The 144179-nt window shown below is 46.9% G+C and overlaps 1 protein-coding gene across 1 annotated transcript; it reads left to right on the top strand.

Moving 5' to 3' along the window:
- The first annotated feature begins 63908 nt into the window (after nt 1-63908).
- Nucleotides 63909-130619, top strand: LZTS1 (leucine zipper tumor suppressor 1). Its single transcript, XM_055578678.1, has 4 exons — nt 63909-64159; nt 121704-122184; nt 123551-124339; nt 127743-130619. The coding sequence occupies exons 2-4, from the start codon at nt 121840-121842 to the stop codon at nt 128394-128396; spliced, it is 1788 nt and encodes a 595-aa protein (XP_055434653.1). The 5' UTR covers nt 63909-64159; nt 121704-121839; the 3' UTR covers nt 128397-130619.
- The last annotated feature ends 13560 nt before the right edge of the window (nt 130620-144179 follow it).

Here is a 144179-nt window from a genome sequence, read left to right as displayed (position 1 = left end):
AACAAGTCAGTTCACCTATCTGAGCCTACGTTTCTTCAAATGCGAAGTGACACAACTAGGTCATAGGTTCCTAAGGATGGGGACCTTATCTTTGCCCTCCTAATACACCCCCTACCCAGCCTGTCATGTGCTAAGCATTTGGTCACCGCTGGATGAACTAAGAGACAGACCTAGTTTGCTATGGCTGCCATAACAAAGTACTGAAGATGGGTTCCCTAAATAACGGTCGTCTATTTTCTCACAATCACGGAGGCTGGAAGACTAAGATCAAAGTGTCAGCAAGGGTTGGTTTCTTCTGAAGTCTCTCTCCTTGGCTTGTAGATGGCTTATTTCTTCTTGTGTCATCATACGGTCTTTTCTCTGTGTCCTAATCTCTTCTTTTTATAAGGACACCAGCTAATGGAATTAGTTCAGTTAGTTCAGTCACTCAGTCGTGTCCGACTCTTTGTGAGCCCATGGACTGCAGCACACCAGGCTTCCTTATCCATTATCAACTCCTGGAGCTTACTCAAACTCATGTCCATCGAGTCCGTGATGCCATCCAACCATCTCATCCTCTGTTATCCCCTTCTCCTCCTGCCTTCAATCTTTCCCAGCATCAGGGTCTTTTCCAATGAGTCAGTTCTTCACATCAGGTGGCCAAAGTATTGGAGTTTTAGCTTCAGCATCAGTACTTCCAATGAATATTCAGGACTGATTTCCTTTAGGATTGACTGGTTGGATCTCCCTGTAGTCCAAGGGACTCTGAAGAGTCTTCTCCAACACCACAGTTCAAAAGAATCAGTTCTTCAGTGCTCAGCTTTCTTTATAGTCCAGTTGAATTAGGTAGACCCTAATCTTATTTCACGGAGAGGGCGATGGCACCCCACTCCAGTACTCTTGCCTGGAAAATCCCATGGACAGAGGAGCCTGGTAGGCTGCAGTCCATGGGGTCGCTAAGAGTTGGACACGACTGAGTGACTTCACTTTCACTTTTCACTTTCATGCATTGAAGAAGGAAATGGCAACCCACTCCAGTGTTCTTGACTGGAGAATCCCAGGGATGGAGGAGCCTGGTGGGCTGCCATCTATGGGGTCGCAGAGAGTCAGACATGACTGAAGCGCCTTAGCAGCAGCAATCTTAACTTATTTACCATTTACCAGGCTTCCCTGGTGACTCAGATGGTAAAGAATCTGCCTTCAGGAGACCCAGGTTCAATCCCTGGGTCAGATAGGTCCCCTGGAGAAGCAAATGGCAACCCATTCCATTCTATTCTTGCCTAGAGAATCCCATGGACAGAGCTTGGTGGGCTATAGTCCATGGAGTCGCAAAGAGTTGGACATGACTGAGCAACTAATACTTTAACCTAGTTAAGTTCCAATCTCCTAATACAACCATGCTCTGAAGTACTACTAAAGGTTAGGTCTTCAACATAGAAATTTAGGGAGGATATAAATCAGTTCAAATCAGGAACTTTTGGTCTATAGAGGCATTCCAGCTTTGACATTTGATATCTCTGGTAGTGAATCAGGAACTTTAGCTAAGCATTTATCCTTCTAACGAACAGTTCTTGGTAAAAATTAGCATGTTAAATTCAACAATGAGAGAACAGAGAACCCAATTTTTAAAAAGGTCAAAGTCCTTAACAGATACATTATCAAAGGAGATTAACAGATGGCCGAAAAGCATATGAAAATATATTCAAATCATATGTCATCAAGAGAATGCAAATTAAAGCAATAAGATACCAGTACACACCTACTAAAACGGCCAAAATCTGGAAACTTGACAACTCCGAATGCTGGTGGGGATGTGGGGCAGTAAGAACTCTAATTCATTGATGGTGAGAGTAGAAAATGGCACAGCCACTTTGGAGGACAGTTTGATGGTTTCTCACAAAACTAATACTCTTACCATACAATCTAGCAACCCCTTTCCTTGTTATCAGAAGGAGCTGAAAACTTATGTCCACACAAAACCGTGATGTGGATATACTTATAGCAGCTTCATTAATAATTGTCAACACTTGGAAGCAGCCAACATGTTCTGTAGGTGATGAATAAACAAATTATGGTACATCCAGGGGCTTCCCTGGTGGCTCAGATGGTAAAAATCCTTCCTGCAATTCAGGAGACCCAGGTTTAATCCCTGGGTAGGGAAGATCTCATGGAGAAGGGAATGGCTTCCCACTCCAGTATTCTTGCCTAGAGAATTCCGTGGACAGAGGAGTCTGATAGACTTACAGTCCATGGAGTCATAAAGAGTCAGACATGACTGAGTGAACAGATAATGGAATATTACTCAGTGCTAAAAAAGAAATTAGCTATCAAACACTGAAAAAATATGAAAGGAACTTAAAAGCGTATTTCTAAGTGAAAGAAACCAGTATGAAATGGCTGCATATTGTATGATTCCAACTATATCACATTCTGGAAATAAGAAAACTATGAAGAGAATAAAAAGCTGAAGGGTTGCTAGGGGTTGGGGGCAGTAAGGAATTAATGTGTGGGGCATGGAGGATTTTTTTAAGGCTGTGAAAAAACTTGGTATGATACCATAATGATGGATATATAATGATGGATCATTATACATTTGTCTAAGCCAATAGGAGGTACAGGGCTTCCCTGGTAGCTCAGCTGGTAAAGAATCCACCTGCAATGCAGGAGACCCCAGTTAGATTCCTAGAGGATCGTCAGGATGATCCCCTAGCGAAGGGATAGGCTACCCACTCCAGTATTTTGGGGCTTTCCCTGGTGGCTCTGTGGTAGAGTCTGCCTGCAATGCGGGAGACCTGGGTTCAATCCCTAGGTTGGTAAGTTACCCTGGAGGAGGGCATGACACCCCACTCTAGTATTCTTGCCTGGGGAATCCCCATGAACAGAGGAGCCTGGTGGACTTACAGTCCATGGGATTGAAAAGAGTTGGACGTGTGACTCAGCACAGCACAGCACATAGGAGGTACAACGCCAAGAGTGAACCCTAATGTAAACCACGGACTTTGTATGATGCATCCATGAAAGTTCACCAACTGTAACAAATACCATTCTAATGGCGGATATTGATTAATCTAAGAGGCTATGTATGTGGTGAGGTGGGCGGGGGGGTGGGGTTGGAAACTGATCTTTCCTTTCAATTTTGCTGTGAGGCTAAAACTGATCTAGAAAAGTAAAGTCCTATAACAACGATAATGATAATAATCATAAAACATCTTGTTGTTCATATAATTATCCTGGAGATAGGTAAAATGGTGGGGGAAAAGGATTAGTAGCCCAGTAACACTTTTTCTCAGAAAGAAATGGCCTGGTATCAACCAACTTTGAAAATACAGACAGAAGAATCAATCAGTACAGCTTATTATTACATCTCCATTCAAAATATTTGAAAAGATTTAAAAACCATCTAAAACAGTGTCTTTGGGAGCTTATCATCTGCCAAATACAATTGTGCTGGGACTTCCCTCATGGTCCAGATGCTAAGAATCCACCTTGCAATGCAGGGGATTGGAGTTCAATCCCTGGTCTGGGAACATCCCACATGCCATGGGGCAACTAAGCCCACTGCTCCAACAAAAGATCCCATGTGCCCCAACTAAGACCCAACCTCAGTTCAGTTCAGTTCAGTCACTCAGTCGTGTCTGACTGTTTGCAACCCCATGAATTGCAGCACACCAGGCCTCCCTGTCCATCACCAACTCCTGGAGTTCACTCAGACTCACGTCCATCGAGTCAGTGATGCCATCCAGCCATCTCATCCTCTCTAGTCCCCTTCTCCTCCTGCCCCCAATCCCTCCCAGCATCAGAGTCTTTTCCAATGAGTCAACTCTTCACATGAGGTAGCCAAAGTACTGGTGTTTCAGCTTTAGCATCATTCTTTCCAAAGTACACCCAGCACTGATCTCCTTTAGAATGAACTGGTTGGATTTCCTTGTAGTCCAAGGGACTTTCAAGAGTCTTCTCCAACACCACACTTCAAAAGCATCAATTCTTTGGTGCTCAGCCTTCTTCACAGTCCAACTCTCACATCCATACATAACCACTGGAAAAACCATAGCCTTGACTAGACAAACCTTTGTTGGTAAAGTAATGTCTCTGCTTTTGAAAATGCTATATAGGTTGGTCATAACTTTCCTCCCAAGGAGTAAGCATCTTTTAATTTCATGGCTGCAATCACCATGTGCAGTGATTTTGGAGCCCCCAGAAATAAAGTCTGACACTGTTTCCACTGTTTCCCCATCTATTTCCCATGAAGTGATGGGACCAGATGCCATGATCTTCGTTTTCTGAATGTTGAGCTTTAAGCCAACTTTTTCACTCTCCTCTTTCACTTTCATCAAGAGGCTTTTGAGCTCCTCTTCACTTTTTGCCATAAGAGTGGTGTCATCTGCATATCTGAGGTTATTGATATTTCTCCCGGCAATCTTGATTCCAGCTTGTGCTTATTCCAGCCCAGCGTTTCTCATGGTGTACTCTGCATATAAGTTAAATAAGCAGGGTGACAATATACAGCCTTGACGTACTCCTTTTCCTATTTGGAACCAGTCTGTTGTTCCATGTCCAGTTCTAACTGTTGCTTCCTGACCTGCATACAGGTTTCTCAAGAGGCAGGTCAGGTGGTCTGGTATTCCCATCTCTTTCAGAATTTTCCACAGTTTATTGTGATCCACACAGTCAAAGGCTTTGGCATAGTCAATAAAGCAGAAATAGATGTTTTTCTGGAACTCTCTTGCTTTTTTGATGATCCAGAGGATGTTGGCAATTTGGTCTCTGGTTCCTCTGCCTTTTCTAAAAGCAGTTTGAACATCTGGAAGTTCACAGTTTACGTATTGCTGAAGCCTGGCTTGGAGAATTTTGAGCATTGCTTTATTAGCATGTGAGATGAGTGCAATTGTGGGGTAGTTTGAGCATTCTTTGGCATTACCTTTCTTTGGAATTGGAATGAAAACTGACCTTTTCCAGTCCTGTGGCCACTGCTGAGTTTTCCAAATTTGCTGGCAAATTGAGTGCAGCACTTTCACAGCATCATCTTTTGGGACTTGAAATAGTTCAACTGGAATTCCATCACCTCCACTAGCTTTGTTCATGGTGATGCTTTCTAAGGCCCACTTGACTTCACATTCCAGGATGTCTGGCTCTAGGTGAGTGATCACACCATCGTGATTATCTGGGTCGTGAATATCTTTTTTGTACAGTTCTTCTGTGTATTCTTGCCACCTCTTCTTAATATCTTCTGCTTTTGTTAGGTCCCTACCATTTCTGTCCTTTATTGAGCCCATCTTTGCATGAAGTGTTCCCTTGGTATTTCTAATTTTCTTGAAGAGATCTCTAATCTTTCCCATTCTGTTGTTTTCCTCTATTTCTTTGCACTGATCACTGAGGAAGGCTTTCTTATCTCTCCTTGCTATTCTTTGGAACTCTGCATTCAGATGCTTGTATCTTTCCTTTTCTCCATTGCTTTTTGTTTCTCTTCTTTTCACAGCTATTTGTAAGGCCTCCCCAGACAGCCATTTTGCTTTTTTGCATTTCTTTTCCATGGGGATGGTCTTGATCCCTGTCTCCTGTACAATGTCACGAACCTCCGTCCATGGTTCTTCAGGCACTCTATCTATCAGATCAGATCTAGTCCCTTAAATCTATTTCTCACTTCCACTGTATAATCATAAGGGATTTGATTTAGGTCATACCTGAATGGTCTAGTGGTTTTCCCTACTTTCTTCAATCTAAGACCCAACATAGTCAAAAATAAATTTAAAAAATACAATTATGCTGAATTTTTTAAGATGAGGATGCTGTTGTTGTTAAGTCATGTTTGACTCTTGTGACCCCATGGATTGTAGCCTACCAGGTTCCTTTCTGTCCATGAGATTTCCTAGAGAAGAATATTGGAGTGGGTTGCCATTTCCTTCTCGGGGGGATCTTCCCAACCCAGGGTTCAAACTTGCATCTCCTGCATCGGCAGATGGATTCTTTACCACCAAGCCACCAGGGAAGCAAAAATGAGGATGTGAGAGCACTAGAATCTGCCTCTAGATGTAGGACGTGGTTAGACTGGGGCCTGGATGCCTTGAATAGGCAGTCCTACCATGCAGTGGATACTCCTCAGTGACTAAAGGATATGAGCTATGGAAAATAACTGCTGGATGAATCTCAAAGCAATATGCTGTTCTCAACCTGGAGCAACCAAGGCAAGAACTAAGGACTGTTCTGGAGGCAGGCACATGGGTATTGGAGATGAAAAATTTCTTAGCAACTGAATGGACACATTGTTTCCTTTTTATTTTAAATAGGAATTTGTTTTCTAAAACTAACATATTTGAATTAGTAATATACTTAGAGAAGCTGACAAAAAAGTACTTAGTATATGAATCCATTTACATAAAGTCTAGAAAAGGTCACCAAATTGAAAGTGAAAGAAAGCTGATAATGGAGTCTGGGCAGGTGTGTTTAGGGAGAGATGGGATGGTGGATTAAAGAGGTATGAGGAGACTTTGGAGGTGATGGACATCTTGATTGTGGTGATGGTTTCACAGGTGTGTGCATTTGCCATAACTTATCAAGGAGCACAATTTTTATCAGGTACAGTCGATTACAATCTTTCATGTGTACAGCAAAGTGATTCAATTATATATATAATGCATATATTGTTTTTCAGATTCATTTCCATTATAGGTTATTACAAGATATTGAATATAGTTCCCTGTACTGTATAGTAGGTCCTTGTTGATTGTCTCTTTTATATATAGTAGTGTAATGGCACCCCACTCCAGTACTCTTGACTGGAAAATCCCATGGATGGAAGAGCCTGGTAGGCTGTAGTCCATGTGGTCGCTAAGAGTCGGACATGACTGAGCGACTTCCCTTTCACTTTTTACTTTCGTGCATTGGAGAAGGAAATGGCAACCCACTCCAGTGTTTTTGTCTGGAGAATCCCAGGGACGGGGGAGCCTGGTGGGCTTCCGTCTATAGGGTCGCACAGAGTCAGACACGACTGAAGCGACTTAGCAGCAGCAGCAGTGTATCGTTTAATCTCAAATTCCAAATTTATCCATTCCCCTCTTTCCCCTTTGGTAGCCATAGTTTTTTTGTTTTGTTTTGTTTTCTGTCAGTGAGTCTGTTTCTGTTTGTAAATAAGTTCATTTGTATTATTTTTTTTCAATTCCACATATAAGTGATACTACGCAATATTTGTCTTTCTCTGTCTGACGTACTTCGCTTAGTATCTCTAGGTCCATCCAAGTTGCTGCAAATGGCATTATTTTATTCTTTTTTAAGGCTGAGTAGTATTCCCCTGTGTGTCTGTGTGTGTGTGTGTGTAAGATACATCTTTCAAGGAGTACATTTGAAACGTGTGATTTATTCTATGTCAATTACATCTCAGTATACCCACTCCAGTTATTCTTGCCTGGAGAATCCCCATGGACAGAGGAGCCTGGTGAGCTACAGTCCATGGGATCACAAAGAGTCAGACCCAACTGAGCGACTAAGCACAGCACAGCATGTAGCTGTTGAAAAGGAGTGGCTGGAGAAAGATTAACCAATTTATATACCAAGTTATATATGTTTATAACTTAAACCCTGCAGAGAGAAATACCAAGAAGATGAGAGACAATTTGCCTATAGATTCCTGAGAGGTTCCAGAAATCCAGAAAGCAAAGTTAAGAAGGGAGGTAGATCAAAGTCCATACACAGACTGCCTGGATCCCCAGGTCCCTACCCCATTCCATCCACAGTAGTACCTGCTCCTCCAAGACTGAACTCAGGACAAAATGACCCACACTGAGGTCCCCTAGGGAGTCCAGATTCAGGTATCCTAATTTAAGAAGAAATGAGAATGATCTTTTAAAGCTGGCAAAATTAGATTGTCCATCTGTGTAGCCCATCAGAATTTCTTCACCTTTAAGAAGTTTGACAAAAGGAGGCCAATGAAGGACCCCAATGAAGCCTAACTAAGGGGCCCCATTTTGTGAATAGAGCATCTCTCACTGCCTTTACGGATGGTGGGGCTCCTCCCTGCTTAGGATTCTGACCTCCTCTTGCATTCCCCTCTAATATCCATTGTCATTTCCTCTGCCTTGTTGTCAACCTGCTATTCTAGGTACAGAAGAGAGGGCAGGAGCATGGCTCTAAGTCAGCCTTAGTTCAAGTGCAGGTTCCAGCCTTGACCAAGAGTAAGTGTCTTGGCCTGTGTGCTCTGGAGCCCCGTCTAAAGCAGGGATAACAGCAGGGAGCCACAGGACAGGGCCGGTGGTGAATGCTTAGAGCCCTGGCTGCTCCTCGAAGGATCCATACTGTCAGCACTTCCGTCTTATTCCAGGGAGGTTTATATGAGATGTCTTTATGCTTCTTTCCCTGTTCACTCTGGTTTAACTGCATGTTCTCTTTTAGGCTTTCAGACAGTGTCTGTCCCCCAGGTAGCCTCTGGCTTCTGAGTTTAAATCTATGCTCATGGCCTCCTGAACTCCATCAAAACAGCTTCCCAAGGAGCTGGCACAGGTCTTCCAGGAAACTCAACTTTCTCTCCCTGCTACCTCGCTCCCCTTCCTCTAACCCCAGGCCAAGGTGTGGGCACCTCCCTGTTCCCACCCACACCTCCCACCACTATGTCCTGGGGTCCTGGGTCCCAAGGCCCAGGGGAAGGGGGACATCCCTGCTGGACACACTTCTCAGCTTCAACCCTTCATCCCATACCCCATCATTAGCATATCCAATAATCTATTTTGATTGCTTCCATTTGTCATTTCTGATAGTTGGTTATGATGTTTTCACACACAGGATATGGTGGGGGGGTGAATCTTTGTTTTCATGAAACCCAGTATCATCATTAGACACTGTTTGCATTTTTTTATTGAAGTATAGTTGATTTATAGCATTGCACCAATCCCTGCCGTACAGCAAAGTGACTCAGTTATGCACATATAGACATTCTTTTTTCACAATTTTTTTCAATATGGCTTATCACAGGATATGGAATGCAGTTCCCTATGCTATACAGTAAGACCTTGTTGTTTATTCATTCTAACTGTAATAATCTGATGTTAAGGGCAAAATGCTTTGGGGTTTGTTAAGTGTAAGAAAAATAAAGCAAATCTTTCCTTGTAAAAAAAAAAAAAAAAAAGAAAAGAAAATGAAACTGGTGCTAACAAAGATCTGACTTTGTGCAAGATGTTACCTGATATGTGAAAGAGGGGCCGGGCCATGGAGCTGGTTAAAAGGCCTGGGACCGCCTTTCATGAAACTGTAAACACCATACATCCAGCAAACTACCCAACTCCAGCCAACTCCAACTTCCCTGGGGCGGGAAGGGAGGAGGAGGGGAAACACCTGACAGACTCTGAGCAAACTTTCCCTCAGCCCTCACCCACGGTGATTTCTTCCTTGTTGTAACAACACACATTTATTTGTTTTTTGAATGTGAGAGGGAGTGAAGGTGAGAAGGTGTGAGGTGAGTAGGTGAGGGAGTGAGAAGGTGAAGGGAGTGAGGTGGTAGGTGGACGCTGGCAGAATATGGCCTGGGTTTGCATCCTGGTTCTGCTCCTAAACTGCCACCTACTTCAAGCAAGGTGCTTCCCTGGACCTCAGTTTTCTCATCTGTAAAATGGTACCATTAATAGTGCCCTTTTCATAAAATTGTTACAAAAAATGCACCACTTAATTCTAACTCTGTTATATTGGGTGTTATATCTAGTTCAACTGTTTCAAATTTACAGACTGAGAGAGAGGAAGATTCAGAGAGGAACTGAAAGAGAGAGATCACTCACCCACAGGTTGAAGGGCTGTCTGTCTATTGTACCCTGGAGACCTAATTCAAACCTCCAGACTCCTAGTTCACAAACTTCCAAGCCCAGCCCTAAACATTCAAATGCAAATGTCCCCCCAAGAGATCTCAATCCAAGTTGTTAGCACCTTAATACTAGGGATGTGAATTGGTCTGGCATCTTTAATTGCACTCTGGTTGGTCAGGGGTACAGGAGGGGGCAGGGGAGGGGCAAACTTTGTGATCTTGGCAGCCCCCCCTCCTACTATAGTTTGCCTCAGGAAAAAAAAAAACAAAAATCGAAAAGGCATCTGTTTCCTCTCCTGCCATCATGGAACAAAGTTGAGACTCAAATCCTAGGGCCTGACAGCCCAGTGAGAGTGCTGCTCCTACACAGCCTGCATCTGGGGGTCTGACCACCTCGGCGAAGGGCTTCTCCGGTGGTTCAGAGGTAAAGAATCCATCTGCAGTGCAGGAGACAGAATAGACACAGGTGTGATCCCTGGGTCGAGAGGATCCCCTAGAGGAGGAACTGGCAAACCACTCCAGTATTCTTGCCTGGAGAATCCCACGGACAGAGGAGCCTGGCGGGCTACAGTCCACAATGTCAAAAAGAGTTGGACATAACTGAGCAACTGAGCGCACACTCATTTGGGAGAAGGAAACTCAGAACAACCCCTGATCCCAAACTAGACTCTGACATGGGCCTGGGTGACCATTTGGGCAGGAGAAAGAAGAGGGGACCACTTGGAAAACTCTAGCAGCCTCCCAGGCAAGACAAGGCATGGGCTGACCATTCAGTCCTTCATTCATTTGTTTATCCATCAGCCCGGGTACGAGCGTCTACTCTGATCTGGAGGTGAGTGACAGTCCCAGACCTCAGGGCAGGGGCGCTCAGGTCGTCACTTATCACTGGCAGCTTCATGGGCTCCTGATGGTGATGCATGTGTGCGTGTCAAGTCACTTCAGTCGTGTCCAACTCTTTGTGACCCCATAGCCAACAAGGCTGCTCTGTCCTTGGGATTTTCCAGACAAGAGTACTGAAGTGGGTTGCCATGTCCTCCTCCAGGGGATCTTCCCCTCCCAGGGATCGAACCCACTTCTCCGGCGGCTCCTGCTTTGCAGGTGGATTCGTTATCGCTGAGCCACCAGGAAAGCTCCCCTGATGGTAGGGAGGATGTTTAATCCAGGCCTTGAACCCCTACGACCAGCATTGTTGACCAGACGACTGAGATGCAGCCAGAAAACCCACTGAAAATTGTGCAGCTCCTTCCTTCAAGGAAACAAGGGCTAAATAATGGACTTCCTCCCCTTCCTTGCTTCTTAGAGAGAAAATAAACACCATAGGTTGTTTTTCTTCTTAATTAAACTCTCTAAGTTTAGAGTTGCTTCTTTGAGCTCCTAATCTAGGGAACAGAGAACTAGAGAAAATATAAGAGAAGTATTCTGTCAAAGAGAGAATGCCATCTTTTTGTTATTCAACTCACACTTTCAAGGCTTTAGTATGGTTTTAAAATAGTCTTCCATTTGATCCTTATAAATTCTATGAAGGCTGAAGATTACAGCATATGTTTGTTTACTCTGCTAAGTCACTTCAGTCGTGTCCGACTCTGTGCCACCCCATAGACGGCAGCCCACCAGGCTCCCCGTCCCTGGGATTCTCCAGGCAAGAACGCTGGAGTGGGTTGCCATTTCCTTCTCCAATGCATGAAAGTGAAAAGTGAAAATGAAGTCGCTCAGTTGTGTCCGACTCCTAGCGACCCCATGGACTGCAGCCTACCAGGCCCCTCCGTCCATGGGATTTTCCAGGCAAGAGTACTGGAGTGGGTTATCCAAGGCCAATATGAGGGTGGGGGAGGGGCAGAATTGGGATTTGAAGCCAGTCCTGGTTGAGCCTCTGGGCTCAGACTTTTCCCAGGGTGTGACTGCACAAGTCTGTTATCTATCACCCAGCCTCCACCCTCACCCCTCATCCAGGCCCTGGGTCCTTTGCCCCTCTCTCTTTAGGTGCATCTTCTCTCTCTCTTTTTATAATTTTATTTATTTATGGATGTGCTGGGTCTTCACTGCTCCTTGGGCTTTTCTCTAGTTGCAGAGAGTGGGGTCTACTCTCTACTTGCTGTGCACGGCTTCTCTTGTTGCTGAGCACAGATTTTAGGGCTCGAAATCGGCAGTAGTTGCAGTATGTGGGCTCAGTAGCTGCCGCTTCTGGGCTCTGGAGCACAGGCTTAATCGTTGTGACTCATGGACTTAGTTGCTCCACAGCATGTGGGATCTTCCCAGAACAGGGATTGAACCCGTGTCTCCTGCTTTGGCAGGTGGATTCTTTACCACTGAGCGCCCAGGGAAGCCCCAGATGCATCTTCTCTTATCTCCATGAGGACACCTGCAACAGTGGTCCCCATCCACCCTTTTTGTTTGTCTTTTCCCAGCCATCCTTTCGAGTTACCAAATCTCCCATTATCCCCACCAAATAGGCTCTCTCTTACTTAAGAGCATTCATCAAACCAAAAGCCACCATGAGTTCCATGATGCTTTTAAATGAATCTATATTTTAATCATCACAACAGTAGCTATGCACTTTGGAAAAACAGTTTTACAGGGAAACATTATTTATTCACACTGACTAAAATATTCCCTGTGCCTCTGAATTAGAAAATCCCTTGAAATAATTTACCTTGAAGTTCTCAGGGGTTTGGACTAGCTAAGGACCCTGATCTCCATCCCATAATCTCTCCTAACCTGCTGAACCAGCAGAGCAATCGGCACTTGCAAGGTATATTTTGCTTTTCTTCTTTTCTTGTTTACTACAAGCTAGAATTGCACCCCCAGCATAGTCAGCACTGCCCAACATTCTCCTGGTCCTCACACCCAAAGTTATTCTCACCATCTCTTCTTTACTTAGTAAAAAATGATACAACACTAAACAACATTTTTCTAGTATCTGACAGTCTATGCAGCATATATATCTATATTGACTCATTTCATCCTCAGATCTACCCACTGAATATTATTACTGTCATTTTTTTCTCAAAAAACTGAGGCTCAGAGAGATTTAAGCAACTTGCTCAGGTTTCCTTAGCTCTGTGTGTATATGCGTGCTCAATCATGTCCGACTCTTTTTGACCCCTTATCTCCAGACTGTAGCCTGCCAGGCTCCTCTGTCCATGGGATTCTCCAGAGAAGAATAGTGGAGTGGGTTGCCATTTCCTCCTCCAGGGGGAAATGGATTGAACCCGGGTCTCTTGCATCTCCTGCATTGACTGACGAATTCTTTACCACTGCACACCAGGTGGGAAAGAAAGACGCAAAACCCTCGATGTGCCTCATTAGCTCCCCAGAGCGCACCCCCACCCGTGTCCATCACCTCCCTTACAGGCATGGCAATGGGGAATTCCTGGACAGCTCGAAGCAGGTGCCCGGGTTTGGTGGCACAGACTCTCTCCAGCCCTCTGGTTTCTAAGGCCCCACGCCAGCATGAAAGGACAACCCTCTTGGTGGTAGGGACAGTTCTGTCCCAAGAGCCTTCAGGAGACACAAGATCAGCCTCTGTGCAGAAAAAATAATGGCTTTAGGCAGCAAAACATCACAGCAGCAACCTTGGAGGAAAATGACTGTCAAGGACTTTCTACCCAATTAAGCCCAAAGTTCAACTCCCAGCACCTCCAGGGCTTTAATCTCAGCCCTAAACTAAGGCTCACAACTTATTTTGGGCTTCCGTGGTGGCTCAGACAGTAGAAAATCTGCCTGCGATACAGGACACCTTTGTTCCTTCCCTCGGTTGGGAAAATCCCCTGGAGAAGGGAATGGCAACCCACTCCAGTATTGTTGCCTGGAGAATTCCATACACAGAAGAGCCTGGCGGGCTACAGTCCATGGGGTCTCAAAAAGTTGAACATGACTGAACAACTAACAAGCCCAAGAAATTTCTCTTGGACCATTTGCTTTGGAGGACTAGCTCCCCTGAAACCTTGAGCCAGAACAGAGTCTGGAAAAGTGCTTCCTCATTCTCCCTGAGCACTGTCTTCCTCCCCAAAGCATCCCCTCCAAATGGCCCTCCCACCTGCAACAGAAATCTCACTGGGCAGTGCCCAGGCACCCAGCATGGGCCAGCCAGCTTGTAAGGACTCTTCTTTACCCCCACCTCACCCCACTAAGATCTCTGCTACACTCTGGTGTTAATCCTGAGTGCCCTCCAAACCCCCAGGTTAATTGCCAAACAAACAGCTGCCTAACAATGAGGTGTTTGCCCTTCTCTCCTCAATAGGATGGAGATTGGGATAGAGTTTGCACCTTGAGGCCCAAAGCCTTTGGCCCATCTGGTCCTGCTCCCTCCTCCTTCTACACTAAACAGTTTCAGGCAGGAGATAGCCAGCTGGCCAGAGGCCTCTGGAGACCCCTCCCCCTAGACTCACCAGAGTGAGAACCAGCCCCCATTCAAGGGCTGACAGCAGCCATCTGTGCCTGAGTGCTAGGAATTGAGCAGGCAGTGCCCCCAGTCCCAGGGGCCTCCAAGCTGTGAGGAAATTCTGTCAGGCCCCCGGGTCCCCCCTCCCTAAATCCCCTGACACTGAATATAACCAGCAATTCTCTGCCTTCCCCCACCTGCCTGAACCAGACAGCCAGCGTCAAGCCAATCCAATTTCCTGCACCTCACCCCAGGGAAATGCATCTGCACTAGGATAAGAAAGGCATCTTTTGCTCCTGATTCTACAGCTCCTGGGGGATTCAGACAGTTCAGGCTGCTGATGCTAAGTCACTTCAGTCATGTCTGACTCTGTGCAACCTCATGGACTGTAGTCTACCAGGCTCCTCTGTCCGTGGGCTTCTCCAGGCAAGAATACTGGAGTGGGTTGCTGCGCCCTCCTCCACGGTATCATTCAGACCAAGGGATGGGACCCGCTTCTCTTGTGCATTGACAGGCTTGTTGTTTACCACTAACACCACCCGGGAAGCTCCCAGGCTGCCTATAAGAGAGCTGGCAAAAAGGACAAGGAACAGAAACCAAGAGGAAGCCTCCAGTCCCCAACTTGAATGAAAGTGTTACCAGCCCATAGTGAGAGCATAAAGCAAAGAGGAATCCTGCAATTTCATCCACACAGCTTCACCAGCCTTAAAATTCTAGAGCAAAAAATAATAATAGTAATAAGTCACATGCTCCATTGGTCCAAACCTTTTATTTTAAAGGTAAAAAAAACTGAACCTCATCAATGAGGGTGACATAGTCACAGCTCATGGCAGATCCAGAACAAGCAACCATCCTGATTCCCAGGCCTGTGCTTTCCTTCCTCATTTTTTTTTTCTTTTTTTTTTAAACAAATATTTATTTATTTGGCTACACTGGGTCTTAATTGCAGCATGCAGGATCTTTAGTTGCAGGATGAGAGACATGTGGGATCTAGTTCCCTGATCAGGAATTGAACCTAGGTCCCCTACTTTGGGAGTGCAGAGTCTTGGCCACTGGACCACCAGGGAAGTTCCCCTCCTTCATTTTCTGCTGACATTCACTGCCAAACTTGTTCACCCTGAGTTGATTACCCCTGTAGTTCCCGGCCCCAGGTTCTGGGAGCATGAAACATTCTGCTGCAAAGAGGAGAAGGGCAGCTAAGAGGATCAGGGAAGTGTGGGAGGTGGTCCAGAGATGACTGTTTGTGGACTCACCATTTGGGGGAGAGAGAGCAACCATAAAGGTCTGCTCACCTTACTTTGAAACAAGTCAGAGGCCTTGGGTATTTAAGGCAGTGAGGTGCTGTAGGAAGAACACATCAGCAGAGTCCTGGGTTCAAACCTCAGTTCTGCCATTCACCAGCTCTGCAGGCTGGATGTATACCTTTGTCTCCTGATGCCACCTGTAAAATACACATATACAGAAAAATCAATTTCAGCATCACTGTGAAAGAGTATTACAGATGTCAACTTTAAAAGACTGCCCCGACAGCTATGAGTTGAATCTATTCTTCAGACTATGTTTATAATCTGAGGATGTTAAAAGTTCTCTGCGAGAATCCAGACTTCTGGTCTACCCCAAACTAAGAGGAAGGCCTGGAGAGGAATGTAAATGATGTATATGCCTATAGTTTGGCACCATCCTTGGAAGGTAAAATTGCTTTCCTGGTTCTCTTCATGAATAAATATATGTTCATTCTTGACTTAGTGCCTGCTCTACTCATGAAATGATCTCTCTTCTATCTGTTCAAATGTCTCCGTCCTCATCCCTGATGTTTCCATGTTGGCCATGAAGATCCTCTCCCAGATGACTCTAATCCTCATAGATATTCATCTCTAAATCTCTCTGTGATTCAATAGCTAATTTTCTTTCATCTTATCCTTTAACAAGACTATAAGTTCTTAGAGGGCAGAAATCTTACCTGTTTGTTTTCATTTTTTATAATTTTATTTATTTATGGCCATGCTAGATTATTGTTGCTGCATGGGCTTTTCTCTAGTTGCAGTGAGCAGTGGCTACTCTTCACTGCAGCATGTGGGCTTTTCATTGCTGTGGCTTCTCTTGTTTGGGAGCACAGGCTCTAGAGCATGTGGGCTCAATATTTGTGGTTTCCAGGCTCTAGAGCACAGGCTCAGTAGTTGCAGCATATGTGCTTAGTTGCTCCATGGCATGTGAGATCTTCCCAGCAGGGATCGAACCCATGTCTCCTGCACTGGCAGGTGATTCTTTACCACTTCACCACCAGGGATGCCCCTGGTTTGTTTTTAAATCTTCTCTATGGTGGCCTAGTCCAATGCCAAGTATAAAAACTGAAAGGTCTTATTTTGCACAAGACCACTTTCCTGAACTCTCCCTCACCCTGATTCTCCTGTTAAAGGCAAAATGAACCTGTAGCTCCAAGGAAAATTTATCCATTTGCTTGGAGATCTGAGGCTTTCCATGTTCTTTATCTTTTTGTTCATTAAGGAAAACTGAGTACTTGTATCTGTGAGCATAGTTCCTGCTGGGGGAGCTCTGGCCAGAGATGAGCACAACCCTGGTGTCCCCAGACCTTGAGATGGAACCAACAAGTGCTGTGGAGTCATTTATATCAGTAAAAGAAGGCTCAGTGCTAATAAATTGATGCTTTCAAATTATGGTGCTGGAGAAGACTCCTGAGAGTCCCTTGGACAGCAAGGACATCAAACCAGTCAATCCTAAAGGAAATTAACCTTGAATATTCATTGGAAGGACTGATGCTGAAGCTCCAATACTTTGGCCACCTGATGGGAAGAGCCGACTCATTGGAAAAGACCCTTTTGATGCTGGAAGATAGAGGATAAGAGGATAACATAGTTGGATGGCATCACTGACTCAATGGACATGAGTTTGAGCAAACTGGAGATAGTGAAGGACAGGCAAGCCTGACATATTGCAGTTCATGGAGTCACAAAGAGTCAGACATACTTGGTGACTGAGCAACAGTGAACAACAACAATAATAAGTACTGGATTCTTTCCATGTGTCAGTGATTCTGAGTTTTGCCTGTATTTACCAACATGAACTGTCTTTTGAAGCAGGGACTGTCATTATGCCCACTTTGTAGATAATACAACTGAGGCATAGAGGTAAGTCGTTCCCCAAGGTCTCACGCTAGTAAGCTACAGAATCAGATAGAAGCCAGGCCATCTGTGTGTTTAAGCATTCCACTCTCTGTACTGCATCTCAGGTCAGGGTCACAGGGTACCTGAGGGTGGAAGGACTGAGGGAAGGGCATGACGTCACTGAGAGACTGCAGAGCCCAGGTGAGGGGGAGTGGTTGAAGAGTGCCAGGCACTTCAGTCAGAGCCACCACTCCCACTCCTGGGATCCCTCTCCTTATAAGGATATCCCGACCCCCTCCTTCGAGCTCTCAGAGTCAGCTGATATCGAACTTCTGAGAGGCAGTCTGGTTTTCCTGCCTGCCTGAGATTAGCCAGGCTCCCAAAACAGAAAACCCTAACAGCTCCAACCCCGACTCCCCCCACTTTAAGTTTCTGTGCAATTCCACTCTGCTGTGTTGCTATTAAAGTCCCAAAGGCACCTCCCTCCTAACCTTCAAATCACCTGGTGACAACCACACAATCTGTCTCTTCTGTCCTATGAGTAAGTGGTGGAAAAGAAAAGGGGGGAGTCTAGTGAGGATAGGAGAGATCCTCAGAAGGTGCTAGGAAAGGGTGGACCCTCTTAGCATTAATTGTTGAGGAGACTGGGGTTGCAGGAAAAGAACCACCACCCCTCGGGCAGTAGGGAACCAAGGCCCTGGTGGGTCCCCTTCAAGAGCTCAAGGAGGGACTTCCCTGGCGGTCCAGTGGTTAGGAAAAAAGTCAAAGTGTTAGTTGCTCAGTCGTGTCCAACTCTTTGCAACCCCTTGGACTGACCCGCCCACCAGCCTCCTCTGTCCATGGAATTTTCCAGGCAAGAATACTAGAATGGGGTGCCATTTCTTTCTCCAGGGGATCTTCCCCACCAAGGGATTGAACCTGGGTATCCTCCATTGCAAGTAGATTCTTTACCATCTGAGCCACCAGGGAAGCCTCCAGGGAAGTGGTTAGGAATCTGCCTTCCAATGCAGGGGATGCAAGTTTGATCCCTGGTTGGGGAACTAAAATTTCACATGCCCTGGAGCAACTAAACCCATGCAACCTTAACTACTGAGTGCCTATGCTCTGGAGCCTGCGTCCCACAGCTAGACGGTCTACAGGCTGCAATGAAAAATCCCACATGGTGGAATGAAGATCCTGTGTGCTGCAACTAAGACTCAGTGCAGTCAAATAAAAACAAATATGTTACAAAGAGAGAGGGAGGTGGAGAGAAACTCAGAGGTCTGTCGAAAGTGCAGCTGGGGTTGTGCCCTGATGCAGAGTGAAGTCACTGCTATCGGTTATGGCTGAGCAGTGAAGCATGAAGTGGACCAGATACGGGGCCCCAGCCAGGTAGAGACTGCTGACACTACCTAAATGGATTCCCAGAGCATAACTCCTGAGGAAACCTTCACCAGTTGTTGGTTCTGTAGTTACCTGCAGAAAATCAGCTCCCATCTCCTGTTGTCAAAGACAAGGAGAGGCCCAGAGATAGCATAAGCTCAAGTCAGCTTCCTGCCTGATGGTTTGAGATTTGCTGATGGTGTGAAAGAGCAAAAGAAGTGGGACGTTCTGAGGAAGACCTCACACAATGATGGGAATCACCAGAATGCAGATAGGGTCACCCTGGTGCATCGCCTGGGCTACTTTCCTCAAGTGTGCTTTCCTACAGTCCATTAGGATCAACCCCTCCCCCCACCAACCACCACCCCACTACTTCTCTGCCTTTCTCCCGGCACTCAGCCCTAGCTCATTTTGCTTCAGCCCCACCAGCCTCCTACCTGTTCCTTGAACACACAAGCATGCTCCTGCCTCAGGGCCTTTGCAGTTGTTTCCACTGTCTAGAATAGACAAGTTATCCACATAATCCATATACAAGTCACCACCACACATACAAGTCACCTTCTTCTCACAGTAGCACTCTTAGTATACCCTTAGAATGGCTTTAATTTCTTCAGACACTCATGGCTTCCTAATATGTGTGTGTATGTGAGAGACAAATCTATCTGATCCTGATAGAACACAAGCTCCCCCCAAATAGGCTCATTTTATTTGTGGCTGTACCCCTGTGCTTGGAACAGTATCTGACCCATAGTAGGCATGAAAAATACTTATAGAAATGAAGTGAATTCTCCTCCTTAGTCTCTGAATAACTTTCTTCTGAACTAGGTCTAGTGATTTCCTATTTGTTGTTGATGTTTTTATTTGTTTATTTGCTTTCTGAACCCATAAATAAAATGTGCTCCATGAAAAGGTACTCAACATTGCTAATTATTAGAGAAATGCAAATCAGAACCACAATGAAGTATCACCTCACACTGCTCAGAATGACCATCATCAAAAAATCTATAAATAATAAATGCTGGAGAGAATGTGGAGAAAAGGAATCAGTTAGTCAGTTCAGTTTAGTCACTCAGTTGTGTTCGACTCTTTGTGACCCCATGGAAGGCAGCACTCCAGGCTTCCCTGTCCATCACCAACTCCCAGAGCTTACTCAAACTCTTGTCTATCGAGTTGGTGATGCCATCCGACCATCTCATCCTCTGTCGCCCCATTCTTCTCCTGCCTTCAATCTTTCCCAACAGCAGGGTCTTTTCCAATGAGTCAGTTCTTCGCATCAGGTGGCTAAAGTAAAGGGAATACTCCTGCACTATTGGTGGGAATGTCAACTGGTACAGCCACTATGAAAAACAGTATGAAGGTTCCTTAAAAAACTGAAAATTGAATTACCATATAACCCAGCAATCCAATATGTGAGCATATACCTAGGAAGGCTGAAAACTCAAATTTGAAAAGAAACCTGTACCCCAGTGTTCATAGCAGCACTATTTGGAATAACTAAGACACGGAAGCAACCTAAGTGTCCATCAATAGATGAATGGATAAACAAGGTGTGATATATATCTGTGTGTATGTGTATATATGTACATACACATACACAATTTTTTAAGCCTTAAAAAATAATGACATATTGCCATTTTCAGCAACATGGATGGACTGAGAGATTATCAGGCTGTGTGAAGTCAGACAGAGAAAGACAAATATTATATGCTATCACTTATATGTGGAATCCTAAAAATAATACAGATGAACTTATTTACAAAACAGAAACAGACCCACAGATATAGAAAATAAACTTATTGTTAACAAAGCAGAAAGGGAGAGGGGATAAATTAGGAGTATGAGATTAATAGACACATCAAGACATATAAAATAAATTACAAGGATTTACTGTAAAACATGGGGAACAATATTCAATATTTTGAAATAACCTATAATGGAAAATAATCTGAAATGCATATGTATATGTATAACTGAATCACTTTGCTGTACACCTGAAACTAACATAATATTGTAAGTCAACTATACTTCAATTTAAAAAGAAAGTGGGGAGGAAAGGAGGGAGGGAGAAAAAAAAGAAAGAAAAAGAGAGAAAGAAGGAGAATAAAGGAAGGAAGGAAGGAAAATATGTAAACAGTGTTTTTTCCCCCAATCATTGCGCGATCAAGGCACTTGAAAGCACAGTACAGCATTCAGTTGTGTCTGACTCTTTGCGGCCCCATGGACTGTAGCAATCCAGGCTCCTCCGTCCATGGGATTTCCCAAGCAAGAATACAGGAGACTTCACCTCTATCCCTCCCACCTTGCATTGTGAACCCTCTGCCCACAATTATGCAAACTGCATAATTTTCTGACTCATTCTTGCCTCTGGGGGTCACACACCCCAGTTGGTGCTGTTCCTTACCAAACAAACATCTCCATTTTGCTGATCTAAATCCTACTCAAACTTGCACATTCTCTACTCTGACCTTTCCTCCCTACCTCTATCCATTCACTGATTTCTCCACTCTGAGTCTTTATGTCTCTTTCACATTGTCCAGCACGAAAAGTTTAAAATGTGCTAGTTTCATCTCCCTAATGGGCTTCCAGGGTGGCTCAGCAGTGAAGAATCCACCTGCGAAGCAGGGGACATGGATTCAATCCCTGAGTAGAGAAGAGACCCTGGAGGAGGGTATGGCAACCCACTCCGGTATTCTTGCCTGCAGAATCCCATGGACAGAGGAGCCTGGTGAGCTACAGTCCTCAGGGTAAGAAAGAGTCAGACATGACTGATTGACTGAACATGCACACATCTCTCTAATTATTAGCTCTTTGGGAACAGACCACATGTCTCCCACCTTTTCTGCATCCTCCTGATGAGCACCATGCAAGGAGACAGTGTTTCTGTGTTGACTGATTTTCCAAAAAAAAAAAAATTTAATATTACAAGGCTTTGCGGTTCAGCATTTCTCTTTCTTGCTGATGTGACTCCTGCTGCCTACATGTGGGTATCATTTAGATCACTGAATGAGATAGTGAAAAGCATGAGGAAGGGAAAGTCTATGGCTGAGATCCTGTGCCCATTTAGTCCCTTGTTCAATAAGTATTCACTAAGGGGCCAGCACTGCATCTGCCGGTCTGAAGACAAATTCTAGCATCACAGAACACTGAGCTGGAAGGAACCTTGGAGAGTACTTGATCCAAACCCAGGTGATCTAAGGTCCTACATGCCTTACAGCCAAAACAAAACAAAACATAAAACAGAAGCAATATTTTAACAAATTCAATAAAGACTTTTAAAATGGTCCGCATCAAAGAAAGAAAAAAATCCTTTGAAAAAAGGAGAGTCTGTCTAAGTAATATGTATCTCACAGGTCTGCACTCACTTTTTGAGACAGACTGCATTCTGCCTATGGAATGTGTATCTCTCTCAATAAACCAGCTTTCACTTTACTATGGCTCGCTCTTGAAGTTTTTCCTGCTTCAAGCCAAGGACCTTTCACTTGGTGGCTCGTCCCAGGAACTCGCCCAAGACCTGAAACGTCAACATCTTCTGTATGGATGTGAGAGTTGGACTCTAAAGAAAGTTGAGCGCTGAAGAATTTGTGCTTTTGAACTGTGGTGTTGGAGAAGACTCGTGAGAGTCCCTTGGACTGCAAGGAGATTAAACCAGTCAGTCCTAAAGAAAATCAGTCCTGAATATTCTTTGGAAGGACTGATGCTGAAGCTGAAACTCCAATACTTTGGCTACATGATGCAAAGAACTGACTCATTGGAAAAAACCCTGATGCTGGGAAAGATTGAAGACAGGAGGAGAATGGGATGACAGAGGATGAGATGGTTGGATGGCATCACCAACTCAATGGACATGAGTTTGAGCAAGTTCCTGGATCTGGTGATGGACAGGGAAGCCTGGCATGCTACAGTCTATGAAGTGAAGTGAAGTCGCTCAGTAGTGTCCGACTCTTTGCGACCCCATGGACTGTAGCCTGCCAGGCTCCTCTGTCCATGGGATTTTCCAGCAAGAAAACTGGAGTGGGTTGCCATTTCCTTCTCCAGGGGATCCTCCCAACCCAGGGATCAAACCCAGGTCTCCCGCATTGTAGGTAGATGTTTTTACTGTCTGAGCCACCAGGGAAGTCACAAAAGAAGCTACGGTCTATGGGGCCGCAAAAAGTCGGACACGACTGAGTGACTGAACTGACTGACTGATTTTGCTGTAACCTCTTTGAAAAGGATAGTAATAAATCTACTTCTTACCTATCAAAAAACAGATAGAAACTTCCGTAGTGGTTCAGTGGTTAAGACTCTGAGCTCCCAATGCAAGGGTTCAATCCCAGGTCAGAGAACTAGATCCCACAGGCTGCAACTAACCCTATGGACTGTAGTCCACCAGGCTCATGTCTGTGGGATTTTTCCAGGCAAGAATACTGGAGTGGGTTGCCAAAACCTCCTCCAGGGGCTCTTCCTGACACAGGGATTGAACCCATGTTCTGTCTCGTCTCCTGCACTGGCAGGCAATTTCTTTACCACTAGCGCCACCTGGGAAGACCCAAAGACCCTGCACACTGCAACTAAAAGACCCTGAGTGCCGCAGCTAAGACCTGGCACAGCCTAATAAATAAATACTAAAAACAAGACAAAAAAGACAGAGACTGGGAGAGCTGGAGACCCAGGCCTGGAGCAAAGCCCAACATCCGGATCAGATGAGAAAACCTCAACTACTCCCTGGGCCCAGAACTTCTCGGCTTTCACTGTGGCTGCTGCTGCCAGGTGAAGCAGTCCTGTTTGCGAAACTACCGCTGCCAGGAGGATCCTCCTCTGTCCTCTATTCCTTTGGATCAGACTCTGACCAGTGCACATCTGACCAGGAGAGCCTCGGTCACCAGTCTCCACCACGGCTGCAGAGGAGGACAGGAAACAAGTACATTTTTACTGTCTTTAGTGAGATGTGGGCTTCCATTCTGACCAAGAGTCTTTGGGTGGGGGATTTCCCAACCAAGGAAGAGATTCAATGGCAACATCCATCAACCCCCCTGCCCCCCACCCCCCAGCCCCATTTCATAGCAGAGGCAACTGTGATGCAGACAGACGGAGCACATGCCCAGGTCACACCATCACTTACTAGTAGCTGAGAATTCCATGTCTCATCTTCTTCCTGCTCACCTATGTGTGAAAGAAGCAACTAGTAAAACAGAAGCAGAGTAGAGCCAGTCTCCAGGAGCTAATGGTCAATGATCCGTGTCCCTGGCAGCTTTATTAGGTAATAACTGTCTCTTACATTTGATCACCGCTCTATTTTTCAACACTTACTCCTCACAATAGGCTAAGCTCAGACATCTTCTCTGCTATGGAACCTCTCCTGAATCACCGAGCTCTCAGTTCCCTGACTTAACCCTCTGAAACCTCACTATGTTTCAGTATTAACGTTATGTGTCTGCCTCCTCAGGTTGGAAGCAACTTGAGGTGCAATATTTTTTTTTAGTACCTATTTTTATTTATAATACTAAGACTGCCACACTCAGTCTAAGTTGTGGCATGAGCAATCTCCCATCTTTGTTGCGATAAGCAGGTTCTTTTAGTTGCAGCATGTGAACTCTTAGTTGCGGCTTGTGGGATCTATTCCCTGACCAGGGATCGAATCTGGGCCCCCTGCAGCAAGAGCTCAGAGTCTTAGCCTGCAATGCATGAGACCCCAGCTCAATTCCTCGGTCGGAAAGATCCCCTGGAGAAGGGATAGGCTACCCACTCCAGTATTCTTGGGCTTCCCTGGTGGCTCAGCTGGTAAAGAATCCGCCTGAAATGCAGGAGACCTGGGTTCGATTCCTGGGTTGGGAAGATCCCCTGGAGAAGGGACATGCTACCCACTCCAGTATTCTGGCCTGGAGAATTCCATGGACTGTATAGTCCATGGGGTCACAAAGAGTCAGACACAACTTAGCAATTTTCACTTTTCAGGGTAGTCACATTTATTACAATCCCACTACCACTACAACCAATAGAGGGCTTCCCAGGTAGCTCAGTGGTAAAGAATCCACCTGCCAATGCAGGAGAAACAAGAGATGCGAGTTCAATCCCTGAATTGGGAAGATACCCTGGAATAGAAAATGGCATCCCACTCCAGTATTCTTGCCTGGAAAATTCCATGGACAGAGGAGCCTGGCAGGCTACAGTCCATAGGGTCACAAAGAGTTGGACACAACAGAGCGACTGAGCACACACGTCCACGAATACTTCTCTGATCAATACTACACTTATCATTCATCTCTTATTTCCAATGGGGCATAAAATCACCTTCTTCAAGCATCTTGTCAAGGATCCCAGTGATACAGCATAAAGCACAAACCCCAGATGCTGACGCTTGAAGCAGCCTCACAGAGTCTTGGCCTGGTCTCTTCCTGGTGGGTGGTAGAAAACCAGAGTTGGCCAAGTTAACAAAGCAGGTGCATGAGGCCAGGAGCCATAGGCCAAAGCTGGGCCAACCCCGGGGAGACAGAAAGTGCGGGCAGGTGCCTGATGGCAAGCGTTAGCTCTTGGCATCCAGGCCCCTTGGAAACAACAGGAAAAGACCTGCAGAGATGCTGAGTCAGCAAGACAGATGTCCCAGGAATGCAGTCAGGGCTCCCTTGAGCACAAACTGGCCTTCCCGTCACCTTGGAATGAAAATATTCTAATATGTGTTTGAAAACTTTTTCAAGTCCCTCATAGCACCCCTTACTCTTCAAATTCACCCAACTCCCACGCAGACTCATATGTGGCATTTCCATTGACATCTCCAGTCTTCCTCGGGGCTGCTTGAAGTCTTCCTGGGACTTCCTTGGTGGTCCAGTGACTAAAAGTCTGAGCTACCAATGCAAGGAGCCCTGGTTCTATCCCTGGCTGGGGAACTAGATACCATATGCCACACCTGAGATTCACATGCCTCAACACGGATCAAAGATCCTGCCTGCCACAACCAAGATCTGGTGCTAAGACAAATAAATAAAAACATTTATTAAAATACACCTGCTTAATCCCCACAAGTCAGGTCATAGTTTTTTTAAAAAAGGACTGCTTCTTTATACCCATATTTCTGAATTCTCACATGCTTTAAAACCCAGCTCAGGTGGTCTCTCCTCCAGCGGTCATACCTAACATTTTTTTGCTGACAATTCAGGTTCAGGTACTTGCTTTTACCATTGGCTTGACACATTTTTTCTGTCTGAGCTACCAAGGTAGCACTCAGAATCAAGGGATGCTGGCAAATTGAGTGTTTTAGCTATCTATATCTATACTAGATTATTAATATCTATACTAGATTATTTTCTGAGTGTAGGACATATCTCCTAGGCTAGATTATAAGTCTTTCTTCAATTTCCCACTGTGTCCTTTTCCTTCACACCATTTTGCACAATGCTGTGTATATAACAAATGTTATAAATAAAACAACTCATTGAAAGATATCACATTCTGTATTCTACATTATTTATTTGTCTCCATTTAAAATGACCATTTGATTTTTAGTATACTCTTTAAAAGTTAATCTCTTTATCAAAGTAATACATACTAACAGACTTACATATCACATGAAAAATAGTACAAACACCAGAAGTTGGCTTAACCAGACATTCTTGAACAATTGCCTCTTGTCTGTAGTTATGAGGTTGGAGAAGCTAAAACATTCAATTTGCCAGCATCCCTTGATGCTGAGTGCTACCCTGGTAGCTCAGACAGTAAAGAAACTGCCTGCAATTCGAATCTGTCTACAGTGCAGGAGACCTGGGTTTGATCCCTGGGTTGAGAAGATCTCCTAGAGAAGGGAACGGCTACCCACTCCAGTATTCTGGCCTAAAGAATTCCATGCACAGTGGAGCCTGGTGGGCTACAATCCATGGGGTGGCAAAGAGTCAGACACAACTGAGCAACTTTCACTTTGAAGTGGAGCTGAGGAGGAGCAGAGGACACACGTTCCAGTTCTGGCCAATTAATCTGAAGTGATGATCTGTTGTGTAGCCACGTTCCCCTTTTTCTTTCTTTCTAGCTGGAATGCAGGCGTGACCACTGGAGCTTCAGCAGCCATTTTGTGGTTCAGGTGGCAAATATGAAGAAAAGGTCACAAGAATCTCAAAGATTGTCCTCTCCAGCTGTCAAGAACCTGGACTGGCAGCCATCCATTTCAGCCTTCTAATAAAAGAAAGGAGAATCTACTTAAGTAGGCCACTAAAGTCAGGTATCTATAATTTATAGGAATCCAAGAATATTCCTAACTGATATACATACATGTACATTGTCAAAGACAGAGAAAAGCACAAAGGTGAAAAATCATCTGTTACCCAACTACTATGATGTTTTGTTGCACATGACAATTTTTTTCTGAATAAAGATAAACTACATTCTTCAATAAAAGAGTGAGATGTTTTATTCTTTTCCATGGTTATTTAATAATACATTCTATGATCATTTTAAAACCTTGCCATCAAGAAGTACTCCATAGCATAATTTTAGATAATGCCTATCATAACTTATTTTATTAACCTTTTCCACTTGGTTTCCACTATTTTCACATCAGTTTCTTTCTTTTTAGACTTTTTTTGGGGTTGTGCTAGGTCTTCGTTTGAGACACATGGGCCCTTCTTGTGGCAGAGCACAGGCTCTGGAGCCCATGAGCTCAATAGTTGCTGCACAAGGGCTTAGTTTTGCATTGAGGTATGTGAGATCTTATTTCCCCAACTAGAGATAGAAGGCAGATTCTTAACCACTGGACCACCAGGGAAGTCCCAGGGTTTTTTCTAATACATTACTTTTTATAAACATTATTATAGAAATATTCTTGTAGATAGTTTATTTGCACAACTTCATAATGATTTCATTAAGTTTTTTTTTTTCTTAGAAAAGCATATTCTTAAGGTTTGGGATATACTATGCTAATTTTTATCTACAAATTTTATTTTTTTTCTCATAGCACAAATGATAAAACTTCCAACAAAATATTTCTGAAAGTTTAAGAATAAAAAGGGAAAATAAATGCCTAAAATAACACTGAACTAAGTAACCAAGCTTTACAAGTATGTCAATTAAAAATGTTTGTGTGGGAATTCAAAAATTTATCCCACTATCAGCACCAACACCATGAGCTTCATCTTTTCCTCTATTTTAAGAGCAAGACATGGACAAAATCCAAAGAATTTTCATTCCAAAAATAAAAAGTAGTCAAAAAGAAGATGAAACACACTCCCTAGGGAGTTTTACATAGCAGGATAGAGGGATGAAGTATTTGAAGCACATATTTCTGTAAAACTTGGACAGATCAAGAAAGATGGTTGAAGAAAGCAATATTGTAAAGACAGGAAAGCCTGGAGAGTAAGATTATTTTCTAGGATAGGTGAATTAGAGGCTTCCCAGAATTTCTAAATGCTAGCGAATAGGTGAGGACAGAGGATGTTACATAATAGGAGACTCTACAGACTGTGGGCTTCCCTGGTGGCTCAGCAGTAAAGAATCTACCTGTAATGCAGGAGATGCAGGTTCTATCCCTGGGTCAGGAAGACCCCCTGGAGAAGGAAACAGCAACCCACGCCAGTATTCTTGCCTGGAGAATCCCATGGACAGAGGAGCCTGGCAGAGGCTACAGTTCATGGGGTAACAAAGAGTCAGACACAACTTAGTGACTAAGCGAAACAGATTGTACTTACACTCCTTTGAACAACTGTGGGAGATACCAGTGAGAAGCTGATGTCCTCCTTGTTCCTCTTTAAATGTAACATAGCTCTGTGACTAAACTATGTTAAGATTTCTGCAAGGGTTATCCAAAATACAGCTAACGCTTTCTCACTGTTGTCCCCTCTTTCTCATCTCAATCTGCTTCTTCATGAGGGCAAATATTGTCTTGCCCACACATCAAAGAAATATGCCAGTTCTGTCAGTGTCTGTGTGACGTATTCTTTTTTGTTCCTGATATTAATTGATGTCTTCTTTTTATTTGAGATAAGTCTAAATAGAGATTAATACATTTTATTTGTCTTTTTAAAGAATAAGCTTTGGTTCTGTGCTTTTTAAAAAATCTCATTTATTTTTGCTGATTACATATTTCACTTCTTTCTGTTCTTTATTTTCCCTTCTAGGCATTTAGTTTAGGTTTGATTTGCTCATTCACCCCCCCCCCCATATTTTTTAAGTAGAAGTCCAGCTTATTTGACTAAGTTGCTATTGTCATATCTTCAGGTTCACTGATCTTTTCTTTTGCCATCTCTATTCGGTTGGTGTTCAGTTGCCACGTCATGTCTGACTCTTGGCAACGCCGTGGACTGCAACTTGCCAGGCTTCCCTGTCCCTGAGAATCTAAACTTCTGTCCATTCCATTGAGTGGATCTTTACAGTCATGTTTTTGTTTTTTATTCCTAGAAATTCCTTTTGTTTCCTTTCTGATAGATTTCTTTCTTTTACTTATGTACTCCTTTGAATTCCTGAGCATATTTGTGTTAGTTGTTTGAAAAGTCCTTGTCAGCTAACCCCAATTTTTCCATCATTCCTGTGTCTATTTCTATTGGTTGATTCTTCTCCTGATTATGGGTTACATATTTCTGCGTCTTCACATATCTAATAATCTCTAACTGGATGCTAGAAATCATGTTTTATAATTTATGTGTTGGATTTTTGTAAAGGTATTGGGAGTATTGGACTTTATTCTGGCAGACAGTTAAGTTCACTGTGGGTCAGTTTGATTCCTTCAAAGCTTGTTTTTAAACTTTATTCGAAGAAGGCAATGGCACCCCACTCCAATACTCTTGCCTGGAAGTGTCCATGGGGTCTCACAGAGTCGGACACGACTAAGCGACTTCACTTTCACTTTTCACTTTCATGCATTGGAGAGGGAAATGGCAACCCACTCCAGTGTTCTTGCCTGGAGAATCCCAGGGATGGGGGAGCCTGGTGGGCTGCCGTCTATGGGATCGCACAGAGTCGGACACGACTGAAGTGACTTAGCAGCAGTAGTAGAGCAGGTTTAGAGCAACCCTTACATTATCACTAGTTTAGCCTCACTATTGAGGCAGGACATCTCTGGAGTTTCCACAGGAAGCCCTGAGTGCTCAGTGAGGACTCTCCTCTCCACATGGTCAAACTCTAACACCTCCAGACTGTGTTAAGGTCAGCGATTTCCTGAATTATCCTTTGACTAGCCTGTCTTTGTTTCAACCTATGCATGTGTAGTCTAATACTAAGATATAGATTTAAGGGACTAGTATACAGACTTCTGGGTCTCTTTTGACAAGCAGTTTACTCATTTCTGGCACATAGTTCCAGAAATTCTGACTTACTTAGCTTTCCCAAATTGTGTTCTCTATTTGCTCCACTCAGAAAGGCTACTGTGTTCCATCTGGGATTATTTCCCTGTGATGACATCCAGAAAGTGCCTTTAGTCAGGAAGCTAGAACAATCTTAGTGCTCACCATTTTTTTTTTTTTTCTTTCTCTTGGACCGCAGACCTGTACTACCTATTGTGCAATGTAAAAAAACTATGGTCTCAGATTCTTTTTTTCTAGTTTTCTAATTGTCTATAGCCACCAAACCTTCCTTGGTTTGAGCAACAGAGAGCTCCAGAACAGTATCCAAACATCCAGTGTGGCTCTGCCAGCAGAGCTACATGTGGGAGACCTCCAAGAAGATTAAATACAGGAGGAACATTCAGAGCTATTTTTATTGTCCCCCTATTTCACCTGGAGAGCTTTTCTTGGCTATAACTTCAGAATTCTTTGTACATTGGTTTTCATAGGTCTGAGAAACACTGGATTGCAATCGCCTAAGAGCAAATAAAAGAAGTGAATTGAGGCCTCACTAGTGAGTTCACCCCTAGAGAAGGAAATAGCAACCCACTCCAGTATTCTTGTCTGCAGAATCCCGTGGACTGAGGAGATTGACAGGCTACAGGGCATGGGGTCGAAAAGCATCGGCCACAACTGCAACAACTGAGCTCACATACACCCTGTGAGTTCAAACTTTTATTTTTCTAGATATAAAAATATATATATATACATATTTAAATATGTAGTTAAAGTTATAATAAATGAGTTCCAAACTGGTATTTTTTTCTTGTTTAACACAAGTCCTTTTGACTGTCAGCTTACTTCAGGTTAACACAAGAAGCCTGTTGGAGGCAAGTCCCTTCTCTAAGAATCTCGTAGATTGGAGGCCATATGACTGATCTTCATTTCTGAAGCATCAAAGAGAATCAACACTGTGCATGGTCCCTTTGGTCTAGTGAGACCAGGCAAAGTCTCAAGAGTGTATCTTAGAGCTGTGGCCTTAGCTCTTCCCTATCGTCTTGCTCCTGGACTATTGTCATGGGTCATCTCCACTCCAATTCAACCTCCTCATGCTTTCTGGTAATATTTCCTATGAAGTAAGTCCCCATATATGAATCTCCAAGTTGTGAACTTTCAAAATGCAAACATGTGTTCCATCAATGTCAGGTGTGAGTGAAATTGCAGCTTGCCCTCCATCCCCTATTGCTGACGATCCCTCGCACCACCACCTCCCATCTCCTCTCCCTCCTCCAGTCAGTAACTCTTCCCTGTTCACCTGAGGCCAGCCCCTACAAGCCAGCTCTTGTACTGTACTACTGTACTTTTCAAGGTACTGTAGTGTAAAATTAAAAATCTTTTATCTTTTGTGTTTGTTTCACATGTATTATTTGTGTGGAAAGTATTATAAACCTATTACAGTAGAGTACTCCATAGCTGATAATGTTAGTTGGGCTAGTTAGTTAGGCTAACTTTGTTGGACTTAACTTGGACTTACAAATTAATGTACTCTCAGAAAGAAATTTGCTGTATGTAGGGAACTTATTGTAATTCAACTTCAATTACAGCATGCTGTCATTGAAAAACCTTTATAATTCCTCATTGCTACAAAGTTCTCCATGATTTGGCTACAATCTTCTCTTATGATGTTTTGCACCATGATTTTCCTTTCCTGTGTTCTATCCAAGACATTTATTTCTGGCTCTTGGGTACAAACCATAATTTCACAGTTTTCTTCTTTCTCTCCCAGCTCATACTTTCTTTCCTGTCTCTGGAATACTTTTCTTATCCAAAATATTTAAATGTGAAATTATTACCTGGGCTTCCCTAGTGGCTCAGATGATAAAGAATCTGCTTGGAATGCAGGAGACCTGGGTATGATCCCTGTGTTAGGAAGATCCCCTGGAGAAGGGAATGGCAACCCACTCTAGTATTCTTGCCTGGAGAATCCCAGGCAAGCCTGGTGGCAGGCTACAGTCTGTGGGGTCGCAAAAAATCAGATACAACTGAGCAATTAACACTTTCACTTTCAGAAGTATTACCTATCTTTAAAAGCCCAATTCTGACACAATCACATTCATGAAAACTTCAATATTCTTCAAAAAATCCTCCTCTCCTCTCTCAAGTACTTAATCTAAACCTCACTTATCATATATATCACTGTCTACCTTCTATAAACACCTTGAGCGTAGAGTCCATATATCATTCCTTTTTGTGATCCTTAAGCTTCTAATGGACTGAACTGCATAGAAGGATGCTCAGTGAATGTTTATTGAGAGGATGAATGACTGTTTGGGTGCTTTCATACATCCCGTGTTATTCTTTCCAGTTAATTTAAGATATATTAGTTGTAACTATCTGGAATTGCTAGAGATTCAAAAATAGTCACATATCAGCAATTTAATATGATTCAGTCCGATACACGTTCTCCTCCATTTATTTGTGAACTGCTATTTAGCAAAGTGTGTTACACTAGTAAAAATCATTGATTATCTAAATCAGGGGGAAAAGATTTCATTAATTAAATTAAAATGTCAGAAATAATTGTTTGTGAGAACAGTAATGAGTATAAAACAGACATACATTTGTTAAAGAGCTTGTACTTGCAAATGAACAGATGTCCACTCAAATCAAACTAGCTTAAGAACAAAAGGGAAGTATTGATAGGATATTGGAGAATCTCATTGTCTGAACACTGTGGCATTGGTAAGGGTAGAAGCCAGGGCAAATATGAAAACCTCAGCGGCAGAAGTCCTTCTAGACTCCTAGTCTGTCTTGGTTTAAATTCTAAATTCCCCAATAGACTGAATCTGAATACCCTGGACAAGGGGTCTGCCAATGCATTAGTTAAGTGAAAAATTTGCTTGGAGGCTTCCCTGATGGCTCAGTAGGTAAAGAATCCGCCTGCAGTGCAGGAGACCCCGATTTGATTCCTGGGTCGGCAAGATTTGCTTGCAAAGGGATGGGCTACGCACACCAGTATTCTTGAGCTTCCCTTGAGGTTCAGCTGGTAAAGAATCCGCCTGCAATGCGAGAGACCTGGGTTCATCTTCTCTGGGTTGGGAAGATCTCCTGGAGAAGGGAAAGGCTGCCCACTCCAGCATTCTGGCCTGGAGAATTCGATGGACTGTATAGTCTATGGGGACTCAAAAGAGTCAGACATGACTGAGTGACTTTCATTCACTTTGCTTGGAGGCAGGCCTTATAGCCCAGAGGGTGCAGAAAGTCAACAGGCATAGATACATGATTTTTAAAATAAAAAGCACATCAATTCAAAGAAATGTGTATGTACCATTCTTGGGGAGATATTTATTCTGCTTTGGCTTCAGAAGAAAAATAATGAGAAGCTTCAAGCTAGTTCACCCCTATGGTGTCTTCATACCTTTAACATCTTATCAGTTATTAAATCTCCATATGCAGTCTAGAACTTTCTTTTTTCTCCTCCAACCTAGCTCATGGTTTCTAAAATTGATCTGTAAGTGGCCAGTCTACTGTTTGCAATGTTTGAAGAGGTGAGAGATTAAGCAAGTAGAAGCACTGGCACAAATTGATAGTGGACCCAGGAGAGCTCATCTCAGCTCTGTTTATACTCCCATTTAATTCATGTTTGTTCAGCATCCACTCTACAACACACTCTGCATGTGTGCTCAGTCGCTCAGACTCTTTGCAACACTATGGTCTGTAGTTTGCCAGGTTCCTCTGAGCCTGGGATTCTCCATGTAATTCTCCAGGCAAGAATGCTGGAATGGGTTGCCATGCCCTCCTCCAAGGGATCTTCCCAGCCCAGGGATCAAACCCACATCTCTTACGTCTCCTGCATTGGCAGGTGGATTCTTTACCACTCACTTATGCCACCTGGGAAGCCTGCAACATACTCTAGCACTTAACAATATGATGATCATAACATTCAGCATTGCTAGATATTGTGAAATTACAAAGGAACATAAGGAATAGTCCTTACTGTTAAGAAAGTTATGATCTAATCGGGAAATATCATCTATAGATGATATTAACCATACCAGGTTAGTGACTAACTACAAACATATCTCTCATCAGATGCAAGTGTTCACATATATGTTATTTCACTGTAAGACTACATAGACATGGGCCAAGAGAATCACTTATTGCATGGGATTATTTGTTATAGAAACTTGGCAGTAGCCAGATCAACAGAACCCTGCATTTCTGAGCCATTTGCCACAATCTGTGTTCTTCAAAGCTGACCTTGGCAGGAGATTTAAACTCTTCTCTTTTATGTTCATCCACCCCCTTAAACCCAGTTAGTTGAGTCTAAGGTTTGAAGGAGAGGCCAGCAAGCATTCCAAGTCTCTGCTCACAGTCTTTGAAGGGGAAATAAGGCACAGACTTCTGGAGCAACCAGCTTGATGAATTGAAAAGAGTCATGAAGATGAAGATGAAATGAAAAGAGTCATTTTCTGAGAACCAGAAAATTTTGGTTCTGGTCTTACTACTGACACTAATTTATTGTAATTCTCTGTTGGCACTAGCGGTTAAAAAAAAACAACAACAAAAAACTTACCTGCAAGTGCAGGAGACATAAGAGACATGGATTCAATCCCTGGGTTAGGAAGATGCCCTGGAGAAGGAAATGGCAACCCATTCCATTATTCTTGCCTGGAAAATCCCATGGACAGAGGAGCCTGGCGGGCTATGGTCCATAGTGTCACAAAGAGTCGGGCACGATGGAAGCAACTTAGTACTTCATCACATCACAACTTATTGTAGTGTTTTGAGCAAGTCGCTTAAATGCTTCTAACTCTAGCTGACAGGCATCTGTAAACCAAAAAGTGTAAGAAAAGGTTTCAATTCAAGAAAAGCTTTCAGTTCAACAACATTTATTACAAGTCCCCAAGGAAATGGCCCTAAATTGCCTCCATTAAATGCCTGTGGACAAAAATGAAAGCCTAACTTTGAATCATGAACCCCCAGACAATGAGGAACAATTAATGGTGAAGCATCTGTTCCCCTTTCCCAAGTCCTGGCCACATACCTGACTAAACAGAGCGCATAACTCCCTCTCTAATGCACTGAAATTGTTTGACAATAAGGTAAAGGAGAAAGTCATCTGAGGGACTTGATCATAGGCTCTGGGCTTCCCAGGTGGCCCTAGTGTTAAAGAACTTGCCAGCCATCACAGGAGATGAAAGAGACATAGGTTCGATCCCTGGGTAGGGAAGATCCCCTGGAGAAGAACCCACTCCAGTATTCTTGCATGGAGAATCCCATGGACAGGGGAGCCTGGCAGGCTACAGTCCATAGGGTCGCAAAGAGTCAGACAAAGCTGAAGCAACTTAGCACAAAACGCGATCATGGCTCTGACTGAATTATTGTCAAAAACTGCCCCTTGCAAAGGCATTATGAAGATTTCATGGGATGCTGTGTACAAAAGCTCACTGGCCAACTGGTCTGGCCTAAAAAGCGTTTCTCCTAGAAGTTTATTGTTGAAAGCTGTGGGTTTTGATAGAGTGTTACCCAGGGATGAATCCCCCTGTTCTGAAACCCTCCTCCTCTTCTGCCTCTGTTTATGCTCTCAGTTCTGGTGACTCAGTAGATGAAAAAGAAGGGTCAGCTCTGACTCACAGCAGCACTGTGAATATCCTGACCCCAGTGGGCTGCAGGGCCTGAGATGTTTATTTCATTTCCCTTTCATTCCATACTCAGCTGGGCTCTCAGAGGAGGAAAGGGAAGGAAAGTAGCCCACGCTGACTAATCAGTCCAGAAATATTTACTGAGCACAGCCCAAGAACTGTGTAGTAGGAGGAAACAAGAAGGAATATCTCAAGTCCAGGGCTTCAGAGCTGCTTGGGGACTTTGCAAGGACCCCATTAGCCCTGGGAAAGAACACTTTTGGCCCAATTGGAGGGTGTGGGGCTGGAGAGAGGCTTGGGATGGGAAGTTGCTAGAAAGTGCCTAGTACCAAAGGGTCTCAGTGCATGAATGCATTTTCTGAAAATATTTATTTATTTGATTGTGCCGGGTCTTAGTTGCCACACTCAGGATCTCCAATCTTCATTGCAGCACGCGAGATCTTTAGTTGTGGCATGCAAAGTCTTAGTTGTGGAATGGGATCTAGTTCCCTGACCAAGGATTGAACTCAGGCCCCCTTCTTTGGGAGCATAGCCTTAGCCCTGGACCACCAGAGAAGTCCCTGCATATGCAAACATATCCTAAGAACAGCTGGCTTTCTCCAACTTTGAATGATTTGAAGGGTATAGATGAGTGTCCTGAGGCAGGGCAGTGGAAATATGGGGTGACAGCTGTGAGCCCTTTCTGCTCTGTTCCAGCTCCCATCCCAGGAATAACCTAGAAATGCCAAACTTGGGAAAGCACTGTTTTGTATGTGGGGCTTGGGCAAACTGCCTCTCCTCAAAGTACTCAGGGGGTGCTAATTCATAAAGAAAGGGAAGGAAGGGATTTCCCTGGTGGTCCAGTGGTTAAAATTCCAGACTCCCAACTCAGGAGGTCTGGGTTTGATCCCTGGTCAGGGACCAAGATCCCACATGCCACAACTAAGAATTCGCATGCTGCAACTAAAGATTCTGTATGCCTCAGCCAAATAAATAAGTATTAAAAGAAAAAGAAAGGGAAGGAAGATCCTCCAAGCCCAGTCCCCTGGGAACAACACAGACAAAGAGGTTTGTGGGGCTGAGAGCACCCTAGGGTGCCTCCACACCCACTATCTGGAGTGAGTTTCCAGCCCAAGTCCAAGGCAGAAATAATAACAGCTGCTACCAATTTTGGACCACCTCCCAGGGGCCAGACACTATGCTAAATGCCTTAGTTACATTATCTTACTTAATCATCACACCATCATCACTCAGTCCCCCCTACCCCAGGAAGCTATAATTATCACTACTTAAGAATAATTAAAATAAAGGCTCAGAGTGGTTAAGTAACTTTACTGAGTTTACACAGATAACAGGAGGAGGGTAGGTGCTGATTAGGGTTTCTCTGACTTCAAATTCTGTGAAGTCATACCTGATCCCACTTGGCAAAAAAGAAGCTGGAAACTCTAGGAAGAGGGTGGAGAAGGGAAGAGGATGATGGTGGAAGCAGCCAGAAGAAGGAACTGATGCTCTGGGTTCAACATGGTAAGAGCCTCGGGCTTGGTTTTCTGGAGGTGGCATTAGGGTCAGTGCTCAGTACAAGGAGATATGGGAATGTCTGTGGATGAGTCTGAGGGCAGAGGTTCTCCAGGAATGGAGGACCACCAGCAGACCCTGTGAGAGCTCATGCTTCAGGGCTGCATGGAGGGTCCCTCACTTGTCTAGACAGAATTGAGGCACTGATCATGCACCCCTGTACTGTGAATGACAGTGACCAACGTGGTCAGGGCTAGGTCCAATTCAACTGCAATGGACTGTGCAACAGCCGTGGGCACACACAGGAGGGGGCCGGCCTTCCAGTGCTTGTTCCTGGTATTTCTGGACCCAGCCTCCCTCAGACTCCTTAATTAAACTCCTAAGAGGAGATTTTCCTGGTGGTCCAGTAGTTAGGACTTTGCCTTCCAATTCTGGAGGATGCAGGTTCGATCCCTGGCCTAGCAGCTAAGATCCCAAATGCCTTGGGGTCAAAAATCCAGAACAGAAACAACAGAAGCAATATTATAACCAATTCAATAGACTTTAAAAATGATCCACATCAAAAAAAATCTTTATTAAAAAATCTGCAAAAGAAAGATGAGGCTGGGTAGGGAACTCCACTTCGATAAGCTGTCTTCAGAACTGTCATTAAGAAATGAAACCTTTTGGGGGACTTCTCTGGCAGTCCAGTGGTTAAGACTCCCTATTTCAAGTGCAGGGAATATGGGTTTGATCCCTGGTTGGGGAACTAAAATCCTATATGCTGAATGGTAAGGCAGAATATTGCAGGTGTATTACCTGCAATGCAGGAGATGCAGAAGACTGGAGCTCAATCCCTGGGTTTGGAAGATCCCCTGGAGGAGGAAATGACAACCCACTCCAGTATTCTTCCCTGGAAAATCCCATGGACAGAGGAGCCAGGCAGGCTTCAGTCCATGGGGTCACAAAGGATCAGACATGACTGTAGCAACTGAGCAAGGCCAAGCAAAAAAAAGAAATAGAATCTTTTCACTGTTTTCAACGCTATCAAGCCTTGTCAGGTAGGAGTGCAACCAAAGGCAAAATCAAGGACGCCCACTCCTTCGTTCATACTCACTGTACAAAGAAGCATGAGCCTCTGCTTTCTTGAAGCACACAAGTTTGCACTTTAACAGCTTTATTGAGATTCATTCCCAGGTGGCTCAATGGGTAAACAATCGGCCTGCAATGTAGGAGACATATGAGATCATATTTCCCTAACCGGGGATTGAACTCTTCTGCAGTGAAGCACAGAGTCTTAACTACTGGACTGCCGGGGAAGTCCCTTGACTGGTTTTCTTAATCAGAGATATAAGCAGAGACATTACTTTGCCAACAAAGGTCCGTCTAGTCAAGGCTATGGTTTTTCCTGTGGTCATGTATGGATGTGAGAGTTGGACTGTGAAGAAGGCTGAGTGCTGAAGAATTGATGCTTTTGAAGTGTGGTGTTGGAGAAGACTCTTGAGAGTCCCTTGGACTGCAAGGAGATCCAACTAGTCCATTCTGAAGGAGATCAGCCCTGGGATTTCTTTGGAAGGAATGATGCTGAGGCTGAAACTCCAGTACTTTGGCCACCTCATGCGAAGAGTTGACTCATTGGAAAAGACTCTGATGCTGGGAGGGATTGGGGGCAAGAGGAGAAGGGGACGACAGAGGATGAGATGGCTGGATGGCATCACTGACTCGATGGACCTGAGTCTCAGTGAACTCCGGGAGTTGGTGATGGACAGGGAGGCCTGGCGTGCTGTGATTCATGGGTTTGCAAAGAGCCGGACACAACTGAGTGACTGATCTGATCTGATCTGATCTGAAAGACAAAAATATTCAGATTGGTTGTTAAAGAATGGTAAGGCAGACTTTGTTTGGAGGAACTTTCACAATAGGTTATAGGAATTACTGCAGTAAGGGAGAGACTGGGCTCAACTCTGAATACAAGAAGAAAAAGTGGTAATTTATAGCCAAAGAGCAGGACTAGGGGTAGAGGGTCAGGGTGTCAGTGAATGGAAAATTACTAAAAGGAAATGTCAGGAGGAAGGGGAGATTTTCATTAAATTATCCTAAGAGGATTCTTGCTGAAGGCTGGCTAGGGTGATCATATATTAAGGATGGGGGATTCCGGCTAAACTGACTCAGAAAGATTCATGCTAAAATTGGGCTCTTGAGAATATGGCCAGGGACCAGGATTAGTTGAGAAAGAGCTCAGAGGAGACTGATTAAAGTCTGGTCAAGAAGTGAATCTTTGAGGATTTCCCTGGTGGTCCAACAGTTAAGAATCTGTCTTGTGATGCAGGGAATGCTGGTTTGATCCCTGGTTAGGGAACAAACATCCCACATGCCCCGTAGCATCTAAGCCTGCATGCAGTAACTGCTGAAACCTGTCGGTGATGACACAACAAAGGTCCCACGTGTCACAGCTAAGGCCCCAGGCAGTCAAATAAGTAAACAATCAAAAAAAAAAAAAAAAAAAAAAACAGGAGACAACCTTTGTCAGTGGTGTGGGATACATGGAGCTTCCACTGTGACAACCTATGTGCTTTATTAAGCAAACAAGCTTTTTAAAAGTGAGATCGTTGTGGCTTGGCATTGGATTAATAAAACTCCTGAGGCTCTGAAGGAATTCCACCATCCAGGGAGAGTCCAGGGTGCAGCCACTGAAGGAATCCTCATTTACACAACCATCCTCTAGCTGAGTCTAGGCAGAGCAAGAGCTAGAAGAAGATGAGTCTAATTTCTGTGAACTGTAACTTATAAAAGCAAGAGAATTTGATTATGGAGATCAGCTTCTTTGAACTTTGACTTGGCGAGGAAATTTAGTTTTTGAACTTTAAATTCTCCCTGGGAATTCGATAAAGAAGGACATTTATATTCAAATCTGAGGCATTCCTAAATTGTTGACATTTTATTATTGAATTGTCTTTACATAACTTATAATTGGAAGGTCTTAGTGGGTCATGTAATTTTATTAAAGAACCTCTGATATGCTTTGTTAGAAAATATGGTCAGACATAATTTGGGATGGGAAAGGGAGTTGTCTGTCAACCAGAGATACAGAGGAGTCTTGTGCTTATACAACAAGGGGATTGTTCTGATCCATTTCAGAGCTTTTGAGGATAAATTTTAAACTGCCCAGAAGTCCCAGCAAGGTTCTCAAAGAAGCCATAGCTGGTCCCTGGGAAGTAGAGACTGAAGAGAGGAAGCACCACTGACCTAATTTAGTGCTGATTCCCAGCCTTGGTGGGTAGAACCATATTCTTGGTTGACTCTTGGCTTAATGGTTAAGCACCATGGTTAAATATCTAGGGTTACTGGAGGGAAATACTTGTCCCCATTCTTTTCATTGCAATATAGGGTTGTTCATTTTATTTTCTTTTTATTGGAGTAGATGAACTCCTTATGGCCAAATTCAGACTTAAATTGAAGAAAGTAGGGAAAACCACTAGACCATTCAGGTATGACCTAAATCAAATCCCTTACAATTATACAGTGGAAGTGACAAATAGATTCAAGGGATTAGGTCTGACAGACAGAGTGCCTGAAGAACTATGGATGGAGGTTCATGACGTGTACAAGAGACAGGGATTAAGACCATCCCCAAGGAAAAAAAAATGCAAAAAGGCAAAATGGTTGTCTGAGGAGGCCTTACAAATAGCTGGGACAAGAAGAGAAGCTAAAGGCAAAGGGGAAAAGGAAAGATATACTTATTTGAATGCAGAGTTCCAAAGAATAGCAAGGAGAGATAAGAAAGCCTTCCTCAGTGATCAGTGCAAAGAAATAGAGGAAAACAATAGAATAGGAAAGACTAAAGAACTCTTCAAGAAAATTAGAGATACCAAAGGAACATTTCATGCAAAGATGGGTTCGATAAAGGACAAAAATGGTATGGACCTAATAGAAGCAGAAGATATTAAGAAGAGGTAGTAAGAATACACAGAAAAACTATACAAAAAAAGATCTTCATGACCCAGATAACCATGATGGTGTGATCACTCACCTAGACCCAGACATCCTGGAGTGCAAAGTCAAGTGGGCCTTAGGAAGAATCACCATGAACAAAGCTAGTGGAGGTGATGGAATTCCAGTTGAGTTATTTCAAATCCCAAAAGATGATGCTGTGAAAGTGATGCACCCAATATGCCAGCAAATTTGGAAAACTCAGCAGTGGCCACAGGACTTGAAAAGGTCAGCTCTCATTTCAATCCCTAAGAAAAACAATGACAAAGAATGCTCAAGCTACCGCACAATTGCATTCATCTTACACACTAGTAAAGTAATGCTCAAAATTCTCCAAGCCAGGATTCAACAGTATGTGAATGGTGAACTTCCAGATGTTCAAGCTGGATTTAGAAAAGGCAGAGGAACCAGAGATCAAATTGCCAACATCCACTGGATCATTGATAAAGCAAGAAAGTTCCAGAAAAACATCTGCTTTATTGACTATGCCAAAGCCTTTGACTGTGTGGATCACAACAAACTGTGGAAAATTTTTAAAGAGATGAGAATACCAGACCACCTGATCTGCCTCTTGAGAAATCTGTATGCAGGTCAGGAAGCAACAGTTAGAACTGAACATGGAACAACAGACTGGTTCCAAATAGGGAAAGGAGGCTGTATATTGTCACAGTGCTTATCTAACTTATATGCAGAGTACATCATGAGAAACACAGGGTTGGATGAAGCACAAGCTGGAATCAAGACTGCCGGGAGAAATATCAATAACCTCAGATATGCAGATGACACTACCCTTATGGCAGAAAGTGAAGAGGAACTAAAGAGCCTCTGATGAAAGTGAAAGAGGACAGTGAAAAAGTTGGCTTAAAGCTCAACATTCAGAAAACTAAGATCATGGCATCCGGTCCCATCACTTCATGGCAAATAGATGGGGAAACAGTGGAAACAGTGACAGACTTTATTTTGGGGGGCTCCAAACTCACTGCAGATGGTGACTGCAGCCATGAAATTAAAAGACACTTGCTCCTCGGAAGAAAAGGTATGACCAACCTAGATAGCATATTCAAAAGCAGAGACATTACTTTGCCAACAAAGGTCTGTCCAATCAAAGTTATGGTTTTTCCAGTACTCATGTATGGATATGAGTGTTGGACTATAAAGAAAGCTGAGCGCTGAAGAATTGATGCTTTTGAACTGTGGTGTTGGAGAAGACTCTTGAGAGTCCCTTGGACTGCAAGGACATCCAACCAGTCCATCCTAAAGGAAATCAGTCCTGAATAGTCATTGGAAGGACTGATGCTGAAGCTAAAACTCCAATGTTTGGCCACCTGATGCTAAGAACTGACTCATTGGAAAAGACCCTGAAGCTGGAAAAGATTGAAGGCAGGAGGAGAATGCAATGACAGAGGATGGTTGGATGGCATAACCGACTTGATGGACACGAGTTTGATTCCAACTCTGGGAGTTGGAGATGGACAGGGAAGCCTGGCATGCTACAGTCCAGGGGTCGCAAAGAGTCAGACATGATAGAGCAACTGAACTGAACTGATAATTGGCTCAGTGGTTAAGAATTCACCTGCTAATGCAGGAGACACAGATTTGATCCCTGGGTGGGGAAGATCCTATAGAGAAGGAAATGGCAACCCACTCTAGGATTCTCGCCTAGAGAATTCCATGGACAGAAGAGTCTGGCGGGCTACAGTCAATGCAGTTGCAAAGAGACACAGTGGCTAAACAATAAACAAACAACAAATTGTTTATTTAAATGTTTTGTTAGTTTCTGCTATATAGCAAAGTGAAAAAGTTGTTTTATATATATACATACACACACACACATACATCTACTCTTTTTTTAGACTATTTTCCAATATGGGTTATTACTGAGTATTGAATAGAGTTTCCTGTGCTATACAGAAGGTCCTTCAGATTAGATCAGATCAGATCAGTCGCTCAGTTGTGTCTGACTCTTTGCGACCCTATGAATCACAGTACGCCAGGCCTCCCTGTCCATCACCAACTCCCGGAGTTCACTGAGACTCAGGTCCATCGAGTCAGTGATGCCATCCAGCCATCTCATCCTCTGTCGTCCCCTTCTCCTCTTGCCCCCAATCCCTCCCAGCATTAGAGTCTTTTCCAATGAGTCAACTCTTTGCATGAGGTGGCCAAAGTACTGGACTTTCAGCTTTAGCATCATTCCTTCCAAAGAAATCCCAGGGCTGATCTCCTTCAGAATGGACTGGTTGGATCTCCTTGTAGTCCAAGGGACTCTCAAGAGTCTTCTCCAACACCACACTTCAAAAGCATCAATTCTTCAGCACTCAGCCTTCTTCACAGTCCAACTCTCACATCCATACATGACCACAGGAAAAACCATAGCCTTGACTAGACGGACCTTTGTTGGCAAAGTAATGTCTCTGCTTTTGAATATGTTATCTAGGTTGGTCATAACTTTCCTTCCAAGGAGTAAGCGTCTTTTAATTTCATGGCTGCAGTCACCATCTGCAGTGATTTTGGAACCCCAAAAAATAAAGTCTGACACTGTTTCCCCATCTATTTGCCATGAAGTGATGGGACCAGATGCCATGATCTTAGTTTTCTGAATGTTGAGCTTTAAGCCAACTTTTTCACTCTCCACTTTCACTTTCAAGAGGCTTTTTAGTTCCTCTTCACTTTCTGCCATAAGGGTGGTGTCATCTGCATATCTGAGGTTATTGATATTTCTCCTGGCAATCTTGATTCCAGCTTGTGTTTCTTCCAGTCCAGCGTTTCTCATGATGTACTCTGCATATAAGTTAAATAAGCAGGGTGACAATATCCAGCCTTGATGTACTCCTTTTCCTATTTGGAACCAGTCTGTTGTTCCATGTCCACTTCTAACTGTTGCTTCCTGACCTGCATACAAATTTCTCAAGAGGCAGATCAGGTGATCTGGTATTCCCGTCTCTTTCAGAATTTTCCACAGTTTATTGTGATCCACACAGTCAAAGGCTTTGGCATAGTCAATAAAGCAGAAATAGATGTTTTTCTGGAACTCTCTTGCTTTTTCCATGATCCAGTGGATGTTGGCAATTTGATCTCTGGTTCCTCTGCCTTTTCTAAAACCAGTTTGAACATCTGGAAGTTCACGGTTCACGTATTGCCGAAGCCTGGCTTGGAGAATTTTGAGCATTACTTTACTAGCGTGTGAGATGAGTGCAATTGTGTGGTAGTTTGAGCATTCTTTGGCATTGCCTTTCTTTGGGATTGGAATGAAAACGGACCTTTTCCAGTCCTGTGGCCACTGCTGAGTTTTCCAAATTTGCTGGCATATTGAGTGCAGCACTTTCACAGCATCATCTTTTGGGATTTGAAATAGCTCAACTGGAATTCTATCACCTCCACTAGCTTTGTTCGTAGTGATGCTTTCTAAGGCCCACTTGACTTCACATTCCAGGATGTCTGGCTCCAGGTCAGTGATCACACCACTGTGATTATCTGGGTCGTGAAGCTCTTTTTTGTACAGTTCTTCTGTGTATTCTTGCCACGTCTTCTTAATATCTTCTGCTTCTGTTAGGTCCATACCATTTCTGTCCTTTATTGAGCCCATCTTTGCAAGAAATGTTCCTTTGGTATCTCTGATTTTCTTGAAGAGATCCCTAGTCTTTCCCATTCTGTTGGTTTCCTCTATTTCTTTGCATTGATCACTGAAGAAGGCTTTCTTATCTCTTCTTGCTATTCTTTGGAACTGTGCATTCAGATGTTTATATCTTTCCTTTTCTCCTTTGCTTTTCGCATCTCTTCTTTTCACAGCTATTTGTAAGGCCTCCCCAGACAGCCATTTTGCTTTTTTGCATTTCTTTTCCATGGGGATGGTCTTGATCCCTGTCTCCTGTACAAGGTCACGAACCTCATTCCAGAGTTCATCAGGCACTCTATCAGATCTAGGCCATGAAATCTGTTTCTCACTTCCACTGTATAATCATAAGGGATTTGATTTAGGTCATACCTGAATGGTCTAGTGGTTTTCCCTACTTTCTTCAATTTAAGTCTGAATTTGGCAATAAGGAGTTCATGGTCTGTGCCACAGTCAGCTCCTGGTCTTGTTTTTGCTGACTGTATAGAGCTTCTCCATCTTTGGCTGCAAAGAATATAATCAATCTGATTTTGGTGTTGACCATCTGGTGAAATCCATGTATAGAGTCTTCTCTTGTGTTGTTGGAAGAGGGTGTTTGTTATGACCAGTGCATTTTCTTGGCAAAACTCTATTAGTCTTTGCCCTGCTTCATTCCATATTCCAAGGCCAAATTTGCCTGTTACCCCAGGTGTTTCTTGACTTCCTACTTTTTCATTCCAGTCCCCTATAATGAAAAGGACATCTTTCTTGGGTGTTAGTTCTAAAAGGTCTTATAGGTCTTCATAGAATCCTTCAACTTCAGCTTCTTCAGCATTACTGGTTGGGGCTTAGACTTGGATTACTGTGATATTGAATGGTTTGCCTTGGAAACAAACAGAGATCATTCTGTCGTTTTTGAGATTACATCCAAGTACTGTATTTCAGACTCTTTTGTTGACCATGATGGCTACTCCATTTCTTCTGAGGGATTCCTGCCCGCAGTAGTAGATATAATGGTCATCTGAGTTAAATTCACTCATTCCAGTCCATTTCAGTTCGCTGATTCCTAGGTCCTTATTAGTTCTCTATTGTATATATAGTAGTGCATGGGTTAATAGTCAGCCACCTTGCTCTGGCTAAGCCATGAGAAAATCACCATGGGAAAAGAATAAAAACAAAATATAGCAATACAGCATAACCCAAATAAAAGTACATCAGGTTGCTCAGTTGGGATTGTCATGCCCTGCTAAGCTAAGGAAAAACATAGTGTGGACCTTTTAATACCAGGTAAGCACCAGTGCAGAACACTGCTTGTGCACACACTAAGATGTTTTCCCAAAGCATATGCGGGTCTATGATCTCCAGCTAGGTGATAGCCCTTGTACAAGAAAATAAGAAAGATAGTTTAAAGTAATCAATAAAATGGGAGATGTGACCAGGGACACAGGAGGCTGACTTCATCATAACACAACAGATACTTTCTGCTTGCCAAAACACTAAATAAAATGATGGGACTCCGAGGAACAAGGTTCTTGACCCAAGAGGTCTTGAGTCCCCTGGTCCCATCTTTAAAACTTTAATTCTGTCTCTAGTTTCTTTTTCCCAAACTGTGTGTCGACCACTTTTGATCCCTACCTGCTGTGCTGGCCGCAGCCTAGTAGTATGCATATGTAATCCCAGTCTCAACAATTGATCCTTCCCTACTTGTCCCCATTCTTGATATTTCCTTAAACGTGAAGTGTTCTATCTCTACATAAGAAGGTTTCTTGGTATACTAAGAGGTTCTTTGCCCACTGACTAAATCATCATTTTCCAACCTATTCTTTGTTAGGCATAAAGGTAGTACGTCAATTTCTCAACCACATTCACTTTCTTTTTGTCCTATTGACAACTGGTTGTGTGAAGTAAAAAAGAATGATGCTATTCAAATCCCCAAAAGAACATCATCTTCAAATTGCATAGCAGTTTACAAGACTTATTTCATATTTGTATTCACACACACACGTGTGTACTATACAATATGAATTTTATAAATATTATCAATAAAATGTATTTATATTTTTCATATGGTTCCATATATTATGCAAAATAATTTCATAAAATATGAAAGTAAATATTGGCATACATGAAACACACATAAGAAATACATATGATGTATTCAGCTGCTAAGTTGTGCTTGATTGTTTGGGACCCCATGGAGTGCAGCTCGCTAGGCTGTCCATGAGATTTCCCATGCAAGAATACTGGAGTAGATTGCCGTTTCCTTCTCCAACATATGATACATATAAATATAATATGTAACATTTTAAATATATATATACACTATAATACATATATACACGCACACATACAGTTTCATTATTCACCATTATAAATGTTTAGAATGTCCATCTATTTTGATTCTTACCTTGGTTAGTATTATTTGCAAAAGTAAAAATGACTCCAGTTCTCAGACTGAAACCAGTGGTTCTCATACTTGAGTGTGAATCAAAACCACTTGTTAAACACAAATTAGTGGCCTCCACCCCCAGAGTTTCTGATCCAATAGACGAGGGTGGTGCCTAATAATCTGCATCTTGAATGAGGTCCCACACTTAGAAGATGACAGGACAAAAGATGAGCATTTTGATCCCACAGATACATCTATCCTTGGATAACACTTTGATTTCATACTTAAAGGACCTCTCTCTCCCTATCAATCTTTAACATATATTATAAAGTCTTACTGGAGAAGGCAATGGCAACCCACTCCAGTACTCTTGCCTGGAAAATCCCATGGGCGGAGGAGCCTGGTAGGCTGCAGTCCATGGGGTCTCACAGAGTCGGACACGACTGAGTGACTTCACTTTCACTTTTCACTTTCATGCATTGGAGAAGGAAATGGCAACCCACTCCAGTGTTCTTGCCTGGAGAATCCCAGGGATTGGGGAGCCTGGTGGGCTGCTGTCTATGGGGTCGCACAGAGTCGGACTGAAGCGACTTAGCAGCAGCAGCATAAAGTCTTATAACCAAGCTCAGCATTTAAGAAGGCCAGCCTGTGGTCTACTTCACCTTCATTCAACTGAAGGAGGAATCATATCCCATGTTTGAGGTAGGCAACAGCCAATGAATACTTGGCCAGGTATCATTTTAAATGGCAGCTTCAAGTTCTACAGACAGTGTTGGGCCACAGATGCATTCATCCCTTCAGAAAATCAGCCTCTGAGTCTCATTTCCCTGTTGTCCTTCAAAGGCTGGATGTAGTGACAAGAAGAGAAATGGAATGGCTGCCAATTCCACCGAAAGTTTGGATAATATTTTTGTTGATGCCTAAGACATTCTTGTTATAACAAGCACCATTTAGAAGAAAAAAAAAAATCTCTTGTTCAATTGACAAATGGTTGGGATCATGTCTGGCTGTCAGCACACACATGAGAAGGCAAAGTGAAAGTGTTCTTTTTAAAAAAATATTTTATCTGTATTTTTTTATTTGGCTGTGCCAGATCTTAGTTGCCACACACAGGATCTTTGATCATCGCTGCAGCACGTGAACTCTTAGTTGCAGCATGTGGGATCTAGTTCCCTGACCAAGGATTGAACCCGGGCCCCTTGCGATGGGAACTCAGAATCTTAGCCACTAGACCACCAGGGAAGTCCCTGAAAGTACTCATTTTATAAAGAGGTACCAGGTCTGAAACTGAGACACGAATTGATGAAGCTCAAAAAACAGGAATCCTTATGCAGGTGAGGAGACAATTATGAAGCCTCAGTCACTTTTAGGGTCTTTAAGAATCTGTGCTCTGGAGCTGGAGCATCCACACACCTCTTCTGAGACATTCCTTATGTGCTCCCACAGAAGGCCACAGTCCTTCCCATAGCTGATTAGATCAGGAGGACTGCCTGATCCAAATAGCCAGGCCCGTGTGGGCACTTGATTCTGGAGAGATGGGGCTGATTTATCTTCTGGATGTTCAAAGGCAGCCAGTGCAGCTGACAGAACAGTGTAGAAGTAGAAAGGCACAGAAAAAAGGCAACAAGAAAAAAACAAACAAGAATCAAAAGAAACCACAGGCAGAAATAGGAAAAGAATAGGAAGTAGAGAAGGAAGAAGAGGTGGAGGAGTGAGGATGCATAAGTGGCCGGCGGGCCCCAGGGCTGTTCACCTTATACAGCTGCTGTGGCCCCTCCCTCTCCTCCTCTGAGAACCCTGACTGAGGTCTGGAGAAGCTTTTCTTGTCTTTACAGTAAGCTCCCATAAGTTGACATAACCTGAGCAGGTTTCTAGTTTTTTTCAAAGATATCTTTGTTAACAGAAACAGAGGCAAGAAGAAATTGTTACAGATTAGAATCTTGGGCCCAAACCAAAAATATGCAGGAAAACAGTAAATGGTTTAATTTCCATTTAAAAATTAATCAGGTCTGGGGACTTCCCTGTTGGTCCAGTGGCTAAGACTCTGTGCTCCCAATGCAAGGGGCCAGGGTTTGATCCTTGCTCAAGAACCTGATCCCACATGCTACAACTGAAAAAATAGGTAAATAAAATAAAAAATAAAAATATATCAGTTCTGATAAGTGGTTAATATCTATCACATACAAACAGCTCATATAATTCAACAATCAAAAAAAGACCCAGTTGTAAAATGGGCAGGAAAACTGAATGGACATTTTTTCAAAGAGAGAATGCAGATAGCTAATAAGTACATGAAAAGATGCTCAACATCACTAATCATCAGGAAGATGCAAATCAAAACCACAGTAAGGTATCATTTCACACCTGTCAGAATGGCTATCATCAAAAAAAACATAAGTAAGAAGTGTCGGCAAGGATGTGGAGAACAGGGAACACTTGTACACTGTTGGTGGAAATGTAAATTGGTACAACCAGTGTGGAAAACTGGAAAACAGTATGGAGGTTTCTCAAAAAACTAAAACTCGAACTACCATAAAACCCAGCAATTTCATTCCTGGGTATATATCTGAAAAAATAAAATAAAATACAAAAACACTAATATGCACCATAATGTTCACAGCAGCATTACTTACAATTACCAAAATATGGAAGCAACCTAAGTGTCCATCAACAGATGAATGGATAAAGAAGATGTGCTACATATACAAAACAGATTATTACTCGGTGATAAAAAGGAGCAATATTGGGTCATTTGTAGAGACATGAATGGACCGAGAGTGTCATACACAGTAAAGTAATTCAGAAAGAGTAAAACAAATACTGTATATTAACACATATACGTGTAACGTAGAAAAATGGTACCAATGAACCTATTTGCAGGGCAAGAATAGAGTCACAGACATATAGAACAGATATGTGGTCATGGAGATGGGGGGTAAATTGGAAAATTGGGATTGATGTATGTGTCCTGCCACATGTATGACAACCTACTATATAGCACAGGGAGCTCAGCTCAGGGCTCTGCGATGACCTAGATGGGTGGGATGGGAAGGGGGTGGGAGGGAGATACAAGAGGGAGGGCATATATGTGTGCATACAGCTGATTCACTTCGTTGTATAGCAGAAACTAGCACAACATTGTAGAGCAATTATACTCCAATAAAAAAAATATTTGAATTAATGTGACCTCTTCAGGGCCGAACACTTTATGGTGACCCTAATTAGACAGGTGTGGCACACAGATATAAGGAAGACTAGTGATGGCATAGATTAGGCAGCCTCCTCAACATAGTTCCTGGATTCCCTGTACCTCCTACAGCATCACATTTACTGCACCCTCTTTTACTTACTCAATGACCATATTCCCTACCAAGACTGTAAGTTTCATGAAGACAAGGACGTATCTGTCTTGTTCACTGCCCTGTTCCTAGCACAGTGAAAAGCATGACTGGTTCTCTTGAAATATTTGTTGAATAAATAAGAAAATCATACTACATGAGTAAAATGGTGGGGGAAAAAATGGGAACATTAAATTTGGAAATGAGTAGTTCAAAATGGACCAGATTCTGATTTTTAAAAATCTGTAAGATTTTCAAGTGGAAAAGGGAATTTGTTTACTTGGGTTGCTCAATGAGCAGAATGAGCATGGTAGGGACTAGAGTACTGGACTAGTAGTCAGAACCCTGAGTTCTGAACACTGGGATTGAAAAAATAAATAAAAGGATAGAGAATGGTAGAAGCTACATTTCTCATAGTTGGAGTAGGAGGTTACAGATAAGGGGCAAAGACTAAAATGAACCATGTAGTTCTGAACTAGAGTAGGTGACATCAGTGGAAATTCTTATTTAGCTTAACTTAGGAACTGATGAGTAATAGTAGAAATAACATAGACTTGTATGGATACACAGTTTAACATATTAATACATACCTTTACTCTCTAGCTCAGACAGTAAAGAATCTGCCTGCAATGTAGGAGACCTGGATCCGATCCCTGGGTCGAGAAGATCACCTAGAGAAGGGAATGGTTACCCACTCCTGTTTTCTTGCCTGGAGAATTCCATGGACAGAGGAGCCTGGTGGGCTACAGTCCATGGGGGTGGCAAAGAGCTGGACACAACTGAATGACTTAATTTTTTTTTTTTTCTTTTTTACTTTCTAGCACTGACAAGGCCTAAAGGCAATGACATTCCAATTTCAAAACAAAGAGCAGATTAGAGCAAATGCTGGTTTACTACTCTCCAATAAAAGGATTCAGGGATCCTTGTTGAAATGACTGACTTGACATAAAAAACAATGAAATAATGCCATGTGAAGCAACATGGATGGATGCAGAGATTATCATACTAAGTGAAGGAAGTCAGAAAGAGAAAGACAAATATTATATGATATCACTTATATGTGGGATCTAAAATACAACAGAAATGAACATACTAGGAAACAGAAACAGACTCACAAACATAGAGAACAGACTTATGGTTGCCAAGGAGGGTGGAGGTGGGAGAGGGATGGACTGAGAGTTGAGATTAGCATATACAAACTCATATATATAAGATGGATAAACAACAAAGTTTTACTATATAGCACAGGCAACTATATTTGATATCCTGTGATAAACCATAATGGAAAAGAATATGAACAGAAGAGAATATGAAAAGAATATATATATATATATATATATATGTACAAATGAATTACTATGCTGTATAGCAGAAGGAGTGATGCTGAAGTTGAAACACCAGTATTTTGGTCACCTGATGCGAACAACTGACTCACTGGAAAAAGTCCCTACTGCTGGGAAAAGTCCCTGATTGAGGGCGGAAGGAGAAAGGGGCATCAAGAGGATGAGATGGTTGGGTAGCATCACCAATACAATAGACATGAACTTGGGCAAACTTTGGGTGAAGGTGAAGGAAAAGGGAAGCCTGGCGTGCTGCAGTCCGTAGGGTCGAAAAGAGTCGGACACAACTGGGTGACTGAGCAACAACAACAGCAGCAGCAGAAATTAACATGAGACTGTAAGTCAACTCTACTTCAATATGTTTTTAAAAAATAATACCTACCCTTCCTACATTACAAGGTTGGCAAAGATCAAACAAGAGAATGTTTGAAGTTCAAAAGTATGAAGTGCTCTACAAATAGATGAAGTCTCTGCTCTGTTGAGGAAAAGGAAATCTTAAAGTCCCACATCTGATGCCTGGGCCAAGATTCTGTCAATCTAAAACAAGGGTGTTTTTCCTCAAATCCCCCTAGACATGTCAGAGATAGTTTGCACTTCTCTCTGTCTCCCTGCCTGGTGATAACAGGGCTGTTAACTTGTTTTTTTAGTTGTGGTGATTTCACTTGCTACATAAATGTCAAGTTCCACTTGGGTAGAAGTTAATACATAATGTCTTCCCTTCCCTCATGAGCACAATCCTGTTAAATTATCCCTTTATGCACACATTGATTTTTTTCTTTTTTTTGCTTTTCAGTTTTAAGTGCTAAAAATAGCATATTCTACCCCACCGCTTTACTGCTTTCAAGGCAATGAGAATAGTGCCTGCCGTGGTGGGAGTTTAACAAATCGTAGTGAAGTTGACTGTTCTTCAAGATAGCAGCAGCACTGCCATATGGGCATTTATCAAGGGCAGCCTGACAATCCCAAATAACCATACATTTGCAGCCTTTCATTCACAATTCCCTGTAACCTTCATGCACAAGATAGGTTTTATTATTCCTATTAAATTGAGAGGGAAAATTGAGGTACCAAACAATTAATGGGCTTCCCTGGTGGCTCAGTGGTAAAGAATCCACCTGTAATGAAGGAGACCCAGGTTTGGTCCCTGGGCTGAGAAGATCCCCTGGAGAAGGAAATGGCAACCCACTCCAGTCTTTTGGCCTGGAGAATACCATGGACAGAGGAGCCTGGCGGGCTACAGCCCATGGAGTTGCAAAAGAGCTGAACCTGACTTAGAGATTAAACAACAATACAGTACCTTGATCCTAGCAAGGCTGGACCTAAACCTACAAATCTGGCTTCCTATTGGCCCAGTTCTCTTATTCCTATATCTTCAGACACATTTCAATGACTCTTCCTTTCCCATCGGTTGACTGTACTTCCAACCCACTCTTAGGATCATGGCATGCAGACTTTTCAATCCTGACCAGTCTTGCTAGGAAAGGCTCTGACTGTTTTCATGGCACCTTCTCAGACAACCCAAGAGAGGCCCAAGCAAAGAAAGTGTCTCAGAACAAGAGAAAGTAACCAGGAGAGCAGACTTGTCTCTTTTGTGAAATGTCAGTGTTGGTTCTTATAGCTGATCAGAATACTGGGCAACAAGCACCAGCGAGGGGCTTAAAGTCTGCCTGAGACAGGAGGAAACTCTGAGTTAAAAAGATGCGCCCTTCAAGTGTAGACAGTGACTTTCAACTCAAAAGCACTTTCACACTGTCACCTGATTTGGTCTTGGTAATAACTCAGTGAGATGTGTGTCAGATGGGGGTGGGGGGGCGGGGCTGACCGGGAGGAGGGGGAATCTCTCCACTTTACAGCTAATCAGCTGAGGTTAAATGATATTAGTGGTCATGCAGCTCGATAGAGATACTCATGAACGCTGGCCTTTGGAAAACAACACTAGAAGATGCTGTTTTGTTCACAAATAAATCCCAAGGATTGACTCACATTTACAGGGATTTATTTGGAAAGGCTCTTTTTGGTCTCTCAGGAATAATACCACAGAGGTAAACAATGTCCATTATTCTCTCTCTCTGCAAAAGGGTGACTCTGCACTATTTTTTTTTTTTAATTTTTTGTTTTATATTGGAGGATAGCTGATTAACAGTGTTGTGACTGGGTAGGAGCAACATACGTTCTATGTATTAATATTAGTCATATTATGTATTAGTCATATATATACATGTATCTGGGGCTTCCCTGGTGGCTCAGACAGTAAAGCATGTACTTGAAGTATAGGAGATCTAGGTTCGATCCCTGGGTTGGGAAGATCCCCTGAAGAAGGGAATGGCTACTCACTCCAGTATTCTTGCCTGGAGAATTCCATGGACAGAGGAGCCTGGTGGACTATAGTCCATGGGGTCTTAAAGAGTCAGACAGACTGAGTGACTGAGCACAGGACAGCATACGTGTATCTATTCTCCCCCAAACTCCCCTCCCATCCAGGCTGCCACTGATCCTGTATTATAAACGGTAGGTTCACTCACACTTTTCCTTTCAAGGCCAGGGAGGCCCCCTTTCCCTAGACCTGGCTTTTCCATGAGAATCTCGAAGAGACAAGCTGGGAATGTTTGTTCTTAGCTTTTAAACCAGTGAGAGACTTCCCGATGTCAGAGGGAGCGGGACTTTCCCAGAAATCCCTCTTGTACAAGAGCCCCCACTTTTTGTCCCTCCCTCTGCACCTCAGTGCAGGGTTCCTTACCTTCTCCAGCACCCCTTCATCACCAGCGCGGCAGCCTGCCAGTCCACACCTCCCGCCTTCTTAGCAAGCAGCTGCTCCCTCCACACAGATTAGGTCCAGGGGCAGGCCAATAAATGCAGGTCTCGGGGGAGGGGAAGTTGGAGACGCTCTTCTGAGAGGCTGTGAGAGCCGGCAGGGTGGCCCCATTGAACCCCTTTCCCCTCCCACTGAGGGGCGGTGGTGCGGGGGTGGCGGGGAACCTCAGCACTGCTAGTTGAAACAGGATTCCCCCCTCCCCTCTCAGCAGCCAGGCTTTAAATAGGATTAATGAGAGAGAACATTCTAAACACTGCTCTGCGAGGTTCCAGAACCAGCAGCCGGCTACTTCCTCTCAAGCTGCAATTTTGGACTCATTCCCCGGGCTGCCCTCCTAACTTCCAGCTACTTCTTTCCCACTGGGCTTACAGCTCTCTGCTCAGAGCCTCGCTAGGAGCTCAAGGACAGATGAGTATCGTCCACCCACTGCTTGTGCCAGGAAGTGCCCTCTGCTGTGTTCACTGAGACTGATTATCTTCTGTGATAAAATTCAGACCTTAGGGCAGTGGGTGGGCACGCAGTGGAGCAGGAAGGGAGCAGCCCTAAGCTGTAGAGGACGAGTCATATTCACTCTGGTGTGAAGGGCTCTTTCATATCATGGGGGACTTCCCTGGTGGTCCAGTGGTTGAGAATCCACCTTGCAATGCAGGGGATAGGGGTTTCATCCCTGGTTGGGAAGCTAAGATCCCACTTGAAGTAGAACTGAGCCTGCAGGCTCTGGAGCCCAGATTTGGCAACTAGAAAGGCCATGTGCCACAAGGAAAGATCCTACATGACATGGGGAAGATCTTGTGTGCTGCGTGCTCAGTCGCTTCAGTCTTGTCCAAGTCTTTGTGACCCACATGGACTGTAGCCCGCCAGTCTCCTCTGTCCATGGGATTCTCCAGGCAAGAATACTGGAGTGTGTTGCTATGCCCTCCTCCAGAGGATCTTCCTGACACAGGGACCAAACCCTCTCTCTTACATTTTCTCCATTGGCAGGTGGATTCTTTACCACTAGTGCCAAGCTGGGAAGCCCCTTGTGTGCTGCAACTAAGACCAAAAAAATAAAATTAAAAAAAAATAATAATAACAATCACAGTACCAACAGAATTGTAGCTGTTTGTTTTGGCCGCACCTTGAGGTGTATGGAACTTCCCTGACCAAGGATCGAACCCGCCCCACCCCAAAGCAGATCTTAATCATTGGCCCGCCAGGGAAGTTCTGTAGATATTATTTTAATCACCTGTAATTTTTTCTTGCATCCCTCTCTGTGAAATTATAGTGTTAAAATCACTCAAAAGTGCCAGAAGCAGAGGATATGGAAGCAAGAGATTTGGCCGAGATCACATAGGGACTGAGGGCAGAGTCTGATTCAAACTCAAGGCTCCAGTTGCAATCGATAGACTCAAAATGCTGTTCTCAGAACTTCCCTGATGGTGCAGTGGATAAGAATTCACCAGCCAATGCAGGGGACACAGGTTCAATCCCTGAACCAGGAAGATCCCAAATGCCTCAGAGCAGCTAAGCCTGTGCACCAGAACTACTGAAGCCCACTTACCCTGGAGCCTGTGCTCTGCAACAAGAGAAACCACTGCAATGAGAAGCCCAAGTCCACCATGAAGAATAGCCCTGGGTCTCTGCAATTAGAGAAAGCCAGCATGCAGCAACAAAGATCCAACACAGCCAAAAACAATAAATAAATAATGAATTTTTAAAAATGTTGTTCTCTTTTCCACTTCACCGTGCTGAATGGGTTTGGGGCCAAATCGTGAGGATGTTTTTAATTGGAAGAAATAGGGCAGAAAAGGCCCTGGGTTTCTGATGGGGGGAGGAGAGGTTGCACAGAGAACAAGAACAGCTGAAGGGTTTTCCTATAGGTTGAATGCTGGGCTCAGCTTGTCACAAGTGTTGATGCATTAAACACTCAAGGCAACTCTGCAAGGCAGGTGTAATAGGGAACTTCAAGCAAACTGAGGCTCTTTCACAGGAAAAATTAGTTCAAGATCACCAAGAGCCTCTTCTTGCCAAAGTGCTCAAGTGGCACCTGCAGCTGTCCTTTTTTGCTGCTCCCAATGACTGAAGCAACTTAGCAGCAGCAGCAGCCACCTTAGGTAAAAGAGTCAGAAAATGCCAGAAGTGACCTCAGAGATCACCTGGTACAGCCACCCACCGCCTTCCCTTCTCTGCCCCCTTTCTGCCCTCTATTTTTGGAGCTGGTGAGATGGAGGCCTTCTCAATCATTCTGGGAATGAAAGCAAAAGAAATGGTCAGCATGGAGCAAATACAGTGAGTCGGGGAATAAAGGCAAAATACAGGGTGAACACCTAGAGAATTCGATACACAAAGTAAAGGCAGTGAAGTTAGTCCCAGAAGATGGGAGGGAAGAATGGCAATGCTACTTGAGGAGGGGAGTGACCTGGAGGATTCAGTTAGAAACCCAGGCAGGGGACTTCCCTGGTGGTCCAGTGGCTAAAACTCCATCTTCCAATGCAGGGGCCTGGGTTTGATCCCTGGTTGAGGAACTAAGATCCCACATGCCACAGGGCAGCTAAGTGCCACAACTAGAGAAGCCCACATGCCACAATGAAAAACCCACACACAGCAATAAATGAAGATCCAGTACATACCTCCCCCCCTCTAAAAAAAAAGAAAGCCAGGCAGGCCAGCGGGAGCTCAAGTCCAGGGCAGGTCCCAGGCGACCGGTCTTGATGTCACCAACTCTTAGGGGACAGTATCAGCCTTTCAGTCTAGGGTTCCCTGAACTGCTTCTTCAGAAAGAGCTGAGTAAATGTGTAAATTCTATTTCAGCACAAAGGGTCTCAAAAGCCTCTCTGCTATTTTTTTTTTTTTCTCCCCCCTGGGCGCGGGAAATGAGCCTGCCAACATGCTCCATAGGGGAACTAAATGATTTCCCAGAAGTCACGGTCTCATATGCTCTATTTGCTTAAATGAGTTGAGGGCTACAAGCAAATGTGGGCTTGATGGGGCCCATTTACCCAAGGCCTCTCTCAGTACTGACAAAGGTCATGCCAGCTTCTTTGTCTGCCTGTCGTTCCTCAGCCACGGGAAGGAATCAGCCCAAAGCCAATTAGCCCATTAGTCACCATCCACGGGCAGCAGCAGACTGAGGGTTACGAGAGAGATAGGGAAGTAAGAGGTGGTCGCTGCTCTCGCTTAGTCATTAAGTATTTGTGGAAGGCCCTCTCATGGACCAAGCATGGAGCTGGCCACTGAAAAATCTAGTAGGAAAATTAGGTGCATTCACCTAAAACAAGAAAGCGCAAGTCACAAAGTGTGCAAGAAGGAAAGAAGAGCAGAACACGGACATGACACATTTGCTAGGACTTCCAGTCATGGAGTGGGAGTAGGGGATGCAGGAGGGCGGGGTCAGGGCTTGGGGAGGGCCTTGAAAGACACTTCCATTCTGCCCTGAAGGAAGGCAAGGGCATGGTGATGGCCTTGATGGAGGTGGGGAAGTTGTGTGGAAGTAAAAAGACATATCTGTTGGGAGGAGGGAGGCAAAGGAATGCACAGGTAAGAAAGAGGCACACAGCAGAGATGCTAAGAAAGAAGTTTAATCCTGATGGTGGAGGGCTTCCTTGGTGGCTCCGTGGTACATAATCCACCTGCAATGCAGGAGACCCAGATTCAATCCCTGGGTTGGGAAGATCTCCTGGAGAAGGAAATGGCTACCCACTCCAGGATTCTTGCTTGGAAAATCCCATGGACAGAGGAGCCTGGCAGGCTACAGTCCATGAGGTCGCAAAGAGTTGGACACTACTGAGTGACTAACACCTTCACTTTCACTTACACTTTGGGGCAAATTACTTAGCTGCAGTTTCTTCACTTGGAAAATAGAAATAATAATGATTTCTATAACTAAGTAAGATAATGTAGATAAAATGCCCAGCAAAGTAGAGGGATGAAATAGACAAGCAATGATTGTCAATTCTCGCCACAGGTTCCCCCTTCTCACTTGAAGACAATAGATACAGGTATGTCCCAATATCTATTCCACTTTCAATCCCTTGGTAAAAGCCAATCAAAATAATCTCACTGGATTTGCCAATGCCTGCTTGCTGATGTGGCTAAGCTTGTTCAGTGTCAGCAGGAAAGATTTTTCTCACCTTTCAGGAAAGGTTTTCTTGATCCTAGGAAAGAGATACAGAAACAAAAGTACTTTAATTCTCAGACCATTGCTGGATTTTGAGTGTACCAATGGGACAGAAAGATCCAGCCTATAGTCCTAAACAATCATTGTGAGGGCAAAGCACTTACTCTGAAGATACCAAACCAGGAAATGGAGACCTGATCTCTGATGATATTGTGAATCCATGGTATGCACTAACCTGGGAGCTGATCTCTTCACTTATTCATTCATGAGTGGTTTTCTTCCTTTTGTTTAACCCAGTTTGATTCAAGCTTTCCTGATACTGTAAGTAGAAACAAAATGGAAACATCTGCCTGCTTCAGACTTTTAGACAAACTAGTCCAAACCCTGGAAGAGACAGATTCCCTAACAGGTGATATAGCCCAGAACCTTTCAAAGCAAGGATGCTGAATGAGAAATAACCAACCACCTCCTATGGAAAATGGTGTTGGGATACGAGGAATCAAGTCAGAATATTTTCTTCTCAGTTTTTCCATAATCTAGTTTAACCTTGCATTTACATTGAAGCTTTTGCTAAACAGTTATCTTTTGAGTTTTGCTGGCTGGTGGCTGGACAAAACCTCTTCACACTAAAGCTAGTTAGCGCCATTTGAGCAGGCTTCCCCGGTGGCTCCGCGGTAAAGAATCCTGCCATGCTAGAGCTGTGGATTTGGACCCTGGGTCAGTAAGATCCCCTGTAAGAGGGCATGGCAACCCACTCCAGTATTCTTTCTTGGAGAATCCTGTGGACAGAGGAGACTTGCAGGCTACAGTCATAGGGTCACAAAAAGTTGGACACGACTGAAGCAACTTAAAATGCATGATCACCATTTGAACCCTTTGCTTTAGCTAAGGTGACTGCTTTACTATTCTCTGCTCAGGGGAAGGCGGCCTTTCTGTGGTCTCCACTGCTCAAACCAAAGCACATCAGGCACTGGATCAGTCACACGGTTGCTGAGGTAGGCACAGGAGCCATACCTTAAGACCCTGGCGTCCCAGTGAAGCTGGGCCAATTTCTTATCTTGCTCTTTGACTCAGTTTTCCTTTAGATGAAAGAATGGGGTGGATATATCTCCTAAGGTGACTTGAACATCTTAATGGAGATGAGTCATCCCAGGATAGGAATTTTGAGGTCAGCACGTTCTCCCCAGGGCCTGGAGGTGTGTTTGTTCCCTCCACAACTTCCCTGGTCTACTGAATGGGAATGTAGGTTAAGAATTCAGAGTAATAATATAATAATGTCAGATAATAATGTCACCGATGATAATGGTGGTGATAACAATAATGCTAAACAATTTCTGGAAGTTGTGTAGTACTTTCTAGGAAAGGAGAAAGACTATTTGCATTTTATCTAACTTGTTTTCTTAACAGGTAGAGAAGTCAAGGGAAGAGATGGCCCTTTCAAAGCACAGGAGTTTAGTGATACCCAGAGATAAGAGATGTAAGGTGCCCAGAGATGTTCAAGTAAGAAATGTAAATTCTGGTTCTAAGAGCTTCACATCATGGAGGGAGACAGGACATTGGTTGGGCATCTTCTAAGATCAGGAGGCATTGGCTTTGCCTGAAGGAAAATCAACCTACCCCCACTTCCCTAGGCTAGCTGGAAGATTGATGGAGTAGTGGAAGCCTGTTGATCCGTTAAAACTTTTCTCAATGCTCTGCTGCATGCTAACTCACTTCAGTCTTATCCAACTCTTTGCAACCTCATGGACTGTAGCCTGCCAGGCTCCTCTGTCTATGGAATTCTCCAGGCAAGAATACTGGAGTGGGTTGCCATGCCCTTCTCTAGGGGATCTTCCCAACCCAGAGATTGAACCCATGTCTCATGTCTCCTGCACTGACAGGTGAGTTCTTTACCACTAGCGCCACATGCTCTAGCATAATAATATTTTCTCACCTGCTTTCAGAGATTACCCAGCCTCAGTTAAATACAGTCATCCTTTCTTACCTTCCAACACAAAGCCCTGAATTTTTAGACTCAAAATAACATTAAACTGTTATTTAACATTTTTTACTTTTCTTACCACTTTGATTTCATATTTTCATATTTGCATCAGTGCCATAGACAGGGCAAATATTACTAGGCCCATTTTACTGATGAGCAAACTGAGTCTCAATACGGTGACTACAAGGTTACAAGTTTGAAAAAGCGGGAATAGATGTGAATCTTTTGTATAGGAGTTCATTCCTCTCTCTGCAACATCATCCTGCCTTCTACCATATAATTTATTTAAGTACTTTTTGAGTGCTTGCTACATACTAACAATGTGCTGGGGATTCAATGTCAAATAAGAAAGATGTTGGGCTTTGAATAAGAAACTCACAGGAGAGTTGAAGACAAACAAGAAGTCAGGCGGTTATTTACATTGATAGGAGAAAGTACATCGAAAAAAGCAGAGGTGCTTCTAGCTCAGACCAGCTGTCGGGTTACTGGGCCACGTGCTTGGTCCTCCGTGGGCAATCTGAGGTCCTAGAGCTGAGTAACAGAATAAGTAACAGAATAACCTACAACAGTAAGCCATTTGAACCTCAGATAATGAGTTGATGAGGATGGCACGGAATATTTTATAAGAGCATAGTTTGTGACCCAGTTTTCTAGACTCACCTCAAGCAAGGGAGAGCCTGAGAGAGGCAGGGGGATAGCCAGGACCTAGAAGGATAACACACCGTCACTAGACAACGGGAGAGGAGCCACAGTGAGACTCCCACCAGAGGTCTCAGAGGCAGACACCCAGGCATTGCATTTCCATACCCAACAGCTGAATCAGGAAGCTAATTATGGCCTCGAACTTCAGGAGACCACATTCCTGAGGCTTTTATGACCACACACATGCACACACACTGTACCATCATGGCTCTCCTCTCTCATTCTTCATCCTTACTCTGCCCCCATTCTCCATACACCCCTCTTTATCTCTGAAGCTTCCCTGCACAGGGTGTTTCTATTCTTCCATACTGTTTCTGGATTTCACCTCTCACACACATTACTGCTCTGCCCAGACCCTTTGCCTAACTCAGTCCTTCTAAGTGGGCTGTACATCAAGCCCTAGAATGCATTTTAGGTCTTAAATTTTGACAAATAGAGAATGACTTTTCCAATGAGGGATGAGTACATACAAAGGTGGGTAGGAAGTATTGTCTGAGAAAGCTGAGTAACCAGTCTTGGGGTTGACACAAAGAAATTGTAGTATTACTTATAATAGCTGTTCTGTATATGTACTTTCATAGCAGCTATTATAAACAATGCTACAATTTCTTTGTGTCAACCCCAAGATTTATAATTGCTGCCATGTATATGCACTTTCAGGGCTTCCCAGATGGTGCTAGTGGTAAAGAACCCCCTTGCCAATGCAGGAGACATAAGAGATGAGGGTTCAATCCCTGGGTCAGGAAGATCCCCTGGAGAAGAGAATGGCAACCTGTTCAAGTATTCTTGCCTGGAGAATTCCATGGACAGAGGAGCCTGGTAGGCTAAAGTCCATAGGGTCGCAAAGAGTCAGACACAACTGAAGCGACTTAGCATGCACACATATGTGCTTTCCACATGCTTGCATGCGTGCTAAGTGAGTTCAGTGGTGTCTGATTCTTTGTGACCCTAGGGACTGTAGCCCACAAGGCTCCTCTGTCCTTGGAATTCCCCAGGCAAGAATACTTGAACAAGACCCAGTTTCCCCCGAAGTCAGTCCCTCTCATCAGGAAGCTTCCATTAGCCTTTTATCCTTATCAGAGGGCAGACAGAATGAAAACCACAATCACAGAAAACTAATCAAACTGAGCACATGGACCACAGCCCAGTGAAACTATAAGCCATGCCGTGTAGGGCCACCCAAGAAGGACGGGTCATAATGGAGAGTTCTGACAAAACGTGGTCCACTGGAGAAGTCAATGGCAAGCCACTTCAGTATTCTTGCCTTGAGAACCTCATGATAGTATGAAAAGAATACTGGGGCGGGTTGCCATTTCCTCCTCGAGGGGATCTTCCCAACCCAGGGATCAACCCACATCTCTTACGTCTCCTGCATTGGCAGGTGTGTTCTTTACCACTAGTACCACCTGGGAAGCCCATACTTACCACATACTGGGATTCTTATTTAATCCTCACAACAAATCCATAAATAAGAAATTAATTCATTCAACAATCATTTATTGAGTACCTACTATATATCAAGTTCTGAGTGTTGGGGATATATGTGAACAAAAGGAATCACGTTGTTCATTCATGAACAAAAAAGTCCCTGCTCTCAGGGAATTTACATTCTGGGAATTGTTATCCCAGTTTTATAAAGGAAGGAACTGGGATATAAAGAATTTAAGGCAGTGACTTAGGGTCATAGAGTTGATAAGTAGCAGAGCTTGTCTGACTGACCCCTTAAACCTCATGCCTCGCTGCCTCCCAGGAAGCCAAGGATTGAAAGATGGAGTCTTTAGGGTCAAGAACTGGAGACAGTGAGGATCCTCTACAGGGTTTCAGGTGGAGAAATGGCAGAAACAATATGGTGTGGTTCCCTTCAGGCCATCTTCCCTCATCATTCTACTTATAATCAGAAGCCAGGCACTTCAATCTCCCCACACCGCCCCCGCCACCCCGACACTCCCTGGGCAGGGTCATGCCTGGTTTTAATGAATTAGATTCCATGCATCCTCAGGACCCCAGCCTCATTCAACCCCTGGAAACCCAATAAATTGGCCCTTTGTCCAACCAAATCTTGTAAACTTGGGTCCTCTTCTACCTCAAATGCTAGAAGTTGAAAGTGGGTGGTGGAGAAAATGATAGTGTTAGAAAGGTACTGGGTAAGATTACTAGCTATAAACAGTCCTCAACTTTCACCTGAAACTTTTCGGAGTGGGAGTGCCAGTGGTCTAGGCTCCAACCTGCAATCCTGGCGAGCCAATGCCTCTTACCAGGCTGCTGGTGCCTTCTTTGAACCTAGAAATCCAGGGGACTGAAGTGGGGAGATGGTGCTGGGGAAAATGAAACATGTAAGAAGAAGGCGGTGAAAAGAAGGGGGAAATAAGAAAAAGACAAAAAAGGAATGGGGGGAGAAAGACAGGGGGGAGAAAAAGATCGAGCAGACGGGGCTACCCGGAGGGATCTGCTGAAAGTGAGATCGGAGAGTTGGGGGAGTCGGGACACCGCGCGGTAGGCGGATGCAGGCGAGCGGGAGGTGGAGGGCAACCCTAGCTGTCAGCTGGGAACAAAGGCCGCCGAGCCGCTGGGAAGAGCCGCCGGCAGCCCTAGCCAACGAGCGGCGTCGGCGCCGGCCCCGCCCCGCCCCGCCCCGCCCCGCCCCGGCCAATGAGCGGCCCCAACCCCGCCCCGGTCCGCCCGCCCCGCCCTGCCCTCCCGCCCGCCCGAGGCTCCCAGACCCGCGCTGGGGCTGGCGCTCAGGGAGCCAGCTAGCGGGCGGGCGGCCGGGAGGGCGGCCGGGCGGCGCCTGGCGGGAGGCGAGGTAGAAAGTTTCTCTGCTCGCCTCATCTAGCGAGCCGGAGCCGAGAGCAATCTCGGGACCCGCCCGGCCAGCGCGAGAAGAGAGACGGGAGCACATCGCCAAACACACTGGAAAAGAAAAGAAAAAAAACCTGAAGTCAGCCCCAGGCGCAGGGACAGATAAGGTGAGGTGGACAGGGGTCTCGCTCAGTCCGCAAGGAGGGAGCCGGGCTCCCGGGAAACTGCGCTCCCCGCGGCGTGCCAGCGCGTCAGTGGGTCTTTGTCTGTCTGTGCCGGCGTCTGTCCAGGTGTCTTTGTCTCCGCATGTAACTGTCAGGGTCTCCCCTCTGCCCGGGCTCGTGCGGCGAGTCTGGTCCCCGCCTGGAAGAAAGGAGGGTGCGCCCGTCCTTCCGGCTTTGTCTCCTACAGACCGGGTTTATCTACTCCCCGTCCTGAGTCTGATCTACGAGGGCAGAGGTGTTGGGTGACACTGAAGTCCAGAAATGAGGAAGCGGGAGATGTGCAGGCAGGGTCTGACAGCCGCGGTCGGGCCACTGAACTTTGCTGTCTGGAACTTTGGAGATGGGCTGTGTGTGTCTGCACTGGTGGCGGGGACACGGGTGCAGTTGGAGGTTTAGATTGTCCCACTGAAGGAATAGGTCACAGGGGCTGAGATCGATAGAGAAGGTGGGTGATGAACCTGGGTATTTAAGTGGCCCCCTGCCTGCTTGGGGCTACCCAGATGGCGCTGGTGGTAAAGAACCTCCCTGCCAATGCAGGTTAGAGGTAAGAGACACCGGTTCGGTCCCTGGCTTAGGAAGATCCCCTGGAGGAAGGCATGGCAACCCACTCCAGTATCCTATGGACAGAGGAGCCTGGAGGACTACAGTCCACGGGGTCTCACAGAGTCGGACACGAGTGAAGCAAATTAGCACTGCCTGGACTCATTCAGCCAAAGCAACACACACACAGTCTCCCACCTACACACATATCACATTCATTTCTTTCCCTCACCCACCACAGGCAGCCAGCCCCTCACTCTCTCCCCACTCCCCTACACACACACACTCACCCTTCCACACGCTTAACTCCAGCCTTTAGGGCACAGAACTTAGCAGCAACAGGCACCAACCACTACAGGCTTTCCGGTTGCTGCTCCAAGTGGAAAGGACTAAACTGGGGAGGACCTGAGCGGTCTGCTTGCCCACGATTGTGTCGTGCCTAGGAAAGTACTCCTTATTCATTGATTTCGGGGCCCTAATTTCCCAGGAATGAGCAGTACTTAGGGCGCTGAGCATCTGAAGTGTCTGGGTCCTTGCTCTGGCCTTCCAGCCACATCCTCTCGCTGCCATCAGCTGTTCTGTTCTGGTCTTGGGTACTGGCAAACTAGTAAGGAGTTACCTCGTCCTGGAAAGCCCTTGGCAGGAGCTGTGCCAGATAAGGATCTCCTGAAGCCACATGGTGGGAGCTGAAATGCCCTGCTTGAGAGATAAGCTATCTGCTTGGCACTTCTTCCTGCGTCCTGAAAAAGAGCCTGTGTGTAGGGGCAAGGGAGCGTTTGTAACCTGAGCTTCCTCTGAGTTCAAAAACAATTTTCCCTGGGCATGTTGGGGGAAATATAGGTGCTGAAAGTCTGTGGGTATATGTATGCACGTGAAGATGTGTAGCAGAGACAGTGATTACAGGCAGGAAGCATGTTTATGTTCAGGGGTGGAGGAGAGAGGAATCTATGGTTGAAGTCTGTGGACAGAGGCATACACACTAATCAGGTGTGGCATTTACACCTTGTATTTATCCAGAGCCTTTCTTCTTGAGGTATTTTCTGTGCATCATAGACGTTATCTCATTTGTTATCTCCCTTACCCTTGAGACATAACTACCAGGTGAGCATGGAGCATCGCTGACTCTCTGTGTTCTGACAGTGAAAAAAGTGAGGCCACAGAGCGGCAGGACTTTCCTGAGGTCCACAGTTCATGGGAGCAAAGTCAGGCATAACGAATAGGAGTCCAAGCAGAAGGGATCAGGGCTGGGTGGATGTGAGCCAGGGACACTCATCTGTTGGTGATGAGAAGAAACTCAGGTTGGAAAAGAAGGGTGTCTCTTTGAAGGTTCCAGCATGTGAGCAAGAGGGAGGATGGGACATTTGAGATGGTGGGGTTTTTGAATGTTGATGGCAGCCTCCGTGCTTCACAAGGTAGAACCTGTTTTAATAGTTCAGCTTCTGCTCCTGTCTGTCTATAGGAAGAGCCCCTTGTCTGCCCATGCGTCCCTGTGGATATGTGTCAGGATAGTTGCTGTTGAAGGGGGGTGGCTGGGTAGTATGGCTTGGGGAGAGCCAGTGCATTGGGACCATGTGAGGGAAAAGTTTGCTGAGCTATTTTGAGAAACCATGCATCTGCCTATATGGCCACAGAGATAGATGGGCTCTAGCTATGGAAAAATGGCTTTCTGATCCCAAAAACACAGGTATACTCCTTTGCACTTTTTCAACATTCATTTTAAAAATATTCATTCGGTGTCTACAAAAGGCAAGGCCCTGGGCCTGAAAGTGAGTCTACAAGGATGAATAAACCGGTGATGGCAAGCCAGTGGTTACACAGCTTACAGACTAGTGTAGTGGGAAATATTTAGCAACATTTAATACCCTTCACTAAGTACCCTGTGTGCCCAGTACTTTTGGCTCATTATCTCCTTTAAATCTCAGCACAGCCCCACAGGGTATGTATGATTATTAGAGGAGGAGACTTCAATCCCATTGCCAGGATAGGAAATAGAGAAGCAAGGGTTTCAGCTCAGCTTAGCGCTGACCCTGGCTCTTTGCACATTCTTCTGTTACTTTTGAACATGTTTCTTCTGTGCAAAATATTTTTGCCCTCTTTCTCTACCTCTACCCAACTAGCCCCTGTTTGCACTTCAGGTTTTAACCATACAGGATCAACTCCTCCAACAACTTGTCCCTTCTGTCTTTAAGTCTGGGTCACCTGCCTTCCCGTCATTCCTTGCTCTCCTGGCATTTACCCACAGGCTCCTGAAGAGCCTCCAAAGTTCCTACAGGCAGAGATTGTGTCATCAATTCCCAGTTCAGAGTAGTGTTTGGCTTCTAGGAGGAAGTCCTTAGGAAATGCGTGTTTAATAAAATAACTGGACAGAAAAGAGGTATCAGAGACTTGGTGGGAGCACTTTTCCCAGCATCAGGTTTCTGCTGAAGGACACTTGACTGGCATGACCTCTGATTTTCCTGTCTGTATTACTGGGCCAGCTGTTTCAGGGCTTCTGCCTAACTGGAGCTCCTCCATCCTGATTCCTGCCTGCGGTAGTTTGGGAGCCTAAAGAAAACCCAGCCTCCACCCACCCTGCCAGCCTACGCACTATATCTCCAGGTCCTTCGACCGAGAAGTATAATTATACAAGTAGGAGGTGATAGGTGTGATCTAGATTTGAGGTTTCAAAATCCTGCAGTTGGAACCCCCAGGGGGGCAGTGGTTCCAGGGCAGTGATGAGGTGTTTCTGGGGTCTGGCCAACAAACCTGGGAAATCTTTCCAACTGCCTGGGAAATCTTTAGACGATTTACATGGTGGGTCACTGAGCTGGCTTTTGAATAGATTTTTGTGCTGCTGCAGTTTAAAAAACATTGTTCTGGAATGGACACTCTCACAGTTCTGCTGGGAGTATGAGTTGCTCCCATGCTTGGGGAGGTCATTAGGCTGTGATTTGCCCAAGGTCACACCGTTCAGAGTCCGGTGACTCCTTTCCCATGCTCTTTGCCCCACCCTGTTATTCCTCGTGTCAGGATTTCACATGCTTTCTCAGGGATCCTTGATGATTTTCATTTTCCTTTCAAAGATCTTCACCCAAGTTTGAAAATCTCATGTGTCGCATTCTTTAATGCTTGTGCTCAGTCGTGTCTGCCTGTTTTATGACCCCATGGATTATAACCCACCAGGCTCCTCTGTCCATGGAATTTTCCAGGCAAGAATACTGTAATGGGTTGCCATTTTCTTTTCCAGGGGATCTTCCCAACTCAGGAATCAAACTTGCATCTCCTGTATTACCAGGCAGATTGTTTACCACTGTGCCACCAGGGAAGCCCAGTTTATCCCTCATCTCCCTGGCACCTTATATGGAGGTGCATGCGTCCTAAGTTGCTTCATTATTAAAGGTCTTATCCATGCAAGGTGCCAGGGTGATGGGGGATAAACAAAATGACTAAATAATGGTCTGGCTAAATAAAACTTGTGATGAGGATTGAAGAGGAGCCAGCCCCCATGAGTCAGTGACAAGTACGTTGAAAACTAGATCGGGACAACTTTGAACATGGCAGCTGTTCCCCAGGAGGGAGGTAAGCTAGAAGACTCTAGGGTGGAGGTGGCTGTGAAAGAGACTTTGAAGTTGAACCTAAGGAAGAAATTTATACCTTCCCTATAGAGAGGAAGCATAGCAGCAACAAGGTCATAGCTCCCAGATGCAAGCTCAGAGTCCAGGAGATGAGTCTCTCTCTCCAAGGGGAGCCCCTGAGGGAGCCTGTTACCTCCTTTTAACTGGCTTGACCAGCCACGCAGACCAGACAAAACTGGGCAATGGCGGTTGGGGAGGTAACTCTGCTCTTTACAACTGCCTCCAGCAAAGCCAGTGTATAGCTTAGCCACGGATGGGCTCTTCCAGGGGTCTGGAAAAGTCGGCCTGCTGACTGTCAGCCAGAGTCAGGTGGGGTGAGTTGGGCTTCTAGCTGCTGCTGCTTTGCATAGTTGCCTGTGTATCTGCAATCTCCATCCTACTTCTCTTTCTTACTTCCTGCCAGATGATAGGCTCCCACCAGACAGCCTGACCATCCCTGGGTTTCCTATTGTAATGATTTTAATATCACTTTTTAACTTCAAAAGGATTATTATTATTATTTACAACTCTGAGATTTCTTCTGCAATTTGACAGATGAGAAAATTAGATGAGAAGTAAAGGAGTTTTACCCAAGACTTTAAGTGGAATGCTCAGGGTTGAACTGGGCCATCTTGACTCCCAATCCGAGCAGTAACCATGCAGCCGAATTAAGTAAATAGATTTAGGTTCAGTGAATTGTTGTCAAGTGTTTAACGTACAGAAAGAAGAAAGATTTTTAAAATTATAAGAACTTGTTTACTTCCATATTTATTATAATTCAAGCTTGATGAAAGTCTTAGACTTTTCTCCCCTTTTTCTGTTCACCCCCTTCTTATCCCCAAGCACTTGTTATGCATATAGCTTAAGCTCAATAAACAAGAAATAAGAAGTATCTGGCATAATGGCATCTCTACTTGAGATGCACTTTAAGGAATGAAATGTATTTTATGTCGGTTCTTTCTCTTTATAGCTAGTCAGCTCATAAGGTTTAGTCCATGCCGTGTTGAAATTATGCAGATTTTGTCTTCACAGAGTCTGAATTAACGATGTTTCATTGGAATACCGAGTTTTCATCTATAATCTAATTCAGTGTTCCCACCTTTTCCATATGCAACAAAGTCCTAAACTAAAATGGGATTAGCGGTCTCTTCGTTGGTAATGTGAGCAGCGTGTGGAAACCAGACTTCAGGGGTGGTCACATACGGAGCCTGCCTCCCAGATGACAGAATTGGATGGAGGGTTGGTGGCAAGAGAGTGCGGTGGGGCTCCAAGTAGGGGAGGCAGGGGAGTGGGAGGAATGGGGAGAGGGTGAAAGAGACAGAGGAGAGAGTGAGTGTGTGTGTTTATGTGCGGGTGCATACGTGCCCTAACAGCTAAAACTAATTGTCCTAATCAGTCCAGCAGAGAGGTGATTTTTCTTCGTAAGTGACAGGCCAAATTGGTGTCTAAACAGATGTGATGTGGGTTTCGTCCAGCGTCTGGAACAAAGGCAGGAAAGAGCCGCCCTCCCCAGATCACCCACAGATTTGCTTCCATGTCAGCTAATCACTGTGGAAGAAGAGAACTGCCTTTAAGATGGCTGTGGGCAGACATGTGCGCGCACACACACACACACATACACACACACACACATCCCATGCATTCTCATCATCTCTTCATCTCAGGTAAGCTCTCCTCTGATACCCACCACACTTGCAGTCACATCCCATAATACCAGTCCTCAAGACTCCTGGCTGGCCTGCCCTGCAAGCCCCACACCAGTGTCCACCTGAGTTGGCCTCTCTCTGGGGCGTGGTCCACAGCATACTGGGGGCAGCCCCTTCCCCCAAAACCACAGGACCTCTGTTTCTTCCATGCCCAGAGCAGTCTGTCCAGTTCCTGTCAGCCCCTCAGGGCTATAGATCCTCTGAGGCCCCAGCATCCATTAGAAGAAGGACCTAACTAGTGAAACTGCCAGCCCCAGGGGTGTACAGGAACATGGGCCCCTCAAAGACATCCAAAATAGAGCTGAGATTGGGGGTGGGCATGACTCTGAAAATGAATTGGCATTTCAGGACAAGTCCTGCCCCTCACATGACCTAACCTCCCTGCACAGGCTGCCAGGCAGCTGAGGCAGTCCCTGCCCTAGGCACCTGGGCAGGGCTGTGCACTTGGCTCACTGGTCTGTTGGCTTTGGGGGCATCTTCACTCTCCTTGCTGTTTGCAAAGCTATTTGCTGCTAAATCACCCTCCTCCTGGCACCCCGGACTGCTAAATTGGTCTCAACTTGCTGTACTTCCACCCACCACCTTAGTCATTATTCGCTGGCAGCATTCAGAGAGTGGGTGGAAAGCAGCCGAACATTATATTCCTGCTGAAGAGAGAGAGAATTGAGCATAGGCATGCAAGGAAAGGGGAGAGGGAAGGAGGTAAGAGAAAGCAAAGGAGGCAGGAGAACAAAGCTCAGGCTTGCCGGCACCTGTCCCTTTGACCCCAGCCACCCTGGGTGGTGGGGCAATGGGCCATAGGTGAGTGGGTGCTGGACTATTAGGAGACCCAGGCCTTCCAGGGTGAGAGGGGTACGCTCACTACTGGGGCTGCCCTGACCAGTCTGGTCCTTTCTTTCTCCCTTGAACATCTGTTCCCATAAATTAAAATGTAACTTATATATCCTTCCTCCCTGCCTAGTTGATAAACTTTTAAAATTTTATTTTTAGCAATATTGCAAGGGTGGGATCTTAGTTCCCCATCCAGGGATTGAACCCAGACCCTCAGCAGTGAGAGCCTGGAGTCCTAACCACTGAACTGCCCAGGAATTCTCAGAGATAAACTTATTAAAAAGGAAAGTGTGTCATGCCCCCTGTGCCTAGCACCAGGCCCTGGACATACTCAGGGCTGAGCCCCACATAGTCGAGATTGAGGGTAGTGAGGGCTATGGTGGTCCTTCCTAGCCAGCCATTTCAGGTCTCCCTCCCTGGTGGCTCAGACAGTAAAGAATCCACCTGCAATTCAGGAGATCCAGATTTGATCCCTGGGTGGAGAAGATCTCCTGGAGAAGGGAATGACTACCCACTCAGGTATTCTTATCTGAAGAATTCCATGGACAGAGGAGTATGGGGGGCTACTGAGAGACTAACACTTCCTTACCTGCTGCCCTAGGACCATAGGGTCTGGGATCTCAGGCACATGAGAAGAGGAGGAATCCCAAGGGAGCTTTCAGGGCTTGGTCTCCTATCTGGGTGAGGAAGTTTCAGGGAGGGAAAGGGTTAATACCACAAAAGAACAGAACAGCTAAGAAAGCAGAAACCTGGAGGCCCTCCGTCCTGGCATGGAAGGTCCCGTGATCTCCAGCCAGGGGTCAAGACTGTCATGGAGAGAGGTCACCCAGTGCCTGGGCAGTGCAGTGGGGCTGGTGGGAGGTGGACAGCAGAGTCAGTTCTCGTCAAACAGCAGAGACAGCATCAGGCAGAGCAGAGTGACCTTGACAGGAGGCTCTCTGAGTCACTGATAACATTTGTTTGGTCTCTTGGGAGAGGTTGGAAGAACTCAGTGCCAACCCCAGCTGGCTTAAAACCTGGTGGGCCCATGACCTGGCCTCCTTTCCCTCCCACCCTTTTCTCAAGGAAGAAAATGGGAGAACCCTGTGAACAGAAGCCTCTGCACAGCTAGGGAGGTAGGGACACCAGGGAACCATGCTGAGAATATCAAAGGGCATAAGTCTGGGTGAAGGAGCCCTGAACCTGCCCTTGACCTTCCACCAATAGCTCAGAGACAGCGCCTGGAGGATGCCTGGGCCACATCTGCCTCAGCACCTTAGCAGTCAAGAGGTCAGGGCAGCAGAGGTTCAGAAGGACAGTTGGGCAACCAGGGCACCTCTTGACCCATGGCAACCTTCAGCTAACTCAGCCTCAGCTCCTGTCTGCTCCCCCGCCTGCCCAGCATCTCAGCAGCAAGCCTGCCTGCCCTGGAGGAGGGAGGGAGGGATTAGACTGTGCTCATATCTCAGGGAGACAACCTCCCCCTCCTTGCTGATCAAATTCCCCCAGCCCCTACGCCTTGTCGGCGCCGGCAGGCAAACCGCACTGCAGGCAGGTGGGGAAAACAAGAGCCAGTGGGCAGAGCCCCCAGCCCTCCACCTGCACAGAGAAGGGAGGGCCCCAGCCCAGGGACCCAGGAAGGCACCCCAGCTGCCGGCGCCCCTCCCCTCAGAGGGCCTGCAGCTGCCCTGCTCAAAGGCTCTGGGCCAGCTGCAGTCGGGCAAGGACAGGATGCTTGGCTTTTCCCGAGCCGATGTCTCATCTACAAGGATAACCAGGAGTGCAGCGCTGTCAGAGTCCCCAGGCCTCCTAGCAGTGCCTCAGCCATCTGCTGACTTAGAACCTTCTCTAGATGATAGACTCACTTCTATGGTAGAGCTGTCCCAGGACCATCGTGGCCAGGGTTCCAAGATTTATTAGGAAACGAAAGAGCCTTCTTTGAAGAAGTGCAACCTACTCTGCATAAAACACAAAGTCTCTGGGTGGAAAGGCCCCTTAAATATCTTTTTTTTTTTGACCACACCACAGGGCTTACAGGGATCTTAGTTCCCTGACCAGGGATCAAACCTGTGCCCTTGGCAGTGAAAGCACAGAGTTCTAACCAATGGACTGCTAGAGAATCTCCTTAAATCCCAATCTATCCACATCAAAATCTTCCTCAAGTCTTTTTTCTACTTACCCCTAAGAGCTGCTGTATCAGAATCCAGGAACACAATTCATTCTCTTTTAGTTTCATCTTTTAAAGTCACAGAATGCTAGGTTTGTGTCAAATACTCTGCTGAATCCTGGAGCATCCTGTATTGGGACAGGAGACAGACACATTTTACAAAACCACAGTACAAAGCCCAGCTGGTCTAAAATTGTCTTGGAAGATTTGAGAAGGACCCTGTGGGTTGGGTGTGATTCAAAGAGATGGGGGAGTGGGTGGCACAGATAGGGACCTGAAATGGCAGGGAGACAAAAGCAAGTTGAGTTAGATCAAGAATGGTCTTGTGCTCCTGGGTCACAGTTTGGCAGGCAGCGTGGAGCCACGGAAGTCCTAGGGAGAAGAGTGACATTGAACAGACCTTGGTTTTGAGAAGTTCATCTAGCAGCAGAGTGTAGGATGGATTTGAGGTAGAGAGGCTTCTTTCTAGAAATAACATTTATTAGAATGCTTTTCTAGTCTCCTCCCATGTCCCAGTTGATGGCACATGTTCCCAGAGATCCCACGCAGTCTGGAAACATAGTGTGGCCGAGGCTTCAAGGAGAGAGGAGTTCCTAGTCCAGGTTCAAAGGTCAGAGGTCAGTGTGCAGGGTCTAGGCCTTATTTATGACAGAAGATACAGGGAACACCTCATAGCTTTGGACCTGGAAGAAATCAAGGAGGATGAGGGAGTGGGTGGGGCAGGGGGAGGGATCTTTTGGCTGTGATGGGTCTTCATTGCTACAAGAGGGCTTTCTCTCGTTGCACGAGCAGAGACTGCTCTTCATTGCAGTGTGCGAACTTCTCATTGCAGTGGCTTCTCTTCTTTCAGTGCACAGGCTCTATGCATGGGCTTCAGTAGTTGCGACCCTTAGGCTTGGTTTCTCCGCAGTATGTGGTATCTTCCCAGGCCAGGAATCGAACCAGTGTCCCTTGCATTGCAAGATGAATTCTTAACCATAGGACCACCAGGGAAGCCCAGGGCTTTTTGTTGTTGTTGTTTTTTAATGGATGGAGACAGAGACTTAGGCAGGAAAGGGACTTACTTGCTCAGGGTCCCACAGCTAGTTTGTGTAGAACCAGGACTGGCGCTCCCACTTCAGACTCCTTTCATTCACCCACTGCTAATTGTAGACAAAGACTGGGGGCTAGTAAGATGCATCAGGTCCTCCAACCTGGGGCATCAGGAAGGTTTGCCCAAGGGCACGTCTGAGAGCTTGTCAGTAGTGGGATGCTCTCAGTCTTTGAGGCATTCTCCTTGTATGCCAGAGACAGCTGATACCCACAGTCTCCATTTTTCTCTCTTGTCTTGTTTCTCTGAGTGCTTCAGATGCTTTATTTCCTTCTCTTCCTCTGATGGTTCCTTTGTCTTAAAAGTTCTGAGGGGCTCCTGGCTAACATGAGAGTGAGGTTTACGAGGCCATTGGCCGTAGTTACCAGTTGCCGTCTTTCAAAAATGAGAAATGAGGTCTCTGCCTCTGTCTCACATGTGCTCAGTTTAAATGAGAAGGTTTGTTGTTGCTATTCAGTTGCTAAGATGTGTCTGACTCTGCAACCCATGGACTGCAGCGTGCCAGGCTCCTCCATCCTTTACTATCTCCCAGAGTTTCCTCAGATTCATGTGCATTGAGTTGGTGATGCCATCCAACCATCTCATTCTCTGTTGCCTCCTTCTTCTTTTGCCTTCAGTCTTTCCCAGCATCAGGGTCTTTTCCAATGAGTCAGCTCTTCGAATTAGGTGTCCAAAGGATTGGAGCTCAGTTTCAGCTTGGGACATTGAAATGGGAAGATTGCAGGTGCCAGCAGTGACTGTAGCCACCCAGCATGTTTGATGCCACATCAGGAGAGACTCCTGGACAGGAGGCAGGTGTGCATTCCAGGGCCTGGAGGGGCCGGTCTCATCAATCAGGGACCTCCTTCAGTTTCAGAAGGACAGGGTGCCAGGGGTCCCCTGCCCTTACCTCTGAAGCTCTTGGAACACCATTCCCCATCTTCCTCTGGAAGGTTCCTCAAGCAAGATATCTACCCAAGAGCTAGCTACCTCTTACCTGCTAAAACCTGGCTAGCCAAGGGAGGGGCAAGGCTGTGGCAGTGTCCTGTGAAGTCTCCAGTGAGGTGTCACCTGGAGACAGATTCTTTCTCCCAAAACACTCCAGCCCCTGCCACATGCTCTTAGGCTCCCAGAGCAGTTCTTTCTCACCTGGATGGCAACCTTCAGCTCTAGTAGAGAGAGTAGGGAAATCCTAATAGAGGTAAAGCATAGATTTTTTTCATGCTTGCCAGTACTATGGATGAGTCTGGGAGGGGACAGCAGAAAGAATGTATGTTTGGGAATCAGACCAGCGTTCACATCTCAGCTCTGCTACATAAGAGTTGTGCGTGATATTGGGCAAGTCACTTAGCCTCTCTGAGCCTTAGTTGTCTCATCTGTAAGATTTTTTGTGTCCCACATAGAATTTTTATGAAAATTGCAAGAGTGAGTATAAGTCAAAGCATGTGAAACATAGTAGGAGCTCAGTTTATGTCAGTCTTATCCCCTTTCCATCAGCTCCAAGGGCAGAAACCCAGCAGGAGGCTGAGTTGTCCATGCAGAAGGGTCATGAACCCTTGGTCCAGGTACATGGCCAAGGGGTCAGGCAATGATGCCTATGACAGCTTCCCTCTTGTCTGCTCACTCTGGCGAAAGCGGGTAATTGTAACTGAAAACAGATGGGAGGGAATCCCTACCACCTCTGTTACTCTGGATCTCCATCGCCATTGTCAAATTGACTACATTAAAATTGACTTATAAAATTATATAGAACAGATGAACAGGACATCTTTGACTGCTCTGACACCAAGGCTCAGCACTGAAAGTGAATCTCTTGCTCACATTGTGCTAAATCGCTTTAATAGTGTCTGGCTCTTTGAGACCCCATGGACTATAACCCTCAGGCACCTCTGTCCATGGAATTTCCCAAGCAAGAATACTGGAGTGAGTTGCCATGCCCTTCTCCAGGGGATCTTCCCCACCCAGGGATCAAACCCCGTTCTTCTGTCTTGCAAGCAGATTCTTTTCCTTGTGAGCCACCAGGTAAGCCCTGATGCTCACATTGGCTTGTACCAAATGTGTGTGCAGAGGAGGATGAGCGGAGAGGGGGGTACTCAGAGACCTTGGGGTTTTCTGCTGCCTCAGGAAGACCCCACAAAGCCATCTTGTGCACGTGTGTGGGGCAGAGTTTAGGAGAGGAAGATTTCTTCCCAGGGTGAATGGCTGGAGAGAAGCGGTTTAAATTGCATCCCTTTCTTTCTCCTGCCTCTGGCTTCAAAGGCAATGTCGTTACGATCTGGATGTTTTCTGGATTAGGTAGCACGTATGGTCAGGAAAGGGGGAAGAAAGAAAACAAATAAAATGAAACTTCTGTCTCTGTACTCTGTCCGTGGGAGATGCACAGCTGCAAGACGGTCCAGGTCTGGCAGAGACTCCCATAAGAGGATGCAAAAGGCTGAGGGGGTTGAATTCCACATTGGAGAATCTGAGGAACATTTATTCAAATGGCAACCCACTCCAGTGTTCTTGCCTGGAGAATCCCGGGAACGGCGGAACCTGGTGGGCTGCTGTCTCTGGGGTCGCACAGAGTCGGACATGACTGAAGCGACTTAGCAGCAGCAGCAGCAGCAGTGGCACTTAAGTCTTCCCAGGTGGCTCAGAGGTAAAGAAACTGCCTGCCAATGCAGGAAATGCAGTTTCCATCCCTGGGTCGGGAAGATCCCCTGGAGAAGGGCGTGGCAACTCACTTCAATATTCTTACCTGGAGAATTCATGGATAGAGAAGCCTGGTGGGCTACAGTCCATGCAGTTGCAAAGAGTTGGACATGACTGAAGTGTCTGAACATGCACGCATGCACACAAATGGTACTTAAGATGGGAGCAGGCAGCCTGAGGGGACCCAGGAAAAATGGCTCCTTTTTGGGACAGAGTCAGTTTCAGGATCCCATACCTGAGTCCCCTCTAGTGAAACAAGCAAACTGGTGTTTCATGCTCCTTCCAGGAGAGCTCAATATTGCCTTCTTTCTCCTCCTCCTCTGTGGTTGTGTGTGTGTGTTTGTGTGTAAATATTCATTTTTTTAAGCTGCATTGGGTCTTAGTTTTGTCATGAAGATTTTTCTGTGCCCTGTGGATCTTTCCTTGTAGTGCCTGGGCCCTCTAGTTATGGTGCAGGCTTAGTAGCTCTGAGGCTTGTAGGATCTTAGTTCCCCGACCAGGGATCAAACCCTGGTCCCCTGCATTGAAAGGCAGATTCCTAACCACTGGACCACCAGGAAAGTCCCTGTGTGTGTGTTTAGTGAAGAAAGCTTTCCCGTGGTAATGGCATGACCCAGAAAATTGAGGTGACTTCCTCTACCTGATCTGACATTAGGTCTTATCTTCAGAGTCCAGCAATTTCTCCATTCTAGCATGTTGGGATCTGTTGAGGACAGAGCACCTGGCTTTTAGGAGCTTTTGGGAGAGGGGATGCTAACTCAGCTGAGGGGCCAGCAAGTGCTAAGACTAAGAGAACATGAAGAGACCTCAGTGAGCTGCCCAGAACAAAGGAAGCCATGGGACTTGCCTCCAGGCTGTCTCTGTCTCCTCCTTTAAATTAAGGGATGGTGGGAACCTCCCTTGAACCTTGGAGACGTAGTTCAAAGGACTGCCCTCTGCACCATCCCAGGCCGGCAGCTATTAAACTCCCACTTGACCTTGCTTCTTGGATTCAGAAGCTGAGATGTAGAGCTTGTGAAAGCCACATGAGGCAACCCAAAATTAGGTCTTGTCTCATTGGCATGATGTGATTTTAGGGAAGTCTGCCAAGAGTCGGATATAGTGGTGTATGTTAAGATTCTCCACCCAGCAGGGCCGCAGGGAAATGTGTCCTAAGACAGGAAGTTAAGATGAAGAGATGACAACAGTAGCCCAGAACCCTTCTTCCCTCGCTTTCTTCCCTGCCATCCTTCCACCAGCAGCAAGGACCGTGCTCTATTGCCTGGCGCAGGAATGGCTGAATGATAGGGATAAGGAGGCCATGGCAGTTTCTGGGAGCAACAGCACTGTCTTTCCTGCCTTGCACAGGCCTGTCCAGGCTGCTCAGCATTTTTTGAGGCCACAGGAGCAAAGGGACTCCAGTGATCAGCCGCTTCTGAGGACCAGAAAGGCCTTTCAAGATCTCAATCTTTGCGACAGATATGTTGCCACCATGAGGGAGAGTCTGGTTTCTAAGAGTGGTAACTGTAAAGGTTTCTTTGGCCAAAAAATCTCATCTCAGGGTGTTCAGCATGTACCCGATCCCTTGGGAAACTGAGCATTGCTGCTGGGTGCATACCAGCCTTGGCACTGCTCCATGTCACTCTCCGTGCCCTCAGCCGCTAAGTGGAGGTGGTACCCTGGATTCCTCAGCTCTGTCCTCCCCTCTCCCCTCCCTGGACTCAGGTGAAAAAGAAACCCACAAGGGTTCTTGTTAGCAAGGAGATCAAACCAGTCAATCCTAAAGGAAATCAACCCTGAATATTTATTGGAAGGACTGATGCTGAAACTGATGCTCCAATACTTTGGCCACCTGATGCCAAGAGCCAACTCATTAGAAAAGACCCTGATGCTGGGAAACATTGAGGGCAAAAGGAGCAGGGGAGATAAAGGATGAGATAGTTGGATGGCATCACTGACTCAATGGACATGAGTTTGAGCAAGCTCCAGGAGGTGGTGAAGGACCGGGAAGCCTGCTGTGCTGCAGTCCATGGGGTCGCAAAGAGTCAGACACAACTTAGTGCTAAACAACAACAAGGAGGTGGTGACGAAAACAGCCTGAGCTGAACATGGAGGCAAAAGATAAGGGGTGGCCCAAAGGAGCATTAAAGCCAGAGACCCCAGAAATGCCTCCAGGGGAGACAGACAAGGCTCATCCATACCTGGCCCTGAGCAGGTGTTAGCTGGCTGGGACCCAGGGGGCTTACGGGGCACAAGGAGGTGGCTCCAGCCGCACCCCAACCTCTGACCTTCTGTATCACCCTAACAAGATGCTGGACATACTGAACCATGTTTTGACTCTCCTCCTCTCCTTGAATATGCTGAGTTCTTCCTGCCTGGCAGACTCTTAAGTCCCCAGGGATATCAGTGTCCTTGGGAGCTTACTATCTATTGGTCAGATCCGTGATTTCTAAGCACTTTAAGAACAATATTGACTAACAATGGATACTGATTACTCACCTTAAAAAAAAAAAAATCTAATAGCTCAGAGGTAAAGTATCTGCCTGCAATGCAGAAGACACAGGATTTGTGGGTTGGATTGCTAAGTCAGGAACATCCCCTGGAGGAGGAAATGGTAACTCAGTCCAGTACTCTTACCAAAGAATCCCATGGACAAAGGAGCCTGGTGGGCCACAGTCTACAGGGTTGCAAAGAGTTAGACACAACTGAACACAGCACACACAGTCTCTAAAGGTCCAAAATGGAAGTGTCTCCAGTTCCTTAGATAATGAAGGAAAAGAAATAGAGCCCAGGGAAAGTTGGAGAAAAATATATCAAGAGTTTGAGCCTAGGGTTAGACCCCCAAAAGTATCTTGATTTACCAAATCCTGTATGTTGAATAAACAAAAACAAAAACTAGCTGCCATTTACTAAGCTTTTAATTATATCCTGACTAATTTGCAAATAAAACATCACAAGAGAAAGAGACATATTACGTTAATTAGGCTTATCTGGTACTTTATATTACCTGGAAAAAGTCTTAGGTTATATTGTATGGGTGAACGTTATTAATATAAGTATTTTAGAAATTACATGAAATTTAAGAAAATATGATATGTCTTGGTATAATGTTACTGTAATTCTTATTATCCTATAATGTTGTGTGAAACAGAAGTAACTGAATTTTCTTGTCAATTTCATTGTAACAAACTCTCATTTGATCTTTAAAAAAAAAGTCAGTCAGTACATACAGAAACCTTATGGAGTAGGTACTAAGGTCAGCCCCAGTTTACAAGCAAGGAACAGAAGCTTACAGCAAGGTCCCAAGACTAGGGATGAAAGGGGTTAAAGGAGATTACAGACCAACCCGGGGTACAGGGGTTGGTGAAAGAGCAAACATAGTTAAGATGAAGTCTAGAGGAGCCTGCAAGCCTGGGTGGGAGCTGGCTTCCCTGACTGGCGGTGAGGTCTGCCCTGAGCCAGGCCCTGCATGCCCGACCCTGACGCTGTTGGAGGTAAAGAACTAGTGTTCTGTTGGCCTCAGCCAGGTTCAAAGTCAGGCATGGCCACTTGGTAGGTTTCAAACCCAAGGCCTCATTTTCTGCCTCTGTCAGACGGGGATAATAATGGTGCCCTCTCAGGGCACCTTGGGGTGCAGCTTGCAGCCCATCGTGTATGTATAGTGCTTAGCCCAAGACCTGAGGAGACAGCAGTGGGAGCTTGAGAAGAAACCAGTCCTCCTGCTGGACATCCTCAGATTCTGCAGTTCAGCTGAGCGCTCTCCTCTGGCCAGAGGAAATGGAAGGAGAAGCCGGCTGTCCCCCACCTCCAGCCTTTCCTGGCAGCAACCCCCTTCCTAAGCTGTGGGAGGCTGGTGATCAGCCTGTTCAGAGGAGGCTCCTGACTGTATCCAGGTCCTGATTCTTCAGCGAGGCAGAAACTCAAACACCCCCCAACTGTGCAGGGGAGGGAGGGAGCTGGAGGGAAGGAATTCCTGCTCTGGTAATCTGCCATCACAGACAGCAGCTTCACTCCCTCTCCTCTCTGGACAGAAGAGAAAAGCTGACTTGGAGGTGGAGGAGGCAGGGCCACGTGCTGGAGGCCCAGAGAGGGGAGCTGAGCAGGTCAGTCCAGCCCCCTCCCCTCACCCTGAGGACCTCACCAGGAGCAGCTGAGTGGAAAAGACCCTATCCTGCCTGGTGGTGGCTCAGGTGCAGGTGGCCTGAGGGAGAGGCAGGCAGCCAGGACTGCATTCTTCCTCCCCCTTCTCCCCCACCACTCCAACTCTGGAGCTCTGCTGAGGTCACCCTGCCTCTCATGTCCTAAAGGTGACATCGCTCTGCCAAGTAGGGAGGCCAAGTCAAGAACCAGGCAAGCTCGGGAGCACTTTGGGGAACCAGGAAGTAAAGGAGAATACAAGGGAGGGAGAGAAAAAGAGTAGGTGGCCAGGTTTATAGATTTAGCTTCTGGCCTTCCTGTCTTTCTCACGGAGTGCCTCAGTCAGCTGGGGCTGCTATAACAAAATACCATAGTGTAAATACCATAGTGTAGATGGCTTAAAAAATGACCGTTCATTTCTCATAGTTCTGGGGGCCAGGAAGTCAAAGATCAAGTTGCCTATAGATCTGGTGTCTGGTGAGGGCTCACTTCCTGGTTTGCAGATGGTTACCTTCTTGCTGTGTCCTCAAGTGGTAGAGGGAGAAGTAGCTCTAATATCTTTCTATTCTTTATTAGGGCACTAATTCCATCATGGGGGCCCCACCCTCACGAGCTCATCTAAATCTGATCATCTCCAAAGGCCCACCTCCAAATACCATCGCATGTGAGGTTATGGCTTTGACCCATGAATTTGGGGGACGGAAACATTCAGTCCATAGCACTGAGCATATGTTGGGCTGTAGTGTCCAGCCTTTGGAGCACAAGACCAGTAGAAATGAGGGTTCCTGCCTCTGAGGGCACAAAGCCCCAGTGAGGAACACTTGGGAGAGAACAGCACTGCATGTAAAGTCAGGACACGGTGTTTAGGAATGCACACAGGGTGGATTTGAATTCTCATCTGCCTCTCATCCCCATGTGACATTGGACCAGTTCTTTGTTTTCTCCAAGTCTCATTTCCTCATTGGTGAGTTAGAAAGAACCATCTTGGAGAAGTTATTATGAGAATAATTTTAAGTGAAAATTTTATTGAAGTATAATTTATATATAGAAGTGTACACAAACCATGGATGAACAACTAGGTGAACTTCAAAAACTTCATACAAATATAACCCAAGTTAAAAGATAGAGCATTAGAAGTATTCTAGAAACTCCTCTGGTCCCCCTACCAGTCACTCACCATGGCACCATAATTGGTACCTCTTTTTAAACTTCTTATTAATAGAATCAAATAGTATGCATTCATTTCTGAGAGACAGGTCCATATAGCAGTAATTCCATCATTCTCATTGCTCCATAACATTCTACTGTAAGAATAGGTCATGGCTCATTTATTCTACTTTGGATAGAATGTAGGTTTCCAGATATTTCCAGTTCGGGACTCTTACAATGCTGCTAGGACTTTTTAGGAAACACATGTGATCGTGTCTGCTGGGTGTGCATCTAGAAGTGAGATTTCTGGGTCATTAGGCGTGCATATGTCCAACTTGAATAGACCTTGCCAAGTATTTTTCAAGTGTGGCTAAACGTATCTGCACTTTTACCAGTGGTATAGGAGATGTCACTTGCTTGATGCTGGGAGGGATTGGGGGCAGGAGGAGAAGGGGACGACAGAGGATGAGATTGCTGGATGGCATCACTGACTCGATGGATGTGAGTCTGGGTGAACTCTGGGAGTTGGTGATGGACAGGGAGGCCTGGCATGCTGTGATTCATGGGGTCTCAAAGAGTCGGACATGACTGAGCAACTGAACTGAACTGAACTGAATGCTTGATGTTGTCCAGAGGACTTTTTCATTTGCCTTTATAGGCTTCCCTGGTGGCTCAGATGGTAAAGTGTCTGCCTGCAATGTGGGAGACCCAGGTTCGATCCCTGGGTCAGGAAGATCCCCTGGAGAAGGAAATGGCAACCCACTCCAGTACCCTTGCCTGGAAAATTCCATGAATGGAGGAGCCTGGTGGGCTATAGTCCATGGGGTCGCAAAGAGTCAGACACAACTGAGCGACTTCACTTCACTTATAGTGCATGGGTAAAGAATCCATCTGCAATGCAGAAGACACCAGGATAGGTGTCAATCCCTGGATTGGGAAGTTCCCCTGGAGGAAGAAATGGCAACCCATTCCAGTATTCTTGCCTGGAGATTTCCATGGACAGAAAAGCCTTGTGGGCTACAGTCTTAAGGGTCACAAAGAGTCAGACACAACTGAGTGACTAAACACACACAATTATGGTTTTAATTTGCATTTTCCTGAACCAGTCATGGTGGGCACCTGTGTATACATTTTGGCCATTTCCATATCTTATTTTATCAAGTGCCTAATTCAAATTTGGTGATAATTTTTAATTTGGTTTCTGTTTTTTTATTTTTTTGGCTGGGCTGGGTCTTCATATCGGTGTGGGCTCCTGGTTTGCGGCATCAGGCTTCTCTGCAGTTGTGGTGTGCAGGCTCTATCGTGTGTGGGCTCAGTAGTTGCAGTGCATGGGCTTTGTTGCTCCACACCATGTGGGTTCTTACTCCCTGACCAGGGATTGAACCTGTGTCCCCTGCATTGGAAGGCATAGTCTTAACCACTGGACCACCAGGGAAGCCCTTGGCTTCTGTCTTTTTATTAGAGATTTGTACGAGTTCTTTTCTGTGTTTTGATAGGACTTCTTTGTCAGTTAAGTGTATTATAAATACCTTCTTCCACTCTCTGGTTGGCCATTTCACTGTCAAAGGAGACCTTTGATGAAGATGGATTCTGCATTTTTCAGTAATTTTCCTTTATGGTTACTGTTTTTTCTGCCCTGGTAAAGAAATGTTTGCCTATCCAAAGCCAAGAAATTATTCTGCTTCCTTCTAGATGCTTTAGTGTGTGATATTTTGCATTTATATCTACAGTTCATCTGAAATTATTTGTGTGCTGTATGAGGTAGGAATCAAGATTCACTTTTTAAATAGATGGATACAAGCTGATCCAGCAGCAATTTTAAAAATGATCTTTATTTTTCAATTGCTCTGCATTGTCCTCTTTGTCATAAATCACGCAATCGTACATGTGCAAGAATGTTTCCACTCTATTCTATTTGTTGATTTACCTGCCTTTATGTCAATTACATTGTCTTAATTACTGTTATTTCCTAAATCTTGAAATCTGGCTGCATGCACCCTCCAGCTTTGTTCTTTTTCAGGGTAGTCTTGGTTATTTTTGGTCTTTTGCATTCTGATATATATAACTGCTGAGTTTAGACTGGGATCATATCAGTCGGTTTTGAAAGAATTCGAATCTTTGGGATATTGACTCTTCTAATCCACGAATTTGACATATGTCTGCATTCATTCAGATTTTCTTTATCACAATAATACTTAACAGTTTGTGGCGTGGAGGTCATATATACCTTCTGTTGTTTCCAGGCATACACATTTTTTAAAATGTTTAAAATTTTTCTTTCTTTATTTATTGTTAGTATACAGAAGTCAATGGTTTTTTATATACTGGCTTTGTATCCAGAGACTTTTCTAAATTTATTGCAAGGGTTAAATGAGATAATGGGTAAACCCCCAGCACATTGTCGGAGCTAGCCAACTCCTATCTGTGTGCCGAAGATGAGGCGGGTGAGGGACTCGCTACTAAGGGTACATTTAGTAAGGGGATGAGGCCTTCAGGATGGGAAAGTCAGTGAGCTCTCGAGGGCAGGATTTGCTGGGCCAGTTGAAGGAAGGTGAATCCATATGGAGAGAAACAACACAAGAGCCATAAGAAAACTACCTTGTAATTTTATTTATTTATTTATTGGCTATGCTGCGTCTTCGTTACTGCAGGCAAGCTTTTCTCTAGTTGTGGTGAACTGAGGCTATTCTCTAGTGGAGGTGCTCAGGCCTCTCATTGTGACGGCTTCTCTTGTTGCAGAGTACAGGTTTTAGGCATTCGGGCTTCAGCAGTTGTGGCATGTGGGCTCAATAGCTGAGGCTCCCAATCTCTAGAGGTAGTTGTGGTGCATGGGCTTAGTTGCTCTGCAGCATGTGGGCTCTTCCCGGATCAGGGATCAAAACTGAGTCCCCTGCATTGTTAGGTGGATTCACTGCCACTGAGACACGAGAAGAGCCCAGAACACCACCTTGAATCAACCTTGAGAGAGGTCCCAGAGACCTGAACAGGATGTAATGTTGGTACTGCCCTTTACAGTTTTTATCCACTGAGTAACTGATCCTCACTGCATAGCTATGTTGTTGTTGTTCAGTTGTTAAGTTGTGTCCAACTCTTTGTGACCCCACAGACTGCAACATGCTAGACTTCCTGGTCCTTCACAGTCTCCTGGAGTTTCCTCAAACTCATGTCCATTGAGTCAGTGATGCCATCCAACCATTTCATCCTTTGTCACCCCCTTCTCCTCCTGCCTTCACTCTTTCCCAGCATCAGGGTCTTTTCCAATGAGACAGCTCTTCTGATCAGGTAGCGGAAGTATTGGAGCTTCAGCTTCAGCACCAGTCCTTCCAATGAATATTCAAGATTGATTTCCTTTAGGATTGACTGGTTTGATCTGCTTGCAGTCCAAGGGACTCTCAAGAGTCTTCTTCAACACCACAGCTCCAAAGCATCAATTCTATGATGCTCAAACTTCTTTATGGTCCAACTGTCACATCCATATGCGACTACGGGAAAAACTAAAGATTTGATTATATGGACCTCTGTCGGCAAACTGATGTCTCTGCTTTTTAATATACTGTCGAGGTTTGTCAAAGCTTTTCTTCCAAGGAGCAAGTGTCTTTTAATTTCATGGATGTAAGATCTGATAGAGTGCCTGATGAACTATGGACGGAGGTTCATGACATTGTACAGGAGACAGGGATCAAGACCATCCCCATGGAAAAGAAATGCAAAAAAGCAAAATGGCTGTCTGGGGAGGCCTTCCAAATAGCTGTGAAAAGAAGAGAATTGAAAAGCAAAGGAGAAAAAGAAAGATGCAAACATCTGAATGCAGAGTTCCAAAGAGTAGAAAGGAGAGATAAGAAAGCCTTCCTCAGCGACCAATGCAAAGAAATAGAGGAAAATAACAGAATGGGAAAGACTAGAGATCTCTTCAAGAAAAGTAGAGATACCAGGGAACATTTCATGCAAAGATGGGCTCGATAAAGGACAGAAACGGTATGGACCTAACAGAAGCAGAAGATATTAAGAAGAGGTGGCAAGAATACACAGAAGAATTGTACGAAAAAGATCTTCACAACCCAGATAATCATGATGGTGTGATCACTCACCTAGAGCCAGACATCCTGGAATGTGAAGTCAAGTGGGCCTTAAAAAGCATCACTACGAACAAAGCTAGTGGAGGTGATGGAATTCCAATTGAGCTCTTTCAAATCCTGAAAGATGATGCTGTGAAAGTGCTGCACTCAATATACCAGCAAATTTGGAAAACTCAGCAGTGGCCACAGGACTGGAAAAGGTCAGTTTTCATTCCAATCCCAAAGAAAGGCTATGCCAAAGAATGCTCAAACTACCGCACAATTACACTCATCTCAAAGCTCAAAATTCTCCAAGCCAGGCTTCAGCAATATGTGAACCGTGAACTTCCAGATGTTCAAGCTGGATTTAGAAAAGGCAGAGGAACCAGAGATCAAATTGGCAACATCCGCTGGATCATCGAAAAAGCAAGAGAGTTCCAGAAAAACATCTATTTCTGCTTTATTGACTATGCCAAAGCCTTTGACTGTGTGGATCACAAGAAACTGTGGGAAATTCTGAAAGAGATGGGACTACCAGACCACCTAACCTGCCTCTTGAGAAACCTACATGCAGGTCAGGAAGCAACAGTTAGAACTGGACATGGAACAACAGACTGGTTCCAAATAGGAAAAGGAGTCCATCACGGCTGTATATTGTCACCCTGCTTATTTAACTTCTATGCAGAGTACATCATGAGAAACGCTGGGCTGGAATAAGCACAAGCTGGAATCAAGATTGCCAGGAGAAGTATCAATAACCTCAGATATGCAGATGATACCACCCTTATGGCAGAAAATGAAGAGGAACTAAAAAGCCTGTTGATGAAAGTGAAAGAGGAGAGTGAAAAAGTTGGCTTAAATCAGAAAATGAAGATCATGGCATCTGGTGACATCACTTCATGGCAAATAGATGGGGAAACAGTGGAAACAGTGTCAGACTTTGTTTTGGGGGGCTCCAAAATCACTGCAGATGGTGATTGCAGCCATGAAATTAAAAGATGCTTACTCCTTGGAAGGAAAGTTATGACCATCCTAGATAGCATATTGAAAAGCAGAGACATTACTTTGCCAACAAAGGTCCATTTAGTCAAGGCTATGGTTTTTTCCAGTGGTCATGTATGGATGTGAGAGTTGGACTGTGAAGAAATCTGAGCCCTGAAGAATTGATGGTTTTGAACTGTGGACTGCAAGGAGATCCAGCCAGTCCATTCTAAAGGAGACAGGTCCTGGGTGTTCTTTGGAAGGAATGATGCTAAAGCTGAAACTCCAGTACTTTGGCCACCTCATGCGAAGAGTTGACTCATTGGAAAAGACTCTGATGCTGGGAGGGATTGAGGGCAGGAGGAGAAGGGGACAACAGAGGATGAGATGGCTGGATCCATCACTGACTCGATGGACATGAGTTTGGGTAAACTCCGGGAGTTGGTGATGGACAGAGAGGCCTGGCATGCTGTGATTCTTGGGGCCACAAAGAGTCGGACATGACTGAGGGACTGAACTGGACTGACTAAGATCTTTCTGTCCTTCTCAAAGATAAGAAAGGGGATCAGAGAATTAAGACTCTTGGCCAAGCTCTGTCCATGAGGAAGTCAATGGGAAGATAGGCATCAAGCACAAGTCTTGATTTCCCCTCTTAAGGCAGAAGTTTGCTGATACTATCAGATGGTGCTGTGGGTCTTGATGAGATAAGCCTTTGGAGTAGGAAAAGGTTATCAGGAAGATAAGATGTGAGTGTTGAAATCTGTGTTTAGAAGACCTTTGTTCAGATGGGTTATTGGAAAGAGACACAGATCCTCTTTCTCCCCTCCCCCTACCCCCGACCACACCACATGGCATACAGAACATGCCCAACCAGGGGTTGAATCAGAACCTTCTGCAGTGGAAGTGTAGAGTCTTAACTACTGTGCCACCAGGGAAGTCTTTTTAACAATTATTATTATTATTATTATTTTTTGGCCTTTCCATGTGGCATGTGGAATCTTAGTTCCCCAACCAGAGATCAAACCTGAGCCCCTTGACTAGGAGCATGAGATCTTAACCGCTGGACCCCCAGGGAAGTCCCTGAGCAGGCCCTCTTAAAGGTCATGCCACATGCCAGGGAGAGACGATGCAGATGCTCAGGGAGGGTAGAGTGGGTACAGAGCGAGGATGCGTCAGTTACCCACCCAGTCAGAGCCACAGCTCCCTCTGCGTAGGACAGATCCACTTGAAGAAAGTACCTTTGGGGCTTTTGAAGCTCAGTGTCCCATTTTAAAAAAACCTGTGAAATGTCCCTTTCTTTTACGCTTTCTCTTGTTGTTGCTGTGTTTTGTGCTGTCATGTCTGCCTCTTTGTGGCCCCATGGACTGTAGCCCACCAGAATCCTCTGTCCATGGGATTCTCCAGGCAGGAATACTGGAGTGGGTTCTCATTTTCTCCTCCAAGGGATCTTCCTGACCCAGGGATCAAACCCACATCTCATGTATCTCCTGCACTGGCAGACAGATTCTTTACCACTGCACCACCTGGAAAGCCCTTCTCATGATTAAAGCCAATCCAAACACAATAAATTCTCCCCACCTTGCCCATTGCTCTGCTGGACCCCTTTCCCAGCAGAAGGCTGCAGGCTCCCACCTCTGAGCACACTGACCTCGTTAATCTTCCAAGGACAGTCTGCTCTGGTCTCTCAGAGATGGCCAGCTGTGGTCTGTGCTCACTCTTTTAACTTGGTTCTTTCATCCCAGGACTCTCTTTAAATGGCTCTGCTGCAGGCTGTTGCTCTCAGCATGAGGCTGAACTTGGCAGTGGGTATACATCAACAGTCCTGTCTTTCCACTGAAAGCCTCTTTGGTTTCTGATCTCATCAGATTCTCTTAAAGTGTCTGTATCAGAGAGACTATTGACCTTGATGCCCAAGAGCAGAGGATGGAGAGGAGCCTCGGAGAGAATTACTCACTCAGAACCATGCAAGACCTCACTAGTCAACAGCCCAGGGGAGCAAGTTTAAGCCTCTAGGCCATTGTCATTACTTGCTGCTATTGTCGTCCAGTTGCTAAGTCCTGTCTGACTCTTTGCAACCCCATGGACTGCAGCACGCCAGGCTTCCCTGACTTCACCATCTCCAGGAATTTGCTCAAACTCATCTCCATTGAGTCAATGATGCCATCCAACCATCTCATCCTGTGTCACCCCCTGTTCCTCCTGCCCTCAATCTTTCCCAGCATCAGGGTCTTTTTCAGTGAGTCACTCTTTGCATCAGATAGCCAAAGTATTGGAGCTTCAGCTTCAGTCCTTCTGATGAATATTTACTACTCCACCATTAAACAACATCAACAAAAGATCTAAAAAACTCTCACAGGAGTTGGGGGGAGGTGGGTGGTAGGGGTATGTATAACGAGCCACTCTGAAATTCCCTATATTGGGTCAGTGTTGCCTGCCATGGGAACCCAACTGTGAACTTGAAAGATTTACATGGATTCTGGCCCAGAAGGAAGTGAAGCCTCTAGAGAGTTCTCTCCTTCCTCTGTCTTCCTGCCTCCATGGAAAGGCCTGGAGCTGGGCAGGCAGGACTTGGTAGTTGCACTGGCCAGATGCGCTGAGGCCAAGGCGGGCTGGCACTCTGCCCTCTGGGGTCTGCAGTACAGCCAGGAGGCTCCGAGTCCTGCCTTCCTGTGCCCCGCCCAGTGTAGCATCTCAGCGGTACTTCCACAGTCCTTCCTGCTATGAACTGCTTCTCTTTGTGTGCTGTGGTCCTTTGTCTAGAATTGACCATGTGTCTCCCCAGAACAACCAGGTGGAGAGGAGAAGTTGAAGCTGAAACAGGCTGTCTCCTTGGAAAAGTCTTCTAGAGAAAACTGTTGAACCCACATCCATCTCTGGACCTCCGGGTCTACCGCCCCTTTCCCATCAGATACTTGCAGACACACCTGAGCATGCATGAAAGGTCTCCTCTGAGACCTAGGAAACTTCTGGGGGAGGTCCCTGGGCTCAAACATCCTCCACCAAGCTGAGCCATCCCCACTCCACCCACTTCTGAAGCCCCAAAGGATGGAAGGGAAATGCCAAATTCTACTTACAAAGGCAAATGGAACTAAAGTTTATTGAGCACCTATTCTATGCAGATACTTTATTTTACATTCACTATCACATCATCCAATCTTCAGAACCAGGAAGATGCCCTAGGGAAGGGAGTGACAGCCCACTCCAGTATTCTTGCCTGGAGAATCCCATTGAGATAGCAGCCTGGTGGGCTACAGTCCATAGGCTTGAAAAGAGCTGGGCACGACTGAGCAGTTAAGCACAAACTTAAGAACAACCCTAGCTGTATATATCAGTGCTTTTCTACTGGGATCCATTTTCCTCCCATGGGAAATATTTAGCACTATCTAAGCCTTTTTTTTTTTTTTCTCCTGTGCTAGGTCTTTGTTGTGATACACAGTCTTCTCTAGCTGCAGCATGTAGGTTTAGTTACCCCGAAGCTTGTGGAATCTTAGTTCCCCAATCAGGGGTCGAACCCTACTCCCCTGTATTGGAAGGTGGATTCTCAACCACTGGATCATCAGGAAAGTCCCTAAGACATTTTTCATTGTTATGCCTGGGCAGGGGAGGTGGGGCAGAGAGCCAGGACAACTGGCATCTAGTAAATGGAGGCCAGGGATGTTGCTAAACTTCCTGCAATACATGGGACTGCAGCTTATAATAAAGAATTCTCTAGCCCAAGAAATTCAACTGCAATTTTCAAAAACAGAAAGACTGGGGGTTCAAAGCAGTTAAGTAGCTTCCCCATGGCCTTACAGCTAGTAGTCCATGGCCAGGGACAGTACAGTCCACATCAGTGTGATCTGAAAGCCTGTAATCTTTTGACTACAAAATGCCCCTATTCAAAAGCAGTGACCCACCAGGTCCTATCTCCGGCAGAACAAACGTCATCATTTCTCTAGGCAAGCAAACACGGATCTGCGCCGCCAGTCAGGGAGCCTGGGAGCAGCTGCTGTGATGCAGACTTTTCCCACAGGGTGCTCTAGGGAATCACAGAGCTATGAGCCCCTGCTTCTTCCCTCCAGACATCAGGGCTGTCATCTGAATAGCTATGTGTGCACATGTGTTAACACAAGTTCATGTACCCGACGCACAGAGAAGCCAAACAACCTGAAACGTTGAGTCTGGAGCAGAGAAAGGTTTATTGCAAGGCCATGCAAGGAGACAGGCTTCCCTGGTGGCTCAGCATTAAAGAATCTGAGTGCAATGCAGGAGATACGGGTTTGATTCCTGAGTTGGGAAGATCCCCTGTAGAAGGAAATGGCAACCCACTCCAGTAATCTTGCCTGGAGAAACCCATGGACCTCTGGGCTTGGTGGGCTACAGTCCATGGGGTGGCAAAGAGTTGGACACGACTGAAGCATTTCGATATGCTCTCATGCAAGGAGATGAATGGCTCATGCCCTAAAAAGCCTTGAGCTTCCAAAAGGTTTCAGCAAAGCATTTTTAAAAGCCAGGTGGAGGTGGGGTGGGGAGTCACAGGGTGCTTGATCACCTTGTGCACAGTTCTCTGATTGGCTGATGGCGAGGGTGATGCCATGGGGCTTAGCATTTTCTGTCCCTGGGCTCCAGGACGCCTGGGGCTGTGTGCTCATGGTCATCAAGCAGTTCCTCCATTTGGGGGGAGGGGAGCAGGTCACATCTGTAAAACAACTCAGGAAATGTGCATCAAATACTATTATCTAGGTATTTCCCAGAGGAGCTAAAGCCGAGGATAAGCGGGAAGGTCTGTCTGGGGCAGGCCCCATAGGGTCCTACTCAGTTAGCACAAGCAGGACCCTTCAGAGTGCTGCGTGAGGGCACTGCCATGAAGCCCACAGTCACCAGAAGGACTGCAGGCCCTTGTGGGGAACAGAACAGTGTGTTCTTTCATGGAAGGGGAGGCCTAGAGTAGGTCCTGGAAGGCCTGGTGGTGGGATTTCAGTACTCAGGGGAGTATTGCTGTCCTAATTAGGGAGAAACAAGCCTGATTCTGAGTTCAGGTCAGGAGGGGCTGGGCCTATAGTTTGATGGGCAGGTGATAGAGTTAGGTCATAAAGAAAGCCCTTCCGGTCCACTGATTATTTTCTCTTATATCTCCTATATAAGAGACTTACTTTTGCTCTGCTTCCTCTAATGACTTTCTCCACAGTCCTAATAACCATCTTGTTAACCATTACCTTGAAAACTGTTAAAGACTGTTTTTGCTGAGTTACTTACTGAGATACAACAGCCATTCTGCCATCACAACCACCCGGTCCCTAAGCAGTGATTGGAGAGAATGCATAAGCCAAGTATGAGCCACAGATCCTAGAAGCACACTTGACTGGTTGGAATGGAATTCAGTGTAGGGAGGAAACAGAGGAAAAGCCTGGAAGGCACTTGAGAGCTGTCTTCTGGAGCCTTGAATGCCAGGCTGACAGCCAAGAGGGAGGTGAAGATTGAGTCTCTGGAACTGTTGCAGGAAGGGGGACTCCTTCCAAGGCCCAAGAGTGGGCTCTTGTCTAACACTAAGAAATGAATTATCCAGGGAGACACGTGCTGACAAAGCAAGAGATTTTATTGGGAAAGGGCGCCCGGGCAGAGAGCAGCAGAGTAAGTGAACCCAGAACTGCTCTGCCACGTGGCTCACAGTCTCAGGTTTTATAGTGATGGGGTTAGTTTCCAGGTCATCTCTGGTCAATCACTCTGACTCAGGGTCCTTCCTGGTGGTGCGTGCATCTCTCAGGCAAGATAGACTCCAGTGAGGAGGATTCTGGGAGGTTGGTAGGACTTAGGGACTGGCATCTCCTCTCTCTTTTTTTTTGCCGAATTCTTCTAGTTGGTGGTAGCTTTTAGTTCCGTGTTCTTTACCCAAACCTCCTGTTGTAAGATAACTCGGGTGAGAAATTACTACGGTGCCTGGCCAGGGTGGACGGTTTCAATGTTTCCCCTAACAGAACTAGCTGGTTCTGGGAGGAATGGGAAGGTAAAGCTATCTGTCTAGACTGATATAGCTGACAGTGTTTGAGATTAGGAGCCCCCTGCCCCATTCCTCTCAGCCTGCTCTGCAGAGGATACCAATCCTCCCGATACTTTTTGAAATCACATGAGCACAAAGGACTCCTCAGCTATTAGAGGGGGAGGGCTGTTCCCCATTCAGGCAGCACTGTCCTTTGCTTCAAGTGTCCCCGCTGCTAATGGGACCAGGGATCTGAACACATGCGCACGTGCCGCCCTGCCTGTGGCAGCAGGGAGGAGGAATTATCCTGAAGAATGTCAATGAATGGAATGTGGACAATGAGGTACAGTAAATGAGCGAGCTGGAAGGGGCCTTTCATGAGGCCCAAGTGACAATGGAGCTCCCAAGGAAGAGTGCCAGCGGGAACAGTGTCCACAACCAGAAAATTAGAGAGGACTTTTACGCCTGACAAAACAAGACTGGAGAAAGAGCCCAAGTCCTGCCAATTAGTGCTATTACTGGCTAGATTAAAGCAAGAAGAAGGGCACAGGCCGGCTGTAGGATGCTCTAAGAAGATCACAGCCAATTCTTCCAAAGAAAGAACTGAGAAAAGGAGGGAAATCCACCCTCATCTTTTCTCTGATGAAACTCAGAATGGAGGTGGGGTGCCTAAAGCAATGAGAGCATCTTCACTCTTGCCCTGATAGGAGGGTGGTCCATGCCTCCTCTGGCTCCCCTCAGTAGTAATTGTACATCTTGGGATGGAAGCTGTGTCAGGAGAAGGAAGTTCAGTGCCGATGACAGCAATTTCTGAGGCAAAAAGCTAGGGAGTTAGCCATTTTTTTAATATTTATATATTTTAGAGGTGAATAAGTACCTGAGGTTTATTTTTGTTTTATTTTTTTGCAGCATGCAGGATCTTTAAGTGTGGCATGTCAACTCTTAGTTGCTGCATGTGGTATCTCGTTCCCTAACCAGGGATCAAAACCCAGCCCCCTGCATTGGAAAGGCAGAGTCTTAGCTACTGGACCACCTGGGAAGTCCCTAAAACAAAATATTTATTTCCTTATTTGGCTGCACCAGGTCTGAGTGGCATGTGGCATCTTTGATCTTTGTTACGGCATGCGGAATCTTTAGTTGCAGCATGTGGGATCTAGTTCCCTGACCAAGGATCAAACCCAGGGCCCTGCATTGGGAATGCAGAGTCTTATTGTTCTCTGGACCATCAGAGAAGTCTGGGAAATCTGCCATTTTATACACCAACCCATTAACATTTCTTCTTCCAACCTCTTTGAGCCTCTTTGGCTCCCTCCCTCCTTCCCTGTTGGCTCAGATGGTAAAGAATCTGCCTACAATGCAGGAGACCCAGGTTTGATTCCTGGGTCTGGAAGATTCCTTGGAGAAGGGAATGGCAACTAAACTCCAGTATTCTTGCTGGGAGAATTCCATGGACAGAGGAGCCTGGTGGGCTACAGTCTATGGGGTAACAAATAGTCGGACATGACTGAGTGACTGACACTTTCTCTTTCCCTCCTTTCTTAAGAGTCATATAGCTGAGTCTATGGAGACAAAGACAACAGTGTTAGTCTTCAAGAAGCCCAAAGATTAGGGTAGAATGTAAGTAAAGAATAAAGGATTTAAAGAGAAAAAAGGAAACCAGTGCAGGGCTTCATCTTCCTCCAGGCACCCCCCGTTGTGAAATGACAGACAAAGTAGCAAGGGAGACACAGGAGCACTTCCTGAGGAGGTGATATTTGAGTGGGACCTTGAAGAGGCGGTTCTCACAGGCTGAAGGCTGGGGTCACAGGGGCAAGTGGTGAAAGAGATTCTAGGTTGAGCCAACAGCCTGAGCAAAGCCCTGGGTGTAGGATGTACTGAGAGGTGTCTGGAGGAAATGGTGAGCAGTCAGTGGAGGGTGAAGGGCGGAACAGAGCTGGAAAGCGGGGCTGGGAGTAGGTCGTGTGGCACCATGAGTGCCCTGGGAGTGCAAGTCTCCGAGGAAGGAAATTAGGACAGTTGTTGCCAAGGGGGAGAGGCTGTGAAGAATCTCACCCTGAAGCAATCAGGTCTGTGTTTTAGAAATAAAACTTAAGCTGCTAGAATGGGGAAGATCCATTTGCACTAGAAGAGTTCTAAGGTAGGAAGTTCATTCATTCATTGAACTTTTTGAAAACATGTTATTTTAAACTTTTTTTTAAAATTTATTGAAGTATATTTGATTTATAAGGTTGTGTCAGTTTCAGGTATACAGTAAAGTGATTCAGTCATGTCATATGTATATATATTCTTTTTTCAGACTATTTTCCCCTATAGGTTATTACAAAATACTGAGTATAGTTCCCTGTGCTATACAGTAGGTATTAGTTGGTTATCTGTTTTATGTATATATTCATTGAACATTTATTGAGCTCCACCTGTGTGCCAGGCACTGTGCTTAATGATAGAGTGGTGGCGCATTCCAAGGGACTCGCAGTCAGTGGGGCTATTCCGACCCTTCTTAGCTAAGGCACCAGAACCCGCCTGGTTTACCGAGGGCTCTCACACATAACCTCTTACTGCTCTCTTCCCTCCAGCCCCAGACACACAGATGGCCCTGACACATCCTGTGGCTTGGGAGCTTGCGTGAGATTCTTGGCTCTTCAGTGGGGAGAAGTGAAGTGACGTGAAGTCGCTCAGTCGTGTCCAACTCTTTGCGACCCCATGGACTGTAGCCTACCAGGCTTCACAGACCATGGGATTTTCCAGGCAAGAGTACTGGAGTGGGTTGCCATTGCCTTCTCCAGGGGATCTTCCCAGCCCAGGGATCAAACCCAGGTCTCCTGCATTGTAGGCAGACGCTTTACCCTCTGAGCCACCAGGGAAGCCCAAGAGGAAAATGGTGCTTTTAGTAGTTTGCCATTCCAAGGCTCCTGGGGTTTTTCTAGTGCTCTTCCCTCTTCCCTTTGACCCAATGACTTTCAAGAATGAAAACCCCCAGGTAAAAGCCTTGTTCTTAAACCATTCTTTTCTTGGTTTTGTCCTGTTACAACACCACTTTTGTATACTTACCTTCATTTCTGATGTCCAGTATTGGAAATACCTTTAATAGTTATCTACTCATCAGGTCATTGTATTTTTTTTTTTTTCTTTTTGGTCACACCACTTGAGGCATGTGGGATCTTGCTTCCCTGACCAAGGATCAAACCTGCACCCCCTGCATTGGAAGCATGAAGTCTTAACCACTGGACTACCAAGGAAAAGTCTAAGTCATTTTGTGTTTTAAAACAAACAAGTATCTTCAAGGATTCTATAATTTATCTTTTAATTTAAAAATTGCTTCAATTTAGGGGGTTTTGAAGATTCATTTTGACTTTATTCTTTATTTTTTACTCTTAAATGTTTTGGGTTTTGGCAGTGGGGGAGAGAGTAGTAGCTACTAGCTTTTCAGAAGTCTCTTGCTATTAAAATGTGCCCCTGTCCCTGAAAGCTTCGTTTCTGCAGGCTTCATGTTTTCTCCTGCCATGCTAAGATACACTCAACCACACACCTCCTTTCTGCTAAGCCCTGACTTCTTTTCGTTAATAACAGCTCACCCGGCCTGTGACAGCTGCACAAAAGAAATCAGATCTCCACAAGCAGCAGCTCTGATATAATCTCTGCATTCATCTCCACCGCTGTTTCTGCAGTGGACCCTCCCCCTTCCTTCCGCAGCTGCCTCCCCCTCCCCATCGCTGCATTTACATCACAATGAGGCCCCACCCTCACCCAGCATCTTTGTCTGGTCCTTCCTTCTGCTGCCGCACACTGGACCAACTGGCATTCCCCGTCTTACCCCCGCCCTCTCCATCGTCTCCTTTCCACGCTCTTTCCCCTTCCGAGAGTTCCCCTCAGCCTTTTGGACCCTCCCCATCTCAGATCCTCTCGGACCTCCTCCTCATCGCCCTTTCTTCCTCTCTCTGAGGTCTGTTGGAATGTTGGGCATGAGGGCTAACCCATATGCTCAATTCTCCCCTTTCTTTCTCCCTCCAACGTAACGATTCACCCATCCTGTCCACGTACATTCTTCTTTGCCAATCCCCACCCCAATTCATGACTCAGCCCTCCCTATAGACACTTCCCTCCAGGAGCCCAAGATCGCAGCCCTGAGAGGTACTGAGGCAGCTGTCCTTCCTTGGTTTCCTGTCACATCACCCCAGACAGCAGCCACTCAGTGAGAGGCCAAGCGGCAACTCAGGGTGTCGCCAGGACTAATTCAGTCTTCTCTTGTACTAATCCCACCCTCCAGACTAGATGAGACCACCAACTTATCTCAGTTTTACTGGGACTTTCCAGGTTTTAGTGCTGCAGTCTCGCCTCCCAGGGAAGTTCCAAGCACAACAGGATGGGTGGTCACTCTGTGAATCCCACAGTCTTCACAAATGGAGTTCAGAGTGCAGATGACTTAGAAAAACCTGACGCCAATAGGGGCATTGAATATAGTGCACACACTTAGGCCTAGCAGGTCAAGACACTCTGATGTACCCACCAGACACTCAAGACGTGGTGCCACTGAGACACTAGTGCCACCCAAAGGAGCCTTCTCTGGAGTGTGGCCAAGCGGGGATGGTCACAGCTGTGTTCCAGACTGCTCTAGTGTGTTCCAGGGAGCCCCCCAGGGTCGGGCTTAGGATGAAAATGTTTATAAACACCACTGTGAAATGTTTTGTGGTGTTGCAGCTCACAGAATCCATGCACTGAAATAGAATATGGTTTTTATTTTATTTGTGTATTTGTCTGCACCACGTCTTAGTCGTGGCGTGAAGGCTCCTAGCTGAGGCATGCAGGATCCAGTTCCACGACCAGGGATTGTACCCTGGCCCCCTGCTTTGGAAGCACAGAGTCTTAGCCATTGGACCAGCAGAGAAGTGCCTAGAATTTTATTTTCAAACATGTGCTTCTCCATTCAGAAAATGTTTATAAAGCTCTGGATCAGGCACAATGCTAGGAGTTAAGAATACAGCATTGAATGAAACATAGTCTTAAAGTCTGTTGAGAAAGAGACATGAATGAAGAGGACCTGCATTGTGGGGTGATTGAAGCCGTGATAGGAATATGGACACATTGAGGACATGCATGAAGGCCTTAGACTGGAAGTCCTAGCTCAGCAAAGTCCTCGGTACTTGGGTAGAGGGATCAGTGTGGGAAAACTTGGATGAAGGTCGTTGGACAATACTATACATTTCCAAAACAAATCCATAGAAAGTGGATGGAGGTGAGGGAAGGAAGGGCATGGTGCTATATAATATGAAGATACGAGATAAATAGTTCTGATCACAAAGGTCTTCTCTGCTACTTTGGACTTTATTTAAACTTTGGACAATAGGGAATCCTTGGGAAAGCTTGGAAAAGTGCAAAATACAGGCCTACCAATATCCCAAGGGAAATCTAATGGAAACAGACTAAGACAATGCTGTGGATTTGGAGGGAAATGATGGTTTTGAGGAAAATCAATAATAAAAATGGGATTGGGACTTCCCTGGTGGTCCAATGGCAAGACCCTGAGCTCCCAATGCAGGGGACCCGGGTTCAATCCCTGGTCAGGGAGCTAGATCCAACATGCCACAACTAAAGATCCCACCTGGATGTGCAATGAATTTTTTTAAGTTTTAAAAAAATTAAGTAAGACATAGTGACTGCTCAGATACAAGAAGAAAGGAGAAGAAGGGATCAAGGGTTCCCGTCTTGGTCAGATTTCTCAGAATTAGAGGTCTGGCTGGGTTGTACCATTCTTCAAGCCTAGCAACTCAGAAGGAGTGACCTATTTGTTGTGGGGAGGTGGGTAACGGCAGGGAGGAGAGAGTGGCGAGTTCCATTGTGGACATGTTAGTTTCAGATGCATTGGCCCATCCCAGTGAAGGTGAGCAGTTGGATGTTCCAAGTCAGGAGCTTGGGAGAGATGTTTGGGCTGCAGACCTGAATCCAAAAATCATGGTGTGGGGGCAGCTGAAACCATGTAAAAGACAGGCCAACCAGGAGCAGAGAACAGGGTCCACTGTGGACCCCTTAAGAGCCACCAGCTTTTCAGGATGAAAGAAATAAAAGTGACAGACAGAGGGAGTAGCCGAAGGTGATAGGAGAAAAGTCAAGAGATACAATATCATGTGAGTGACTGAGCACAGCGAGTAAAGGAAAGAGTGTTCCCAAAAGGATGGAGTTAAAAAATAATATGGAGTGACTGGGAGGTCAAGTTTGATAACTATTGAAAAGTATCAGCTAGATGAGCAACATCTCTGGAGAGAAATTCTAGTGGATTGGGAGGGACAGAAGCCAAGCTTTTGTGGACTAAAGCCAAGTGGGAAGGAACAAGTGGAAAAAGTGAGAATAACCTTCTTTCTCAAGAATCTTGGCTGGGGACCTCCTTGGTGGTCCAGTGGCTAAGACTCAGCACTCCCAATGCAAGGGGCCTGGGTTCAATCCCTGGTCAGGGAACTAGATCCCATGTGCCACAGCTAAAGAATCCACATGCCACAGCTAAAAGATCTTACATGTTGCATCGGAGATGGAAGGTGCTGTGTGCTACAAGTAAGACCTGGGGCAACCAAAGAAATAAATGTTTTCACAAAAGAAGCAGCAGCAGCTGGCTGTGCACAGGAGGAAAGATGATGATTTGGGGAGGGAAAATGGAGTTCAGATGTTGCTTTGGACTTGACAGACTTCTGCATATTTGAGTGCTTTTTGTTAAGAATAACAGAAAGCAAGAATGTGAAGAAATAGAAGAAAAGGACATGATTCTTAGAGGTGGACCTCTGAGATGGTTGGAGTTGGTGGAATCATAGTAGGGCTGGAAGGATTAGCCTGATGTAAGTTCACTGTGACAGACACAGACAGGCAAGAATCATGTCAATTGCATGTAAGTTTAGGAGTTGAAGAACTTGATGGAGTTTCCTCCCAGTGCTTGTAGAGATGAAGCTGCCTGCAGGGAGTAAGATGCAGAAGTGGGTACAGGGCTTAGAGTACAGAAGCTTTAATAGATGTAACTTGAGAAGCTCAAAGGGCAGTAGTCACAGTCCAGGCTTGCTAGGAGATCTTGATTCTTTGGTGTGTCCCTGAGAATCTGGGCTCAAAAGGCATTTACTATCTCGTTGACAAAAGTACTGCCCCAAAGTACAAAGTCTACTGAACAGGAGAAACCAGGGAGGACTGGACCCGAGAGAGAGAGAGAGTGTGTGTGTGTGTGTGTATCTGTGTGTGTGTATCTGAACTTCAGATAAGAAGAAGCCCCATGACCAAAGGCATGGAGACAGGAAAATTTCTAGGGCATCAGGCATGCTGACGAGGAGGTCACTCTCAATGTCAGATGCACCCCTGAGTGTCAACGACCCTGTGCCTTACCAGTTGGGAAGCGCTGTAACTGGAGGTAAAGAGAGAAGGGAGATTGTACAGGGCCTTGAAGGCAAGCTACATTTGTCACTTCCTGACACAATTCTACATGTCAGTAAAGGAAGACTCCGTCTGCTCATCGCTGTATCTACAGGGTCCTGATGATGGCTGCACATAATAAGTGCTCACCAAATACTTGGGAATGTGGAACAAAGACACGGGTGCTCCCAGCAGTTCACCCCTGTCGCAGCATCTGCTGACCCAAGTACTGAGAGGTGTCGTGCATCCACCGGGTGGATCCATCCTGCCTTCACCTTGCCTGCTCCATGACCAGGCTGTCCGAGGCTGTCGATGAGCTCTGGCCCATGACCAGCAGTCCTGGCTTCTAGAATCAGTTCTTCTAGCTGAGACCCCTGGAGTGTATTAGTCACTCAGTTATGTCTGACTCTGAGTCCCCATGGACTGTCTCCCGCCAGGCTTCCCGGTCCATGGGATTCTCCAGGCAAGAATACTGGAGTGGGTTGCCATTCCTTCTCCAGGGAATCTTCCCAACCCAGGGACTGAACCCAGGTCTCCCACACTGCGGGCAGATTCTTTGCCATCTGAGCCACCAAGGTTGTTGTAAGGACAGATGAGATCAGGACCCAATTCAAAGGAGCTTGAAGTATCAGGGGCAATAGCTTCCTACAGACCACTGTATGCAAAGCGCCTGGTAAGCGGTCCATTTAGCTGGGACTCTGCTTCCTAGCTGCTTCCCTTTCCTTGTCCCTTATGTAGTCAACAAAATTTCAAGTGACTAAGGCAAGGGGACAGGAGGTCAAGAGATGTCAGACTTCCTGCTTGACATCCTTACCCCTGGTCTGGCCCTCACAAGAAGAAATATGGTTGATAGGTAAATACATCCTAGTTATGTTGTTGTAGTCTATTTAATTCTAATGATCCCGTTAACTTTTTTTGTCATTGTTATCTGTTTTATTTGTTTATTTATTTTTTTATTTTTAATTGAAGGATGATTGCTTTAGAATGTTGTGTTGGTTTCTGATGTACAACAATGAATCAGTTATAAGTATAGATATAGCCCCTCCCTTTAGAGCCTCCCTCCCAACCATTAACTATGAAAGTGTCCAGATTATATGGCTACCCTCTCTAGAGCCTGTGCTCTGTTCAAAGTTTGCGTGTCCCTGGGAAAGCTTACGTTTGCAGGTCAGTGGCTTTAGTTGGATACAGAGAGAACCAAGTCTGGTTGGCATGTTTGCTGCATACAAGTCTCCTCGGGTGTAGTCATTCTGATCTCTCAGTGACACTGCCCACAGGCCCCAGGGAAGGAGCCCCAAAGCCCCAGTGAGGACTGGGAAGTCTGGATACCCTCTGCTTTCTTCCACCTGGGTACAGTGCAGTGCGTTACAATACACAGGCTACTCAGGGATACCCTGGAAGGAATCTGTGGGCGGGAAATGGGATTCAGAACCCTGTGCCCCAGTTTTGCATTTTGAGAAGACAGCTCAGCCTGAGAAGTCTTCATGACAGTCCTGGGGCAGGGGCAATAATCTTAAACTCCTGGTCTAAACCCCTTCCCCAGCCCAGATCTCAGCATCTGCTAGGACATCCCCAGCAGCAATCAGGTACCCAGCCCTCCTCCTTCCCAGAGTGCAGGGGGTGGGTATTTGTGTCCTTGAATGTGGTTTCCTAGCAGGGTACAGAACTGGCCTTGCTTCCTTCAGACAACTTGAGGAAGGCAGTGGGGAAGGAAGGGTGCTTGTCCATCTTTCCCCTCAAAGCAGCCAAGGTTGGGTGGTGGGGGGGGGGGTCCTCCTGGCAGAGGGAGGAGCATGCTAGAAAGCCCTGAGGGGCAAGTTGGACAACCAGGAACTCTGCAGCATCTCTGGGGCACAAAGGGCAAAGAGGGTCGTAAGCGCAGCGGAAGAGACCCCCAAGGCTCAGCATCGTCACGTGGTACTTTGGAGCCTCTCTGCACACCTGTGGCTGTCAGGTGGTAATGTCTACCAGGTACAGTGTCACAGTGGTGGGGGGGGACAGTAATGAAGACTTGGGGGGCAGCCATGGGCCAGCCCTGTGGGATCCCTGGGCTTTGAAGAGAGATTACCTATCTCAATGTCAGGGCCAGTGTGGGCCAGGGGCTCCAAGAAGGTATGGGGGTGCTTCATGCTCACCAGAGGCTCCTATTCTGGCTCCTAGTTCACTGCCAGGAACATGCCCTGGAGGTGGAAGAAGCAGAAGGTTGAGAGATCAGGGCAGAACTGACGCAGAAGTCAAAACTCCCCAGCCAGACACAGCAGATGCTCTGAAGAAAGGATTAACTCAGGACCTGTAAAGACTCGCCAGAAATGATCAGGGTTTTGGGGAGGTTCCCCTGCTATGCACAGAAATCTCAACAGACAGGCCATTCCTTTGAGCCCACAAAGAACAGTCAGATGCCCACAGACAACTCCAAATACTGAGGGGTACATTCCCTAAGGGACCAGGTTAAATTCTTCAAGCTCCTCTAGGTCATTTCCAGCATCCAGAACAAGGGCTTCCTCAATTCCAATTCCTTTCTGAGTTCGGAAACTTACCAGATGCCCACCCCGACTCCCACCCCATGCATAAACTCACACATACTGAATACACTCAGTGCTGTGTATGCTAAGTCACTTCAGTCACGTCCAACTATTTGCAACCCCATGGACTGTAACCCACCAGGCTCCTCTGCCCATGGGATTCTCCAGGCAAGAATGCTAGAGTGGGTGGCCATGCCTCCTCTAGGGGATTTTCCCAACCCAGGGATTGAACCTGCGTCTCTTACATCTCCTGCATTGGCAAGTGGGTTCTTTAACACTAGGGGCACCTAGGGAAGCCCGTGTACTGAATTCACTCAATGGGTATAAAAGCCAGTCAGTGGTGGGGATGAGGGGAGAGGTGAGGAGGGAAGGGGAGCTTCTTTAGATCAAGCACTCTCCTCCTGCATTGACCCTCCATCCTTCTCTCACACCTACCAACCTTCTGGAAGACTCAGAGCCTTTTGTTGTAAGATCTCCCTCTTTTATTCCTGAGGCAGAGCTTTCCCTAGGGTGTTGTAGGTGGTCAAGGGCTTTCTACTCTCTATGTACATGATCAGTTGTGTCTGACTCTTTTGCAGTTCCATGGACTGCAGCCCACCAGGCTCCTCTGTCTATGGATTTTCCCAGCAGGAATACTGGAGTGGATTGCCTTTTCCTCCTCCAGAGGATCTCCCCAACCCAGAGATTGAACCCACATCTCCTGTGTCTCCTGCATTGGCAGGGCAGATTCTTTACCACTGAGCCCCCCGGGGAAGTCCTTGTCACAGCCCTGCACCAGCCAAACTTACAAGTTCCAGTTTGCCATTGATTTTTCATGGAGAAATGCCACTTATTACCTGCCCTCAGCCCCTGTTTATGGCTGACGGTGGTACATCATGGGTTGCTGGGATGTGGGGTGGGGAACTTCATCTCATCTTTGGTTGGATCCTTTGATCTGAGTTTGTTGTTTTTCGTTTTGTGCTGGGTCTTCATTGTGACACCACAGGCTTTCTCTAGTTGCGGGAGGTGGGCTTAGTTGCCCTGCAGCATGTGGGATTCTAGTTCTCTGACCAGGGATTGAACCTGCATCCCTTGCACTGGAAGGTGGCTTCTTAACCACTGGACCACCAGGGAAGTCCCTAATCTGAGTATTTTTAAATCAGTACCTCTCAGTACAGAATGATATTTTCACTCCTGCCCTTCCTTCTCTCTTGATAGAGAAAGCTGGAAGTGGGAAGTAAGCCATATGGGGAGTTAGGAGGCCAGGCTTTGAGCCCCAGCTCTGTACTTGCCTTGCTGTGTTTCCTTGGACAAGTCACCCCACCTCTCTGGCCTCTTATTGTGGAGCATTGAAGCAGCACCTCTAGTCTCTGAAAGCTTTTCTTCATTCCATGGTCTGGTACCAACTTGTTTCTTATCCTACCAATTTCCCTGGGGGCTCCCACCGTCTTAGGATAGACCTCATGCACAGGTGGAGTGATTATGTAGGTATATCTGTGATGCCCCGGAAGCCCTCTTCCTGCTCAAATGGCACCTCTAGTGAGAGGCTCCCTGCATTTCCCTCTCCCTGGCTCCTGGGATGAAATGGAATGTGAGGTCACTCCCTTGCTGATTTCCTCAGAATCCAGGAACCTGGTCTGGAGAGTGAAGGAGGACCACAGTGTACAGCTGGGCCAGGGGAAGGAAGGGTCATGATTCTGGAGAGGTGGAGCCACAAAGGCATTCCACAGTGTCAGAGATCCTGAGAGAACTCGAGACATCTCCCACTCAACTTAAGATGCTGGGTCACCTGATTTGCCAAAGTCTAACCAGGTTCCAGGGCTTCCCAGGTGGCTCAGTGGTAAAGAATCCACCTGTAATGCAGGAGACTACCTGCAATGAAGAAGACTCAGTTTTGATCCCTGAGTCGGGAAGATTCCCAGGAGAGGGAAATGGCAACCTACTCCAGTATTCTTGCCTGGGAAGCCCCATGGAAAAAGGAGCCTGGCAAGCTACAATCCATGGGGTTGCAAAAGCACTGAACAGAAGTCAGCAAGTAAAGAACAGCAGCAGCAACCAGGTACCAACTTTGGCACGTGCACCAGGGATGTCACGGAGCTAACAATGTGTCCCCACGGCCCTTTCCCAAGCCCATGACCCAAGCGGCTGATTTAACACAGATCTGTCCATACTGAACCTGAATCTGACCTCAGTATCCTTTAGACAGCCACCAAGATGGGAGGTAGGGCTTCCCTGGTGGCTCAGATGATAAAGAATCTACCTGCAATGCAGGAGACGTAAGAGACTCAGGTTCGATCCCTGAGTCGGGAACATCCCCTGGAGGAGGGCATGGCAACTCACTCCAATATTCATGCCTGGAGAATCCCATGGACAGAGGAGCCTGGCAGGCTACACAGTCCATGGGGTCCCAAAGAGTCGGACACAACTGACTAACACTTTGGAGATGATAAATAGGTCAAACCTAAGTTTGAATGCCTGTCCAAGACCCTGTTGGTTCTGACACAGACCTAGTACCTTCAAATTTACCCTTCTAGGAGGTACCCACTTGGTCTGTACTCTAGGCCGGCAAGGGTTTGGCAGACAGGGGGACCCATCTGTTCCTTGCGTTCAGGCCTCCAAAGCCCACCTGGTCCTGGGTTTTTAATCTCTGACCAGAGAGGACGGGAAGGAGTCTAGCCAGATTCCCAGCCCTCCTGGATGTCTCATGTCTCCTCTACTTAAGATCTGGTTCTTTTCATGCCACCCCCTTGACCAAGAGGAAAAGCGGCTCCCCTCACCCCTGCACTGCCCAGCTCACGGGGCCCTGGGGCTCGGTGGTACCCGAGTCATGAATGTGCATGAGGCTCGCCTTCTGCTCCCTCACGTGGGAGCAGCCACTGCACTAGCAGCTGTGGGGTTAAATTTGCATGAGCTTTGCATGTAACTGTGGCTTTATTTTTGGAAGGGAGAAGGGCAGGTTGGGATTGGTGGGTAATCTGGTTCCTGGGGAGAACCGTCAATCAGCACTGCTAAGACACAAGCTGCGCACCGAGGACGGAGGAAGGCTCAGCTGCAGTGCCCCAGCCTGCACACAAAAGGCGGCGGGGCAGAATGGCTTTTGATTCCTCCCCGGCAGTGGGAAGGAGAATTGCTTCCGATTGTTCACCCCGATGGTGTGACTCAGCCTGCCAGCGATTTTTCTTTCACTCTCTGCCTTTCCACGGAACCCAAGTACACTTAATTGAGAGCTGCGTGGGCCCCTGCTCCCCCTCAACCTCTCGTCTCGCTGCCCACTCTCGCCACCCACTCCCTCCTTCATCCTCGCCTCTCTTTCATTCATCCATTCACTCAAAAAAAAAAAAAAAAGATGTACTGTGCTTTGCACATGGAGCCCTCCAGGCAAGAAGAAACCAAGTGAGTGCTGGGAGGTTTGCAGATTGGGCTGAGATGATTAACCAGCTCCCTGGCTCACCCCTGCCCCAGCCCTGGCCCCAGCCCCTGCCCGACCTTCCTTTAGGAGTGACAAATGGGAGGAGAGGTCAAGGACAGGAATACTAGCACTGGAATTCCAGATAAGGAAAGCTGAATCAGGCAACATGCTGTGGGGAGGGGCAGAGGGGCCAGGGGGAAAGGCATCTTAAAAGGGGAGTCAATTAATCCTGGGCACGTGCCCCATTTAGCCCGGAGAGACCTCTGCTGGGGAGCTGGCTGGGAGCCCTCCCACCAGCCTGGTGCAGCCTGCAACCGCGCCCCCCACCCCGCCACCCCCTCCCTGCCCCCGCCACCACCCAGCCCCAGCTGGCAGATGCTCTAACATCCTTGCAAGCGCCAGCTGCCCTTCTGGAGGCTGAGAGGCAGGTCTGGCGGCTGCCAGGTCCCCAGGACACCAGCCTGTCGCCACAAGGAGATAGCAGGATGTGGGGTGGGGGTGGGGGTGGGAGGTGGAAGGTGGGGGTGCTGTAGTCCTTCCCTAAAGATTCGCCCTTTTAACTTAAAGATTCAGGAGGATCTAGTTCTAGCACCTTTCCTTACTGCTTTATAATTCCACAAGCACTTGGTTTAAATTCATCCTGTGTGTACTGTTTTTACTGTGGTCAAGCATTTTCATAAATGTGGTTTCATTTAATCCTGACGGTTGCTCTGTGAGGTGTGGGAATCAGCTGTGCTTATCTAACAGAAGGAAATAGAGATGCTGAAAGGTTCACTCTTCTGCCAGATGACAAAACAGACCCATCACTCTGTGATTCTCTGTTGAAGGCCTAACACAATAATGCAAGTAGAACAGGCTCCATGGATGGGGTCTGATAAATGTGTATTTATCATATATTATCATATATGAGGTTCTCTCCTGTGGACCCACAACCTGAAGGGGCAGGCAAGTCATAGCAGATGGGGCCAGACAGTGACCTGGTTGCTGGTGTCCGAGAGCTGGGGATGGGGTGGAGGGGTGTGGAGTGCAGAACCAGGATTAGAGCTCCGAGTACCTGAACTTCTCAGCAAGTGTCTGTCCATTATGGAGCTCCCCACAGAGCATGGCATGTCTGCAGGCTGTGAGGCTGCCAGCCATGTGAACCACGAAGCAGGAGGGAAGAATATAAGGGAAGGACAATGCCAGAAACGGGGTGACCTGACAGCCCAGACAGCGTCTTCTGCCAGGGTGTCTGGAGGGTAGGGAAGGGGACAGTAGCTTAGCTTGTGCATGGATGCTAAGTCATTTCAGTTATGTCTGACTCTTTGTGACACTATAGACTATAGTCCTCCTGGCTCCTCTGTCTATGGGATTTTCCAGGCAAAACTACTGGAGTGGACTGCCTTGTCCTCTTCCAGGGGATCTTTGCCACAAAGGGATTGAACCCACATCTCTTATGTCTCCTGCATTGGCAAGTGGGTTGTTTACCACTAGTGCCACCTGGGAAGCCCATCTTAGCTTAGACTGCTAGAACAAAGTAGCCAAAGCCTGGGGGAGTTAAACAATAGACATTTACTTCTCATAGTTCTGGAGGCTGGAAAGTCCCAGATCAAGGCATAGGCAGATTCTGTCTCTGGTGAGACCTCTCTGCTTAGTTTATAGATGGCTTTTTTTCCTTTTTTTTCTTTAGATGGCTGACTTTTTACTGTATCCTCACGTTGGGTGTGGTGGGGGACAAGGGAATGGGAAAGAGACAAAAACAGGTACTCTCTCATCTTTTCTTATGAGGGTACTAATCCCATCTTAAAGACCCCACCCACATGTTCATCTAAAACTAATTACCTCCCAACACCATCACTTTTGGCTTCAACATGAATTTTAGTGGGACACAGACATTCATAAGGGCTTCCCAGGTGGCTTTAGTGGTAAAGAACCCACCTGCCAATGCAAGAGATGTAAGAGACCCAGGTTTGATCCCTGGGTCAGGAAGATCCCCTGGAAAAGGAAATGGCAACCCACTCCTGTATTCTTGCCTGGAAAATCCCATGGACAGAGGAGCCTGGTGGGCTGCAGTCCATGGGGTCACAAAGAATTGGACATGACTGAAGCGACTTAGCACGCATGCACGCAAGCATTCACAGCAGACAATTATCTCACTCCTATATAAGAGAAAAAATTTTAAATTTATCATATGCTGGAGTCAGAGAGCTGGCTTTAATCCAGCAAACTCCTGCTGGTTTGTCTTGCATCTTTAGTTAAACTGGTGCTACCTTTTAAATTCTCTTTAAGTGTCTCCGTCTTATCTTTCAACTCAACAGTTGAAAACAGATAACTCTGCTTTTTCTTGGGTTGGCCAAAAAGTTCATATTGCAGAAGAGCCTGAATGAACTTTTTGGGCAACCCAGTATTTCTTTGTTTTGGCCCTAGGTTTGAACAGGACTGGGAGGTCAAAGAGAGGGTAAATTTCCTTCTTCCCAAGGTGACCGGTTGGCTCCAATGAAGTCCAAGTGATGGAAGTTTGGGTTGAAACCAGACTTGGATTCTAGTTTTATAGACTTGGCTTCCAGTCTGCAGGTATGGGACCCCAGCTGAAGTCACCTATCCTCCCCGCAGAGCTTGGCCAGTAAAGTCTGAGCTCTCTGTGAGCTGATTTCATTAAAAATATGTATTGTGTTCTCAGCACTGTTCACCATACCATGTGAGATACAAGGAAGCTTTGGGGTGCCATCCCAGCCTTTAAGGAAGTTTAAAGACCCTTCGCTTCTGAAAAACTCAGTAATGCAAGAGCTGTCTGCAGGCTGTGCAGGCTGAGTGCCAAGTGAGCTGAGTAGCAGCTCTGGGCCCAGAGTGGGGGGCTTCCGGTGGTCAGTGGGGCTTCTCACAGTAGAGAGAAAAGAGCCAGGTCTGGAAACCAAGTCTTCCTTTCAAAGGAAGCTGAGGTTGGAACTTCCCAGGGGTGAAGACTCCATGCTCCTAATGCAGAGTGCATGGGTTCGATCCCTGGTTAGGGAACTAAGATCCCGCATGCTGCATGTTGCAGCCTTAAAAAAAAAATTAAAGGGAAAAAGAAAAGGAAGCTGAGGTTTCACAACCACATTCAAGTTCTTTGTGAGAGGACTTGTCCCCTCCTTCTTAGCACCCAATGCTTGCACGTGGTGTACCCTGAGGACCATGTGGATGAATAATAGTGAGTGTGAAGTTTGCTAAGTCCCACAGATGGAACTGAACATAAGAACGCAAAGGTGTGGTTCCCAAGATTAGCAATTGTCCTGGGCTGGTGATGCAGGCAGAGCTCCAGTCCCAGCCCAGCAGCCACCAGCTATTCCAGCTATTCCTGGAGGCCAGCCAGCCCTGCCACCCACGGCTGGGGCTCTGCCTTCTCCGGCACCGAACCCACGGGCTGGGCATCTCTGAATGGAGCATGCCGCCCGCCCACAGGACAGAAGCTCATTTGTATCAGGCAGCCTTACATACACACACACACACACACACACACTCACTCCATACCTCCTCCTTACACACGTGGCCCACATAAAGCAGGAACTGCCCACCCTTCATCTGGAAAATGGATTCCAACTGGTCCTGTGCTCTGGATAGAATGGAAAGGACATTAGTTTCAGGTCCGGAAGTTGTGACGTGACCTGGGCGAGTCCCTTCCCTGCTCTGGGACTTCCATGTCACCTTTGGGCGGTGAAGGAATTGGGGTAAATGTCCCATGTGGCTCCAGAGTCTGGGATTTGATCAGGGAAGATGTTACCCTTGGCATCCAGGCTGCCTTTGAGCGAGGAAGAGCAGCTTCATCACCTGCAGCGGAGGACCTGTCTGTTTGGCCAAGGCTCCTCCAGGTCCCTCTCTCTCCCGCCTCAGCTGTGCTGCTGACACTCTCTTGTTAATAACAGCGGGTGTGCCCCTCCCCCACCCCAGGGTAACACTCCAAGTGTGATTTGGAGGCGCTCCTCCCAGCTCCTCCCACTCTTGGCGCCCTCCTCTGATATTTTGGCCCATAAGGGTCTCAGATGCTTCCTCTCCTCCAGGATTTCAACTTAAGGGGGTGGGGAGTGGCTTTAAAAACTAAATCGCTTCCAAGACTCAGAGAAAAATGAACCTTAGAAAAATTCCCACACATGTGGAGAAGTAATCACCTAACAGGGTTCTTGTAATGAAATGCGAACATCTGAGCAGGGACTGGTGAAGGACATGTGAGGATCACTGCCCCCACAGGCAAAGTTAGAGCAGGTTGCCATGCCCTTCTCCAGGGGATTTTCCTGACCCAGAGATCGAACCCGGTCTCCTGCACTGCAGGCAGATTCTTTACCATCTGAGCCACCTAGAAACCCAAAGGAAAGATACAAATGGATCCCAAGTATAAAGCACTGAATAAAGCAACCACGGTTGCAGAGTGATACACACAACAGGAGATGATTTCTTTTGGCTTCGCTAAGGAAATGGCAACCCACCCCAGTGTTCTTGCCTGAAGAATCCCAGGGACGGGGGAGCCTGGTGGGCTGCCGTCTATGGGGTCGCAGAGTCAGACACAACTGAAGTGACTTAGCAGCAGCAGCAGCAGCAAGCACTTGGGCTTCAGTAGTCATGGTGCACGGGTTTAATTGCTCCGTGACATGTGGGATCTTAGTTCTGCCACCAGGGATTGAACTCTCACTCCCTGCATTGGAAGGCAGATTCTTAACCACTGGACCACCGGCTAAGTCCCAGGATAACGTTTCTATAAAGCAAAAATCAAAGCAGTACATAGACATATTCTCTTATGTGAAGAATGCATTTAATGATAAACAAATGTACCCACAAAAGTCATGATAAGGATTCCTCCTGGGGAGGGAGAGATGGGGCAGGAAAAAGGAGCAGGGAAAGGGGATTTCCACTTGCAGATGTTTTATTTCTGAAACAGATATGACAACATTTTCAAAGTTGCAGTTCTGCATGAGTTACTTAGGTGATTTTTATAGGATTTCAGTACTGTAAAAATCAATTAAAATTAGAATTGAATAGAAGAAAGTTTTAATAATGGCCCATCAGGAACTAGGGTAAGCTTTGGTGAAAATCTTGCCTGGGGGAGTGTTGTTCATCCCCTGGTAGGTAGGTAGGTAGCTGCCCACTACAACTAGCCTTTTACCTTATGACTCCCTTTGCAGTAGGTCTGAGATATGTCCAAGTCATGGGATCCTGAGTGTAGGAGGTGGGGGGCTGCCCTGAGATGACACACAATCCTTTTAGTTCACTTCCTCCCCTGCTTCTACAGAGAAGCAGGGAGTCATTAGTTAAGTCAATGATCCAAGGCAAAGTATTCATTCTGGCTTCCCTGGTGGCTCAGATGGTAAAGAATCTGCCTGCAATGCCGGAGACCTGAGTTCAACCCCTGGGTCAGGAAGATCCCCTGGAGAAGGGCATGGCAACCCACTCCACTATTTTTGCCTGGAGAATTCCATGGACAGAGAGCCTGGAGAGTTATAGTCCACGGGGTCACAAAGAGTTGTCCATGACTTAGCGATTGCCCCTTTACCTGGAACTCCAAAGCTCGTGTTTGATCCTCCAGAGCAGGATGTATTCATCTGTTTTTAAACTAGGTCCATGGAGAGGTGTTTGGGGTCAAGGAATTTTAAGACGGGATAGTCAAAATGTTGGAGTGTGGGGGAGTGGGGGTGGGAGGTGACATTTTTGTGAGGAGGGTGTGGATAGCTCTCAGGAGATTTTAGGAGATTAAATTCTCAGATCTCAGAGAAGAGCTGAACTGAATCCAGCCCCTCCTGTTCTGGTTGGAAACTGAGCCCAGCTTTGCACCAACTGAGGGGAGGATTGTTACATCTTGCAGCCCAGTCTCTGTCTACACCCCAGTTCATGGGTGCTGTGCGAGACAAGCCATCATGCTGAGACTTCTGTGCCCAGGCCAGGGTCTGTACTGGGGGTGCAGCTCCATGGTGCTTCTCAAATAAACCGTATTGTATAATAGAATATCTCAGAGAACTGTCCCGGATGACAGTGAGAAATCATACAATAACCTGCATTGGTGATTTTTCTGGTATATTCTAAGCTCTCACTTCCTTTCATGATAAAGCCCTGTGACAGGGCAAATGTGGCTACTTCCATTTTACAAGTGAGAAAATAGAGGCACGGAGCTTAAACCACTTACTCAAAGTCACACCGCAAGAGTGGCAGACCTGAGGCTCTAAATCTCATGTTTTCTTTCCTTTCCTTTAAATCCAGATTTCTCAACCTTGGTACTATTGAGGGTTCAGGTCAGATAATTCTTTGTCCTGAGAGTTGTTCTGTGCTCTGGCCACCAGATGCCCGTGGTACCCCTGGTCATGACAGTCAAAGAAGTCTTGTCTTCAGAGATTGCCAGGTCACCACCCTGGAGACCCCTCTGCTCTAAACCCCTAAGCCCATTCCTGCATCAGAGCCGAGGGACCATTCTACCAAAACCTTCATCAGCCTGGCTCTTCCTGAATACCATCTTCTCCAAGATCTTCCCTGGATGCTGCAACTAAAGTGGAGAACACACACACACATGCACACACACGCACACGACTGACACTTATCCCTGGCTTTTCTTTTTTTCCTTCTATGCATTTTCTCCTCTCCTTCCTTCCTCACCCTCTTCCACCTGCACTTTGCATAGTACTTGGCCCTTGTCAGATGAGGAAGAAATATTTGTTGAATTAGTGACCCAATGAACCCCTAGACAGCAACCCCATCAGCTCAGGCCACAGGTGAGATTACTTGGTGCTCACTGAGGACACACTCCATGGAGTGTGTTCTGGTGTGGGCACCCTCCCCCTCTCCCATGGGTGCTGGAGGAGAATTCCTCAGGGTTCAGTGAGGGCTTCCCCTGCTCCATCAGCAGCAGCATAGCCCAGTGGATGCCCCGGATGGAGGCACCTGGTGGGAGAGTGCTGAGAAGAACATAGAGATGCCCCATAGCCTGGCCTGGGTGGTGATGGGGAGAGGATAAAGGAAGGAAAGAAGTCAGGGAATGACCTGGACTGAGAAAGAGAGAGGCATGAGAAGGAGCAGGGTGGCTGGAGGCTAGCATCCTGATCTTGTAGGTGGTCTCTCCAGACAAAGAGGGCAGACAAGAGGGCAGCTGTGTATCCTCACTTTCCCCAGGCAGGAAGTCTGGGTTTGGTGTGGACAAAGATCCACATAGTCAAGGCTATGGTTTTTCCTGAGTCATTTACGGATGTGAGAGTTGGAACATAAAGAAGGTTGATAGTGGAAGAATCGATGCTTTTGAACTATGGTCTTGGAGAAGACTTGAGAGTTCTTTGGATAGCAAGGAGATCAAACTAGTCAATCCTAAAGGAAATCAATCCTGAATATTTATTGGAAGGACTGAAGCTCCAATACTTTGGCCACCTGATGTGAGGAATAGACTCTTTGGAAAAGACCCTGATGCTGAGAAAGATTGAAGGCAGGAGGAGAAGGGGTGAGAGAGAATGAGATGGTTGGATGGCATCACTGGCTCAGTGGACATGAGTTTGAGCAGGCTCTGGGGCACAGTGAAGGACAGGGAAGTCTGGCGTGCTGTTGACCATGGGATCGCAAGGAGTCCACACGACATGGTAGCTGAACAACAAAAGGCCATAGCTGCTTCTCCCCTTGGTGTGAGATGAGGGGGGATGCAGTAATACTTCTCACCTTCCTGAGTCCTGACAGACCCCTTTTCATGTTTGTGTCTCTAGCTCCATATTCCAGAAAGGGAGGAATGTGTCACCCTTGCGTGAGCCCTGGTTAAAAGAGTACAGGATGGATGGGGAGGGAGCAGCTGCCGTGGGAGTAGCAGCAGCTCAAAGTCCAGGGCTTCCAGGTCCTTGCGTTCCTGGTGGGGAAGCCATCCCCAGTGGGGAAGGTCACGTGGCAGGGTGGGGAGGCGCTGGCACTCCTAGAGGCAAGTCCCCTTAGTTCCCCAGGGCCAGATTCTGAGATGTGTATCCTAGGGGCTCCTTTACCACCACCTATTCTTTTCTGTCCTTCTCTTTCCTCTCATAAAGTCTAATGTTTGTTGGATTTCTTTTGTAACATCCATGGAGATCACGGAGCTCACGTAATTGAGCCCAGCCTGAGGAGCTGTGACTTCTTTACCTTTTCCTCTCCAGTCCTTCTTGCCTCTTCCTTTCCCCTCCTGCAGTCTCCAAGATCTGTGTGGTTGCTCACTTTCATCCCGTATCCCACACTCTGGGCCAGTGAGGATTTCTTTCCCAGGAAGAAAAATGTGCCCTTCCCCTTGCCTGCCTGAGGGCAGAGACAATGAGTCTGGTAGCGGGTGGGTGGGAAGACCCAAGATTTGGGAACTAGGGTGGATCACGGCCAGGTTTTCTGTGATGCTGTCTCCAAGTTGAAAACCAAACAAGTCTAGACATTTAAAGGTAATTAGGTTAGCTTCAAATATATCTGGGGGAGAATCTCAAACTTCAAAGCTCTTCTGTGTGTTAAGACCTGGGGAATGGAGAGCAGAGGCTCCAGGGCTAAGGGACAGAAATGCTCTCAGGATCAGAGCCAGCATCCTTCACCCACTCCATGCCTTTGCTCCCTGGCATCATTTGTCTTCTCCCTCTTGGTCACCTGGGGCCCAGCACAGTGCTTGCCCTTCGCACATCTTCCAGGCTGCCGTTCAGGTCAGTGAAGGAGCTCATCTATACCTAGAACCTTGTTTCCTGCCCAGTTGGGAAATGAAGCTATGGCTGGAGGCCATGAGCTTAATTTCCCCTCCTGACTTTCTTTCTGTCAACCCTTGAAACTGACCTGCCTTCCAGGATAGGATCCCTAACATCTCTGGGGGCTTCCCAGGTGGCACATCGGTAAAGAATCCACCTGCAATGCAGGAGCTGCTGGAGATGCAGGTTCGATCCCTTGGTTGGGAAGATCTCTGGAATAGGAAATGGCAACCCACTCCAGTATTCTTGCCTAGAAAATCCCATGGACAGAGGAGCCAGGCAGTTTGCAGTCCATGGGATCACAAAGAGTCAGGGACTGAGTGACTAGGCACCCTATCTCTGAGCCTCTACCTATAGTCCTCAGCAATCTGCTCACATGTGGATATCATGGAATTTGGGTCTGGGTTCAAATCCCACCTTGGTCACTGGCCAGTTGAATGACAAAGGCCAAGTCATCTAACCCCTCTGTGTTTTGCTTCATTTTCACCCTAGGAGTCTAGAGACAAAGTCTCTGCTCTCATAGAGCTGAAATTCTGGTGGTTTTTATTATAAGTTAGCAGCAGATTATTATAGGTTAGCAGCAGTGACTTACTGTATGACATGGGGAACTCTACTCAATATTATATAATGACCTAAATGGGCAAAGAATTTGAAAAAGAATAAATACATGTATATGTATAACTGAATCACTTTGCTATACACCGGAAAACTAACACAACATTATTAGTCAATTATACTCCAATATATAATAAAAAGTTTTGTTTTAAAAGATTTTGTTGTTGCTCAGTGTCCAATTCTTTGAGACCCCACAGACTTTGGCATGCCAGGCTCCTCTGTGTTTCACCATCTCTCAGAGTTTACTCAAACCCATGTCCATTGATTCAGTGATGCTATCCAACCATCTCATCCTCTGCCACCTCCTTCTCTTCCTGCCCTCAATCTTTCCAAGCATCAGGTTCTTTTCCAATGATTCAGTTCTTTGCATCGGTGGCAAAAATACTGGAGCTTCAGCTTCAGCATCAGTCCTTCCAATGAATACTCAAGGTTGATTTTTCTTTAGAATTGACTGATTAAATCAAGTGTTGTGAAGGAAATAAACAGATTTGTTCTAACAGAGAGGAAAGGGAGAAATGGATTTTTCTATGAGTAACTAGGAAAGCCATGGAGGTGATATTTGAATTCAAAACTAAAGCATAAGAAAGGGAAATTTGTGTGAAGAGAAAGAGCTAAGGGAAGAGAGTTGTCAGCAGAGGCAACAGCAGGCATGAAAGCTCCTTGATTAGAAGAGGTTTGGTGTGTTCCACCAGCAGAAAAACAACAGTGTGGCCGTCACTGAGGTGAGGAGTCTGGAGTGGTGGGCAAATCAGTCAAACCCAATGAACTCATGAGGAGCCTGCTTCACTCTACGAGTAATGGGAAGCCTTGAAAGGTTTTCACCTGTGAGCAGGAGAACTTCGACACTTCAGATGCTTAGGGTGAGCAGATGGGGAAAAGATAAATTTGGAGGCTGTCTCAGGGTCCAAGTAAAAGGAGATGCCGGTGCAGCAGGAGAGCTGCAAACAGATTCTTTTTTTTTTTTTTTAAACTTTATTGAAGTATAGTTGATTTACAATGTTAATTTCTGCTGTAGAGCAAAATGATTCAGTTATCTGTATTTATTTTCTTTTCATTTTCTTTTCCATTATGGTTTATAGGATATTGAATATAGTTCCCTGTGCTATACAGTAGGAACTTGTTGTTTATCCATCCTATACATACTAAGTTTGAATCTGCTAATCCCAAACTCCCAATCTATCCTTCCCTCACCCCCTCTCCTTAGCAAGCACAAGTCTGTTCTGTATGTCTGAGAGTCTGTTTCTGTTTGTAGATATGTTCATTTGTGTCATGTTTTAGATTCCACACATAAGTGGTATTCATATGTCATTTGTCTTTCTCTGTCTGGCTTACTTCATTTAGGATGATAATCTCTAGGTTCATCCATGTTACTGCAAATGACATTATTCCATTCCTTTTCATGGCTGAGTAATATTCTATTGTGTATACGTACCACCTCTTCTTTAACCATTCCTATCTGTTGATGGACATCCAGATTGCTTCCACGCCCTGGCTATTGTAAATAGTGCCACAGTGAACACCAGGGTGCATGTATCTTTTTAAATTACGGTTTTCTTCAGATAGACATCCTGTAACAGGATTGCTGGATCATATGGCAACTCTATTTTTCGTTTTTTGAGGAACGTCCATGCTGTTTTCCATAGAGGCTGCACCAGTTTACATTCCCATCAGCAGTATAAGATTCCCTTTGCTCCATATCCGCTACAGCATTTGTTATTTGTAGACTTTTTAATAATGGTCCTTTTGAGCAGTGTGAGGTGGTACCTCATTATAGTTTAGATTTGCATTTCTCTGATTATTAGCAATGATGAGCATCATTTTGTGTGCCTGTTGGCCATCTGTATGTCTTCTTTCGAAAAATGTCTATTTAGATCTTCTGCCCATTCTTCAATTAAGTTTGTTCATTTTTTATTATTGAATTATATGAGCTGCAAACAGATTCATTTCACATGTCTTCCTGGTATTGTAGTTCTGTTCCAGCTATTACACTTCTAGAAGGCACCCTAATCCTGTCTTTCAGTTGATCATGGGCTCCCTGGACAGCACCTACCATGGGTGAGTCATTGCACTTGACTTCTGTGAGTTTGCTTCATCCCCATACTGAGCCTGTGAAATTCTGATTATTTCCATTTTGTGGCAAAGAAACCTCAGAGAGGTTAATTTTCAAATCCAAGTCTCTCTGATGCCATAGCCTACAGTATTCTCTCTACAACACTGTCCATGCAGATGTTCACAAATGTGTAACTGGATGAGCAAAAAGTAAGTCACCAGTTGTCCAACTGGTAGAGCATGCAGAGTGTGCAAGAGTCTTTTGGCCAAAAATAGCTTCCCAATATATGGACAGCAGTAAAATATTGCCTCATAGGCCCCTGGGGCCTCAACTAAGCAAGAGATGGATGACCTGGGGCATGAGAAACACATTTTGTCATTGTCAGCTGTTAAATTAGCAGAGGAACTTCATGCGCCTAAGTAGTGCTGTCGGGGAATGGGATGCAGGAAACTTGCATTTGGAGAGGAGAGAACTAGTTCTGGAAAATGAGATGTGGCCATTGAAGATAACACAGGGCTGATGTATGCCTGGAGAGAACAATAATGATAATATAAATCATAGATGCCAGTGAAAATATCTCCTATTCATTGAGTGCCTACTATATACTAGGCTTCAAATAAATGTATCAGACCTATTAGCTTCTGGCAAGATCCAATAAACTGCTCGTAATGGCCCCATGAGGTATCATCATGTTTCCCTGATTCTAAGAGACCATCAATTTAATAAAAGCTTTTCATAGAAAAGCATATATTACACTTATGGAACGCTGTTTTGTTGTGTGGTTGCTCTTATGATTGGAATATAGGATGTATTTATTCATGTCATAGCTACTTTATTCTTCAAGATGACAATGCATGTTTGAATCTGAGCCTTCATCTTCAAAGTCTGAAGAGTCTTCTGGCTCCCTCAGTCATAATACCTCCTTATCACCCACTTGGGATGTCTTCTGCCCCTTTGAGTTGACAGGGTAATTTAGAGCAGAATAAAGAATGCAGGGTTCCTTCTGAATTTCCTATTTTATTAAACTTGCCGTGTCCCTCCCCTCCCCCGGCTTCTTAATTGAATCATCTGTCTTTTGACTGACTGAGAAATACTCCTTCTCAATGCATGACAATCACACAGCATTTCCAAGCTCTGACAATCAGGTGACCCAGGCTTGAGCAATTTGCCTACATCCACGAGGGTGCCCACATTGCCTTCTATTGCATTCCTCTGTCTGGTGACCGGCAAGGCCATTGTTCTTGTTTTCAGCATTGATTATAAGATGCAGTCCTATTATTTAAAAAAAAAAGCTTTAAGTGTATCTTAGAATTGGTTTGTGACACAGAAGGTAAAGACGTAAGAGGGTTTACCTCCCACATCATAGCTGGCAGGGAGCATAACTGGGAATCCAAACCAAGTCGGCCAAGTTACTATTTATTGTTCAGGGGTACAGTTGTTTCTCTCTTTTTTCTGTGTGCCTTCTCCAGTCAGGCCTTTGTTTGCACCATTCCACCAGAACCACTCTTGTCAAGATCACTGGTGCCTCCACATAGCCAAATCCATTGACCAATTCTTAGTCGCCGTCTTAGTTCAGCATCACTTGACACCATCTTCATCCTTACCTTTCACGGGTCTCCTGCATGTCTGTCAGAGACCCCTTAGTGTCTCTTCCTCATTCCCATTCCTCTTCCTGGCCTCTGTGAACCAGTCCTCATATTTCTCTTGCCTTCTTGCCCCTGCTTTTTCATCTAGTCTCAGACCTAGCTCCGAGACTATGCACAAACAGCTCACACAGGAAAATCTGCAGCTTGCCCTGCTCCACACCCATCCTACTCCACATCACTGCTTGGATCTCTAATGGGCTTTGCAATCTTAATGTCTTAAGCCAAAGTCCTATTTCCACCCCCTCTTCATCCTAAACTGGTTCCTTTTGTGGTCTTTTGCATCTCAATAAATGGCAACTTACTTCTTCTGGATACTTGGATAAAAAACATTGAAGTCATCCTAAATTCCGCTCTTTCCCTCCCTACATTCAGTCTTTTAACTAGTACCATCAGCTCAACCTTAAAATTACATCTAAAATTGAATTCTTCCCTGCTCACTCAGCGGTAAAGAATCCGCTTGCCAGTGCAGGATACATGGATGGGTTCAATTCCTGGTATGGAAAGATCCCACATGCGGCAGAGCAACTAAGCCCGTGCGCCACAAATATTGAGCCTGTGCTCTAGAGCCCAGGAGCCGCAACTACTGAGCCCATGTGCTACAGCTACTGAAGCCTGTGCAAACCAGAGCCCATGCTCTACAAGAGAAGCCACTGCAATGAGAAGCCTGTGCACCACAACTAGAGAATAGCCTCCTCTCTCCACAACTAGAGAAAAGTAGTGAAGACCCAGCACAGTCAAGAATAAATAAATAAAAATAAATAAAATTGAAAAAAAAAATGGAATCCACAGCTACCACCCTAGCCTAGCTATGTTAGTCACTCACCTGCTATAACAGGCTCAGCAATTCCACCCAAGCTCTTCAGTGGCTCTTTTCCATACAGCAGCCAGAGTGACCCTCCACAACTCAAGTCAGATCAAGTTGTCAGCTGCTTAAAGCCATCTCGGGGCCTCTTATCTCAGACTAAAGCCAAAACCTTTATGGCCAGTCAGGCTCTCTGTTGCCTGGCACCTACTAGCTCTCTGATGTCTGCATCCTCCAAACCCCCACTGCTAACTACCCTCCAGCCAGACTGGCCTCCTTGCTGGTCTCACAAATGCCCAACACATTCCACTCAGGGACTCAGGGCTTTGCACTTGGGTCTACCCCTGAGCTTCCTTTTTCTCCCCACAGGTCTCCACATAGCTTTCTCCTTCATTTTCTTGGGGTCTCTTCAAATGACACCAAACAGAGAGGCTTCCTTTGTATTCCCTGCATAAAACAACCACCTCCTCTTTCTGGTGGCTCAGACTGTAAAGAGTCTGCCTGCAGTGTGGGAGACCTGGGTTCAATTCCCGGGTTGGGAAGATCCCCTGGAGAAGGGAATGGCTACCCATTCCAGTATTCTGGCCTGGAAAAGTCTATGGACAGAGAAGCCTTATGGGCTATAGTCCGTGGGGTCACAAGAAGTCTGACTGAGCAACAAGTACAACAACAACAGAATTCCATCCCATTCACTTGGCTTTATTTCCCCTGATCACTTTATTTCACAGATCGCTTGAGGCCACATACGTTGATCTGTTTATGGCCAGTCCACACTACACCACACACAAGCCCCATGAGTGCAGGGACTGTAACTGTTCACCCCTGCATCCCAGTGCTGAGAAGTGAGCCATCTCAAAGAAGATGTGGTACATAGATACAATGGAATGCTACTCAGCCATTAAAAAGAATGAAATAAGGCCATTTGCAGCAACATGGATGAACCTGGAGAGTATCATACTGAGTGAAGTAAGTCAGACAGAGAAGGAGAAATATCATGACATCCCTTTTATGTGGAATCTAAAAAGAAATGATACAAACGAGCTGACCTACAAAACAGAAAAAAGCTAACAGACTTAGAAAACAAACTCACAGTTGCTGGGGGGAAGGGATAGTTACGGACTTTTGGAAGGTCATGTACACACTGCTATATTTAAAGTGAATAACCAACAAAAACCTTTGTATACCACATGGAACTCTACTCAATGTTATGTGCCAGCCTGGATGGGAGGCGGGTTTGAGGGGAGAATGGATACAAGGATATGTATGGCTGAGTCCCTTTGTTATTCACCTGAAACTATCACAACATTGTTAATCAGCTGTACCCCAATACAATATGTTTTTGGTGTTAAAAAAAGAAAAAAAAATTAAAAAAAAAAAAAAAGAAGAAGAAGAAGCCAGCCATCCCATAGTAGGCTTCTAGCAGATGTTTGCTGAATTAGAGAACAAAGGAAGAATGAGAGGGGGGCCCATTGAGACAGAGACAGGGCTGAACCTCTGTTAAGGGAAACATGCATTTTTCTGCTGCCCAGATCTCGAGGTTGGTCACCACTGGGGACATGCCATGACCACCCCATCCAGGATGACTTCTGCTTATGTCTCCTTCCAGGTCTCAGCTCTCCCAGGCTCTGTGAGGCTTCTGCTATGACTGCAGTCTCTTCTCGGAGCCAGGACTGCCCGCCCTCGCCGCCCCTGCCACGCCAGGTCCCCGCTCTGCCCCACCTGTCCTCGGCCCTCGTGTCGCCATGGGCAGTGTCAGCAGCCTCATCTCCGGCCACGGCTTCCACAGCAAGCACTGCCGGGCCTCGCAGTACAAGCTGCGCAAGTCTTCCCACCTCAAGAAGCTCAACCGCTATTCAGACGGGCTGCTGAGGTTCGGCTTCTCCCAAGACTCGGGGCATGGCAAGTCCAGCTCCAAAATGGGCAAGAGCGAAGACTTCTTCTACATCAAGGTCAGCCAGAAGGCCCGGGGCTCCCACCGCCCTGATTACACGGCACTGTCCAGTGGGGACCTAGGGGGCCAGGCAGGGGTGGACTTTGACCCATCCACCCCACCAAAGCTCGTGCCCTTCTCCAATCAGCTAGAGATGGTAAGTGGAGGGGTCTCTGGTGTGGGTGGCTGGATTGGAAAGGCAGGGAAGAGGCCTGGGGCTGAGAGCAGTGGTGGTGAAGGTCTTAAATGCTTACATCACTGAGAACGCTTACATTACTGAATGATGCAGAGAGGACAGGAGTACTCAGCCACACCAGAGAGCAAGATTGGACAAAGGAATGAACACATTGGTCAGTCTCATAATGCAAAAGTCCTGGGTGAGCTTTTAAGCACAGAGCAATCGGAGAATGCAAGCCTTTCTGAACTCTGCTGGGCTGTAACTCAGAATTGCCAAGGCAGGACCCATAGCCGTGTTTTCAAGTGCATGGGAAGCAGGAGGGGCTCACTTACCATCTGGAAAAGCAGGGGGAGAGCCCACCTGAAGAGATCTGGCAGGCTCTCTTGTTAGAGGACTCACAGAGGTGGGCTTTCTCCTCCTTTGCTTCTCTGGTGGGACAGCAGCTCTCACTCAAACCAGCCCTAAAGCATCTTTGGTGGGATAAGAGCTGTGAGTTTGGTAGTTAGTTTTTTTGCCATGCTGCATGGCTTGTGGGATCCTAGTTCCATGACCAGGAATGGAACTCGCACCCCCTGAAGTGGATGCACAGAGTCTTAAACACTGGACCACCAGGGAAGTCCCTCGGGTTTGTTATCATCACCAATCTAGCAAGGATGAGGGCAGAGTCCCAGGTGCTCAGAAATCCAGCCCACGTCCCAGTTTAAGTTCTCATGGGTCCTGCCAGTCGGTGCTAGAAGTATTGTTCCGATTCAGCACCCTGGCCTCACCTGGGAGAATGAATCTATGCATTGATATGCTAGGAAACAGCCCACATGTTGGATAGAGTTTCAAGCTTTTCAAAGTAAAGAGCTTGTAAACTTTGAAGTCCTCTAATAATGAAAATGATGGCTTTAGGGAAAAGACTGTTATTTCAAGCGGTTCTCCCAACCATTGGGGGAGGTCACGGCCAGAGTTCCAGCTGCTGGCCAACTGGAAATAATGGGGAAGAAGCAGGGATGAACTTCCCCGAGGAAAGTGTGTCCAGCATCCTTACCTGCAGCACACGGAGCCCCAGAACCCTGGCATAGGGGTCTCAGCCAGTGAACCTAAAAGGGCTGTCATCTCGGAGAAACTGGTGACAAACTGGTTGGCAGTTTGCAGAAGAAAGGGCCTGATGATATTTAAGGACAGGCATGGAGGAATTCCTCCTCCTTGAGGGAGATTCACCACTTTTGGCCCCTTCAGAGTAACAGGTGAGATCACCTGCAGCCCCCGACCAGGAAGGTGCCATGTGGCTGGCCTGCATACTTGACCCAGGGCTCATCGCAGGGAGACACAGGATCAGTATGGCTGTTTTCCTCCCCAGGGTTCTGAGAAGGGTGCTGTGAGACCCACGGCCTTCAAGCCGGTGCTGCCACGGTCAGGCGCCATCCTCCACTCATCCCCTGAGAGCGCCGGCCACCAGCTGCATCCCGCGCCTCTGGACAAGCCCAAGGAGCAGGAGCTGAAGCCCAGCCTGTGCTCCGGGGCACTGTCCGACTCCGGCCGGAACTCCATGTCCAGCCTGCCCACCCACAGTACCAGCAGCAGCTACCAGCTGGACCCGCTGGTCACTCCGGTGGGGCCCGCCAGCCGGTTTGGGGGCTCAGCCCACAACATCACGCAGGGCATTGTCCTCCAAGACAGCAACATGATGAGCCTAAAGGCCCTGTCTTTCTCTGATGGGGGCAACAAGCTGGCCCACGCAAGCAAGGACAAGGGCTCTGTGCGCTCCCCCATCTCCACGGACCAGTGCACCATCCAGGAGCTGGAGAAGCAGCTGCTGGAGAGGGAGGGCGAGCTGCAGAGGCTGCACCGCAGCTTCGAGGAGAAGGAGCTGGCCGCCAGCCAACCTTACGAGGAGCGGCCGCGGCGCTGCAAGGACGAGCTGGAGGGGCTGGAGGCCAAGAGCAAGGTGAAGGTGGCCGCACAGAAGAGCCAGCGCGCTCAGCAGGTCCTGCATCTTCAGGTGCTCCAGCTTCAGCAGGAGAAACGGCAGCTCCGGCAGGAACTCGAGAGCCTCATGAAGGAGCAGGACCTGCTGGAGACCAAACTCAGGTCTTATGAGAAAGAGAAGACCAGCTTTGCCCCTGCACTGGAGGAGACGCAGTGGGAGGTGAGGATGAGGGCATGGGCAGGGGGGCGGGCAGGGGTTCAGTGCCTGCATTCCCCACCACTTTCTCCAGGTCTCCTCCAGGCTCTAGGCAACAGGGAGAAGTGTGAAGTCACTCAGTCATGTCTGACTCTTTGCAATCCCTTGGACTGTAGCCCGCCAGGCTTCTCCAGGCAAGAATACTGGAGCAGGCTGCCATGCTCTCCTCCAGGGGATCTTCCAACCCAGGGATTGAACCCAGGTCTCCTGCATTGCAGGCAGATTCTTTACCATCTGAGCCATCAGGGAAACCCAAGAATACTGGAGTGGGTAGCCTATCCTTTCTCCAGGGAATCTTCCCAACCCAAGAATCAAACCGGGGTCTCCTGCATTACAGGCAGATTCTTCACCAGCTGAGCTACCGGAGCAACAGGGGTGGGAACACAATTGCCCCGGAAAACTGGGCTGGAGTGATGGCTTCCTGACCCAAAGAAAGGGCTTCCCGGTAAACCATGTTGGAGATTTTCTTAGCCTGGGCTTCTTCATCTCCCCAACCCCATACCTCATGGCCAGAATTGAATTTACTAATTGAGTCGTTGGCTGAGAAACTAGAACAAGAGAACCAAGTCCCAGCCAGGCTGTCTGAGGGCCACCTCTGTGCATCTGCTCGCAGAGGCTCTGCAGGACCGCAAACCATCCCTGGTTCCTGATGGTCCCAAAGCCACAAGAGACCATAGCACTATTTGCGATGTTTTTTTCTTCATCTTTTTGTTGTTGTTTTCTTTATGGAAGGCTCTGTGTGCACTCTGAAAACATCACAGTTCCAAAGCTGCGGGATTTTTTTTTTTTTTAACTTTTTGGCTACAACACAGCATGTGGGGTCTTAGTTCCCTGACCAAGAATCGAACCCAAGCTTCCTGCATTGGGAGCATGGAGTCTCAACGAGTGGACCACCAGGGAAGTCCCTCATCTGTGACATTTGAGGAAAGGGACTTGACCCACTGGTGGGAGTGGTCACATCTGTGCAGGTCTCAGGGACAGAGTTGGCCAGTCCTCATAGAAGTGCAAGTGGAGCTTCTGTCTGGTGGGCTGAGATGGAAGCATAGAGCAGGAAGAAAGAGGACTCGTGTACACATGCACATCCTCAGGCACACCTGGAAATAAGGTGGCTGTACCTGGTCTCACTGGAGAACAGCCTAACCCCCACATCCTGCTCACTTTTCTCACTTGATGGGCCTCTAAAGATGGTGCAGGGATCAGAAGAGGCGTGTGCACGGCAGTCACCCCAAAGACTCCTGCCCTGGGAAGGGGCTGAGGGCTCACTGGGTCTGGTTAGACCAGCATCAGCCCTAGGTAGGGGTGACACACCATCAGCCATGCAGCCATCTGTCTGAACTGATCTCCTGTACTTATTCTGGAAATCAGAGCGACAGGTGTTACCAAGGGTAGAGAAAAAAGATCCTTTCTGAGGAAGTGATGGATAGAGGCACTAGACAGGTGGGAAGGGAGTGTCACTTTCTGTTTGCCAGGTTTCCCAAAGAGGAAAGGACCTCAGCCATGGGACCAGTGCCTTTCTTCTCATCAGTGTTGGTTCAGGAGACCCTTTCCCAGCCATGGTTTCTCAGCCAGGATTTGGGAACACTTTGGCCCATCTCAGAACATAAGCCAACGCTAGCATTATGCATCCATTCTTGCTTGTCTAATCCAGAACTAAGCTGGACATGGCTGTGACCTCATTCCCAGGTTGTCCAGTCAGACTATTAGTAAAACAATAAATGAAGTAAATTTTCACAAAAACATAGAAATATATTACAAACATACTTATAACAACAATAATTCATAGAGTGTTTATTAATGCCAGGCCTCAGGTCCTTTCATTTAACCTTTACAACAGCCCTGTGAAACTCAATTTAGAGTTAAAGACACTGAAGCACAGAGAACAATTATAATAGCAAAGAGCTTGTTAGATGACTTGCCAAAGTCACCACATAACAGATATCAGAGGCAGGATCTGATCCTGAATTAGGTCCCAGAGTTCAGAATTTTATGTTGATAATGCTACTGTGCTAATGGATGCAGAATTGGCCGGGTCACTCTGGTAGAGCCAGGATTCAAAGCGAGGCCCCATCCTCAGCCACGGCTCTGCTGCCCCCTGCATGACGCAAATCCAGGCTCATCATCGGAAGGCTCTTTCAGTCCCAGCCAAGCATGGTGGTGGGGCTGTGCACACTTCAGAGGTGGTGCATGAGAAAAAGGGGTGGTTCTGCCCCAAGAAGAAAAGAGGAAATATTAATACTTCCAGTCTTGCTCAAAGAATCTATTCTGTGGGGGCCCAGACCCTGGCCTTCATTCTGGCCATCTTTCCTGCAGGCTGGCAGAAAATGCTCTTGTGACACAGCCAGCCAGACTGGCCTTGGACACGTGACCTCCAGTGGCCAGGACTCCATAGACACATGGGTCTGAGTCAGTCTCATTAGTGTCATTAGTTTTGTTTGCTGCTCTTAGCCAACTTTTGACAGAGAACGAAGCAGAAATGGTGGAGGGCACTGGGGAGAACAGCGGCTCATCATTTGTCAGATGCCAGCTGGGCACTGTCTCTGAGCCCAATAGGTTGCTGGGGTGCAGCCATGATTGTGTGAATATTGTCTTTATCCCAAGAGGAAAGAGAAGAGAGTATGTGCAGGGGTGAGGCCAGAGGGTGTGAGCATATACACAGATGATAGAAGTTAGACAGACCCAAAATTGACATCATCGATGTTAATGTAGATAGTGGAGCTACCGGCTGTGGGCAGATTAAACCACTGGCCCTTAATTTATACATAGCTATAAGTTTGGGTGGACTTCCCCAGTGGTAAAAAAAAAAAATCTACCTGCCAAAGTAGTAGACATAAGAGACACAGATTCGATCCCTGGGTCAGGAAGATCCCCTGGAAAAGGAAATGGCACTCCAGTATTCTTGCCTGGAGAATCCCATGGACAGAGGAGTCTGGTGGGCTACAGTCCATGAGGTCTCAAAGCCAGGACTTAGCGACCAAACAACAGGGACACGAGTTTGGGTATGGACTGAGATTTAGACTAAATTGGGGGTGAGGCAGGCTTGTGGACAGACCCAGCCAGATTCAGAATGAAAGGAGCCTCACAGAGGGGCTTGGCCTTCGTGGGTCGCCCGGACCACCATGCTGGGGGCTCTTTCCAGGCACCGTGTGAGGACTAGTTTAGTTCTTTTTATTTTTGGCCGCGCTGGGTGGCTTTCAGGAGCTTAGTTCCCCAATCAGGGATGGAACCCGTATCCTCGGCAGTGAAAACCACGAGTCCCAGTCACTGGATCACATAGGATTAAGTGCTTTTAAGCAATCAGGTGTCCCGTACGTGCGGACTCTCACCCCTTGGCTCTCTCTTGTCCCTGCCCTCCCCTGCCCCGTGGCAGGTGTGCCAGAAGTCCGGAGAGATCTCCCTCCTGAAGCAGCAGCTGAAGGAGTCCCAAACAGAGATCAACGCCAAGGCCAGCGAGATCCTTAACCTGAAGGCTCAGCTGAAGGACACGCGCGGCCGGCTGGAGAATTTGGAGCTGAAGACGCAGGACTTGGAGAGCGCGCTGCGCACCAAGGGCCTGGAGCTAGAGGTGTGCGAAAACGAGCTGCAGCGCAAGAAGAACGAGGCGGAGCTCCTGCGGGAGAAGGTGAACCTGCTGGAGCAGGAGCTGCTGGAGCTGCGGGCCCAGGCCGCCCTGCAGCGGAGCAGGGACGCGGCTGCCCTGGGTCCCGCCTCCGCGGACGACGTTCCCGCCCTTCAGCGCGAGCTGGAGAGGCTGCGCGCAGAGCTCAAGGAGGAGCGGCAGGGGCATGACCAGATGTCCTCTGGTTTCCAGCACGAGCGGCTGGTGTGGAAGGAGGAGAAGGAGAAAGTGATCCAGTACCAGAAGCAGCTGCAGCAGAGCTACCTGGCCATGTACCAACGGAACCAGCGCCTGGAGAAGGCACTGCAGCAGCTGGCCCGCGGGGACGGCGCAGGGGAGCCCTTTGAGATCGACCTTGAGGGGGCTGACATCCCCTACGAGGACATCATCGCCACCGAGATCTGAGGGGCCTCCTGGGAGAGGGCCGGGGACATGGCATTGGGAGGCAGGGGTGCTGAGTCTGTCAATGGGGGCTCCCTTGCCCTGCTTCTCTGCTCAGGCCTCAGAGAGAAGTACAGACTTCAAGGCCAGGAGATTGGTTGCGGGGTGGGGGTGGGGAACGGTTGCTGCTACAGGGCCTCTCCTGGCCTTTCCCAAGATCCAGCGCTTAGCAACCCTGCAGCCGGCCAGACCTCCAGCTTTGCCAAGAGAGGAGTCTTGGGATCATCAAGATTTGGTTACGGGCTTCCTAAAACTTGGTCTTTGTTCAAAATGCTTAGAGATTTTGAACCCTCTAAGCATTTAGAGGGTTCCCTAAATGCTCTCCCAGAGAGGGTGGTGACTGTCGGAAGCTCCCTTCCACCTCTTTTCCTACAACTTTTCTTGCCCCCTACCCCCGCTCCCAACACACTGGGATGCCCCTTGGGAACAGAACACAAGCATTTATGACCAGAAGCTTTGGAATCTGACCTGGTCATACCTAATCTATTCCCCCCAGCCATGGAGAGACAGAGGTTGGAGTGGGATGTGGAGAGCCTGGCTGAACAGCAATAAGAGCTTCCCAACACTGTAGGTCTCAGAAAGGAGGGGAGAGCTGGGGCCACCCGGCAGATGTCGAGACTCAGCAAGACCAGAGGGTGTCTGAAGAAGAAGCTAGATGGTGACAGCCAGACCCTCTAGCCCTGCTGACTGGACGTGAGCAGCCTCGGGATGACTGGTGGCCTTTGATCTCTTCTTAAAGCCATAGCCCCAAGGCCCTGGGATGGGTGCTGAGGAGGAAAGATGATGCAGGGAGTGTGTGACTCCAAGCTGTCCCCAGGGGAGCCCCCAGATCTTTTCATCATGAGACCAGAGATAGGATTTCCCCTCCTATTCAAGTTGCTCAGCAGTTACCCTGCATTGGTTTTGATTCCTAAAACCAAGTCTTTGCTTAAACTCAGAATAACCTTTGTCCACTGAGATGGCCAGGGTCATCTGGGTTAGGCCTTCCCCCTTCACCTTCAGCTCCATCCTGCTGCCAGTCATGTCCCTTGTCACCTCCGGGGCTAAGTACAGACAGAGCCTTTACAGGTTAGGGAGGGGCCCCAAAGTGCCAGTGTCCAAAGACAGTAAGAGGCTCAAACACAGCCTCTGAATGGCCCTGGGGCCCCCGGCTGCACCCGCCTCTACTTGCATTAGCCCCACCTGAGCCCCATAGTCAAGGACTCCTGCCCTGCAGAAGGCTGGCTTTCCCTTTCAAAGATGTGCGGAGAAAAGATTGTTTCTCAGTTGCTTGGTTCAGGGAATTTTCTTCTTCTTTTTCCTTTCTTGTCTTTTCAGACACAAGCCAGATCTCGCAGGCAGCCAGGCTGTTCCATGCTCTATTTTTGCCTCGAGCTGCAGCTGCTGTTCCTGGGACAGCCAGCCCCGGCTGGATTCCTGGGCTCACGCCCGCATGCTGAGGGGGGTTAACTGAATGTCTGAGTATGTAGCAGCCCCAGGCCATTGCTCCCCAGTTCTGTCCCCGACTGTGGACCCCTCCAGGCCCCAGGTGGTAGTGGGGAGCTGATTCTCCTCCAGACTCCCATCCTGCCAGGGTCCCCCCACAGTCCCTCCTTGAGCCTGGACTGAGAGCAGGGCCGCCTTCCCGGATGCTGGCTCTGCCTTCCATTCCCCAAGTTAGGCTGTGCCTGTCCTGCCTTCACGTGACAGAGGAGCCTCTCTGGAATTTCAAGCCATTACTCTTAGTCATAGGCTAGACTTAAACCCGGAATCCACAGGCCCAGAGCCCCCTCTCTGCTTGGAGGCCAGTTCCCTCCACAGGACACAGGCAGATCACCCCTGCTTCCCAAGTTAAAGACTTCCCCCTTGTCTCTTGGTTGCTCCATCTCTACCAGCCTGTGCCTTGTCTGAGTCCTTTCCTCCCAGAGGCTGTCCTGACGGATAGAAAGAGGCTGCTGCCCCCTCCTCGGGCTGGAGACCTCCCCTCCCAAAGGGCAGCCAAAAGCCCATTGCTCTGCCCTCAAGACCTCGCTGCAAAGAGGTGGGTGCTAAGCCCCAGGGAAGGGCGCTCAGGGGCACAGCAGCTCCACCTCAGTGTGACAGTGCCCTGCACCCCTGTCCCCATCTCTGCCCCAGGCCAACCCATGGAGCCCTCCCTGGGTTGCCACCAGCCCAAGGCTCCAGGGTGGCCCAGTTGCACCAGAATGAAAGTGTCCTATAACATAGCGACCTCGCCGCGGTGTGGTTTCTCTTCCCTTCCCTGTGCTAAAACCTCCGTGCTATTCCTGGACCTTGCCAAACCCAGCCTCTCTCCGGAAGCAGCCTCTGAGCAGCAGAGGCTGAGCAGGACTGGAGAAGTCGGCCACGCAGGCCTTGGAACAGGCGGCCTGGCCCAGGGCCAGTGGGAGCTCGCTGCCTCTTCCCCCGAGGGCGGCTGCTGGGACGCATGCTCGCTGGATCAGAGCTGCGGCTCTGCTAGCCAAAGGATGGTGAAGCTCTCTGCTGTGAGCAAGGAGGCAGCCACCCTGATGGGGGCTCTGCCTCTGGGCTTTGGAGTGACCAGACTCTCATGTGGCGCCCACCCTGGATTTATCCTCTGGTCTCTGCATTTGGATTAACCCCTGGGGGGCACAGTCAGTCCCCATGAACACCGAGTTCCATGGGGACTACGTTGGGGGGTACCTCTCCCCTGAGAAGCACCCGCCGAGCCTCTGCCCCTGCTCGACTCCCGGCCTAGCCTGGGCCACTTCTTAGGAGAGAGATCCTAGGGGTCAGGCAGGCTGGGTGGTCAGAGCCGCAGCTGTCCCTGCCAGGAGGGCACGCACCTGTGTATGCACCTGTGTGCTTTCATGCTCCGCCTTCCTCATTTATCTGTGGTCCCCCTTGCGCTTCCTCTGCAGGCTAAGCGGGAACTCCGGCCCAGGCTGGCTATGGATGGACAAGCATTTGGAAGACTATGTACAGAGTTATTTTTCTCTTGGTTGTGTCTTGTTTGGTTTGCTCTGCTTTTGACAGCTTTGATTTATTTTTGATGCCCCCTTTTGGCCATGTAAACTATTTCTGGTAATTTTATGTTTTTATTTATGAATAAAGAATGCCATTTCTCATGCCCTCCCAAGCTACCCTCCTTCCCCTGGCTGTGGCATGGCAGCTCCCTGGAGCTCCTGCATTTGGAGTAAGGAAGGTGATGTCCCTTCCCACCAGTGGTGGGGGTGGTTTGCAGCGGGTTGGGGGGCGGGTTGGGGGGGGCGTGGAGGGGTAGGGACAACTTTGATAGTGGCTGTATTGGCTGGTAGGAAAGCAGGGGCCTTGGCATCAGATAGACCTTCAGCTGGTCCCTGCCCCTCACCAACCCTGTGACCTTATCTGTGTGACCAGGTCTTGGGGAGAACCTGAGGAGGTGGAAAGGAAACCAAGGGCTGTGGTCCCCTGCAAAGGCAGAGGGTTCTCCAAAAGAGAGCCCCCTTCCCCCAGCCCCAACTTCAGACCTCCCTGCCTCTTCTCTCCGGCCGCTCACGTCGCCAGCCAGCTCCTTGGCCTATTACATATGGCCTCATTGGCTGGAGACCAGGGTGGCTATTGTCACCACCCCCGGGCCTCCCAGCTAGGAAGGTGCAGTCACCACAATGGCCATCTGTCCAGCCTTCTCCGTGCCAGCCTGCCTTGTTCACTGACAATCCCTACTGCTCTGGGCCCAGATTTGAAACTCAAAGGGCTTTTCTACTCAGGTGGCAGGAGACAGAAGGGACTTGTAAAGAGGGAATTAAAAATACGAGGCAGCCTGTGGAGCATGTGTTGGGTAGATGTAAGTGCCTCTGGGTGGGAAAGATCAGGGTCTCCGAGAAGGTGATGGGCGGAGGGGGCTTTGGTGGCATGAGTGGAACATTAGAGAAGTGGAGAGGAGAGGGAAGACAAGAAATGCACCCTAGGGCGGCCTTCCCATAGCTGTGGTCTCCCTGCCTGTCTGCACAGGTGACAGGCCAGTGAGGAGCACAGGTGGCCAATGAGGCCAATAGGGATGTGCAGGGGGTCGGCGCGGGGGAGGCAGTCACACCCTCCCAAGCAAGCTACCCTCCTTCCCCTGGCTGTGTCCTGGAAGCTCCCTGGAGCTTCTGCGTTTGAAGTAAGAAAGGTAATGTCCCTTCCCACCAGGGGGCAGGGGGTCAGTGGTGGTTGGGGGGCGGGTTGTAGGGGGTGAGCTATCAAAGTGCAAAGGTCAGGCAGCTGGCCAAGCCTGGACAGGAGCCCACATCTAAATCCAGAACCCCAGTATTGGGGCATTTCATGTCAGGCCTGGGTGACCCCTCCCCTTCTCCTGGACCTGGCCCAAGGCTTGCAGGCTGCTGCATTGGTGACACCCATGGGAATATGCCCCCACTGATGACCCTGTGTAGCCCTCTCCCCTCTAGTCCAGGCAAATCCTGGGACTCACTTAAATTAATCCAAGTCAGCAGAAGTGATGCTCCACCAGTTCTGGCCTAGCTTGGCAGCTTCCACTTTTACATATACTCGGGGCCCCCAAGCTGCCATGTGAGAAAACTTCAAGTCTGCTGGGAGACCCCCTGGAGCAAGAGAGGTCCTATTGTCCTGCGAGTGACCAGGACCCAGCTAACCCTCATGAAGCAGAGGTTCACTTCCCCCATTCAGCCCTTCTAGAATCTTTACCAGAGCACATGGAATGGCACTGTTTTTAAGCCTCTTAGTAAACCCGGGGTGATTTACCATGTGGCACAGAAAAGGGTGGGCTTCCCTAGTGGTTCAGATGGTAAAGAATTCACCTGCAATACAGGAGAATGTAGGTTCGATCCTTGGGTTGGGAAGATCCCCTGGAGGAGGGCATGGCTATCCACTCCAGTATTCTTGCCTGGGAAATCCCATGGACAGAGGAGCCTGGTGGTCTACAGTCCATGGGGTCCCAAAGAGTCGGACACGACTAAGAAAATTACACTTTCACTTCACAGAAACACCTTGTGGCAACCCCCTCTCCATCCATAGGGCTTGTGTGCATGCTCAGTCGTGTCTGACTCTGCCACCCTTTGGACTGTAGCCTGCCAGACTCCTTTGTCCATGGGATTTTCCAGACAAGAATACTGGAGTGAGTTGCCATACCCTCCTATAGGAGATCTTCCCAACCCAGGGATTGAACCTGTATCTCCTGCATCTCCTATATATATTGCAGGTGGATTCTTTACCACTGAGTCATCTGGGAAGCCCAAAGGGCTAACAGAAAAGCCAGGTGTCTGGAAAGGGACAGGGCCATGGGAAACTGCTTCAGCTGCAGCTGGGGCAGCCAAGTGAGGGGTGGGGGGCAAAGGCTTTCCCCACCCCACTTCCTCTGGAGTGCTGTCAAGGCTGTAAGCCTTCCTTGAGCACCCACACACACACCTCAAACCTCCTTATTATTTTAGGAAAAAAATAGAACAAAAGGGGAACTATATATATAGCTTCTCAGAGTTTCTCACAGAGCCATAGACAGACTGTGTGTGCTGTGCCCATCAGGAGGGAGGCAGACCAGAGAAGGTCCCCAGCAGCCCCCGCAGCAGGTGCTTTCTGAGTTATATGAGGAAGGTCATGCTGCCCTAAATTTCTTCCCAGCCCAGGCTTCTCAAGGCCTGAAATATCACCATTGCATTTATTCACGTGTGCATGCGTGTATCTGCTGTGCTGTGCTGTGCTCAGTTGCTTCAGTTGTGTCCAACTCTTTGTGATCCCATGGACCGTAGCCCGCGAGGTTCCTATGTCCACAGGATTCCCCGGGCAAGAATACTAGAATGGGTTGCCATGCCCTCCTCCAGGGGATCTTCCAGACCCAGGGATCGAACCCGCGTCCTTATGTCTCCTACATTGACAGGTGGGTTCTTTACCACCAGCGCCACCTGGAAAGCCTGCATGCATGTATCTATTCAACACATATTGACCGAACTCCAACTCTATGCCCAGCCCTGTTCTAAAGGCCAAGAATTATACAGCCGCAAACAAATATAGTCAAGGTTCTTTCTCCTGATGGAGTTCACACTCTGGAACTAAACTAATAATAAAAAACTAAACTAATAAAATCAAGTGATTTTTCTGAGAAATGAGATGAAGGAATAAACGGGGTGATTGAGCCAGTGGGACCCAGGTGGTACTGTGTCTGGAAGGGTGGGGGGAATTGGCTCAGGAAAAGAAGATCAGAAAACCAAATTATCCCCTCATTTCAACATTTGGGGAGACTGTGCCAACCATTGTCCTTTCCTAACATGGACTCTTCACCCCAATTTCTCTCCCTTGGGAACTTCACCTTCTCGCAGGGTCTCAGCAGACCTTTTCCTGGTAGGTGGCTCACCATGCTCCCATAACCTTAGCATCCACTTGTTAACTGGCCCCAAACATCCCCAGTCCTGAGGAGCCCTGAACCTCCCTTTCCTTTCACTCAAAAACAACTCCGCCCAGCACGTCCCATGAAGACCCTTGAGAAGTCTGAAGCATTAAACGCTGTTCTTCCACATGTAAAAGTTAAAAACCAAATTTTGTGAAATAGCATAATCCTTAATCCTTACATAAATGCTAAAAGAGCATCTTTTCATGTAACTTGATAGAGAAATGGTCAATTTTAACTAACTTAGCCAATTAACTTAGCCATCTCTTTCTCTATGTATTTATGTATTTTTTTGGTCTGTTTGTTTTGGTGGGAGAGGTCTGCCTTACTGGGTGTGAAAGCAGAAGTTTATCAGCCTATTGTATAATCCAAACTGCTTTCCCACAATGTCCCTATTCTCTTAATATATCCTTGCAGGTTGGAGCCATCACTGATCCCCACCACCACTTTTCCGTCATCCTGTCTATCCAGTTAGATCCCACATCCTCTAGAGTCCCCTCTTTAGAGCCTTCCTCCTGTCCTCTTTTCTTCCAACATCTACTGAACCAGCAGAGGTCATCCAAAGAATCACAGAATGCCCAAGACATCTTAGACGTCTTCTAGTTCCAACCACTTCACTTTTACAAATGTGCAAAAGAGAGGCCAGCCAGACAGGGGAGAGGGCTTTCTCAAGGTCACGCAGCTAGTGAATGACAGAGCATAGTCACCTTGATGACTCTCAGAGCCCCACCAGTTTCTCTCTCCCAACTCTGGTCCATTAAGTCCAGGGACACACAACACTTGGGATTATACCCCCAGTGCTGCTCCCACTAGGTTCCCCACTTGCTCAGAACCTTCAGGGGCTCCCCTCAAACCTCAGGATAAGCCTGAGCCCCCTTAGCTGGCTTTAAGTCTCTGCCTTTTATGGTTCCAACATCTATCTCAGCAAACCTGTCTCTAACCACAGGTCAAAGCGCAGAGTCCTAAAACATCACGACTACCATCAACATAAGCTCAACAAATGTGAAGACATTTCTTGTCAGACACAATCTTTATGAAAAGTAAAAAAACCATTCGGACTTCCCTGGTGGTCCAGTGGTTGAAAATCTGCCTGCCAACGCAGGGGACATGGGTTCGATGCCTGGTCAGGGAACTAAGATCCTATGTGCCTCAGGGCAACTAAGCCCCCATGCCACAACTACTGAACCCCACATGCCCTAGAGCCCGAGTTCCACAAGAGAAACCACTGCAACTTGGAGCCTGTGCACCACGATTAGACAGTAGGCCCTGCTCGCTGCAACTAGACAGAGTCCATGCAGCAACCAAAGACCCAGCACAGCCATAAATAAGTGTATAAATAAAACACACTTTGCTGCCCAGTCCTGTGTTCTGCCCTGAGACCCCGCCAAGGAGCCTCAATGGGAGGCAGCATGGCAAGGGTCAAATGCAGACTCAGAGCTAGCTGAGTTCACCTCCAGACTCTGCTGCTACTGAGCTGTGTGATGTTGGATAAGTGACTTAACCTCCTTGTGCTTTGGAGGGTGGTTTTGACAATTCAGTGAGATGATGTCCAATAAAAGTTAGCTCGAGCATTGCTATTATTTTTATACTGCTATCATACTTCATTGTTACCATAATTATTGCATGCTTGTGTGTGCATGCAAAGTCGTTTCAGTCATATCCGACTCTGTGCAACCTTATGGACTGTAGCCGACCAGGCTCCTCTGTCCATGGGATTCTCCAAGCAAGAATATTGGAGTGGGTTGTCATTTCCTTCTCCAGGGGATCTACCCAACCCAACCCAACTCATCTCCTGGACTGGCAGGCAGGTTCTTTACTACTGGCACCATCTGGGAAGCCCACCATAATTATTATTATTTGTTAATATAATGTCACTGCTTCAAGCTGTGATAAACTGCAGTGGTGGCCCAGGCTCCTGCAGCCCCAGCGAAGCTCCCTGCCTTGGAGAACAGCTGACTTTACTCTGGTCAGCTGTCTCCCCACCACCCCGCAGCTTTGTCTCCCCAGCTCTAAACTCCAGAAGGCTGACTTGTGGGGAGAAGCTCCTGGGACAGAGGGCACAGCTGAGGGAAGAAAGGAACAAAGAAGGATTTGCTGGGGTGGCACGGGGGGTTGGGGGTGATGATGGGGGAGGAGGTAATGATGGAGCAGGCCTGAGCCCCGGCCAGACTGTGACAAAGGCCAAACCCCACGCCTGGAGGCAGCCAGTTAGAAGGCAGTTCACCACCTCCCCCAGTGCAGCCCCTCTGCTCTCACAGCCCCTCCCCTCTTTCCACCCTGCACACACTGATGCACATGTGCCCCCATGCACACGCACACAGTCCCCATCGTATTCTCCCTTCCACTCTCCCCATGCCCCCAACTCCACTGCCTTAATTATGGCTAATTGAGCAGTAAGTAGGCTCACGACAGCGTTTGTAACCAGTGACAGGTGAGGCAAATTAAATTCCTTGCACCAAAAATAACAGGACAATTTGCCTGCCAGCATCCGTCACCCGGTGGCACCCTCCTGGGCTGTAGGGCCAAGTGCAAGGCAGTATGTAGCCGGAGGGTTCAAGGCCCAGGGTTCCCTTGGCTTAATTGGTTCTTCCAGGCTGAATGATGAGAACAATGGAGCAAGCAGACGGTAGGGTGGGGACCAGTGGGTGAGTCCACTCCCAAAAGGGAAGTTATCAGTTCCTGGGTCGGGGCTGGATGACTTCACAAATCCACCTGAGGTTTGCCCCTCACTGGCGGCTGCATTTTATACATGAAGAAGCTGTGTTTGGGCTTCCCAGGGGGCTCAGTGGTAAAGAATCTGCCTGCCAATGCAGGAGTCATAGGAGACACGGGTTCAATCCCTGGGTTGGGAAGGTCTCCTGGAGAAGGAAATGACAACCCACTCCAGTATTCTTGCCTGGAGAATCCCATGGACAGAAGAGCCTGGCAGGCTACAGTCCATGGGATTGTAAAGAGTTGAGTATGACTGAGCACACACACACACAAGCTGCGTTTCAGAGAAGCCAGCCCCCTGCCCTCTGCCCCAATGCATCAGGCCTGACTGTGGCTACTGCCTAGTCTCTCGCTCTGGCATGAGCCTGTCTCTTCCTTTCACCCTTCTTTCCACTGGCAGGCAGATCTGGAAGCGCCATAAAAGGCTGTGTTCTGAGCTCCTCTTCCCCACCTCCCCTCAATCAGGCTCGTCCCTTACAGAGTCCTGAAATTCCACTGTTAGCAATGCCTGTCCTTAGGCTGGGCTTTCAGAAGTATCAATATCCTATGATAGGGACCCCAGAGGAAGTGAACTGGTTTCTGAAGTATTTCCCAAACTGGAGATGAGTGAGGTCATGTGAGATTGCTGGGCTTCAGGGTTGGGATGGGGGACAGATGGGACAGGGGTTCAGCAAGGGGGTCAGCTGCTCAAGGCTACCTTGTCTTTCTCCCCCACTCCCATCTGAGTGGCTCAGGCTCCCTTGGGGGCCACCTGACCCCCAGCCCCTGCAAATGCCTGTCTGAGCAGCACAGAGCACGGCCATTCCTGGCCTCTGCTTTGGTCACCATCAGATGGGAGAAGGGGCTTCCCAGGTGGCGCTAGTGCTAAAGAACCCCCCTGCCAATGCAGAAGACATTAGAGACACGAGTTCCATCCCTGGATCAGAAAGATCCCTTGGAGGAGGGCATGGCAACCCACTCTAGTACTCTTGCCTGGAGAATCCCATGGACAGAGGAGAGGTCTATATGGTCGCTGAAGTGACTTAGTAAGCATGCAGATGGAAGGAGAGGGCTGCCCACCCAGAGGTCCAGCCTGGAAGGAGCCCCAGGACCATCCCTCCAAGCCCTTCTTGTACAGACAGGGGGCCCAAGGAAACCAGGCCCACCCAAGAAAATAAGAAACAGGAGGAGTCTGAGCACCTGTGCCAACCATCCAGACCCCCAGCCTCCTGTACCAGCTTCCCCTACCCAGGCCTGTGAAAGCAAATGCTTTCCAGGGAAATTCTGGCTCTGCCTCCCAGCTGGCTGGGCCTCAAAGACTATACTTAGAAAGCGGGAGGGGCCACGGCGATGCCAATTGGCCAGCTCCAAACGAGAGCTGGCACTGCAAAGAGACACAGCTCCGGGAAAACTGAAGTAAACCAACCCCCACCCCCACCCCAGCCCAAAGCCTGTCTTTCTCAATCTGGTTATTCCCTCCCTCCTCCTTCTTCCTGAACCCGAGAAAAGTAGACGTTCTCAGGCCCAATTTCACACTGCCATCTTCTTTCAAATATCTTTGTTTCGTAGGGAATTCTACAGATTCCCAAAGGGCATACCTCTACGAGAAAAGAAAAAGGCATAGGTATTCCTATGGCTGATTCATGTTGACATATGGCAGAAACCAACACAATATTGTAGAGCAATTACCTTCAATTAGAAATAAATAAATTTAATTATAACTGCCCCCCCAAAAAAGAAAAGGAAATGCCTACTAAGCTAATTTACGTTTCTTACACACACAAATACACTCGCAGAAGGTTAAAGCAGCAAAAAAATAGTGCTACTTTTCTCTGGTTTTTAGATGTTTTTAAAGTTGATGTTGACAATTGGGACCCCACAGGCTTCCCTGGTGGTCCAGTGGTTAAGAATCCACCCTGCAATGCAATGGACACTGGTTTGATCCCTGGTCCAGGAAGATCCCACAGTGGCCCGTGTGCCACAGTTACAGAGTCCAAGCTATAGAGCCCAAGAGCTGCGACTACTGAAGCCTGCGTGCCTAGAGGCAACGAAAGAAGCCAACGCAATGAGAAACCAACACACCACAACGAGAAACCACGTGAAGAGTAGCCCCAGCTCGCCATGACTGGAGAAAGCCCGAGCACAGCAACAAAGACCCACTACAGCCAATAAATAAATAAATATTTTTAAAAAGCGAGTTAAGACCCAGGACTTCCCTGGTGGTCCAGTGGTTAAGACTCTGAGCTTCCAATGCAGGGAGCATAGGTTCGATCCCTGGTTGAGGAACTAAGATCCCCCATGCCACACAGCCAAAAATAAAATGAAGGAAAAGAAAATTAAGGCTCGAGAGATGTGAGTATGTAGGTGTGTGGGGGAAAGGCTGAGATGGAGGCCACTTCTAAATGGGGAAAGGCCCTGCAGGTCTCTTCTCTCACCCTCACCTCTCATCTGGGCACAGATCAACCTCCAAAAAGTGCCTTTGACACAGACGAGTTTCCCCTGGAGGTCTCCCTGGAGGAGGAATCTCTCCCGGCTGCATGGCAGAGAAGGAAGCCAGCAGGATGGCATGGAGGGAGACTTCACTGTGAGCCTCCACTAATCTTAGTGTGTGGTGGAGCAGGAGGGCTGGGCCTTTACTCCTGTTCCCAGTCCTGGGCTGAACTGCAGCTGTGGACACAAGGCAAGACTCAGGGAAGGACTCGGCTGAGCGTGGCAGCCACTGCACCCTGGACAGGACGGGGGTGAGGCTCCTCCTGTGGTGGGGGGTGGGGGGAGGGGTCTGGGCTACCAGATCACCACACCCTCCCCCCTCCCCCCTCCCCTTCTGCATCTTCACCGCCCGCCCTCACCTCAGAACCCTGTGTTAGAGAAAGCACTGATGGAAACAGCCCGCCCTGGCCGGGCACCACGGTAACCATGTGTGTGTTACTTTACTACAGGAGGTCCTGGTAAGGAACACAGAACTAACTAGCCACCACCAACCAGAAGAGTTCAGGAAAGATCAAAAGGAGAGGCCACCTTTCCTACTGCTGCTGCTGCTGCAAGTCACTTCAGTCGTGTCCGACTCTGTGTGACCCCATAGACGTTCTCCCAGAATCCTCCTCGCTGGAATCCACCTTGGCTGAGCAATGTGTGCACCGCCAGGAAGGACCCTGGGTCACAGTGATTAGCCAGAGACAACCCCAAAACTAGTCTCATCACCATAAAACCTGAGACTGTGGGCCACGTGGCAGAGCAGTTTTCCTGGGTTTTTTTACCCTCCTGCTCTCCCTCTGAGTGCCCCTTCCCAATAAAGTCTCTTGTTTTGTCAGCACGTGTGTCTCCTTGGACAATTTATTTCCAAGTGTCAGGCAAGAGGCCACTTTTGGGTCCTAGAAGGGGTCTCCCTTTCTGCAACACCAGTACCACCAACTAAAGCTTCATGGATGGGGGCCTCCATCCCAGCTTATTCCACCACAGCCTCCAAGCCCTCATGGATGCCACCAAGATCAAGCCAACAGTCTTGAGCTGGCAAAGCTCAAGTGCAGGTTACACCCACAACTCTGCTCTTTCCACATCCAAAATACAACTATGTAGATGCTTAGCAACACTCACTGCTAAGAACCATACATGTGTGCTAAGTCTTTTCAGTCGTGTCTGGCTCTTTGCAACCCCATGGAGTGTAGCCCACCACCAGGTTTCTCTGTCCATGGGATTCTCTAGCCAAGAACACTGGAATGGGTTGAGATACCCTCTTCCAGGGGATCTTCCCAACCCAGGGATAAAACCTGCATCTCTTTTTATCTCCTATATTGGCAGATGGGTTCTTTACCACTAGCGCCACCTGGGAAGCCTGCCGAGAACCATACTTTTTTACAAATTTGGGTCAATTACAAAGAAAAGGAAAACTGGTTGGATATGTCTGATGTACCTGATGGTGGGCACTTTTAAGGACCCCTGGGATGTCCCAATCAAATCTCCAGGGTTGGGACTTTCGGAATGGGGAGGAATTGGGGCTGGCAAGGGAGCGGGTTTGGGGAGTGCTGTGTTCTGTGTTTTGAGGGTTGCCCAAGAGCCAGCCCACCAGTTCAGCTGTAGGTGACTTCTGAGCAGGGGCCTTTGAAACTGGCTGGGCACTTCTCTGGCCACAGCAAATGCTCAGAGGGAGGCTCTGAATGGGGGTCAGACTTCCCACAGGTCTCAATTGCCTGTTTCCCTAAATGACCTTGTTGTTGTTCAGTCACTAAGCTTGTCTGACTCTTTTCAACCCTGTGGACTACAGCACACCAGTTTCCCCTCTTCTTCACTATCTCCCAGAGTTTGCTCAGATTCATGTCTGTTGGGTAGGTGATATATCTAACCATCTCATCCTCTGTTGCCCCCTTCTCCTCCTTCCCTCAATCTTCCCCAGCATCAGGGTCTTTTCCAGTGAGTTGGCTCTTTGCATCAAGTGACCAAAAGATTGGAGCTTCAGCCTCAGCATCAGTCCTTCCAATAAATATTCAGGTTTGATTTCCTTTAGGATCAACTAGTTTGATCTTCTTTCTGTCCAAGGGACTCTTAAGAGTCTTCTCCAGCACCACAATTCACAATGACCTTGATCAAACCCCTTAACCTCCAAGGGTCTGGGTCCCCCACCCCCTTGGCCCTGGTGATCTGGAGAGTACTTGGCGAAGCTCTCATCCTCAGACTGCCTGGTGAGGCTGTCCCAGGCAGTAAATGACAGAGGAAGTGGCCATTTCCAGGCTATTGTGCTGTTCATAGAGGAAAGGGAAAAGGCCAGGGGACAAATGGCCAGACAATGGGGAGGCCGGCCTGGGGAGGGCAGCGAATGTCCATTCAGCAGCCTAATGAGGCAGAGGTCATTAAGGCTGCCGCAGCATCCTGCAAAGAAGCTGGGACAGGGTCCTCCTGCTCTGTGTCCCCATGAGGGCAAGCACAATAACTGGCCCTCCTTTCTGTTGGTGGGGAGAGGCCGATGACTGCAGACTCTGCTGGGCACGTATGCTGGTGGTACAGCTGCCGGTCCACAGCTCCCAGGATGCACAGTGACCCTGCACTGTGAGGAATGCTGTCCCCACTTCATTGGTGCCCTGGATGAGGTCTAGTCACCCAGATGGCGAGTGATTATTGGAACAACACTTCCCTTTGGTTCCTGCTTGTCTGTCGGTCCCCCTCATCTCTCCTTCTGCACCTTCTGAGGCCAGCAGAGACACTTTGAGAAATATTAGCTCTACAGCCTCTCCCCCTACCCTGCCAAGATGCTAGCAGTGGGCCTTTCCTGGTGGTCCAGTGGTTAAGAGTCCACCCTCCTATTCAGAGGATGCGGGTTCAATCCCTGGTCCAAGAACTAAGATCCCACATGCCACAGGCAAGCATGGGAACCACAATGAGAAGCCCATGTGTTGCAATGAAGATCCTACATGCTGTAACAGATGTAGCCAAATAAATACAAATAAATATATATATATTTTAAATATGTTAGCAACCTCTGCAGGTCTGAGTGCTGGACTAGCCCTGCCCTGGAAAGCTGATGGCCAGCATCTCTGGAAGGGGAGGACCAGGAGGGGGGACGACCAGGAGGAGGGCGGTTCTGCCATAGCCGGTGGGTGGGGGGGTGGGGGGCTGGGTTGTGGGTAGGGACACAACCCCGTCTGTTAGGTTACCCACTCCCGGGAGTAGGTTGGGGTCTCACAGGACACAGTGTTACCTGAAAATAGGGTTTGCCTCTTGCTGGGTGTGGAGCCCAAAGGCAACCGAGGCAAGGAGCAGGAGAAGGAAGGCCCCATTTCTAACAGCAAGTCAGGAGAACACTGGGCATGTTTCCCAAAGCAGCGCCTCCCTGAACAGCAAAATTGGGGAGATTTTGCTTCCCTGGTGGCTCAGAAGGTAAAGAATCACATCTCCTGCAATGCAGAAGACCTGGTTTTGATCCCTGGGTCAGGAAGATCCCCTGGAGAAGGGAATGGCTACCCACTCCAGTATTCTGGCCTGGAGAATCCCATGAACAGAGGAGCCTGGTGGGCTACAGTCCATGGGGTCACAAAGAATCAGGAACAACTGAGTGACTACCACTTACGCTAAAGATACATGCATATTCACTAAGGGGCTTAAGCAGAAGAGAATTCAGCATAGAACTGGGGCAAAGATGAACAGAGTCCAGGCTATAGCTGATGGGAGTCTGGAGGGTCAGCATCATCATTCCATCTTCTACCTGGGTGTGGGTCTTAGTCCCTACAGAACTCAAAAATACATATGTTCTTTGAGGAGGAACTAGGACTCTGCTTTATCACTGGACTGTTGCTTTTTGACTACTTTCCCTTTGTTCTGCCATTCCCTTACTTCCCTTAAAATCACTCATTACTGAGACCTAAGGGTTTCCGAGGTAGCACTAGTCATAAAGAACCCAGGAGATGTAAGAGATGCAGGTTCAATGCCTGGGTCGGAAAGATCTCCCGGAGAAGGAAATGGCAACCCACTCCAGATTTCTTGCCTGGAAAATCCCATGGACAGAGGTGACTGATGGGCTACAGTCCATGGGATTACAAAGAGTCAGACACGACTGAAACGGTTCAACATTGACTGTGGGAGGCTTGGATCACAAAATGACTCAGCCCCAAAATGGCCTTTCTTATGTCCAGAGAGCCATGTCTGATTCTCTTTCTCTAGGGACCGCCCCCCTCCCCCACCCCTGCCTGCATCCTTATCTGCTTAAAACAGCATTTACCGCAGGCAGAGAC

The sequence above is a fragment of the Bubalus kerabau genome, chromosome 4 (assembly GCF_029407905.1).
Source record: "Bubalus kerabau isolate K-KA32 ecotype Philippines breed swamp buffalo chromosome 4, PCC_UOA_SB_1v2, whole genome shotgun sequence".
NCBI lineage: Eukaryota > Metazoa > Chordata > Mammalia > Artiodactyla > Bovidae > Bubalus > Bubalus kerabau.
Note: the sequence above shows the minus strand (reverse complement) of the source record. Positions and strands in the feature narration are given on the sequence as shown.

What these genes read in the sequence shown, in the direction of transcription:
- LZTS1 (XM_055578678.1), top strand. Translation starts at nt 121,840, where the DNA reads ATGGGCAGTGTCAGCAGCCTCATCTCCGGCCACGGCTTCCACAGCAAG. An exon ending in TCTCCAATCAGCTAGAGATG is followed by an intron (nt 122,185 to 123,550) that starts GTAAGTGGAGGG and finishes TTTCCTCCCCAG; the next exon opens with GGTTCTGAGAAGGGTGCTGT. An exon ending in TGGAGGAGACGCAGTGGGAG is followed by an intron (nt 124,340 to 127,742) that starts GTGAGGATGAGG and finishes GCCCCGTGGCAG; the next exon opens with GTGTGCCAGAAGTCCGGAGA.